Raw genomic sequence first — 144,179 nt, 5'->3', positions numbered from 1 at the left:
GTATTTACTGTGCCATCTAGCTGCCCCTATGTATTGCTTTTTAAAAAAAACTATATAAAAATTAACCTTTGTAAGGAAAGAATCTCATCAGATATGACTTTCTTCTTTCCTACTACAGGTACACCAGCTTTACTCTCACAGAAACTCTACAGAATGACTGACCACTGTTGCAGCCAGTTCATTTAACCCCCCCCCCAGTTAGAAGGATAGTAACATAAACCAAGGATAAGTTTAAATCAGAAAATAGCCTTAAAACTTCAATGAGAGGCAATGTACAGTTTTTTTTCTACAGAAAGTTAATGATGGTTCATGATGGTTTCAAGATGGCTTGTAATGTGAATGCCCAGTGATTATGATTTTCAAACAGCCTGATATTTGTACTACAGAAATGAAAATGTTCATAACATCTTGATCATGTGATTATATAGCTGATTAATTATGATTACAGGGTAACAGTTACCTTTAGTCCAGTATTCAGAATACAAATGAATGAGTGTAATGTGCCTATTGGCAATTAGTTTGTGCTCGAATGTTAAACCTTTGTGGTAGTTTGGCAACAATTTGATGACAGGTTGAAAAACTGCAAGACCATGTTGGACTTGATCAGAAGTGGTCAGAATTTGATGCAATAACTATACAAACACTAAAATAATTGTGAGCATGATTATGGTGGTTTTAACTTGCTAAAGAAACAAAGCAATAATGCTTCAAACATGCACATGCTTATTGTCACAAAGGAAAAATATGTTTGTAGCATAATTGGGTAATTATTAACTATTTAAGGAACCATTAAAAGATTTTTAGATGCCAGTTTTGTGGACTGTTTTCTTGAATCCACAAGGAATTTATAAACCACTGGACTAGATGATTTCTAAATTACCTTCCAAATCTAATAATCATCTATGATGTGAATATTATGGACATAATTTACATAGATTTTAGCAAAACCTTTGATGAATGTTATTCTTTTGGAGAAGATGAAGGAATAAAGACTAGGGGCAGAGGGCCCCAGACAGCTGTGCTGAGTCTTGTGCTGTTTGGTATTTTTATCAATGACTTTGATACCGTGCACCTATAGAATACTCATAAAATATGCAAATGACATAAATCTAGGAGAGATAGCTTCTGAACTGGGTCCAAAAAGATCTTGGCAGTCTAGAGCATTGGCCTGAATCTAATAAGATGAAATTCAATAGGGATAAATGTAAATTCTTGCACTTGGTCACAACAAATCAACTTTACAAATACAGGATATTGGGAAGACTTGGTTAGATAGCAGTTTGTCTGAAAAAATATCTGAGTATTTCAGCAGGCTGTGAGTTCACTATTAGTTAGCGGTATGATGTGGTAGACAAAAAAGTTGATGTCATCTTGGGCTGCATTAAGAGGTAAAACTTCCAGGTATGAGGAGGTGATAACTCCTCTGTTTTCAGCCCCCTCAGACTTCCTATGAGATTTTCCATTTAGCTCTGGCCACCACAGTTTGGATATTGTCCAGAGTGGAGCAACCAGGATGGTGAAGGGCCTTGATTCATGTCATATGTGAATTGGTGGAAGGAAACAAGGAAGGTTAGCTTGAAGAAGAGGAGATCCAAGGGAGAAATGATAATTATGTGTAAGTATTTAATGAGTTTTCATGTATAAGAGGGATTAGATTTGTTCTGTTTGACCTCCTAGAATAGAAGTAGGAGCAATAGATGGAAATCATAAAGAGACAAATTTAGGCTTGATGTCGGGAAACACTTCACTGTCTAACAATGAATTGAAGAAAAGTGCAATGAGGGGCAGGTAGGTGGCTCAGTGGTAGAGCACTGGCCTCGGAGTCAGGAGGACCTGAGTTCAAATCTGGTCTCAGACACTTGACACTTACTAGCTGTGGGACCCTGGGCAAGTCACTTAACCCCAATTGCCTCGCAAAAAAGAAAAGTGCAATGAGCTTCCTCGGGAAATAGTGGCCTCCCTGGCTTTGGAGGTGTTTAAGTAGATGCTGAACAACTACTTGTCAATTATGCTGTAGTAGAGATTACTTCTGGGTATGGATACCTAGATAACTGCTTAAGCAACGTCTAAATCTCAAATTCTATGATTTGATTCTATCTATAGAAGGCCAAACTGAGGTTTTTGACCTTGTATAAAACTAATCATAGAACCACTATTGATTTTTCTAGTGGAATAAATTTGCTTTTTTACCTATAGAAGTGGCAAAACTTAAATGCTTTATTTCTCTCTTCCCAGGCAAAAATAACTGGAAGAGAAGAGAACATTGAGTTTAACACAAAGGTTCAACTCAAAAATTTTCTTATAAACCTCAGAGTAGTGTGCTTTCAAGAGGGCCAGAGTATTGTGGAAACATATGACATTCCAAACCCTTGTGGTATATCTCTGCGTCTTCTGCATAGAGATTATAGTTGAACCTATGGGAGCTGATGATATTACTTAGAGAGAAAGTGTTAAAAGAGAATAGGGCAAGGACATAGCCCTATAGTACACCTATGCATAAGGAATGGACATGGATGATGTCAGAGGAGATTAAGAAGGAATGGCCAAACAGGTGGGAGGAAAATTAGGAGATCTCTGTCTGTCTGTCTGTCTGTCTGTCTCTCTTTCTCACACACACACACACTCTCGCACATGCACATGTGAGACCATTTGCCCTCCCAATCCTATTTTCCTTATTATCATAAAAAACTTTATCTCTAACTTTCTCCTTTTTTCTTCAGTGTCTGATAATGAGATTACCCTTCTCCTCAACAAAGTCAACCTCTCTCTATACTTGCCTTCTATCTCTTTCTTGTTGTCTTCTCCAACAAATTTCACTCTCAATCGTCCTTTCTCTCCTTCCCAACCTTCATTCATTCCCTATTTACTTACTTCCTGCCAAGAGACCTGCCCAAGTTTTCCCCATCCTTAAAAAAAGAAACCCTTTATTAGATCCTACTGTCCTATCAAGCTATCATCCCGCATCTTTCTCTTCTTTCTCAGTCGAACTCCTAGAAAACGCTATTTATCCCTCACCTCTAATTTTTCTCTTCCCATTTGCTTCTTAATTTTTTTGCAATCTGGCTTCTGACCTCATTACTCAATTAAATGTCTAAAGCTCCTTGTTTATTGATTGATTGATGAGAGGTCTGGCCTTCTTAATATCTTTTCAGCAGTGTACACAGCAGAGGGCGCTGTTGCACCAATTGAAGTGAACAAAGGGTTGACTTCTTGCCAAGGGAAGTTTCTTGATTTCTATACCAGTTTTCTCAAGATTCTTTCCTGGAGTGCTAGATGGTGGAAAATTGCTTGTATAGTGGTGCCAGCAGCAATAATCAAAACTTATCTGCTACCATTTATTGTCTACCTTTTTTCCAGTTTGATAAACTTTTATTAAACTATTATTAAAGTGTCTATTGTGTGCAAGATATTGTGCGAGGCTCTGGGAATAAATAGTGAAATTGAAAAACATTCCCTGTCCTCAAGAAGTTTACATTCTAATGGGTTATGTCAGACATACAAGTAAATACGAATTATATACAAATTATTGCAAAGAAATTTTTAGAGAAAGAGTGATATTAACAATTGTTTCTTCATTTAAACTGCTCTAGAAACCTTAATGCCTGTTCGGTAATGTCCTCTTCGCTACTTAATGGCAGAAGTGGCGGTGAATTCTCCTCTCCTCAGATGTTGTGATGTTACAAAGAAATCCACCCCTTAATTTTGCAATTTTTTTTATCTCTGTCCCCAGGGTAATTTTGTTTCTCCTGTTTGTCTGACCATTCTATTTGGTAACTAAGACTTTGAATTATAGGGTAAGGAGAATGCCTGGATGATATATGACTGTAATTCAACTAAATTTAATTAAAAAAAACTATTAGTAATTACCTACTATGGTCTTTATTTCTCTCCACTTTGCACGCCTGATTCTCTGGACTTTCTCTACAATGCCCCAGAAATTTCTTCATCCTGGAAGCTCCCTCAATGCCCGGACTTTACGAACTGCAAGTACCCCTATTGTTTCATCCTCTGATTGTCTGGTTCCTCTCAGAAGCTCCAGTTTAAGAAGAAGGCCCAGGCTAGCTATGTCTTCATTCCTCTCCAGGCAGCACTCTTGACTCTGCTGGACTTTATCATATTTCTATTCCTTAACACAGTGCCTGGAACATAGTAAGCACTTAATAAATGCTTGTTGACTATGTGCAAGACTTGGCTGTCTTGCCTAAGAAATAATACCTAGTGGTCAACCTTCTGTTTAGGTTTCGTTGTTTTTAAAAAGCATTTGATTTTGTAGAGCAAAATTCATCCTTTAAAGCAAAGGTTCTTAATATGGGGGCCATCGATCCAAATTACAGAAGGTCTATGAACTTGGAAGGGAAAAAATTGTTTTTATTTTCACTAGCCTTTAACTGAAACTTAACATTTCCTTCAATTGTGAATTTTAAAAAATATATATTACTCTGTGAAGGAGTCTATGGGCTTCACCAGACTATGAAAGGGACCCATGACACACACAAAGGTTAGTAGCTACTGATTTATAGGCTTTCTTCCAACATAACGTGTTTAATCCATATGTAGGTAAAGTGTTAGACTTGGAGTCAATAGACCTAGGTTCAAATCCCACCTCTGACTTTAACTATGTGATTGTGGCTAAGTAACAACCTCTCTGAATTTCAGTTTCTGTATCTATAAAATGGCAATAATATCTATGCTATCTTACAAGTTTGTCATGAGACTTAAATGACATAATGTAGCTAAAGTGCTTTGTTAACTTTGAGGTGTTTTGAAAATGTTGGCTGTGCTTACCAATCTCTCCTTAGATTCAAATAAAATAGGTTTGAAGCAGGTTATTTAGCAAAATCCAACAAAACTATACATCTTCTTTAAACACAAGTCAGTCAATCAACAAACATTTATTAAGGGTTTATTATATGCCAAGCATTGTGCTAAGCACTGGGGATACAAAGAAAGGCAAAAGACAATCTCTGCTCATAGTCTGATGGGGAGAGATAACATGTACACAACTGTGTACAAACAATCTACAGGAAAAATGGAAATAATCAAAAGAGGGAAGGCACTAGAATTAGGAGGGGATCAGGAAAGGCTTCCAGTTGAAGATTTAAAGTGACTTTGCCCAAGTGTCTAAGTGTCTAAATTAACTCCCTATGAGTTATCTAATATGTCATAGGTTGGCGATTGAGAATTATTTCAACAGGCTGATTACATACAAAATAATGTGGCAATAAGACTTAAGGTAAGAAAGAATCTTTAGTACTTTAAGAAGAACCTAGTTTCTAACAGGTATCTCTTTTAAAAATATATGTGTATATTTATTAAATATTTCCCAATTACATTAATTTTTTTTAAAATTTTGAGTTCCAAATTCTTTCCCTTCCCTCCTCTCCCATCTGTTGAAAATGCAAACAGTATGATATAGTTATACATGTGAAGTCCTGCAAAACATTTTTTCATATTAGCCATGCTGCAAAAGAAAATACACAAAACAAATAAGAAAAATAAAAAAAGTGAAAAATCTGTTTCAATCTGCATTCAGAGTTCAACAGTTCTCTCTCTGGAGGTAAATAGCATTTTTCATCATGGTTCCTTTGGATTATTGTCTTGATCAGGGTAGCTGAGGCTTTCAGTCAATCATTGTTACAATATTGCTGTTACTGTATATGACACTCTGGTTCTGCTCACTTCACTTTGCATTAGTTCATATAAGACTTCCCAGGTTTTTCTAAAATCATCTTGCTCATAATTTCTTGTAGCACAACAGTATTCCATTACAATCATGTACCACAGCTTGTTCAGTCATATCCTAGTTGATGGGCATCCCCTCTGCTACCACAAAAAGAGCTGCTTTAAATATTTTTGTACAAATAGGTCCTTCCCCCTCTTTTTTATTTCCTTGGGATATAGACCAAGTAGAGATATTGCTGGGTCAAAGGATATGCATACAGTTTTATAGCCCTTTGGGCATAGTTCCAAATGTTCTCCAGGATAGCTGGACCAGCTCACAACTCCACCAAGTGTATATTAGTGTCCCTATTTTCCCACAACCCCTCCAGCATTTGTTATTTTCCTTTTCTATCATGTTAGCTAAACTGATAGGTGGGAGGCATATCCCAGAGCTGTTTTAATTTGTATTTCTCTAATCAATAGTGATTTAGAACGTTTTTTCAGGTGACTATTGATAGCTTTGATTTCTTCTTCTGAAAACTGCCTCTTTGTATCCTTTGACCATTTATCAATTGGGGAATGGCTCTTATTTTTTATAAATTTGGCTCACTTCCCTACATATTTGAGAAATGAGGCCTTTATCAGAGAAATTTGTGGTAAATTTCCCCCTAGTTTCCTGTTTTCCTTCTAATTTTGGCTGCATTGGTTTTGTTTGTACAAAAGCTTTTTAATTTCATGCAATCAAAATTATCCATTTTACTTCCTGTGATTCTTTCAATCTCTTGTTTGGTCATAAAATCTTCTCTTATCCATAGATCTGATAAACAGTTTTTTCCATGCTCCCCTAATTTATTTATGATATTGCCCTTTACATCTAAATCATTTCTCTATTTTGATCTTATTTTGGAATACAGTGTGAGATATTGGTCTTTGCCTAGTTTCTGTCAAACTGCTTTCCAGTTTTCCCAGCAATTTTTGTCAAAAGGTGGGTTCTTGCCCCAAAGGCTTGGATCTTTGAGTTTATCAAACACAAGATTACTATGGTCATTTACTACTGTGTTTGTGTGTTCTACTCCACTGATCCACCACCCTATTGCATGATTATTGCTTTGTAATATTGTTTGAATACTGTTAGTAATAGATATTATTAAATAATTTCCACTAACCTCCTACTTAGATGGCTCTTGGTGACTAATGGAGGACTAGGAGTGCTCCCAAGGCTTAACAGGTCCTACCAAGCTAAAATGGCTTCAAGGAGGGGCACAGCAATACACAGTCATTTGAGGACTAACCTGGCTAAATTTGGTGAGGTTGGCCACTGGGTGATGGATTTTTTTTTTATCTTAGCAATTCATGAATCAGTTGACTAAGACATGGAGAGGACATAATCTGTATTGGAGGAAGGAATACTTACATTAATGAAATCATGGATATTTTGAATTAATGAAACATTCCTTAACAAAAAAATCCTTTAATGTTCTAACTGTACAGAGTAGTTGAGTGGCATCAAACTCAAATAGAAACTAGGGTCCACTAATCCATAGATAAGGATCCCCATGGGCTACATATTGACTTAGTTTTAAGATGTTATATTATCTATTTTTATTGTATTTTTACTTATTTTGTGAAATATTTTCAATTACATTTTAATTTGGTTCAGCTGCACTGAAGGGTGTTGCTGGTTATGGATCAGGTATTTAACACCTCTGAAGTAGCAAATAAAGCTTGATGCAGAATCAGGAAAACCTGAGTTCAAATCCTGCCTGAGGCAACTATGTGGCCCTGGGCAAGTCACATAATCTTCTCAGACTCAGTTTCCTCTTCTGTAAAAATTAATAGCCTTTACCTACCAAGGTTGTTATGGAGATCAAATGGGATAATACTTGTAAAGTGCTTTGTAAACCTTAAATCAACATTTAAGGGTTGACTCTTTTTATTCTATCGATAGAAATGTTTTGGTGTTCAACAATATGTATCAGCACCCTGTCCAGGGGTGATGGATAAGCTAAGACCTGTGGACCAAGCCAACATTTTGTAAGGACCAGTGCAGAGCCACTTGTAGCTGAGTTGGTCTATGTCATGACCAGGTCTATTTCCAAAGATGATTAGGTAAAAAGGAAAAAAACACCCTATATGCTCTAAAATATTTATAGCTATTCTCTTTGTAGTGGCAAAGAACTGGAAATTATGGGGATGTCCCATAACTGGCTGAACAAGTTGTGGTATATGATTGTGATGAAATACTACTGTGCTATATGAAATGATAAGCTCAATGATCTTAGAAAAACATGGATAGACTTGCACAAAATAATAAAAAGCAAAATGAACAGAACCAAGAGAATGTTGTATATAATAACAAAATGTTGTTTTAAGAACTTTGACCGCATAAGTAATTTTGACTATCAGAAATACCTAAATTAACTACAAAGATCATATGAAGGAAGACACTGTCTGCATTAGAGAAAGAACTGATAAATAGAGGTATATATAGAATGATTTTAAACACACACACACACACACACACACACCACACACACGCATACCTGCAAGATTTTGAGTTCCAAATTTTTCTCCCTTCCTCTCTTCCCTCCTGCCTCCCCAGGACAGCAAGCAATCTGATATAGGTTATACATGTACAATCATGTTAAACATATTTCCACATTAGTCACGTTGTGAAAGAAAAATCACAACAAGAGGGGGAAACCATGAGAAAGAAAAAAAAAACAACAAAAAAGTAAAATAGTGTGCTTCAATCTTCATTGACTCCATAGTTCTGTCTTTGGATGTAGATAGCATTTTCCATCAAGAGTCTTTTGGAATTGTCTTGGATCATCATATTTCTGAGAAGAGTTAAGTTGATCATAGTTGATCATCATACAATGTTGCTGTTACTGTGTATAGTATTCTCGTTCTGCTCATGTCACTCAGCATTAGTTCATGTGTCTTTCCAGATTTTTCTGAAATCTGCCTGCTCATCGTTTCTTATAGAACAATAGTATTCCATTACATTCATATGCTACAATTTGTTCAGCGATTCCCCAATTGATGGGCATGTCCACAATTCCCAATTCTTTGCCACCACAAAAAGAGTTGCTTTAAATATTTTTGTAAGTGTGGGTCCTTTTCCTTTTTTATGATCTCTTTGGGATCCAGACCTGGTAGTGGTATTGTTGGATCAAAGGGTATGCATGGTTTTATAGCCCTTTGGGCATAGTTCCAAATTGCTCTCCAGAATAGTTGGATCAGTTCACAACTCCACCAATAGTGCATTAGTGTTCCAATTTTCCCCTATATTCTCCAACATTTAATATTTTCCTTTTCTGTCATCTTACTCAATCTGATAGGTGTGAGGTGGTACCTCAGAGTTATTTTAATTTGCATTTCTCTAATCAATAGACACGCACATATTTGTGTCTAATGGTTGCCATCTCTGGAGAGAAGTGGGGAGGGGGGGAGAAAAAAAGGAAAAAAGATATTTACGAGATAACCTTATCATACATTTAAAAGGAATAGCAAGTTGTACATAATAGATTTGCAGTTTCATGTGCAATCATTTTTAAAAATTATACTATGTTATGAAAATGCTCATTTTATTTCATAAATTAAAAATGAAAAAAAAAGAATGGATTGAATTGCCAGTGGTTCTAGAATAGCTTCTAATGTAAGACTTGAAGTAATTTAGGAATTTAGGAAGCTACTTTAAATTCTAGTCAGGCTTTGGAGGGCATAGGTATTCTGCAGGGATCCCTTGATGTGGATACATTAATGTGTTTCTGGCAGGACTCTGACTCCTGGAAAGACGGCTACCCTTTTCCTGGGAATCCTGGGTGCTGTATATAGACCTGATGTTTTCTTGTTGGCTGAAGGTCAGTATTCTGGTATTAGGTTACTTTGTAATGATAAGGCTTTTCTGAAATAGCGAAGGTCTATTATCTTTGACACAGTATCTGTCTGAGACTCTGCCCCATCGTCCCATTAAAGCTTTGAGAGTGCCAGACATAGCAGTTCAACTGACACTAAAGACCTTGTTCCCTTTCCTCTCATCTCACTAGAGGCCCATCATGAGCTGCCAGGGGAGCCTGCTAGGGTAGTGTGGTAGCAGGCTTGGCCCATTCACATCACTATGCTGTCCACCTGGTACTGTAAGTAACTACAGCCCCTGCTATCACATTGCTGCCTGTCTCACAGGGGGCAAGAAGAGGAGATAAATGGCATTCTGAAGGTAGGGAGTTTGAATTAACTTTTGAGACATAGGCTTTATGATAGATCAGGAATGGGGGACTTTGTGATGGCAAATTTGGGAGAAGTCCCTTACAATTGGAAAGTTTCCTGATGGAAGAGGGCTGCTCCTTATTGGAACATTGTAGATGGGTATTGGAAGATTGAGGATGGGTGGTGTTTGGGTATCCCTAACAAAGCATGATGCAGTGACAAAAGTGTGAGGAGAAACAGCAGGTCATTTGTTTTTTGTAGCCTTGGCCAGAGCAAAAAATCTTACCATTCAGGTGAGTGATTGACTAGACAATAATAAGGGATATTTACATGGTGCTTTAAAGTTTGCAAAGCAATTTGCATCTTATTTGAGCTTCATTAATACCTTGTGAGGGGGCAGCTAGATGGCACAGGATAGAGAACTGGCCCTGGAGTCAGGAGGACCTGAGTTCAAATCTGGCCTCAGACACTGACACTGTGTGACCCTAGGCAAGTCACTTAACCCCAATTGTCTCACCCAAAAAAAAACTTTGTGAGGAAGATACTGCAGCCATTTCATCATTTTACAGATGAGGAAACTGAAGCTTAGAGAGCTTAAATGATTCACATGATGGGCTCACAATTCATATCAGAGGAAATATCTGAATCCCAATCTTCCAGTTACCAATAATGCTCTCTATCTACTATACCACCCTTCCTTGCAGACACACTTACATTTGAGGGTATAGGAAAAGAGGAGCTGATATTTCAGATGATTCTGAAACTGTCACAATCAGGGACAAGTAGAGGTTTGTGGTTTCCCTCGGCTGTGAGAGTACCAGGGTCATCAAGGTCTTTGTTTCTGCTTCTGTCATTATGACACTGGGATCGACAGTGCTAACAGAACCCTCCCTTCTAGGGGCTTCCCACTAAGGCCTCAGGAAATGAGGTGGCTGGAAAACCAGGTGGGAATATAAAAGGGAGTAGATCACTAAGAAGAAGGATCAGAGTAAGGAGGGAAAAATTGAGAGGACTTGTGAGAGAATGCATAATGGATCTAGGGTCTTCAAGTAACTATTTCCTGGAACCAGATCAGGAAGTACCCCTTCAAGATAAAGGCACAGTTGAGAGGGTAGTTACGGTGGATGGTCACCCTATGTGGCCCTGTTTGCCACAGTTTCCTCATCTGCAAAATGATCAGGGGAAGGAAAAGGCAAGCCACTCCAGTATCTTTGTCAAAAAAACATCCCAAGTAGAATCACAAAGAGTCAGATGCAACTGAAATGACTGAATAACAACAGCAATAACACTAGCATTTATGTAGCATTTTAAGGTTTTCAAAGCACTTCACAGTGATCTCATTTCATCCTCACAACAACTGTAAGAGGTAGGTACTATTATTATTATTCTCATTTTGCAGAGGAAGAAACTGAGGCAGGCAGAGTTTAAATGATTTGACCAGGGTTACACAGGTAGGAAATATCTGTGGTTGAACTTGAATTCAGGGCTTCATGATTCCAGGTGCTTCAGGGGGCTGCCTTAGCTATAATGGACGGATGATTCTGAGAGTAATCGACATGTCTGTAACTGAAGTGGTCAATTAGACTCTTAGATCCCCAGTACTGAATTAGAGCTCGAGTTACTAAAAGTATCCTGATTGTAACTTCTTTGGCCTTTCTTGCAAAACTTTAGTTCCAGGAAGCATTAGAAAAAGCCAAGGAGATGGGTGATTGGAAAGGAGTGGGAGATAGATGAGGTTAACAAAAAGGAAGAAGTTTGGGGGAATTGTACCATGCTAGAGGAGCCTTGTGACCTGTTACCTGGGCAATGTTGACAATGAGACCCTAGCTATTTATGCCTTGTAGGCGAAAATCTCATGCATACACTTACTGGAGTAAAAGAGGTTGAAATACAAATCAAATAAACGTACATGAAAAGTGCTCCATAGGAGGAGTCATAGTGATGGACACTTTTATAAGAGAATAGCATTAGGTACAATTTACCTAACTTACAATTAGGAACATCTTGATCATTAAAATCAGTCTGATTTCCCAAAATACTCCAAACAGCTTGGACCAGGGATGAGGAACCTATAGCCTTGAGGCCACACGTGGCCCACTAGGTTCTCAAGTGTGGCCCTTTGACAAATCCTTTATTTTTTTTAGGGGATTTGTTCTGACAAATTTGGATTCAGTCAAAGAGCCACACTTGAGGACCTAGAGGGCCACATGTGGCCTCGAGGCTGCAGGGTCTCCATCCCTCGCTTGGACACTGACTCACTGAAAAATTATGTCATGAAAGGAAAAGCCCAAGGGTGAATGAATGCTTTTGCCAGTTCCCCATGGGAGGGAATGCGGAGAGGACAAAATTTTTTTTTGGCCTGATGTTGAGGTTGCTGCTTCCTGGTCTAAGGAGGATCATATGAACCAGATGAAATGTCAAAGCTAGGTGTGTTGATACTATTTTGTTTATTTCTAACATTCTGATTAATTTTTATATGCTATGCTTTATAAGAGAGCTATGGATCCATATAGCTAGGGCAGTAATAAAAGTCAAGAGCTCATAAGGGGCTAACATCCTTAGATTTGATTAGATAATGCACAAATATAAACCCTAGAAGACCAATGACATAAGACAATACCATCCAGAAAGGGGAGAGAGTCAGCCAGCCCTTTGAGAGCCAGAGAGAGTTTGCTAGTTATCCCTACATCACCTTCTAGAGTTAGGTGGTGTGCATGGCAGGTGAGATGAACATTTGATAGCATCTGGTCCTGATTACTGAAGAGGGCCAGGCACTGATCATAGTGCTACCCACCTGCTACAGAAACATCATGAAAATTCCCAAAACTTCTTTTTATTTGTGGTCACCTCTTAAGAGAAAGACGGCAGGCATTACTGTTGAGAACCAGGACTTGCTAGAAATCTCTTGTCAGGAGTGAGTATACCAGCTACTTCTATGATCATAATTATGATGCCCCCCTATTGATATCCTATTGAGGACAGAGAGGTCTTATGGGAATACATTCAAATAAATATCAAAAGGGGAGTATATTTTATCTTTATGGTGCCTAGTAGGGGACATTCTCTTGTTCTGCAAAGGGAGGCAAACTGTATTCACAAATTTTTGTTGTTGTTCAGTTGTTTCAGTCATGTCTCACTCTTTGTGACTCCATTTGGGGTTTTCTTGGCAAAGATACTGGAGTAGTTTGCTGTTTCCTTCTCTAGCTCATTTTGCAAATGAAGAAACTGAGGCAAACAGGATTAAGGGACTTGCCCAGGTCACACAGCTAGTAAGTGTCTGATCAGATCATTCTGACTCTAGGCCCTACATTCTATCCACTGTATCACCTAGCTGTTTCACAAATTACTAAAATCTGAATCATATCATCACCTACAATAGCCACTTCCTGTACTATTGATTTCAAGCTGAAGTTGTGGTAAACCTCTAGCCTCCTTAGGATTAGGAGTGAGGTTGAATAGAAAACATCCTAGACCTGAGGTTGGCTAAAATGGCTATGTCTTCTAGAATTTGATTTTTAAAAGTGTTTGGTGGCTCTTCTTGATTAAGATGCTAGGGCCTGCTTAGATACCATTTTAATTTTTCCTAGTGTGACTAAGTGCTCATCCCAAGAAGCGCTCAATTGACTACTGCACTAAGTCTACAGATGATTTTTCACCAGTGAGATAATCTTTCTAGAATGTGGGCAGGGGCCAGTATGATGTAAATGGACCCAATGGTATATAGAAGCTACATGGTCTAGGTTTCACCAGCACTGTAGTATTTCTTAAACACAATAAACTTTAAAAAAAAATTTATCTTTTCCCCAATTACTTGTAAAAACAATTTTTAGCATTTTTAAAAAAAGTTTTGAGTTCCAAATTCTATCCTTTACTCCCTCCTTTCCTCCCTCCATGAGACAGTAAGCAAAATCATCTTCAAATTAGCCATTCTGTGGAAGAAAACTAAACAAAAAAGAGAGTAAAAAATAATATGCTTTGGTCTGTATTCAAATGCCATCAGTTCTTTCTCTGGAGGTAGATAACATTTTTCATCATGAGTCCTTTGGGATTGTCTTAGATCATTACTGAGAATAGCTAAGTTATTAATAGTTGTTTATTGTACAATATTACTGTTACCGTTCTCCTGGTTCTGCTTACTTTACTCTGTATCAGTTCATGTAAGTCTTTCTAGGAACATAAGAAATTTTACCCACAATTCATATTGGATTCCCAAAGGCTGATTGAACTGCTCACACATTTCCTGAGAAAAGGCTGGGGTGTCCAGCGGTTGAGGGCCTTCCAAACATTGAAAAGAGCTTTCATTTTAGCATCTCTGATGTAACGTATAAAACTAGATTGCCTTTTCTTTTTTTGAGACAGATGCCTCCTTGACTCAAAACTTCCCAAAAGTTTTAGAGGCTGATTCACCTTTCAACTCTATGCAACTCTCACCAATTGACTTCAGTGGAAAGACATTAATTACTCTCTAGTAATTTGGGAGTTGCTTCATAGCAAGGCTATACTGGAGATCTGGCAGCATCTCCTGGAGGCAGCAAGGTATCTTGTCAAAGTCTTGATTCATAAGAACTTGGTTGACTTGAAAGAGCTATCTCTTATCGAGTTGTCATGCAACAAGTGGACATTGTTATTTTTGCTCTTTTCCCCCTCTGGGTAACCCACGTTCTTTGGATGAAATATATTCTCACTGAGGCTAAGCCATATTTACTATAAAATCTGATGCCTGTGGCAGATAAGACACAGGTAGAGCTCTAGGTATATTCAACAGAGATTAGCAAGTAGGAAAGTTCTTGGCCGTAGTTCTTTTTTGGATAGTTTGTAGGGAGACCAAACTTTAGAAGGAAGTGTTGCAGGAGCATCTCGATGTAATTTTAGCCAAACATGTGGCGAAATGAGGACCAAGATTTAATCTAGCTGTGCTACTGATTCAACATTTTGTTTTTTTAAATTAGTGACCTGGGCAGCTTCCTACCTCTCGCCAGAAAGGTGTTAGGGTACAGGTATAGAAAGAGTCATGCATTTATAGACATAGCCAATCTGTTGATTTGTTTACTTGATTATATTTATTGGCAACAAGATAAGGATTCTATTTGCTCTGTGTGTGTGTGTGTGTGTGTGTGTGTGTGTGTGTAACAGAATTAATGGACAATGAGAGTGATGCAAAAAAAGAAAGCATCAATGAAAGATTAAAAAATACAAAGAAGAAAGCATAAGTAAATTCAGAAGGGGTATAGATGATAAGGCAATTTTGTTTCTGTTGTGTTAAATGTAATATATACTTTAATAACTATAATAAGTTAATAATTTCATATGTAACCTTTTTTGTTGAAATGATTATGTGGATTGATGCTTGTTAAATTCATAATGAAAAATAAAATAATAATGACTTGAATGCAGGTATAGATGATATGATTATTAAATTTGCAGGTAACCTAAAGTTAGGAGGGATATCTGATACACTGGATGATGGAATTGAGATCCAAAAGGATTTTAACTGACTAGAATGATGGGTTAACTTTAATGAGATGAAATTGAATATGGATAGTATTCATATGAATATGGATGTCATAAAGTAGCCTGTGATGAGCCATACTCATGTTGATGCTTGGGGTAATTATCTATTTTAATGAGTAACTCACAAGCCCGCATGCATACTTTTACCAGATCAAACCAGATGACCATGAATTGAAAATAAGGACATATAAAGAAGTGGAAGAGCTGGATGAAAACAGGGAATTGAATCATACGTTAAAACGCTCTTGAACTCATCAACCAACAACTGCTTCCTCCTCATGGGTTCCAGAAAGGGTCTTCTTCTAAGTCCTCCCTTAACTGCTGCATATCCCCAATTCCATGTGGAGGTCAGATCAGTTGGAAGCTGCTAAAGAGCTCATCAAAGCTCCAGAGAATGCTGACATTCTCTGAAAGGAAATTGAATGATGTCTGAAATCCTGTGTAGGTTTTGAACAGGAGGGCTGCTTCTTTGCATGGAAATGAGGGAGGTTCCATCTTTTTCTACCTGACCCCTTCACTTCTCCAATTCCAAATCTCTTCTTTCATAAGACTTTCTGTCTGGCCCCTTATGATACTTAAAGAAAAGTTTGGCAACCAGAGAGAGAGAAATGATAGTTCTATAGAAAGACTGCTAGGTGGCACAGTGGATAACTGGGCCTGGAGTCAGGCCCAGTTCAAATCCGGTCTCAGACACTTACTAGCTTTGTGACCCTGAAGAAGTCATGTAATCTCTATGTACCTGAGTTTCTTCAACTGTTATATAGGGATGATAATAATAACATATACTTTGCAGGACTGTTGTGAGGACCAAATGAGATAATATTTGTAAAAAGGCTTAGCACAGTAACAACACATAGTAGGTGCTCTGTAGATACTTATTTCCTTCCCCTTCTGCCCTACTCTGTCTTGGACAGACTACATCTAGGATATTTTGTCTAGGTTTGGGTGCCATATTGTAAGATGAACATTACCAAATTGTGCCAGGATAGTGAGGAAATTTGAAACTATGCCACATAAGGATTACTTTAGGCAACTGGCTGTCTTTAGCCTAGAAAAAAGATGATTATTGTCTTCAGCAACATGGTTGCTGTCTTCAAATATGTGAAGGGCTGTCATATGGCAGAGGCATTAGCCTTATTTTATCAGGCTCCACATGGCAGAAGTCAAATCCATGAATGAAATTTATAGAGAAGATATTGTCTCATTATAAAGAGAGCTTCCTAATAATTAAAGCTATCCCCAAATGGAATGAGGTGCCTTGGAGAGAGTAAGTGCTCTGTTTTTGGAACTTTTCAGTCAGACAATGGAAGACTACTAGTCAGGCATGTTGCAGAGGACCTGCTGCATACAATTACTTAGAATCACAGAATCTTAGAGTTGGAAGAGACCACATACATCATCTATTTCATCTCAAACCCATTCATATATAACATGAATGTAGATAGTTATTAGACCGCATGATGATGATGATGATGAACATAAATGCATATATATTATAAAATACTTTCCTCATAACAATGCTTTAAGGTAAGTAGAACAAGTATCAATACTCCCACTTTGCAGGTGAGGAGACTGACATTCTGAGAGGTGAATCCACTTTCCTCTGATCACAAAGATAGTAAGTGTTGAAACCAAGACTAGATGACCTCTTTCTAGTAATTGATATGTGAATTATTGGACTGTCTGTTGAACCCAGCTTATGAAGTTCCTTCCAGTTCTGATTTCTATTTTTGTAGGGGTTTACTGGAATATACCTAGGAATAAATTGGTCAATATTTAACAACTGACTCTCCAAGGGAAAAAAGTACAAATGACACACTTTTAAATTTAATCTGCATTGTTAAAATGTTCTCTATCACTTTCTCAAGTCTAGATAATCAACAAAACAATAAACCAATCCATATTTGTAGCATTTGCCAGTTTTTGAGGTATAAATGCTCACAATTAAAATTTGGCAATTGGCTTTCACAAGCCAGTTTGAGCTGGCTCCAGCACAACCCTGAATATTCCATATGGAACATGCATGGACAATACCCATAATTCTATTGCTAACTTCTGGGAAGATGAGGCTCAACATTAAAGGACCTGGTGCTTTGGGATGACACAGCAAACCCTTAGGTGGTCCCCTGATGCCCTCTGCTTTTTTCCTACCACCTCCAGATGGCTGCCTCTTTCTGTCTGCCCAGTGAGACAAGAACTCTTTAACCCTCTCCCTAGAGGGATGAGGGAGGGTTAGTACCATCCCCTAACTTAGCAGAAATGGCAAGCTGCCCACATGTGGCAGTTGATGTATGTTCTGGACTAGGTTAGCTTGATCCTAGATCTCAAAGCCCTAGATACTTCTACATTTTATTTATTTCTTGAGTATAGGTGACCAAACCACAATCCTAAGATGAATGATTACAGCCTTGGAGACAACCTTGTGAGTCCAAGATGCCAGAAGCACTTGGGTCCTCATAATTTTGCTGGCTATTCTTCAGGGAAAGTGCCTAACAACAACTACAGCATTTCTTAGAGAATATGACCGCTGGTAGGAGGATGGGCTCAACTCCTGGACTGGCTTGCCAGAAAAATTGGACTTGGGTGGAATTATTTGAAGAGTATAGAGCCGAGGTGAAGGTGAAATACCAATTCAGTAGTCTTACAAACCACTTAATTTCAATGATTTAAGTACCAACTCTCCAAAGAGTACAACAGTATTTATAAAGTTATAACACATGCTGCTTGTTTAAGTTTTTTGACCAAGGTTTTTTGCCAAATGAATTGGGTCTTTTGTGTTTTTTAGCATTTATTTTTACATGGAAGAAACTGAGGATCCCAGCCATGAAACAAAGCTAAGTTTTAAGGGAGAATCACTTAGGCCTGGGTTCCACAGAGGCAAAGAGTCTGAAGAAAAGAGCCTGAGCCCCTTCTACGGAGCCAGGGTTCCCTCAGACTGAAATCATGCATCCAGAACTGAGAAGGGCTTCTTAATGGGGGGTGGGAAGTGGGGTAGGGAGAGGGCTAGTGCCTCCCATTCTCCTGGACCCAGAAATGGTTCTTATTGTTACACTATGCAAATGGAGATATTTGTCTAGATGATCTCTAATGTTCCTTTTAGCTTTTATTTAAGCAATCTCAAAAAGTAGGAGCTGATTTTCAAAACTCGTCTGGCAATCCAGGCTGAAAACAGCTCAAGTGATATCTGATACGTTTGGAAAATGCCAATATTCTAATATATATAGAGTATCACTTAATGACATAAACTAACAACACGCAAAAAAAGTGTTTGTGTAAATGGCATTCGATTTGGAGTCAGAAGACCAGGGTTTGAATTTCCCTCTTGCTTTTTACTACCCGTTGTCTAAATTACTGCAAGTAGTTTAACCTTGGTGGGACTCCATTTTCTTACCTGTAAAATGAGGGGGTTAGAGTTCTTGATTTTTGAGGTCTCTTTTAGCTGTAACCTTTCTTTGATTCTAAGATCCTGACAGAGAGCACCATTCCTACTATCAATCGATGCTACAGCATATTCCTGGTAGTGTAGTCATTTTGCCAGTAGAGGGTGACATGATGCCATGGCTTAGGAACAGTAAAGACATTCCCTCCATTGCAGGGCAGTGACAGCCACACTGATCTGGTACAACCCAGACAAGCTGAAGCTATATCTTGAATCCTGTTGTTTCCAGAGTACCTCAAACATAAAATGGGCTGAAATGTAAAGTTTGAGTGACTTGAGATTTGCAAACATATTAAAAATGGAAAAACTCTTCCTAGCAATATTAGCTATAGTCCATATTCTCCAGCATTATCAGTTCAATTGACCTCCATATTGAACCACCTATCAACTTTTCACAGAATATGGAGGCTGGCTATATATAGCGATTGATCTAGTAACCAAAGCTCCATGACACATGCCATTTAAGGTAGATAACTAAGGTTTCTAGAAGGGCAGTACTTGCATCCTTAAAGCTGACCCCATTAACAGCCATCAACAAACACTTACTAAGTATTTACTCAGCACTAAATAAATAGTAAGTAAAGTAGCAGATGTGGTTTTGTAACTATTAATTTATCGGTTTCTAAAAAAGAGAACGTTTTGTTGTGAAGTAGTCTTTATCAAGGAGAATAAAAATTCGTGGCCACATATTGGGCTCTCTTACTTAGAGGATGCCAGTCAAGGACTTGAGACTTTCGTGTAGATCAACAAGAGTCACTTTAGTAGAGGGAGGTTGGCAGGGATCATAACAAAGAGGACACTGTATCTATCTATCTATCTATCTATCTATCTATCTATCTATCTATCTATCTATCTATCATCTATCTATCATCTATCTATCTATATCTCTATCTATTAATGGCAGAGTAGGACCAGTTAAGTTATGTCCGCAATCCTCCTTCTCATCCTCTATCCAATATGCAATTATTTTGTTTAAGTAACCCCAGACCATTCCAGGTCAGTCCAGACTCCCCTTGCCTGGTTCCCAGGGAAGTTTGAATGCTCTTTCTAGCTAAAGCCTGCTTTTACTATGTTCCCTGCCCCACCAAGATTGAACTCTTCTTCTTAGGCAGCATCAATATTCTCTCTCTTCTACTATAGGTCTTGGATAAGCTATCAATGGAGAGCCTACGGCTGTCTGTAACTCCAGTTTCAACTGGTGCTGTTTCCACAAAACTCCAACCCTTTCCATTTTTTCCTTTTCTTACTCTTACCTGGAAAACTTGATTTTTGATGCATTATTAGGTGGGACCCAGAAATATCTTGTTGTCTAAAGGAGACAGAGCTGAACCTCTCATTTGTGAGCACACAGCCCTTGACAATTAAGCTCTCCTCATTTAATGAGTACAGGTAAACAAGAAGCAGCTAGGTGATGGAGTGGATAGAGTACTGGGCCTGGAGTCAGGAAGATTCGAGTTCCCATCCCACTTAACTATGTGACCCTGGATGTGTCATTTAAAACCTCTCTAACCCTCAGCTTCCTCATCTGTAAAATGGAGACATTAACACCTACTGCGCAGTGTTGTTGTGAGGATCAGTTGAGATAATACATGTCAAGTACTTCGAAAACCTTAAAGTGCTATATAAATATTATTATTATCTCAATATTATCACATAAAAGATCAGGCATTGAGGCACGCATAGCAATGAGGTGGGGGTGACTACTGCAAAGCTTAATGAAATGTGGATCATTCATCTGAAACAATAATGGTTTATAAACTTCAGGCTGCTGTTTTCACTTTAAACTTATGCCCAAAGGACAAAGACAAAAAAACAATAAAATAAAATGAACCATCAGAAAGTCAATACTGCCCAGAATTGAAATGGAAACTCTCTCTGCTTCCAGTTTCTTGGTTCAGAAAAGCAAAAGCCTGTATCTGTTTCCAGCTCTCTAAACTAAACTGCTTTTTAAAAAGTTTTCAAAATGGAATTTGTAGTTCATACATGAGAATGTTAATGAGGTAATGAAAATCGGGTAATGGGACAAGGCTATTGGGCTAGGATCGTTAGAGTTGTAGAGCTCCTCCCTGGGCATTAATTTCTCCCTGGGCAATACTCAGTTTCAGTCTCATGTTGTCTGAGTAAGTAATGAGTTGATACTCACACTGTGATGCTCTGGAAAGAATGCTGGAATTTGTAGACAGAGGATTTGGGTTTGAATCCCAGGTCTGCCACACACTATGTGACTTTGGAAAAGTCACTTGGACCTGTTTTTTTTTTAATCTGTAAAATGGAGGGGTATACCATGTAACCTTTAAACTCTCTTCCAAGTCTAAAATTATGTTATGATATGCCCATTGAAGGTATTAAGTTTAAAGAAAAAAAACCTCTAGAAGTAGGAAAAGCTGTACCGATTTGGTCATGGGTGTGTCTCCCTTTGTGCAAAGGTTATGTTTCTAAAAAGACCCATATAAATGGGGTTTGGTTGCACAGAAAAACCAATGAATTCTCTCTGGAGAGAGAATTAACTCTCTGGAGTTAATTGGTTACTGCTGGTGCTGCTATTTACTATTGTTTTTCAGCGTTTATGGAGCACTGTCACTGGGTTGGGCTTGATGTTGGCTGGCATGGGCCTTGGCTGCCCAGTGTTTCCAAGTCTGCATCCAACAAACACACGGTTATTCTTGGGACACAGATATTCCATCGTCGCCGCACCCCCTCACATTCTAGATCTAAGAAGCAACTGAGCACTTTCCAAATGTGAAATTGTTAAATTACACAGCCTTCCTTAGGAGCGCTGTTCTGTTTCTGGTTTTAGAAGATGGTAAACTAATTCCCCAGGAGGTGTCCACACTCTCATTGTGCCAGCACAGCCAGTCGAAAAGTGAAAAATGGAATCAACAAGTTGTTTTGTCTACACGATGAGTCTGATGAATCTTTTATTTTTTTTCCCTTCAAGTTGGCTGAATTTGTTATTGTGCTGACTGAGATGACCAGATGTTTTGGCGGCTTATATAGATTTGACCCAAGAGACTAAGTAATTGGCCTGAGATACAGCATCAGAATAGAATTGGCCGTAGAATTGAGGATCCTGTGCTTTGTGCTGCTTTAACAGGCCATCTAAAAGGGTAAGCCCTCTGGGTTGCTGAGATACCATGAACTTTGTACTGGCCTTTCACTTAGTCTTTGTAGATCTTAGCATCTGTGTAATTTTATGAATATATTGAAGGGAAATCTGCATTCTTTGAGATCTGTAAAAGGCATTCCTTAAGTTACATGTAGATACTCTAAATGAAGTGGGAAAAGGCAATAATTATGTGAAGAGCAGAAGCAATTTATTGGGAACCATAGGCTATACTAGATTTGTAATCATGAAGCCTGGGATTCAAATCCCAGCTCTGCTGTTTAGGATCTTAAACTTAGAGCTGGGAGGGATCTTATTAGAGGTCTTCTAGTTTAGCCCCTCATTTTACAGGTGTGGTCAAAGAGGCCTAGGGAGATTAAGTGATTTCCCCAAGGTCATACAAGTAGTAACTGGCAGAGGTGGGATTCAAACCCACACTCTTTGATTCCAAATTTAGTGCATTCCACTGCACCGGACTCTGAGAAGTCCCCTAATGTCTCAGGGTTCAATTTTGTCATCTGTAAAATGAGGATCTCTAAAGTACAATCCAGCTCTAGAGTCTGAGAATAACGTAAGCCAAATGACCCTTTTAACTTAATTATTTATCTATTTTAAGTGAGAGTGTTTAAGGCCTGAATTATTGAGAGAATTCCTTTGATTATCTGGGGCTTTGAGTGTATAGAAATAGCGATAATCTGTGTTCCTGCCACAATAACATGTATACCAATGTTTATTTTCTCTGACGATGATTTAAAGGAGACATACAATTCTCAGAAAGGTTAAGATTATGTAGGGAAATGTCATATTTCAGCTGATGGTTTATTCCTTTAAAAGTGAAAATAGCCTATTCCTCTTTCTTTAAATAAACTCTTATTTTCATTAACTACTTTTGCTTTAATCACATTCATTTGTAAATATATCCTTCCTTATCCTCTATCTGGTAAGCCATTGCTTGTGTAACCTGTCTTTTGAGGTAAAGCAGTACCAGGATACACAATAGATGTTTCTTTTAAAACTCTGTAGAGTGTATGTGTGTGTGTGTGTGTGTGTGTGTGTGTGTGTGTGTGTTCGAGCATATGCACATGAGCTTCTAAAATTTGTCAATAGAGAATTCTGGGAAGAAGACAAGAGAGAAAGATGTGCAGAATTTGAGAAGGATGAATACGTGCTCCAACTTGAGTAAGAAAAGCATGAGAAATGACTGTTTCCTCCCCAGCACTTTCATCCAGAAGGACTGAGACCTGATGACCACAGTGACATAGCTGCCAGTGTCGATTCTGTATCAGTAGACTATATCCAATTGGGTGAGACAACCTCTCTAAGAAGCTATTCCTTCTCTGCCCAGTCCTCCCACCCAAGGGCTCAGTTAGGGGAAGGTACTGATTAACTGCCCTTCTCCAGTATCCCAACCAGGAAGCCCTCTTCTTGTTCTCTGAAGTCAGATGAATCTCTGACTGTTGTACTTCCACTGTGAAGATCAGCTCCAGTGCCACCCCTCCATGTCCTCCCATGAGTTTTCTGTTAGCTCTCCCGATTTTTTTTTGTTATACCTCATCCTCTTTGATGTATACAACTATTTTTTTTTTAGTTTACTATTCTTGGCTGTGTGATCATACAGAGAGTGCTAGAGGTCTGAAATGAACATTATAGCTTCACTCAATGCACAGTTTGGACCACAGTATCTGGGGCTAAAGAGGCCAGGAAAAAGATGAATTGTTCCAATCCAGCCCCAGCATCTACCACATTTTAAACTGGCCCATGATGATCAGTGGGAGAGGTAAATAAGGATCAGAGGTAACATACATTCACCCCTAGATGAAATATGAGCCTAATACTATAAGCAAGAATAGAAAGAGAAAGGCAAGAGAGGGATTGCAATGCTATGGCTTCCCCTGAGTTCCTCTACCCTTGGCACTTGACCTTTTCAATTCGCTTACATGTAGAGCATGTAACTTCATTGCAGTTATTACAAAGATTAAAATATAAAGATAAAAAAGCAGTTCAACAAAACTAGCCAACATACCAACCATATCTGACGGCATTTGCAGCATTCCACTCTTGTGGTCCCCCACCTCTGCGAGGAAGACAGGTGGTTACATTTTCTTAACTCTTCTCTGGGGCCTTGCTTGGTCATTACAATCACACAGTATTCAGATTTTATTTGTTGTTATTTTAATTTACATTGTATTTTCATTGTATATACTGGTTTTCTAGTTCTACTTACATCATTCTGCATCAATTCGTATGTCTTCCCACACTTATCTGAGTTCTTTACGCTCTTTGTTTCCTCTAGTGCAGTAATATTCAATTGCTTTCAGGTGATACAACTTTTTCTATTTCTCTACTTTGTTTCCAGTTTTTTGTTACTATGAAAAGTGCTGCTCTGAGTATTTCAATGTATGTGAAACTCATTCTGCTTTTTACATCCTTGCCTAACACTAGGTTATCTGAGTCAATGGACATTTTAGTAATTTTTTTAAACCTGTGTTTACCTCATTTTCCATGTAGGGTTGTTGAGAGATCAAATGAGATAATATTTGTAAAGCACTTCATACAATGCTTGGCACGTAATCAGTGATATATATGTATGTATATATATATGTGTGTGTGTGTGTGTGTGTGTGTATGTATATGTATATATATATATACACATATATATATATGTTAATCATTGCTGCTGTTGTCATTATTATTATAATTATTATCAGGACTAATTGACAAGGACCCAGTTCTTAGAGCGTGCAGAGATATTTTCTGCCAGTTTCTAATCCAGGCACCTGAAAACTTTGGGAAGCCAGTTTCTAGCTATGAGTGATTCAGGCGTCCAGTATTATGTGATGACAAAAAGTCTTCTAATTGACTATGGAGCCATAAGACCTAATAATTAAAGAATTGCTGACCTAAAATTTAGTGTGCTTACAAAAGGTATGAGCTACCCATTTCTTGGTCTCTTTGCATCTGGAGACAGGACTGCTTTGAGATGGTTCTGAGGGTTGGGGAGGGGAGGGACATCAATCCTGTTTTCCACCAGTCCAGTGGTGTTTGTAACAAAATAGCTGCCTCTGTTTCTTTGTGGTTATTATTTCCTGATATTGTCTAACATCGGCCTTGTGAGTTTAGGAGATTCAGGGGTTCCATCAGTAAAACCATGTGTAGCACAGCCAACTGGAAGCAATAGCAGATGCCACAAACATTGGGAGATGACTAAGCAGCAAGCAACCTTGAGATCAATGTTTCCAGGCAGTGAAGGTCTGGAGAGATTGCAGGGTGGTAGCTGAGCAGTCTTTACTAGTAGCATATAGTACTAGTAGGAGGAGACAGCATAGAAGCTTGGTGACAGTGGGAGTCTTCCCCTATCTTGGCACCATATTAGAAGGGAAGGAGAGAGTACCAGTGGTAGTGGAGTAGCTGGAGAAGTGGCCTGGCCCAGCAGCATAAAAACAGACTGGTCCAGCAGCGATTGACCAACATGGCAGAGAGCTACATCTAAGGGTACTTCATGAGGATCCCAGGAAAGAGAAAAATACTTCCAGAATCATGGGTGAAGAGGTATCTCTTCACTACACATGCTGTCTATGTGCTTTATTACCATTATATTTCAAATTTAAGCCCACTGTTCCTAGGCACCTTGTATGTATGAGAAGAAAGTGTGCTCCATATTTGGGGATATGTTTTGTAACAACTTTTTTTAGTACCTTCTCAGTAAATCTCTTTTCTAAAAGATGATGAATTCAATTGGTTAATTGATAATGGAGAGCATAGTGGTGAGGATTCAAGAGTTTTAATATTCTGAATAACACCCCCCTAAAACCCTGAGAAGAGTAGTAGTCAGATGCCATCTTGAGATGGCATCTTGGTCTAAGTGGGAGTTGAGAGGAGCCCCATAGCAGTTGCTACATTAGTGCAATTCCAAATCGCTTTTCAGAAGGGCTGGACAGATTCATACCACTACTAAAAGTATAATATAGGGTTGGAAAACTATTGCCAAAACAGGTTGTATGAAAACGGGTGGAAGGCCATGTTTAACTTGTAGGCTTTAGATGCTCGATAAGCCTATCTCCATATCCATCTTTTGTTATCTTTGCCAATTTGAGAGGCAAAAACTCAGGGTCATTTTGATTTGTGTTTTTCTTGTTCTTAGTAATTTGGAGCAATTATTCCTATGTTGTAAACAGTTTGCCATTCTACATTTAGAACTATTTATCATATATTTTCACCACTTATCCACTGAAGAATAATTTTTGCTCTTATCTATTTATGTTAATTCTTTTTATGCCTTGGATATCAGACTCTTTTCAGAGATATTTGAGGCAAAGATTTTTCCTAATCAATAGTTTTCCTTACTATACTAGCTATATTAATTTTCTCTATATATTTGTATATCTATTTGTATAACATCAAAATTGCATATTTCATCTTTCGTGATCTCTATTCCTTGTTTGGGTAAGGATTCTTACCCTACTCGTAATCATGAAGTTACCTAATCTTATTTTGTTTTTTTCCTTTCTTTTTTTTTTTTTAATGGCCTGACCTTTTCTATCCAGGTTGGATACGTATCTTAGCTTCACTGTGGTATATGGTGTAAAGAGTTAGTCTAAACCTAACTTCTGCAATACTGCTTTTCAGTTTTCCCTGCACTTTTTGTTAGATACAGAAGTTCATCCCAAAGGAATTTATATTCTAGGATTCATTGAATACTGGGATATCAAGTTTGATTGTTTCTAATTTTTTTCCTGATCCATTTTATTGATTTACTTTTCTATTTGTTTTTAGCCAATACTATATAGCTTTGATGATTATGAATTATAATAGGAGGAAGGGAGGGGAATAAGCAATTATGTAGTACTGACTATGTGCCAGGAACCATACTAAGTGCTTTTACTATTTCATTTGATACTCACAAGAACCCTGTGAGATAGGTGCTATTATTATCCCCATTTTACAGTAGAAGAAGCTGAGGCAGTCAGAGGTTATATGATTTACTCAGGGTCCCAAAGATAGTATCTGAGGCCAGAGTTGAACTTAGAACTTCCTGACTCCAGGCCCAGCATTCTGTCTACTGTACCATCAATTGCCAGATTATAAATCGAAGTCTAGAAGTGCTATTGCCTATGTCTAATTTTACTTTTTTAAAAATGGATTTTATTGAAATCTTTTGTTTTTATATCACCTAGATTTGCTCCTGTATCCTTCCTTCTCAAAGAATTATGCCTCATAGAAAATTTAAAGGAAAAGAGAAAAAAATCAGCAAAGCCAATCAACGTTATCACAAAATTTTGATTCTTTTTGCAATATTACACAACCCTCTGACCCCAGTCCCTACCAAGGAGTGAGGAGAGGTGCCTCCCATATATTTTAGGGTCAGACTTGTTTTTATAATGTTACAACATTCAGTGTTGATTGTTTTGTGGTTGTTCTTTCCATTTATATTGTTGTAGTCATTTGCATGTTGTTTTCCTGGCTTTGCTTGCTTAACTTTGCTTCAGTTCATATAAGTCTTTCCCTGTTTCTCTGTATCCATCATGTTTTCTTAAGTACAGTTATATTCCATTACAGCCACATACCACAATTTGTTTAGCCATTCTTCAGTCAAGCCTATTCTTTTTCAATAAACATTTTTGAAGCACCTTCTATGTGCAAATCAAAATGTCAAGCAGTGAGAATGATGCGTGGTTGATCACTTTCATGTGAAGGGAATATTACATTTGTCTATATCTAAGATTGAAACATGAAAACTCATGAAAATTAATGTTGCCCTGTGAAGGCTCAGGCAGGATGCCTGATAGCCAGGCTTCTTTTTTTCTGTCTCTTGAGATGTAATATCCATTCTTTAGAGTTCATTTTATAGGCAAGGTCTTATAATTTATCTCCTTTTTTCCTTCCTCTTTTGCCCTTTCTCTCTTTATTCTTCAATCATCATTGAAAAAAATCTTCCAACTATGTATTAACCATTTCCCCTTGTCTAGGGCAGCTAGGTGGCACATTGGATAGAGTGCCAGACCTGGAGTAAGGAAGACTCGTCTTCCTGAAATCAAATCTGGCCTCAAACACATACTAGCTGTGTAATCCTGGGCAAGTCACTTAATTCTGCTTGCTTTTTTCCTCATCTGTAAAATGAGCTGGAGAAAGAAATGGCAAACAATTCTAATATCTTTGCCAAGAAAACTCCAAATGGGGTCACAAAGAGTCAGACATGACTGAAAACAACTGAGCAACAGCAAATAACAAGGGTCATATCCTCGTTTTTGCAGAATGCCTATCTGGTTAAGGTTGAACCCATTACTTTCAAAGGTCTATAGATTTAGTCAATCACTCATCGGTCAGTCAACAAGCATTTATTAAGCACTTAACTATGGACCAGGCAGTGTGCTAAACACTGTATATAAAAAAAGTAAAAACCAGTAGGTGATATGTGTATGTGTATATATGTATGCATATATGTATGTATAGAGAGCCATAGAGAGAGATAAAGACAGAGACAGAGATGGAAGATAATCTGAGATAGGAAGGTACCAGAAGCTGGAGGCATGGGAAGGGCTTCCTACAGATGGTAAGATTTGAGCTGAGTCTAGAAAGAACCGATGGACACCAAGAGGCAAAGGTGAGAGGACACAACATTCCAAAATGAGGGACAGCTGATACATTGACATGGAGTTAGAAAGACAGCAAATAGGCCAGGCTAGCTAGATTATTAGAACAGGAAGGGAGCTTTCATGGCACCTAGTGTATCTGATAATTCTTCTACTCTGTAAGCATAGAAATAACAGAACCAAGAAATTTCTTTAATCATAAAAAAACCTTGCATATATTTTTTTTTCATGTGCTCAAAAGGCAGTTTGACTTCACAAGTTTTTCCATTTGCCGGCTAAGATAGAATGTCATTGACAGTACCATGATGCTAATGATCTCTTATCCTTAAGAAGCTGCCTTGTGGGGCAGCTAGGTGGTACGGTGGATAGAGCACTGGCCCTGGAGTCAGGAGGACCTGAATTCAAATCCAGCCTCAGACACATGATACTCACTAACTGTGTGACCCTGGGCAAGTCACTTAACCCAATTGCCTCACAAAAAGAAAAAAAAAGCTGCCTTACAGCATGACTAACCTCTACTGCTGTTAGAGAGGACTCTGGAAAAAGGTACCCTGAACCAAGCTTCAAATCACCTCTGATTTGAAAACATTGGTGGAATTATTTTCTTTTTTAAAAAGCAAAGGAGTTTTCGGGCAACACATAATTTAGAAAGCGCAGATGATCCTAGGTCAGTATTTTCATCATCGTATGTTGTTCACATTGGAAAAATTATAAACAAAGCATATCCTTCTAAGCTTATTTAGGTATGATGATAGACAAGTACGGTTGTGCTGAGTCTGTAGCATTAGGTGCCAGATGTTAATCGGCAATTAGGGATGACCTGCAGACACTGTCATTTCATAGAATCATAAAATCATAGCATTTTAAAAGTAGGAGGGACCTGAGAGATTATTTCATTCAAATCCATTTTATATATGAGTGATTTGAAAGTCAAGGGATTTACCTAGTTAATTAACAGGTTAAAAGGTAACGCTTTTGAGAGATTTATAGTTAATTAACTAATTGTCTTTCTTGAATGTTTTGGGCATAATTTTAAACTCAGGTCTTCCTCACTCCAGACCCAGTGCTCTATCCACTGCACCACCAGCTGACAAATTATAACATAATTTGAGGTCTAGAAGTGTTTTTGCCTATGTCTAATTTTCCTTTAAAAATATATTTTTTTTGAGGAACATTGGGGCACTATACCTCCTTAGTTTTGGGTTGATTGGAGGTTTTGAATGATGAAAGGAATGAATTCTATATAGGATCACACTTTCATAGCAAGAAGGGACAGCAGAGGCTATCTAGTTAAACCACCTTATTTTGTAGGTTAAGAAAACTGAAACTCAGATCGGTGAGATAATTTACCCAAGGTCACACATGCAACTAAATTTGAACACAGCTTCTTTGACTCCAAATCTGACACTCTTTTGACCAACAAACTCTGCTCCTAGGAAGCCACATGATTTCTTAGGATATTTTTTAAAGAGTTACTGTCTTATTTTATAAAGGGTCTTGCTAATCAAGAGCTAAATATATTGAAATCTTAAAGCAAAGGACCCCTACTGAAATTTCACACAGGTACTTCATCTTGGCATGGAGGAAACACTGGATTTTTACAAACAAAATCAAAAAACCCAAAAACTGTTCCAGCAGAACTCAGCTCTTCCAGATGCTAGAGAACAGGAGAGGTTTCAAGCACCAGACATTGCTCACTTTACGATTGTTGTCTGAGGCTCTGCACTGCAAGATTGGCAATCCATTGATTTTTTTTTTGTCCAGTAGAACTTATGAAGGCATGGAGGAAGTTGACATCTGTGTCAGTAGTAGGGGTACTCATACTGAAGAAATTACACATCTTCCAAATTGTTGAAGAAACAGCAAAGGACTTTAAATGCATCCACAATCCTGAAGGGACAGTGTTCCCTCTTCTGTTTGGCAACAGAATGAAACTGGCTCACCCACCATACCCACCCCATACTCTCACAGCAGCCTGGCCAAGTAGTGAGTTGCCATGTTTAATGACCCCTGTTTTGCAGGTAGGAAAACTTAAGTGCAGAGTAATCATGGGACTTGAGCAAGATGCATGCTGTAAGAGAATGCCACAGCATCTAGGTTTAATAAAATAATATAAAATAATTAAAGTTAAATAAATAAATAAGTTTGTTAAATAAAAAATTTTTTAAAAAGTTTGCTTCTATAGCAGACACAGAAATTCTAGCTACTTGAAAATGGGATGACTGACTGAATTTTCACTATTTATTTTGACAGGTGTTGTGAAGACATAATCTTTTTCTCCCATCTTTTCAATTTAATGCTTTATCCCCTTAGAAGATGCTTTGAGAAAGAATAGAATAAATAGGGCCCTCAATTAGAGCTGAAATCATCTAGTCTAATGTCCCCATTTTAGGGATGAGACAAAATCCTACAGAGGTGGAGTGACTTACCTAAAATCAAAGTCAAAGCCAGGGCTGAAGCCTTGGTGCTTTGCTTCCAAATTAGGCATTCTTTGTACTTCAACTCTAGACATATTCAGTGCCTCTCAGTTAGGTAAATTATATTTCTGCCTTCTCCAAAACCCCCAAAGTCAAAAAGAGCTGTGAAAATAGCAGTATTTTTTCTTTACATGTGTGTATAAATAAATTTTTCATCATTAAAAATAGACCAACCTCCTTACCACTTTGGTCAACTCTTGGTCACATGTTCTTGTTACAGAAAAGCTCAGACAGTAGAGAAGTTTGGCATGCTTTTTCCTCTCCCAGGACTAATTCTTTAGTAGCCTCTCTACTTTAGCCTGTCTTGGAAGCAAAAGTTAATGACTTGAATGAAAGCTAGTAAAAAATATTTTTCTAGAACTTGAGATGCACTTCAATTTTCTCTCCTGGGGAAGGAAGTGGTTGGATTATTCGTTTATTTGACATTTGTACTGCCGCCATCCTCTGTAAACACACTTCTGAAAGGCTTAGAGTTTACAGATGAACACCCAATTTGATGATTCAATAAAAATCTACGCATAAAATAAAAAAGTCTTTGGGAAGGTTGGATTGGCTGAATTATTTCTACTATTGTTACTTTAATTCTATTTATTTGATTTAACATTTACTCTAATTATGTAGGATTCCGTAGTTGGCCTCAGAAGAAGGGGCTGGCAAGGTGGTGCACTTGCAATCTTTAGTTTCCACTCTTCAAAATTTCTGGTCCTAGCATTTTGTAAATGTGTCCTTGTCCTTGTACTTGCACTTCCACCTGGCTGGGTTCTGCACCACCACCACCCACGGCAAAAGCAGGTGTCAAGTTGGGAATCTGATCCCCTGATCTCCCTTTGGTGAGAGCTTTGGAGAGACCAGACAGAACTTTCTCACTATGTGGGTTTGTGGGGATGTGTTCTGAAGGCACCACCAGGGCACAGTCATTGGAGGCTGGGAAGTGTCTCTGTGGTTCCAACAGCTGTAAAAGGTTTGAGTCCTCTTGGCAGATGTTTGCTGTCCCTGCCACTTCATTAATGTTAGAAACAAAACCCCTGATTGTACTCAACCAAAGTTCTCCCTGCATGATTGACAGCTAGAGTGTGCTTCATGAGACAGAAACCTTATTACTGCTCAAAAAGAAAAAGGGGGAAGGGATGTTGAAAAAGAAGAAGGGGGATACAAGGAGGAGAAAAGTAAGAATAATCTGTTCGTGCTGAGAAGACAAAAAGAGCTGGAGAAAAGAGACACCAAAGCAAATCAACTTTGAAAACAACAAAATTGAAAACAACTCTGTTCTACTCGGGAAAAGATGGTGACTTGAGCCCCACCTTATGAACTATTTCCCTAGCCCTTGATCAGAAGCCCAGGAACAAAATCAGAAGGCCTCAAAGCCCAGCCTCCTTCCCTTTTCTAATGGAAAACAAAGTTACCAGATTTGTGATAAACCAAAGTAGGGGTGGGGCAAAAACTGGTAAATATTGTTTCCTTGGAAAAAAGGAGTAGGAGAGAAGTGAGAACAAAGAATAAATGGGGGACAGTTTGAGTAAGGTTGGAGAGCACCTTCCTCCTTGCCATGGGTATACTACTTTCTTTCCAACTCTTTCCTACCCCACCCCCATACAAACACACAGGCAGCAATCTCTAGGGAGAATAAAATTTCAGCTACTGCTCTGAAGAAGACAAAAGTGGAAGGGACTCAGACACATAACACTATCTGTGTGACCCTGGGCAAGTCACTTAACCCCATTGCCCAGCACCCCCCCAAAAAAAAGGAGAAAGAAGAGAAAGAAAAAGAAAGGAGACAGAAGAAAGAGGAAAGATAATGTAGAGGAAGGAGGAGGAAGAGAGAAAAGAAGGAACGGGGAGGTTAACGAAGAAGGAGGGAGTCAAGAAATGAAAGAGGTGGGCAGAGGAAGAACATGGTAGAAAGAGGAAGGAGGAGGAAGAAGGGGAAAAGAGAGGAGAGGAAGAAGTGGAAGATGAAGGGAAGAGAAGAAAAAGGAAATGAAGAAGATAAGGGAAAAGGCAAGAAAAGCAGGAGAAACAACAGAAGGAAATAGGAAAATAAAGGAGGCAGGAGATGGAGGGGAGAGAAGCAGTAGCAGGGAAAATGGAATAAGAAGAGGATGAAGAATGGAAGAGAAGATGGGAAGAAATGAATGAGGATGGAGGAAAAAAGAAAATGGATGAGAGAAAAAAAATTTAAAGGAAGAGAAGCAGTAAAGAGGAAGGATCAGGAGAAAAGAGGAGGGAAGAGAAGGGAAAAAGTAGAGAAAGGAAGGAAGGAGGGGGAAAGAAAGAAGAGACCAGAGTAAAGGAAAAATTGAATGGAAGAGAAAGAGATTAGGACCCAGGGAGGAAATGAATGGGATAATGCTGGACTTCTGAGTGGATACTCTTAGCTGGACAAAAAGTTGAAATTTTGATTTGTCCTGCCTGAGGCAATGTGTTTGGAGACCTAAATGTAAGAGGAAACCTAGTTCAGGTACTGGGTTGGACTCGGATTCTCTGTTATGTCCCCAGCCTGCAGCAGTCCCGGGGATAATCAAGGAAAAGGCACAGCTGGGAAACTTCCGGGCTGCTTTTTTTCTGAAGGCAAATAGAAGCCCCTTAACTGTGTATTGTGTGGGACACAGACACAGTGAGATGAGCGAAACTTTAACTTTTTTGCCGAATCCGGTCGTTTACCTATAGCTTTAATCAAGCACCCGCGCACTATCTAGGCCTGTCCTTTCCAGTCGAATCGCTCCTGCCAGCTTCGGGCAAGCCCCTCGGTTATTCACTATTCCCTCTGTTGAGAAACTATCGGGAAGAGTACGTCCAAGGTTCCAAGTTGCAGGTGCCCTTGACTTAGGAATTGGGTTGGCTTAAAATGACAGGAAGGGTCCGGGGCCCCAGTCCAAAAAGCCTCACAACCTTCCTAGGGGGAGGCAGTAGTACACGAAGAGTTTGATTATTTAAGAGAACAGGTTAACCCTCGGGGCTCTCCAGCTTTGTTGTTAGTACTTTGCGTTCGGCAGCATTTATTGGAACAGAAGATGGGAAATAATTATTGCAAACAAAGAACAAGAACAAAATGAAACATACCACCCATCAAAACCCCACAGAAACATCACAATTTATATTTTAACGCACCACTCAGGTTTCTTCTTCTTGGCTATTGCCTTCTCGGTCTTAATTTTTTTTTTTTAAATTGCCAATTGCCTCTTTTTCTATCCATGCAATGTTGGTTTATTCATTAAGTAGCCTATATTATTGCAGTCTGCTAGTTTATTCGTCAATCTGTTTTAGCGCTTGTCTATTAGTGTATTAGTAAGCCTGCATTAGTATTTGTCTATTAATTTAGTCGTCAACTTGATATTAATCAATCTATACGGCCGTTTCTGCTCTGATCGGTAACGCGTTGTGGTTTCACGACGATCAAGAAGCAAAAGTAATTGTAAACTTGTCTCCACTCGGGGTGGATGAATCAGATACGAAAACTCTAATTTCTGTTTCCGACCCTGCCTATGAGCTCTTGAGGGGGATCGTGGTGAGAAAGAAGGGAGAGAGAAGAGGTGCTCCTTCTCGGCTTTGCACAAACGAATCCTGGAAGACAATTTAACTAATCTGTGGCCCCCAGGCAAGAGCCGCTAGAGATTTGAGATGTGTGTGTGTGTGTGTGTGTGTGTGTGTGTGTTTAATAAAATCATCACATACACGAAACAACCCTAAACAGATAAAACAAAGCGGTTTGAATTGTTAATAATTTTTTAAAAGATAAAAGAAAAAATAAACAATTTTTCTTAGCTCTGGAAATCTTTATTTGCCACCGAACAAAAACAAATCTAATTTAACGTGGGGACAAAGAAGGCAATGGAAGAGTATGTTCTGTGCAGCCGAAGCCCGGAAAAAAACCCCCAGAAGCCAGATTGGGAGAGCTCATCTCCCGTCAATTTCCAAGACAGAGAACTGTAAAATATGCTGTAATTTCGATGTGTTTTTACTTTTAAAAAGCACACACACCAAACAGATTTCTCGTGTTTTCTGTTTTCTACTACTTACTTCAAAGGGTAGAGGAAGGACATTTTTGGGTAGGGGGGAAGTAGGTGAGGAAAGTGAAAAGTTTGAAAATTTTTGTAAAATGTTCCTGCCCTAGAAAAACGCAAAAGTCCCTACATTTTCCACGGATATTGCGCGGGGACAGCGCGGGGTGGAGACGGGATGAGAGGGAGAGGAAAAGTTGAGCAATTCTTTGGAAAACTCCTCCAGTCGCAGCAAGAGCCGGCTGACTTCAAACTACTCACCTCGAGAGCTCTAAATAGTGACATTGTAAATTTACAAACTTTGCAGCCTCTAAGCTTAGCTCTTGGTTACTGGCTTTCCCTCCCCCCCCACTCCCCTCCCCCTCAAAAAAGTTCCCGGAATCTCAGAAGAATTCATTCTAGTGACAGTAAAAGGAAAGACAACCTTGGCCGCTCGCCTTTGGGGCTGGTTGTCTGGACACATGAGAAACGGTCTTCTGTAGAAAAAGGCGAAATGGTCAGAGGAGCAGTAAGGGAGTTGGGGCGAAGGCTAGCTTCCTGGAGTTTTCCTTAAAGGTATTACACTTAAAGGCTCCTGGGGGGAAGCGCGCGGACATAAATACACACACACACACACACACACACACACACACACACACACACACACACACACACACACACACCTGGAGTTTCTCCCAGGAGCGGGAGGAGGAGAAAAAAAATGCCAGCTGTATGAGTATCTTAAAATAGAGACAGGAGGAGAGGAAGAGAGATTGAGAAAGGCAGAGAGAAGGGAGGAGAGAAAGGGAGGGCGGAGAGACACAGTGTCTGAGAGACACAGAGAGTCCCAGAGATAGGTGGGGGGGTAATTAGCTCGCGTTTGTCGGCCGGCCCTCCCCACGCTGCTGCTCTGAGCAGCAACACAATGCAGCCGGGCTAGGCAGTGCAGGAAGCACGACGTGATTGACAGCTGCGCTGTCCCAAAAAGGCTCCCCAGAAGATGCTTATCGGCCGGTGTGTATAGGAGAGAAGGATAGCGCGCGGTCGCTGCACTGTTCCCCGCAGTGCGCGCGGAGCCCGAGCGCAGCGGTGCACTGTCTGTCCCCTTTGGGCCTCCTTGAGGAGGTGGGAATCTGGCCCCACAGCCCCCGCCCCTCGCCCCCGGAAGACGCTCTCGCCGCACTCGCTGTCCGGCTTGGCGCTTTGGGGAGCGGTGCTGCGGCCGGGTGGCCGCTCGCTCGACCCGGGCTCACCATGCATTGCCACGCCGAGCTGAGGCTGAGCTCGCCCGGCCAGCTCAAAGCAGCCAGGCGGCGCTACAAGACTTTCATGATCGACGAGATCCTCTCCAAGGAGACCTGCGATTACTTTGAGAAACTTTCCCTCTATTCTGTGTGCCCTTCACTCATCGTCCGACCCAAACCCCTGCATTCCTGTACTGGTAAGACCTCCTAGGACCTTTCCTATTGTCAGTTATATGCTCTTCCTCGAAGTGTTGAACAGAAAGGAGTCCGAGGAGAGTCTCTCCTCTTCCTCTGCAAGGGGTCAAACTCTCCTGTCTTGGTGAATTTGAAGGTAGGATTTGAACGGAGCAGGAAATGAGCCCATTAATCTAGCTGGTTGGAAATAATTACAATGCGGATCCCTTTAGAGACGCGGGATAATAAGCAGAAGGGAATTGTGACTTCCTCGTTACCCTCTGTGGAGGTTCCAACTGAAGGTCTAAGGGCTTCTCAAAGTATATTCAGCTCCTGACATCAAATCTTGGTCTCTGTGCCTCAAGACACTGATTACAATTTGAGCTTGTTACTTTTCACTTTAATGTAATTTGCCTAGCCCCTTGCTTTTGCCCTTAGGAACCTGTCAAATTAATCCTTGTGCTTGCGTGATCGACCAAATCCAGAGTCCGCCAAACTAGTTTCAGAATGACTTTGCTGTGGGGAAGTTAGCTGACTGATTGTGGAAATTCTCTGCGTATGTGGATTCGTATTTGTTTTGCCTAGGGCATGTTTTTTTTAAATTCATATGTGATTTCCTTTCTCCCCGAGAATAGAGTAAAATGAAAGACGTGCTGTAAACATATACACACGCATATATGTATCTATGTTGAAGAGGCAAATTTATGTAGTTTTATTTCAAAGATGTCTAAATAAACAAGAACATCAATTGAATTTCTAATAAATAGTGTCGTCTTGGCACAAAATGCCTCGGTATGATTGCAACCCATGCTATCAGTAAATAACAGCAAGAGATGTTGTTCGCCCTTCATTCTCGAAGAGGACCACAATAATGCCAGAACCCTTCCAATCCAAAGAAGTCATTTGGATGTTCCTTTGTCGGTAAAAATGTGATACATTGGGAATTACATAATTTACACAGGCAAAGTGAAGAGTGGAACAATTATTCAGCGCATTTGACTAGACAGCTTTGCTTTTTCAGGGAAAATGCCCCCTGCTTAGGGCTTTATATTTCTGTCAAATCATTTGCTAACTCAGTGGGGTGATCGATGAAATATCAGCCCTGCCGTAAAACAATTTATTACATGAATTCAGATATAACACGACTGCTACAGAATCCTGTTAGCATACAACTAATCCGTAAAATGAGTGTTGGGCCTATCCTTCATCACTGGAATCATTAGCTTGTAGTGTATAAAAATAAGACAACAAACAGCATTATATATAACTCCAGTTATCCTCCAAAATGTATCAATTGTATATCTACCCCTATAGATGAGCTACATTTATTAGGCATGGGAGATATACTCAAATGTCTTAATTTCTTCCTAAATTGGAAAAAATGCAAAGTTCTGTATTAAGAAAGTAGATAAATAACGATCTAGGGCAAAACTTGAGAAGAGGAACCTACTTAAGCTCTTTGAGCAGGTGAGTTTTATGTCGGAAACAGTTTTGAATACAATTAGGTATTTGTTATACCAATGCAAATGCATCTGGAAGAAAATAGAAGGGGCAAGTTTTAATAACAACCTCAGTGTGTACCAGGACAAACATGTTGCATTGGAATATGTAGAGGGAGACCTTCCTTGGAGAGTCAAGACACCTTTCTGTGATCTCCCAGGCTCAACTGGACCAAGAAACATTTTCAAGGATTTTTCCTATGTTTTGACTTGTTAGACAATTGTTTTTGGCTTACCAAGGCCATGGAATTGGATTGTTTCAGATAGCTCATCAGCGCACAAACTAGCAAGATAATAGAGTAGAATAGAATAGCTCACACGCACTACTCATCCCTTCTTCTCCTTCCCCCCTCCTCCAACAAATGACAGCGATAAATAACCTCAGAAAACTTTGATCATCAGTTTTTAGGGCTAGGAAATTCCATCTCTTATTGAAACTTGTCTGAGCTATCCCATAGGGAAAATAAAATGACTCTGGTGTCATTTTGTGAGTGTTTGCAATGCGTTTTAAGTGTATCCAACTCTCAGTCCTGTGTTTTCAGTAGTTTAATAACTTTACTTAGAGAGGCAGATTACAATTGTCCACAGTCACTGTCTTACTCCATCATTTCAGTCCTTTGGGACATGAAGTTGTTCTTGGTTAAGGGTTGTGACTTCTCTTAAAAGAGATTTGTCTGATGGAAACTGGGGTCTGCCAAGGGAATTACATTTATAACAACTGACTACAGTGGTCCACACTTTCAGATCCTAAGCCCTCAGTGGGTTTACAATTACAGTTAAAGCCTTCCTGCATTAGATCATGGGAATCCAACTAATGACTGCTCAATAGTTTTGCAAATACCACATTTTCAAAGCATTTTTGTTGCCATTAGCAGTTAGGATGTGCATCACAAATCTTAGAAGGGATGAGCCTAATCCCCCTTTGATTGAAAGAGCCGCAATAAGGCACTGACAGCCACACTGAAAATATGATTTTGTTTTGCTAGAGTATTTTGCAGATAAAGATATTTCACACTCTTTGTGGAACCAATGCACCAAGGAGCTCAGATAGACAACTTAGTTGCTTGTTCGAATAAAAATTGCCAAACTATAGGAGCCCATCATTTATAGGTTTTTAGTTGAAATAATGAAAAATAAGATGAACATATTTCTTTCTGCTGGCAGTTTTAAAAGTCCATAGCAGTAGGTATGGTAAGTGTATCAGTTGGAATGGAACTAAAAGAACTATAGCAATTAGGAAGCTCCCCTTAGTTAATCAAGCTAATCCAGTTGTTTAGACTCTGTAAGCCCCAACATCAAACTCTGGTGCCCATCTGTTCAGTCAGAAGAGTTGGTATTCAAGTAAACTGAGAAATGGAAATTTTAATCAGCCAGTTAATCACTGGGCAATAATTTCTTGGGTTCTCCAAAACTGTCCTTAAAAAGTTCCTTTTAGTTGCAGATGTGATCTCCTACACCTTGCACAAAGATTTTGAAATCCAGAAACTGTAATTCTTTTAGGTTTTCAAGAAAACTGTTTCTCAAACCTGAACTTGAGTTTAAAATAGGAAAACCTTGCTTTGATGAAGTTAAACTCAAGAAAACCAGATCATGGACATTTTCTGATGGGATTTTTTTCGTCTCTCAGCCTGGGTTGCGGGTAGGAGGACAGATGAAGGAGAAACTTTTTTTGTCCATGAATATTGTTTTGTCTTATTCATTATTCTGGAGGTTGGTAGAGTCGGTTATATATTTGGATTGTGATAGAACATTTAATTTGGTGTTATCTCAGTGATTTCAACTTTGAATGCTGCATTCATTGACTTCTCCTGAAGGCTACAAGATTGACAAGTGACTGAAACCACAAAGCAAATTGGAATTTATGATGTCAAATAATGCTTAAATGTAGGGAATATGTTGACTTTTTTGGTGGTTGTTAACAGTTTTTTGATGGAGGAGTCAGAGGAAATTGCACTGTATCAGACTGTCTTCCTTATAATCCTGTCTTCCCTCTTAGCCTTTGCTCACCAAGTTCCATAGGCCTGGAACGGGCTGTCTTCCTGTCCTCCTCTCCAGTTAAGGCATTTTCCCTCCTCCATGAAACATTTTCTCTCCTTTCAAGACCTCTGAAATATCCTCTCTCCCCAAACTGATCTTATTTTCTTCAAATTTCATATAAATAAGTACAATAGAAGCTTAGACTTTTCTACCATTTTAATACATTTCACATGTATTCCATATGTTTTCTTATTTGATCATGAGATATCATCAGATCACTGTGCCCAGGCTTTTCTCTTGTTATCACATTTGATTTTATATCACAGTTACTCATATACTGGTCCCAACCCTCCTGTCAGACCTCCACCATTTAATTGTAAGCTTCTTATCTATCTTTACACATAGTGGGTGATTAATAAATTCTTTTAATTGAATGGAATCCAATTTAATTGTATTCTATTCTATTGTAATCTGTTGAATATTATAATCTATTGAAACATCTCTCCAGTTGGAATAATCAATAATAACAACTTCATTTATGTAGTACTTTAACTACATTATCTCAGGTTATAGCTTCATAATAACCCAATGAGGAAGTCTCTGTCAGTATTCTTTACCTCCATTTTACAGATGAGAAACTGACCCCTAGAAATGTTGATGGCACAATGGATAGAATGCTGGACCTGAGAAGACTTATCTTGCTGAATTAAAATCTCTCCTCAGATACTTAATAGCTGTGTGACCCTGAGCAAGTCACTTAACCCTGTGTGCCTCAGTTCCTCATCTGTAAAAATGAGCTGGAGGAGGAAATGGCAAACCACTCCAGTGTCTTTGCCAAGAAAACACCAAATAAGGTCATGAAGAACTGGATACCACTGAACAACAACCATAGAGATGTTAATTTTAATTGACTTGTCTAAGGACACACATCAAAGCTAGTCCTTCTTCATGGTGTCTAATTCTCTGATGTTGAATCACACTTATCCCTTATTCCTAGTTCAGGAAATTAGGGAGCAAATGCAGGGATTCTTTACTGTTTGCTTCACAGGAACAACTCATTTGAGATGCTTGGCTTTAGTGTGTTCCCAGGCCTAGAGAAACTTTATATGACAACTGGTAAACATGTTTACAGTACGAATTACATGCACAGTGACATCATATGTTGATCTCCTCCCATATGATAGACAGGAATTCTCTACTTTTATGTGTCCAACTTACTATCAGAATTTTCCTTCTGCACTGCTCTCTGATTGTTGTTTTTTTGCCCCTCTTCCTTTTCCTTACTGTGCCTCTACAGTCTCTGGTACCCTGGGTGTCTTTTCCCTCAACCGCAGTCACTAATTCTCACTTATGACCAGTGCTCATCCAGAAGGAGGTCTTTTTAACAGGTGTGGTATACCATGAGGGTCACAGGAAGGAAAGGTGAATCTTCATGGCTCAACCACCTTCTCGATCAATGCTGCTGACCCCTAAAGCTCTGGTTAAGATCTTGGCTGGAGCACTGCTGGCACCTCTGCCCTCATTCCCCATCCTGACCCCTGACACACCCCTCTTCCCCATCCTCTTAATGGTAGATAATTTACTTCCCTGTGTGCCCAAAGATCTATCACTTGGGAAGGGGTGACAATATAGCCTTTTCACACCATCTCCTTTTGTTGTTTGCAATGAAAACCCTTAGAGAACCTCAAAAGGGCTGCATGCTTGCTTCAGAGATTGCATTCAGAAAAGTCAGAGAAATTGTGAGACTACATTTCTGTTCTGTAATAGTTCCGGAAATAAGAGCTTCCTCACTGCAAGTTCTAGGTCTGAACAGTGGAAAGGAAAAAGAACCCTAACCTTGACTGGATTCTTCAAAATGAGAGGGGGTGAGGGAGCTGGCCTGGACTGAAAAGTGTCTCAGCTGCTCTAGTCCCTTGAACTGCTACCACAGAAGCCCCTTGAACTCCCACCACAGAAGCCACAATTAATGACTTGGAGCTGGATAAATTCTGTTCCCACTGCTCAGCCTCTGGGTGTTGGGAGAGGTGGAAAATTGCAGTGGAGGTGGCAATGGTGGGTGGGGGAATGCACTCCCAGAAAATCCCTGATTGGAATTTTGAATAATTTCTCCCTAGAAACATTGGTACCTGTGGTGCTTAGGACTACTTACCTACCTTAGTGTTGCAGTCATATATACTTGAGGCACTTCGTGGGTTATAGAGGCTTTTGTGGGCTGACCTGGGGAACCTAACACTATTTGTAACACTTGATACAGGAAAATTCCTTCCCTGTTTCAAACAACTTACTTATAAATGAACCTTGGATTCTCAACCCCACTTGTAAGCTTGAGTATTCAGACGTGATCTCAGTCCTGCATAAGACTATGTTTTAAATATTCCACCTAAAATGACAAAGTTGATTACTTACTCCCCCCGTGACTTTCAACAGCTAGGTCAGTCACTAAAAAGCTAGAGTGCCAAATATGAATTTTGGAAGAGAAGGGAGGTTAAAGATCATTGCAACCAACTGTCTCAGAAAATTCCACTTGTTAAGGCATCAAGGTAAATTTTTTGGGGGGTCGGGATGGGTTCATCCCTGTGATTTATCCATGTGGAGAATCCTGTTGGGGAAACACCCCACACTGATGCTGATCCACAACTAATTTGTAACTTCAGGTTTTAGAAAGTTGCCCGAGGCACTGAGAAGGGATGGTCACACAGCTTCTGTATAGCAGAGGCAGGTCTGGAATCCACCTCTTTCTGCAAATCTGGCTTTCTTGCCACTGAGTCCATCATGTAGCTTCTCTCAAAATTGTTTCAAAGATAAGTGAAATGGTTTATGTACAGTGCTTCACAAACCTTAAAGCATAATACAAATATGAGCTATTGCCAGTGGTGGTGGTTATAACAAATAATAATATCTCACTTTCAGTCCACACCGATGGGGGACCCCATTCCCATCATATTTTTTCTCTAAGGTCAGGGAGCCAGAAAGGTAGACCCAGCTTAATTATACTGAGGGCTCGGAGGGTAATGGTGGGTAGGTGATGGCATAATAAACCAAGCCAGTTGCATCCAGGGTATAGCCAGCCAACCAATTTAGTGGGGGATTTGGGGAAGGATTATTTCATGCCATGGCATTGAGAACATTTTATCCTCCAAGCATGAAGAAAGAGTACATTCCTTAGTTTGATATTCTTTGTGTATTTATGTCTATGCCCCACCTGGAATGCAAAATGAAATGAGGTGCAGGAGTGGGTATCTTCTGTGGGAGTGAAGGGACCTGCTATGCTACCCTCTCAATATGTTAGCTCCAGGTTTTACTCAAACCACGGCTCCTTCTGGATAGCCAGGCACCAAACCCCATCCCATTGCCTGGGCACTTGAGAAATGGGCACTGGAATGTTAATGGAGAAATGTAAAATGGGGGGCTTGGAAAATGATCATTATCAACCAGCATTTGCATTTTGGCCAGGGGCAAATAGGCTTTTCTCATAATTACTCATAACTGCTGCTCTAGTTGCCATTCCAAGAGTAAAGAAACCAAGGGGTGGAGAGGATATGTGTTGGGTCCAGGTCTTCCAAGGCTAGGGAACAGGTCAAAAAAGAGCTAGGACTATTGGGGTAGAGCCCTTCTGGGGCCCGCAGCAGAGGAAGCCTTTCTGTTGCCTAATTTGTAGAATCTCTTGGTTAAGTGACTCTAAGGGATTTCTTAGTCCCATAGTCTCTTTTGGTTCAGTTCAACTGAGTTTTATTGATTGCCTGTCTTTCCTTAGCTCTGATTCTCACCCCCCCCCCCAAGGTTAAGCATGAAATATTTCAGTTCATAAGCTTGAAACTACTTTCTCAATATCTGTGATCCCCAAAATCATTCAATTCAATGTGTAGTTATTCTAGTGTGTGTCCTATTGGCCAGGTAGTCATTTGGATCATTCATATTTTCCTGCTTTATCCTAAATCCCTTTTATGTGTCTTCAGCTTACAGGTAGATTAGCTAGGGAAGCAGTAAGAATTGCTACAAGTCCAAATCCTACTGGAATCACTGTAAACCCTTCTAGGGTGGTCTCTTGGATCTACAAAAAGAGCTAGGATAAGGAAGACACTCTGACAATTTAATACCTAGTATGTACTATGTGGCATTTGCTCTCTAAACCCCACCTATGGGGTATGTCACCCATGAAGTAATCATGTTAACCTCATTAGTGTGAAATTGTGTGTAATGCCTCATATGGGGTGAGTTTCCCTGTAAATACATCAGTGTCCTTGACATTTGTACCTCTTCCTTGGTGATTGAATTTCAGGCACAAAGCTAAGAGTATTTGTTAGGTCTGACAAATCATCTCTTCTTTTGCCCCCTCCAGCCCCGTGAGGACATAGACTCAACAAAGAGTCTTGGGTTAATTGAAGGAATTAATGAAAGTAGTATCTGTCCAGAGCTAAATTAATTTGAAAGACTTCAGTAAAAAAAAAAAAGGACAAATTTTCTTTTAAACTCAGAAAGCCTCTGAAATTCAGCCCTAAGAGCTGCTGCCTCCGCAGAGTAGCTCTGCAGCAGCTGGAGTCTTAGCTTTGGAATGCTTTCCTATGCAGACAGAAGAGGCATCGACCCAGGAAAGGAAATCTCCTTTTGTTTTGCATAGAAGGGTTGCAGGCTCTTTAAGAGTGGGCTCTGTCCAGTGCTTAACATTTCTCACTCTTCTGGAATAGTATAAAAGTTAAGTTAGAAACTTCCAAGAGCAAAAGGCCTATTGCTCCCCTTGAAATTGAGAGTGGAAGTGGAAGAACACAACAGAAAAGCCCAGAGGCCCCTGCTGTCAAGTTGCTCAAGTTTTAACAAGCACAAGGGACAGTTTATAATTTCTGTTGTCCCCATTTGGTTGAACAGCCATAACAAATGCTCCCCATAGGGGTGCTGCCCTTCCTGCTGTGCATCATTCACTGAGGAGTGGGTGGAACTCTGGGGTTTTGGATGAGAAGAGCAGAGCTTGCAGACGATGTCTGAAAGGAATTAGACGGGTCCCAGGTCTTCAAACACCACTGTATGTTATGCTGAGTTTTGGTGTTGAGTGGGCTGTTGCTGCTGCTGCATTTTGGAATGAATTCATTTCAGAGTGGTCCCAGAGACACAATTTCCCAGATTTCCTAAACTACCTGGGCATCAGATCCAGAGAAGGCAGCTTTGTTCAACAGAGGACTATTTGACAAAGAAGGAAAGCACACAGAATCCGCCTAAAGCATGTTGGTGGAGTGACCAATTCCTCCTGGAAGCAAAGTCATGTGGATCAAGAGAGGATCACTGGGAGCAGCCATTTGAAGACTTAAAAAAAGCATTGCCATTTTTCAACCTTGCTTGGGGTCTGTCTGACTCAATTCCAGTTTCCTGTGAGATTGTAATGGGTCCTTTCTTCTCAGTATGGAATGCCAGGAAAGAAATCAGAATTTATATGGCAGGGGAACTTGGTTACAATTTCTGGTAGCATTCAGCAGGTAATTCAATGAATTAAAGTTAACCCTCTGATTCCAAATGCACTAGCTATTTTTTTAAGTACCAACCACAGCAAACCACAGGGTTTTATTTTCACAACTGCTTAATAACATTTTTTGGAGGGGTGTTTGTGATGAAAGTCTTGTAAAATCTAAATGCTCTAAATAAAAACACAATGAATTTTTTCATTATAGAGTCTAATTAATCATCATTAAGGCCTTTTTATATAATCATTTAATTTCATGAAAATGGAAACTTGGCACACATTTAAGAAAGAAAGCAACACACCTAGATAGATATCAGGAACTGGACTAATTACCTTTGGGCTGGGATTGAATCTTAAATGTGATTGTTGTTGTAAAAGAGGCAGAGATGATAGAAAGCACAACTCTGTAATCACTTTGAAAAGTCTCTAGCTTCTTTTGTGCTGATTGAAATTGAATATGGGTTGGGGAGCGGTAATTCTGAGCATTAGATGATGTACAAGTGCATTTGAAATGGGTCCTTGCCAATCACCAATTGCATCTGGCGGCATTACTGTTTGATGGGCGCAAAGGGACAGCTATATATGCTTCCTGACTTCAGTGGCAGGGTTCATAAAGATGAACACAGCCTTCTTATAAGGAAAGGTCAAGATGTGGCTTGAACCAAAGCTAATCCAAGACTCTGAACACCAATTTTAGAATAGTTGGAGCCTAGGCACAGAGGACTTGACAATGAACACTTCCCCAGACTGTGGCTGGTGAGGCAGGGAGCTGCAATGCTTTGTCATGTCCTGTTGCCCTGTAAGCACTATTTCTTGATTCTACTCTGGGTTTATTTCATACATTCATGAACCAGTAGCTCATGCCCTTCTCATTTTAGGTGGGGTGTGGGGTAAACTGTTCTCCTTGGCAATGTATGGAGGGTTTGGGAAAAGATGTCTCAGTGAGCTAGTTAAGGAAAAAAAAAGGATTCTCCCATTGGATCTTTAAATTGGCTGCTGCCTGGACTTTTGGTCATTATGGCATATTAAAAAGTACCCCTGCTGCTTGGTTTAGCTCTGCCCTGACTGTCTCTTCCCTCTTTATTTTCGTCATTCACAGATCACTTATGACCAGTGGGAAAACATTGGAGCAATCTCATGCCTCTGTAATGCCATGAGGTCACAGGAGAGTTTCCATCTCAGGAAATACCTATTGGAAGCCTGACTGCTAATGTCAATTCACTGTCTCTACCTCACCCCCTACTATCACTGTGACCTTTTTACTTTATAACTGCTGTCTGTTATGCCTAGGACAGAGGAAATAAGCAAAAAAAAAAAGGTGTGCTATTTATAGTTTAATTTAGAAACCTAATTTAGGTAGCATCTTTTGGAGTTGGCCTTAAAAAGCTTCCCCTAACAAGGCAGAAAATTCTAATTTTGTGCTTCTCCCTCATCTTGAGGAAATAGCTCAGACTAGTGGTTCTCAAGGTGTTGTCTGGGTTGTCTGGAGGTCCCTGACACTCTTTTAGGAGGTCCATGAGGTCAAAATTGTTTTTATAATAATACTAAAACTTCAAGTTTCTTATCTGGTAAATGGTGTCAGATAGAAACCATGAAAACGAAAGTTCTCTAGGGAGCCCTCAATAGTTTTTAAGAGGGAAAGGGTCCTGAATTCAGAAAGGTTGAGAATCACTGGCCCAAAGATGGAGTCTACTTCCTGTAGCACAGACTCTGACAGGGAAGCGTTGACATGTGAGACATGTTACCAGTGTCCCATATCCCAAACTCATCAGGCAGGTAAATTAAGTCATGTTCTGCAATAATAATAATAATAATAACAATAATAATAATAATAATGAAACTCAGTCTGTTCTTAAAACAAACTTATGATTTTAATCAGAGCTAAGACTTAAGCTCAGAGCCTCAATTTAAAGTACCTCATTAGAGTACTGAGGTAAATCTGTATACTGAGAGACTCCAGGTGTCACTGAATATCTTCATATTATGTACTAGTTAATGGTTTTCTTAAGCACTTCTTGGTCCTGTGAGAAAAATCTGTCAACATTCACTCTCTTATTCGCTTATAATCTGGGGAATATATACACTCAAAGGTAAATTACATACAAATACACTTTCTCATTGACCTTAGTAAAATCCTGCCTCCTTCACTCTCCCAATTTGGTGAAAGATCTTTGCTCATCTTGGTTGATTTCTGATCTCCTAATTGATGTGTTGGTTTCTGATCTCCTAATTCATGAGCTTTAGCGTATGTGTTAATGCCATCTTTGAATTGAAAACTTGGAATAAGATTATTTCCAGCTTATTATCTTTACCTCCAAATATGCAGTAATGCTATTACTTGAGGACTTCGTCTCTTTCTGATAATGTAAAAATTCTAAATGAATTGCTTGTCAATGAGGGCAAGAAAATGCACTTTTTGATTGCCTCATGTTTTAACAAGTATTTGACAAATATAGCCATATCCTAGCCTTGTCTTTGGCCCAACATGCATGTTGGAATTGACACTTTAAAGTAAAAAAAAATTGTTGTTGTGAGATGATTGTGGTTAAGAGTTGAAGGAGCTAAAAATATAATTAGTGATAACATTGACACATAAAACTACAGCATTCTGTTTTTCTCTGTTATCTAATGCTGTTTTGATAATTAGCTTAAATCAAATATAAGTGAAATTTTAAATGTTAAGATGAATATCAGGAATTAGCAATAAAAAAGGCACATTGGTTCTTTGTGTCAGTGGCAAAACCATTCCTTGGTGGAGTCTTGATCTGTGGGATTTACATTCTGGTTGCACCAATATAAATTGGAATCCATCCGTACTGTCTTGTCCTGAGTGATTCTTGTCCCTGCCCTTTCATAAACCTTCATGGAGGATCTACCCAATGTGGTTTGGATCTTTTAATCTTTTAGTATTTTGTGATAAAAGTGCCAACCTTGGCTGTACATGTTATTCCTTGCTCTTTCGACTACTTACTGTTAATTTCATACCTATTGGAGAACTGAGTATAGCTAGTAATGGATGGTTCCATTACTCTCCAGTGGTTTTACTTGATGATGTGTCCTTAATAAGCAATATTTTTATTTTTTTTCCAGGGGGAAAAATTCACAAATTCACAGATGCTACACTGGAGGGGGACCTTAGAGATCAAATTAGTAATATCAGTTTAAATAGTTTTGGCCAAAGTTAAATATAAAAAGTACTTTCCAATAGAAGGTTTTTCACAAAATAAAATGAATTAAATGTTGCTGCAGCTAGGACAGTTGATATGTTCACAATATAATCTTCTTTTGAGAAAGATCATGCAATCATCCTGATTTCTGATTTATTTTTTCTCTTTAAATTTGTATAAAAAGAATAAATATATTTATTATATATGTGCTTGTAACCTCCTCTACTAGAATGTGAACTTAATGTAACTAAAGATTGTCTCATTTTTTAAATTTGTGTCCCTAGCACCTGGTATAGTGCCTAGCACTATGATTAGCACTAGAAGCAGTAGTAGATAGAACCTTAGGCTTGAAGTCAGCAGGATTTGGTTTTGTTCCCGTCTCAGATACTTTACAGTGCTGTAACTATGAGCAAATCACTTTCTCAGAGCTTCAGTTCCCTTATTTGTTAAATGTGTATAAAAATTGTACAACCCAACCTCACAGGATTGTTGTGAGGAAAACATTTTGCAAACCTTAAAAAAGCTATACAAATGTAAATTATTTTTATTTGCTAGTATTATCAAAGCTAGAAGTGACCATAAAGATTATCTTGTCCAACACCCTCATTTTACAGGTGTGGAAAGAAACTGAGACTCAGATAGGTTAAATGACTTGACCAAGGTTACACAGGTAAGAAATAGCAGAGATCCACTAATCTGTGCCTTTTCATTGGCTGTCCCTCAAGCCTGGAGCAACTTGTCTCACCTCTGTGTCCTGGCTTTCCTGCTTTCCTCAAGAGTCAGCTAAAATCTTCCCTTCTACAACAGACTTTTTTGTCTTCCCTCTGAGATTATAATTTACACTGTATATCTCACACACACACACACACACACACACACACACACACACACACACACGCAGAGTTGTTTGAATGTCTCCACCCTTAGAAAAGCTTGTTAAGGTCAAGGACCCAGATTTTTTTTTTTTTGCCTTTCTTTGTATCTCTAGTGCTTAGCACAGTATGTGGTACACCAGGAGTACTTAATAAATGCTTGTTGATGATGATGACCAACAGAGAGCCACAGGTGATTGGAATTAATTTCTGGCTTTACAGAACTGAAGTCACATCTACCATGACCAAAAGGATGAGTGCATCTGTTTAGTGTAGCAATGGGTACTTGTGAATGTCAGGCTATTTGCAGAACAGGGCTTTGGACATTGTTTGTGGGGCGTCAAGATATATGCCAACTTTCAGCTCAGCCTAATTCTGTTGCACTTATAGATAAAATCCCTTTGTCCTTTTATAGTCATTGTATTACATCTCATTTCATACAATTTATAAAGCCATAATTGGGAGCGTTGAAGGAAAAGAAGGTTCTGAAAACAGGTAATGCTGACTTTTTCAAGGTGAGGGATGGTGTTGTTGGGTTGTTTCAGTCATGCCCAACTCTTTGTGACCCCATTTGGGGTTTTCTTGGAAAAGGTACTGGAGTGATTGGCATTGCCAGTGAGTAAGCATCTAAGGCTAGATTTGAACTCAGAAAGATGAGTCTTCCTAACTACAGGCCCAGAACTCTATCCGTGGCGCCACTTAGCTGCCCTGAGGATGTTGGTGGGATTTTGATCTTTTTGGGTGGTTTGATTAAAATTTCTCTCTGACATTTTCCTCTTCAGTGGGAGGGATGGAGATATATTCCACAAAGGCTTAGAATCTATTAAATCTTTGAATTCTATTCTTTTAATAAACAACCTCACAAAATGAGTAATGAAGTCATACATTACATACCTGAGGGAAGGGGAGAGAAAGAGAGGCAGGTAATGCAGAAGATGGATTATTTTGCCCCAGGGTAGATTCTTAGTCTTCAGCTGCACTGAGATTCTTCAAACCTTCCATTTTTTCTTAATCAGCAACTTTCAAACCTAGGTTTGTTTTTGTTTTAAAAAGAAAGGAGCAAAATCGACCTTATGCTTTCCTGATAGGTGAGTGTTTGTCCTATATCCAAGAATGTCACTAAAATGCCATTAAATTTCTATCATTATTCTTTACTTTTTTGTTTTGCTAAACTTTTCTTGTTATCAAACTCTTTCCAGTAGCCAAAAAATGATCATATTTAACTGGTGAATTAATTTTGTGGCTCCTAAATATCATGCTTATTCAGTGTAGACTTTGGCTCTTCTTGCCTGTTTTGGAAGGCCCTTTTGGAAGTCACTTTGTACTCCTTGCTTAGGGAATTGGAGCTTGTGATAAGGAAGGAATGTCCTCTTGGAACCTAAAGTCTTTGTTTTAGCTGCACAGAGACTCTCTGAAACAGGGCATGTCTTCATTTTGGGGAACTGAGTGGAGAGGGCTGGCCATTGAGGTTGTAAGATCTTTGGGGGGAAAAGTGTTATCTATTGTATAAAAAATAAGGTCTAGTGAATATCCTGGGTGTGTAAAGGGTTCATTTTAAAACCTGTTTACCTACATGGCAAACTCATTTTGTAGGTTTTGTAAGTTTTACGGATAGGAGGGACTTAGGAGATCAGTCCAGCCTTCTTACTTATTTTAAATAATTTTTGCTTTTACATCATCATTTCATACTTTACCGTATCCCCAAATTGAACCCTTCTTTATTATAAAAAAATTTTTAAGCAAAAAAACCCCCAAACAAATAAAGTGACTGTGTCTAAGAGTGTATACAACATTCTTCCCTGGTAGTCCCCCTTTCCCTGTGCTAAGGAGAGGGAGGTAAGTTTCATTATCTGTTCTCTGGGACCATTGCTGGTTTTCTGTTTGCTCAGTTTGGCATTCTTTTCGATTCCTTTTTATAAATAAGGAAACTGATTTGAGGAGATGTAAAATGCACCACATCTGAACTGAACTCACTCTTCTTGTTCCCTTCCCCCTGCCCTTGGTTTCAGCTTTGGAATGATTCCAGAAGCTTCTTTGGAATCAAGATTTTCCTCTCTGTGTGTCAAAAGAGGGAGAAAATAGGTTATATAGGCAACAGGATGAGTGGTGCTCCAAAGGTCTTTGGATGTATTTGTCTAAAGAAATGAGTCAGCCCAAATGTTTGATGTCTAAATACCAGCTATATTCCAATTCCATTGTACTGGAAGCTGAGGCTTGGACTATGTCTCTACAACACTTTATATTTCTTCTTAATAGAAATGTACCATCCAAAGTGGGGGAGGTGTTGATTATGCTGCATTTTGCCCTGGTCATACCACACCTGGAGTAGTCTGCTCAGTTTTGGACAGAACATTTGAAGGACATCTACAAGTTGAAGATTATCCAGAGTGAGGTGACTGGAATGGTTAAAAAACAAACAAATAAACCCCAAACCAAACAACAAAAACAAAACATTCTGTATGAGACTTAATTGAAGGAATTGAGGACATTTGATCCAAAGGGAATATTTGGGTTGAATATGGTTTCTGTCTTTAAATGTTTGGAAGGTTGTCTCTTGGAAAAATAATCAGACTACTTTTGACTGGGTCTAAGGGGTCAAAATAGAACCAATAGATGGAAATTACAAGGAGGCAGAGTTTAGCTCAATGTAAGAAAGAACTTCCTAACAATTAGAGCTCTTTAAAAATAGTGAGCCTGTTGCCACTGGAAATGCACAAGTAGAATCTAGTTGACAGCTTTTCAGGTATGTTGTAAAAGAGAGTGATGTTTTATGTGGACATTGGACTAGAGGACCTCTAAGATTCCTTCTAGATTTGGAATGCAAGCATATGATGAAAAGAATTCTGGATTTGGATTGAGGAAGGTTGTGTTCAAAACCTACCTCAGGCACTTACTGGCTGTGTCACCCATGATAAATCACATAACTTTTCAGATCCTCAGTTTCCCCATCCATAAAAAATGGGGATAATCACACTGCCCGTTACCTACCTACTGACCATACTGGGTTATTTTGAAGAAAGTACTTTGCAAACCTTAAAGTTCTATGTAGTTGTGAATTATTGTTGTTACCATTATCATTATTGATCTGTTCAGTGAAAGAAATCAGTCAGGCTGGTTGCTTAGCACAATCTAAATTTCAGAACACTCATTTTGTAGTCCTAAGAGCTCACATGGATAGGAGCTTTTCGATTGACAAAGTTTTATTCATAGTCCTTTGAGGCAGATGTTGCAGATTTTCTAATTCTGTTTTTACAGATGAAGAAACTGATGTCTAGAGTGGTTTAAGTGACTTGTTAAACTTTCCAAGTGTAATCAGTGGGTGGAACTAAGACTGGACTCGTATTTTCTGGCTATAGGTCAGTGATTTTTCCTACTACACTATGTTGTACTCGAACCTAACCCCAACCCTAGAGCATTACCAATTCAGTCAATGACAATATGAATGACAATACATTATAAACTCTTAAGTGAATAACACAAAAGAATCAACATTATTCCATTACAAAATGTCATTTTCCTGTTATGTTTGCAAATTTTGTTTTGGCCTGACTACTATCCTCTTATTCTTACCACCTCTATCCCATAATGTTTCCTAATACATTGTCAAGTGTTTCAATATCAATTTTTTAGCTGCAGTGGAGTTCCGGGATAGGAAACTTGATTAAGGTTGTCTGTCGTAGAGTAGAGGGATATGGGCTAGGCATCCAGGATGAGAATTTGTCTCTTTTTAGATCACAGAGAGGAAAGAATAAAATTCAGTCAATGTTTCTTTTTCTCAATCAAGCAATGTGGGAACAGCAACAGGAGAAAAGGTTGAAGTGTACTATGAGGGTTCATCCTTTTTTAAGCTCTTGTTCTGTGGAGGAAGGAGTTAGGAAAGAAGCCCCTATTTTACAAGCTTTTAAATTGCCAGGCTGGGGACACCTGTAATAAGCAGGTGGCAGATCTGAGTGATGATTCTATTTAAAGGGATAATGATGAATGATGAGATGTGAGGAAATGACTATTTGAACCCAGGCACTTTGTGGGCTTACAGTTGTACCCAACTGAACATTGCTATCTGAAGGAGTTAGTTAAATATACTATTTGTAAATTCTCCCCATAAGGTGAAGATTCTCTCTCTTTTCAGGTGTTCAAGAAATAGCTTAGATGCCCAGCAGAAGAGGGTAGCTGAAGAAATGTGGGTCTCACCTGTTGTCATTATTTACAAACATGTTGTAAGACCTCATCATTGTTCCTATGGTGATCCCTTTTTTTCTTTTAAAAATTTTTAATAATGCAGGTTTTTTTTATAGTCACTTTCCAATGACTTCCCCCTCCTTCCCATGAGAACCTTGTAACACATAAGTTTAAGCAAAACAAACCAGTACATTGACAATATCTGAAAATGTGTGCCTTATTCTATTCCTATAGTCCACTACTTCTCTAATAGGGGGTAGGAATCATGTCTCACCATCAGTCCTCTGAACTCACAAATTGGCATATTCTGAGCCTTTCCATGTTTTCCTTTAAATTATTTTGGTCATGTAACATGTAAATCAATGTCTTGTTTACTTATCTCTGCATCATTTTATATGTTTCCTTTAAATTATTTTGGTCATGTAACAAGTAAATCAATGTCTTGTTTACTTAGCTCTGCATCATTTTATATGTTTTCCTCAAAGATTCTCTGAATCCTTCAAATTAGTCATTTTTTATCTCCCAGTCATATTCCAATTACATTTATATACCAATTTCTTAAGCTATGCTGTGATTGGTGGAGATGTGCTTTTGCTCCACAACAAAAATGTTCTGCTAGACTGTAGTATTACTCTGAAGTATTATTGTCTAGATTAAACCTTTGCAGGGAGAGATTGGAAGAGAATGGAAATAGTCAAGGAAGGAAGAGTGGAAGTTCAAAAGTTGTTAGCAAAGAGTAGTCTTTACCAAAGGTGGAATTGAACAATTGACCCTCTCATCTGTGACCCTGGGAGCCAGAAAATCTGAATTAGAGAAGTTGTTGGGCAAGAAAAATGGATAGAAATATGAGTCGCCTTTGAGCTTACTGAGGAATTCAACCTCCAACCTAGGGTACTTAAGAGATAGATAAATGAAGGCTGATATGTATATATATGAAAAGAAGGGAAAGGGTAATTTGGCAAATTATGTGAGGACTGGGAAAAAAGGACAACATATAGTGTAGCAAGAGGCAGAGAACTTTGGGTGTCAGCACTTTTATTTCATACTAGAAGAACAGAAAAACATGAGAATGGGATATTTCTTTTTGGAAATCTGTGCTGTGAGTACGTGCTTGTTATCACAGGCATTCCTGGTAAGTGACAGCCACCAATGATCTCTGGTTAGGCAATGGCTTTGCTTAGAATGCATGCAGCCTAATTACCTTATGTATTATTGATGCATTAAGGAATTTCATCAGTCAGCTTCACAAAAGATAGTATTATTATAGTATGATAACATAATAATCATCATAATAATAATAATGTAGTATTTGCATTTTGTATGCTACTCAGATAACCTTTGTTTGGTGCATATTGTATGGACTGGATCTGTGGAAGCAGTATGGGATGGTGGAGAAAAGTACAGGGCAATAGAAGGTATTGTCTTCCTTTCCCAGTGGGCCCTCCATTGGCTCATTCTATAACCATGAATAAGTCATTTTTACCTTTTTCAGGGTCTATACAAGGGGATTTACAGCATTGATTTGCCTCTCTGGGTTCTGGGAAAGGTTGGCTGATTAATGAATGTTAATTTAATGGTTTAAAGATGTAAAAGCATGAGATAAATGCAAAGTATGAATGGGAGGGCAGCTATGTGGCCCAAAGTGGATACTTGCCTATTACCATGTTTTTGTAGGCAGCTGGTTTGATGGAAGCAGGGCTACTCAATTACGAAATTCAGCATGACTCTGAACCACAAAAGATGTCATTCTAGGACACATAGGCTTGCTCCATTACAATTCAGGGTTTGGTTGTCATCTTGTGACACACCTGAAACTCCTAATTGTGGGAGTCAATGAGGGATTTTTCAGGGACTTTGGAAGCAAGACCAGGCTCGTGTTTCTGATCTATCACTCAGTCAAAGCCCTTTCTAGAAGCAATATGAATCCTTTGGAGTCAGTAAGTTATGAAAATATGAAGAACCCATTTCTTTAAAGTAGGATGCCCTTTTTGAGGGGGGTGTCTTTTTTGATCTTGTGACCCTCCTTCCTCTTTCCCCAGAGGACGGGTGGGGTTGACAGCTGATCTAGAGGGAGAAAACTCTAAATGAATGCCATTTTTCAATTTGGAGTTTGGATGATGGCTCTAGATGCTCCTCATTTTAACTGGTTTGCCCACCCTTAGAAATAAGAGAGTTGTGCAATCATCTCAGCCCAGCCCAAGCAGACTTGTAAGAGGATGTTCTGCCAGTGGGACATGTGTCTGTGTGTGACTTTTGAAACCTGCAGCCTTCATGGTTTCTCCAAGCCTTGTTATCTGGTTTTTCAGGAAAGATTGATCAGGATTCTCTCATGTACCCAAATCTCTCTTCAGTAGGAAGCTGGGTACTCAGGAAGACAGTGCATGCTTCTGAGGCTAAGAGATCATTTGTAAGTAGCTACCAATGGAGCCCATTAAGCTAGAGGACCTCTAAGGTTCTTTACAGCTTTAAATCTATGATCTTATGGACCTTGGATTCTTAATCTGGGGTTCATGAGCTTTTTAAAAACACTAGAAGGAATGGGATTTAAGAAATACCTTGAAGGACCAAGTTGTATCAATTGACAAAGTACATTTTTTAAACTGTAAGACAAAGATAATAGAGCTAGTAGAATGAAAGTTTTTATTTCAAAGTGTAATTGTAATATTTTTGCATCAATTGACATACTTGGTCTTATTGGTGCTAAATATTTTGATAACTATATTTGAATATAATTGGTTTTCTTTGTAAAATCCTATGTATTTTATTTTATGCATTTAAAAGCATGAGTCTGAGAAGGATTCTATGACAAAAAAGATTAAGAATCTGTGTTTTAGACCCTGAGGATACAAAGAGAGCTATGATACAGATTCTTCCTCTAGAAGTCTACAATCTTCTTGGTGGAGGATGGGAGAGGAAGAGAAGCTTAAAGCAGTTTGAGGGACAACATGTAAAACCACTTTTCCGGAAGAAAGGAGAATAACTTTTGGTTGCATACAAAACAAATGCATTTGAAGTTATCACTTCATATGTTTTGGGGGCTCATCCCAAGGAACTGATTAAACCTTCCTCTCTCCTCCCTCCCTCCATGACAGAATATAAAAGAAGGACAGAACAGAATACTGACTGTTCTCCACTCAGCAGATAGCATCATAAATGCCTTGTCCCAGTATTGTGATAGACTGGCAGGTTTCTTTCACTTATCTACCAACCCAGCCAGTATGAATACAAATAGAAACTGAGGCAGGTAGAGATACAGGTGTATAAAAGTGGCAGTTTCATTAATTTCTTTTAAAACATTTTATTGGTTTTTTTTTAGCTTTTATATCACCTTCATTTCCAAATGTCTTTCTCACCTCCCCAGAACACAATCTGTATTAGGCAGTGGGGTGGGGGGCGTAGGAAGGGAAGGGGAAAGGGAGAGAGAGAGAGAGAGAGAAAGAAGAGATCAGCCAAGCTAGACAAGTCTGATTGTATACGCAGAGGTCCACACCCATAAACTCTCCCACTTCTAAGAAGATAGGGAAGGACATTTTCTCCTTTTTTCATGAGGTGTAAGCTTGAATACTGTAATTACACAGTGTTTGGGTTCATTTTGTTGTTGTTGTTCTTTCCATTTACTTGGTTCTAGCTATCTTGCATCTTGTTTTCCTGGTTCTGTTTACTTAATTTTGAATCAGTTCATATGTCATCTTATATTTCTTATGTTCTTCATTTTCATTGTGTCATGTGGCAGATTAATATCCCATTACTTTCATATAGACATCATGATGTATAGGGGATAAAGAGCTTGAATGAATTCACCCTTACTCTTCCCTTGTTTCCCTGTCCCATTCACACACTTCTAGAATATTTCCCTCCTTCCCCAGCCAAAAGAATATGAAAGAGGGATAGATGAGCAACCTTTTTTCCCTTCTCAGGGCATTCATGTTCCCACTTTGGAGTGTAGAGTCAGAAAGAATTTACCTTTTCCCAGTACAGTGCTGGGCTCATAGTAGAGAGCTAGTAAACACTTGTTGATCGATAAGAATGCTTTCCTTGCTTACCAGTACTGATTTGATATACCTTCTGTCATTAGACGCAAGTTGTCACTGTCCAACAAACCAGAGAGGTAGATTATCAAAGGAGAGAGAATGAGGTTGGAGTAAGTTTTTCTAAAACACTCTGTTCCTCTAAGCAGACTTAGAAATTATTCCACAAATTCAGCCCCAGAGGAAAGTCTTCATGCCAAAAACACAAAGTGAGTCGATGGCAGGGACCCAGATTCCCTGTCATCTAGCTCAGCACTTTGTCCATTAGACCTCAAAGTCTTTAGTTCAGAGGAAGGATTTGATTTTAAATCAAATTGATTTCAATGACTATTTAAATCACTGTTCAAGAAGACTTTTAAAATCTGTTTTCCCCCTTTAAAAAGCCATTCTTGTTCATGTTAAACATTAATACATACTCTTCACCACTTGAAGGTAGATGGTAGATTTTATTTTTAAGCAGCTTCAACCTGTTAATATTTATTTTGATATTTTTTCCTGATTAGCTTTGTGGCTGTATCAGGAAACTGAACGATAGCTATGTTCTATTTTATGTATTCTATATTCTATTTTATATATTCTATATTCTATTTTCTATAAAACTGTATTCTATTTTATAAAACTAATAGAGTCAGCTGTTCTTATTACTTGAAACTGGGTGGTAAAAATTCATTTTCGCAGTTAAGATGTATAATCATTTTGCCAAAATTTGCAAATATATTTTAACGTTTAATTATTCTACTTCGAATGTGAACTGTGGTTTTCTTTAAAATAGAAATTAGACTGTTATCCAGATGAACATGAGAAACTTTAAAACTTAACATTAGAGTATGTAGCAATCTCAGTTTTCACATTTGTTTATTCATAGAATGGAAAAATACAAGATTTCCTGCTATTTCATTTAGAATGAAAGTTTAAAAAATTTTAAATAAGTAATCTAAAGAGAGCTCTTGGGAATTCCATTACATTCTCCTTTCTCTGTGATTTGTTCAGGCCTATTTATTAAACAATCTCTATGAAGGAGTACTAGACTACATTTAAAAAAATTACCATCCAAGGTGATATCTCTGAACCTTAATGTATCTTGTTTAAACTATTTTTTTTTTTACAAAAAGTGTTTAACCAAAAGCACCTTCAATTTTTAAAAAGGTGACTTAAAATTTTTTAAAAAAGTTTTCAACCATGTGTAGCAGGCATCTAACTACCCAGTGGGGGGAAGGCCTGTTAAAAATGTCATTCCCCTGAAGTTATCTGGGAAACATCCAAACTTTGCTGAGCCCAAACCCTTGGCAGTGTGCTCTCTTTGGGAGCCTTTATTTAGTTCACACAGACCGGTTTCTGGCATTGACAATATTTGCATTGTATTACAACCCAGCTACTGCCAGTGGTGTTAGAAGACAAGTTCAAAACTTGAAAGATCCTGCTGTAGAGTCAACAAAGATGGCCCAGACTTCTCCCCCAGTGGCTTGTCCACTTCTTGTCCTCATCTTGTCCTGGGGGGCTTTCCCATCTTAAGAAAACATTAGGGAATCTTAATGAGACCCTTTGAATTTGGTTATGTCTGTGGGCAGCAGATTGCTTGCATTTAAGGAGAGGAAGGTTATTGGCTCTAAGAATCTCCCCCTGGCCTCTCCCATCACTTCCCTGCAATGTCATCTTAGTCCACTGCCATCCCATCCCCCCATCCTGAAATAACAATGATTCAGTATGGAAAAAAGGGTGTGTGTGTGAAATTTATCAATCTACTCTTCCAGGTCCTTAGGAGTTTTACTTACCTTTTATGCATTTCCAAAGAGTATGTTTAGAATTTCTTCTAAAGGAGGCTGTTCATAAGCTTCCAAAGAACAGATATTTATTTCCAGGCAGAAATGTACACACTCCAATTAAGACCTAATGCTTTGGGGAGGTTGCAGTTGTTTAATTTGGTTGATGAATAGAATGCCTATACATGAACACAGTACATTGAGATGTCTTAAAAGGATGTAAAGCAACTTCCTAGACTTTTAAGAAAAGTCAATACCAGCAACTGGTTTTGTCTTTTTCATGTTGGTAGAGATGTCCACTTTGTTATTTCTGTGTAGCTGTTTAAAAAAGGGAAGAATGGGGTGTACTGCTTTGAAAATTAGATAATGAACCTTAGGCTACTTTATAGGAATGGCTGGTATTAGAGATTCCTTTCCCTTCCATGGACTTCAAAAATCTAGATATTTGATGCTTGTAAAGCTATATTTAAGGAAAAGCAGCCAGGAGGGAAATTTCCGTAAAGTGACTCCTGTTTTTCCATTGACTACTAATAGTAGTGATAGCTGACGTTTATACAGTGCCTACTATGTGCCAGGCACTGTGCCAATAAGCACTTGACAAAGATTATCTCATTTAATCCTCTCAACAACCCTGGGAGGTAGATGATATTATTATTCCCATTTTACAAATGAGGAAAACTGAGGCAGACAGAGATGAAGTAACTTGCTCAGAGTCACAGGGCCAGTGAGTATCTGAGGTGAGATTTGAACTCAGGTCTTCCTGACTCCAGACCCAGTTCTCTGTCCACTGTGATAGTTAATTTATGTTTTCATAGGAAATAAAATAATCTCTTAATCAATCCAGTAGAAAACTTCTAGTAATTGTATTGATCTTATGTGTTCTGATTTATATATGTTGTCTCACTGATTAGAATGTAAGCTCCTTGAAGGCAGGGTCTGGTTTTTTATTTTTCTTTGTATACCCAATACTACAGTGGCTTAAAAAAACACACACCAAAACATGCTTTTTGATTGATTCATGGCCAGTCTCACAGTGAGCTGAACATTGCTGTGCCTCTTTGGAGTTGTCTTCTTTTCACTTAACCCCAACTAACTTTTCCTATCCATCCTGTTGTAGCATTTTTGTGGGATCACCTTCAGCTGTTGCCCTATTTCTGAATGACCTTCTAAGGACATAGGGACATTTCCCATTGTGTATCTATAACGTGTGGCTGGACTGAAATACCTCATTCTCAGAGATAATGTTTTTCAAAATGGACTGGGTCTGCGATTTCTTCCATGTAGGGAACTCTCATCAAGGAAATTCCCTTTACCTATTAAGACTGCCATCTCTTCTACAATTTATAGTTTTAGCTGCTTGGGGCACTGCAAGGATATGTGACTTGCCCATGATCACACTGTTAGTACTTTTTGGAAGTGATACCTGAAACCAGGTCTTCCTGTTGAGACCAGATTTTTATCATGCAATCCTGAGCTGTCTCTGTAACTAGTAAGTTACATTGTTTAACGTACATTTACCCTCAATAGTTTCAAGTCCCAGGGGTTTTTATAAAGTAAATTAGTCTATTACTTCATTAGTTTTGTAAGTTCATATTGAATAAGGAGGAATGTTGATAATTTTTTAGTAAGTCCACATCTCTGACATCTAACAACATGATCAGATAGGGATAAGGAATTTCAATAGAGAATATTTTTTAATCCAAGGAGGATACTAATAGCTAAGGGGACTTGGGGCTTGGAAATGGCCTTGCAGACTTCATTTGTGTCTCTTAAACCCCAGGGCTTTTCATTCGTTTTATCCCCAGAAGAAAGACCAGTGTAATTAGCACTACTGCAGGCCATGAGTCTTTACAACCCTTGTGTTGACTCAGTTTATAGAGAAGAGAGAGGAAGAATTACCTTAGGTGAAGTCTGATGAAGCCCTGTATAAACCTACATAAACTTAGTGCTACATCAAACCAGAGCTTCCCCAACCTGTCCATACTTCTCTCTCACTGAGATGAGGGGTGTATTGAATAAGTAAACTAACTGCTTATCACGTACATTCTACTGAAGCTCTGCTTGTAACACTCAAATGTTCAATTTGGCCAATGAGAGTATTCCATTGAGGCATTTCCCCTCCCCCCATCCCTTGATAGGTCAGGGCCTGTGGCTGGGATACAAGTCAGCTAAATGACTGGCCTTGCCCTAATAGGGATTTCTTTATGAGCAAATTGAACCCTGTTAGCAAATGGGTAAACCTTGGAAAGGACCAATTGGTTGTTACCATGGCCTCCAGAAAAACTGTAAAAACTCAGCTTTGTGGTGGCCTAGTGAAGTTGTTCAGTCATCAACAAGCCTGCGAGATGGAGACTGACCTGAAGATGAGGGCATCTCCAGAGCCAGGTGAGCTGGAGATAGGAAGGCGAGAAACTGGAGCCACCATCAGCCTGGATGCATGATCCAGCACCCACCTTCCCTGCTATGTGAGCAGTATCCTTCCAGGAGAGCCGTGTGGGACAAGGTGGTCCCACATCCTCCTTCCTAAATGTGATTTATTCTCTTGCCATTATCCTCCATTTCGAGACTGATCTAACTTTTCCGGTTCAACTCTGCCTTGGGTTAACAGTCTGTAAAATGGGAGCATTGTTGTTCTTGTTACTTCTGTGCTTGATAAGACTTGTGTGATAAAGCATAATGACTGTAAAATTTTCAGGATTCTAGAGGTAACAGGTGTTATGAGAAAGTGAATGGAGCCTGCTCTTCAGTGCCTGTCCTGTCATCACTGTGACATCTTGAACACAGTGAGCTCACACAGTGATCATGGACAGCACACATCATTCCTCATGGGAGAAATGAAATAAATCAATGCACCCAGTGCATCAATAACTGATCTGGAAGAGCAATTCTTTTTTTTTTAGGTTATATATGTACAATCATGTTAAAGATATTCCCACGTTAGTCATGTCATAAAAGAAGATTCAGAGCAAAAAAGAAAAACCACAAGAAAGAAAAAACAAAAAACAACAAAAAAAGTGAAAATAGCATGCTTTGATCTGTATTCAGATTCCACAGTTCTTTCCCTGGTGTGGGTAGCATTTGGAAGAGCAATTCTTACAGCTCTTGGTTCTTCCCCTGGTGGAGGGGAGGTTGTTGCTTAATGTAGTTGTGATTCTTTGAACTTTAAAAGCAGATACAGTTACAGCTTTAGCTGTCAGAGGTCAACTAGGTTTTAAATTTTTAGTGACTAGTGAATATCTTTATAGACCAGATTACCTTATAAATGAAAAATTAAATTGCAATTAAAACATATGTTGAAAAGTAGGCTTCATTTTTATTATAAAAATTACTAGACTGCTTGGGGGAACAGGCTATTCATTTAATAAAATAAGTATTTATTAATACCTATTATCGCTGTTCCTGTGTGCAAGGCCCTGGGGTTACAAAAATCACTGGCATAGAAATCAGAAGATCTGAGTTCAAATTCTACTGCTAATGTTTATTATTTAGGTAACAGTGGGCAAATCACCTGACTCCCCCGGGGAGTCTGAGCCTTCCATAGGCTTCCCCACACTGCCAAAGGGATGTATCTGTGACACCAAAAATGGTTAAAGACCCCTGACCTAGAGGGCTTCTGAGTTCCCTTCCAGCTCTTCATCTGTGAGCTTTGATAGTCACCTACTTTGGTATAGCATTTGAATAATGACAGAACACTTTCCTCAAAATAGATCTGTGCGGTAAGTATTAGAAGAATCCCCATTTTACAGATGAGGAAAGATACTCTGAGAGGTTGTGGCTCAGCCAAAGTCATATAACTAGTGAGTTTTGGAGCTAGGATCTGAAAACAGATCTATCCTGATTCCAAGTCCAGTGTGCCTTTCACAGGCTGCTTGAGGAAAGGATATAGTCCCTGCCATCATAGAACTTATAGTCTAGTAAGGAAATGAGACAGATATGTATAGTTTTCTCAGTGAACTCAAGGTATTAATCAGAATGTCCTTTTGTTTCAACTTTTGTTGAAAAGGTCTATAATAATGACAATAATAGCTACCATTTTTATGACACTTTACATTTATATTTCATTCTCTCTTGATCCTATGTAGCTAGGGGGCTCAGGGGACAGAGCTGTGAACATGCAGTCAGGAAGACCTGAGTTCAAATGTGGCCTCTGACATTTACTGGCTGTGTAACCCTGGGAAAGTCACTTAACCTCTGTTTGCTCAAGTTTCCTCACCTGTAAAATGTGGATAGTAATAACACCTACCTCCCAGGGCTGTTGTGAGAATCAGATGAGATAATATTTGCAAAGCGCTTAGCACATGATAGGTGCTTATAAATGCTTTTTTTTCTTCCTGTGAAGAAAGGTAGTAAGAGTTGAATCTATTCTTTGCCATAGTAAGTACAAATACATGAATTACCTATTTTTTTGGTGAGTTGAGGACCTTTTAGTGCTGGTGTATACTGATTATTAAAGGAAACATTATACATTCCTGTAAAGGTAGGTGTAGCAAGAGTCAGATTGGATGGCCAAAACTGATGCAAAACTTACTTTTGGACATTGTTCTGAATAAATCTATATATCCTCTTGATTTCTTGGGTCTTAGAAGTAAAGCATAAAACATTCCACTCCAGTGAGGTTCCCCATATGTTTGAGATCTGGTTAAGAGGTTTATAAGTGCAATTATTTTATTAATATGACTTTAAAAGATCAGGGTATGATCTACCCTCTTGTCTTGTCCAGAACACAAAGGAGAAGGGAGCTCCTTGCAACTCCTGCCTGAGTGACTTGGGTAGGCTGTTCATGTTTCTTTCAGCTCATTTCCTCTGTGTGAACAGGGCTCATGCTCCCTTGTAAAGTGTTCTGAGTTTATTGAATGTCTCAATTATTATGAGATATAGGTCTGAAATGTGACCCAGAAATAGATATTCGTTACTTCTATGATTACACAGATAAGGGAAGAGTGCCGGATTTGGCAGTCGGATGATCTGGGTTCAAATACTGACTCAACTTCTTGATACCTATGCATATCCTTGGGCAAGTAACCTCCCTAGATTTTAGTGTCTTCCTTTATAAAATGGGGGATGAAGATGTGGATGGATTAGTTGACCTCTGAAGTTACTTGCACCTCTAAATCTATGATCTTTTGTGGTTCATGGCAAAGCATTTTAATCTCCATTGAAGCATCGGTGAGATTAGATGCCTTTGCATCCCCAGTGTATTTAGCATGGTGCCGGTCATGTAGACTGAAAGCCTGTGGTATTTGCATTGATAATTCTTTGCCCATACATGGCATTGCTATGTGCTAGCCATGCACAGGTATCTATATTGTTTGCAGGGTCTATTCCAGCTTTGGAAATTCAATATGGGGAGAAGAAACAAAACATTTGTATTTTGTTTAAAGCCTGGTTCCCATCAGCAAACCTCAAGCTTGATTTTGATTTTAGATTGGGAAAACCTAAAGGGAACATGGATGCTCAGGGCCCCTGACCCAGCTGACTGCTGGGTTATTTGTCCCAGAGTGTCTGAGAAGACAAATTTTCCCACATTGTCTAGCAGCAAAGTGCTTCAGAAAATGGCACACTCTTCACTTCACTGTAGGTTGAGTTACAGAGCAGGTGTTGACCTGTGTTGATGGAATGAGTTTCTTCACTATCCCAATGAAATCACAAATCTGATTCAAAGTAGTTTCTTGTAGTTACTTATATGTGTACATGTGTCTCCCTATAGAATGTTCACTTTCTTGAGTTTAGGGACCATTTAATTTGTGTTTTAGCACAGTGCCTGGTCCATAGTAAATACCTAATAAATGCTTGTTGAATTGAAATGTCAAGTGAGTGAGGATAACATGAAGCTCAGAACAATCTCATAGAATTCCCAAGTCTCCTATGTTTGCCAATGGACAAGATGGCATCTGGTGGAAGTAGTGTGCATCTAATTCAGTGATGGCTGCTGTGAACACTCTACATTAATGGTATCTTTGGAATAAGATGATACAACAACTCAAGTCCAGGTTCTACATAGACCCCTATTATTATTATTTTTACAGAGCTCAGGATGGGAGCAAGAGACACCAAGTTCTTAGGTTGTACTGGTAGTTTTTCCCTGATGTTGTTATAGCAGCTATAGATCTGTAAGCAGAGAAGTTAGCTGTTGTTATGCCCTAGTTAAAAATCATGCCTTTCCATGCCTTATTTTATCCTGGCAAGATAAAGGATAGGGAGAAAAGGGAAGAGGAGGTGGAGATGGGAGAGCACAAGCACTTGGTCTGTACTCAAATGTGATGCTTTTTTTAGATTGCTGTTGAAATAGTATCTCTTAGGCAGAGATCTCTCTATCGGCTCTCTACTGAAAGATTTCTGATTGCTGATTACTCCCCCTCAATAGTGGTTTGGCCAGCACTGCCCTGCTTACTCCATGTATTTGTTTGATTGATTGGCAGACTTATTTTTCCATTCTGTGAAGGAATGGGTCCCTTCATTGTCTTCTCTAAGGTAGGTATCATTAATACTGGTATTCTGCCATTTTAAGTCTTGTTATTAACACATTGGTGCACTTATTTATGTATTTGCTCAGTGTTGGGAGCCTCCACTTTTCCTTTTGGTCCCCCTCTTCCTCCACATCTCCTTGCCATAGTGTTTGGTCAGTGGGGTTTTCCATGAGTGGTCACTAGGTGTAGGTAAAGGGGCAGCGGGGAGGACATCCTTTTTAATACATGTGCTTTCTTCTCTCTTTTTCCTTCCTTCCTTCCTTCCTTCCTTCCTTCCTTCCTTCCTTCCTTCCTTCCTTCCTTCCTTCCTTCCTTCCTTCCTTCCTTCATTTCTCTCTCCCTCCTGTCTCTTTCTCTCTCTTTCTTTTCCTTCCTTCCTTCCTGTCCACAGTGCATGGCATGGATGCCTCACTATGAACCTAAATAGGTTACTTGGATATGAATCCAAGCCTAGCCAATGACTTGTGCTCCTACCTCAGAATATCCTTGGTTGCACCCACCTTAGTGGTTCCTTGAGATTTTGTTCTAATGGTAACTGCACAGAAGACTGGGAAGTCAAAGAGATTAAGAGAGATATAATAAGAATGTTAATGACCAGAGAGACAGAATTAGTTTTATACCTTCGAGCTCAGTGAGCTCCACCAGAAGAACGGTCCGGGGAATGGGAGAGAATAGCATAGACTCAACGATCCCAAAGTCTTGCTTAAGTGGATCGTGTTCTTCCTGGAAATCATCTGGCAGCTTTCACTGACATTTAAATTAACCTGAAAATATTTCACAGCAGAAGAGGGGAAGGAGGGACATGAGAGACACAGCTTCACCTATGCCCAACATGAGGTCTCTTTTGCTTCCTTCCCTGACTACTCTTGCCAGGTCCACAAGTAAGCCAGGGTTGCTTTGGGGATAGGGCATCAGGCATACAATGCACCATTCAGAGGTCACAACAGCACTCTTGTCTCCTGTGCCAAGCCAAATGATGCTAGGAGTAAATGTCATTCCACAGTCCTGCTTCAGGTATTCAGCACCATTTGGAGAGGGACAGGATATGACATTGGGTAGAGAGAGGGAGGTAAAAGATACTCCTGTATCTTTTCCTTCTGCCCTCAGTGAAGGTAAAGAAAAAGTGCTTAGCATCCAACTCCTTTCCAAATCCACCTTTCAACTGTCAGGTGACCTTTGGGATTTCATTAGTTTCAGTTTCTTGGCCCATAAAATGAGGACAATACCACATCATCCATGTTATTAGTAATGGGTAAGAAACCTGGTAGGAAATACTTTCTTACCCAGTAGTCAAGCTACTGTTTCATGCTTCCCTCCTCGGAAAAACACAAAGCCTTTCCATTTGGTGGGAGCAATGAAAGGAGGCCTCTAACAGGTGCCATTGTAAGCTCTCTGGGTCCTGTCGAGATTCAGAGGCCATCAGTCCTGTTTTGATCTTGACTCAGATGGAAAGCTTTAGTAGAGAGCTCTCAAGGGCTGAGAAGGGGAGTCTTTGATCTCTGCTCTGCCCTAATAGGCAGAACACTCTTCTCTGTTTCCTCTAAGGACAAAAATAAACAGAGCGGCTGGGTTTGGGAACAGCTGCATAAACAATACAATTTGGAGGGATGCAAACAATGCATGGCTTATATATGCATCCGAACGTGCATACTTCTTCATCCAGACTTTTACATCCTTTGTGATTATCATTTGATCCAAGGAAGATCTTCCAGCTGAGGAGATGAAACTTTGTCTCTAAAACTCCAAGGAGTTTGAAGCCTAGGGACATTAAGCTTAGAAAGTTCTGCCTCTTTGACCCCATATTTAAAATGCCTAAAGTTTGTTTGGTTTGTGTTCTACCGTTGCACTGAAACAGTTCCCTTAAAAGTGGCTAGTGACCTCCTCCTAATGACTACATCCCCTGGTTCTCCTGGACCTTTCTCTGTAGCTTTCGACACTGTCATCCACACTTACTAGATGCTTCAGAGATGCCAGACTCTCATGGTTTCTATCCCTACTTCTTTAAACATTCCTTCTCTAACTCTTTGACTGCCTCCTCACGTCTTGATTCCTTGATGAGGATGTTCCACAAGGGCATGTCCTTTGCTTGCTTCTCTTTCTCTAGTCTCTTCCTCAGCAATTTCATTCCTTTCTATGGCTTCAGGTATAACCTCCATGCATATGACTTGCAAATTTCTGCTCTGACTTCTCTTCTGAACTCCAGACCTACATCTCCACTTCAGCCTTGATATCCCTGCAGCACCTCAAACTCAACGTCCCGAAACCAACTTCTCTTCTTGACAATTATTTGTGTTAGTAGCACCAACATCTGCTTTGTTTTTCCTGTTTTAAAAACTGGTATCTTTGACCTTTTTCTCTCCCTTCACTCTCATATCCATTCAGTTACCAAGTCATGTGTATTCCATCTCTGCAACATTGTTTGTGTCTGTCTCCTTCTCTCTATACTCACCTGGATTACTACAGTAGGTCTTGATAGGTCTTCACACCATTACTACCTCTTCACCTCCAACTCATTCTTAATATTGACAGCTGAGTCAAAAAGACCTGAGTTGAAATTCAACCTCAGACATTTGCTGGCTGCATGACCTTGGAAGAATCACTTCACCTCTGTCTGCCTCTGTTTTCTCATCTGTGAAATGGGGATGATAACAGAACCTACCTCCTTCAGTTGTGGGCCACTAGGAGACGCAGTGGATAGAGTACTGGGCTTGGAATCGGGAAAACTCATCTTCGTGAATTTGAATCTGGCCTCAGACACTTAATAGCTGTGTGATCTGAGGCAAGTCACTTAACCCTGTTTACCTCAGTTTCCTCATCCGTAAAGTGAACTGGAGAAGGAAATGGCAAGCCACTCTAGTATTTTTGCCAAGATAACCCCAAAATGGGGTCATGGAGAATTGGACACAACTGAAATGGTTGAATAACAACCCAGGGTTGTTGTCAGGATCTAATGAGATACTATCTGTAAGGCATATAGTAGGTGCTAATAAATGCTTAATAAAAAAGTTGACAGTAGATTGATCCTTATGTTTATACTACTCACTTGCTCAGAAATCTTCAGTGACTTCCTGTTGCCCTCTGAAAAAGTAAAAACTTCTTTGCTTGACATTCCAGGCCAGATACAATCTAGCAATTTTCCTGCCTTATCTCATAAGATCTAACATGTTCTTTATTTCATCTCTAGATTAGAATATCTCTTGTTTACCTAGTTACTGCCCCCAGGTGTCCTATATTCTCCACCTTTGTTTATGCTCTTCCTTCAGCCTGAGATGCCTTCCTTCACCTTCTTCAGCTGCTGAATTCTTACCATCCTTTAAAAACTCATTGCAAGTATCACCTCATCAAAGTGTTCTGTTAATTAGTAGCAACCTTCCCCTTCCAACCTTCCCTAGCCTGTTATTTCCTTACTGTCCAACTATATTTTCATTTTCCGGTCTACTTTTTTTTTGGTTTTATTTTCACTTAACAAGCATTAATTTTCTTTCCTTAGCACCCTTCAAATTTGAAAAAAAAACCAAAGTAAAAAAAAGCCTTATAACAAATATGAATAATCAAACAAAACAAAATCCCACTTTGCCTATGCCTAAAAATGTGTATCTCATTCAACATCTCGAATCCACCACTTTTCTTTTAAGAGATGGATTACATAGTTCATTATGGCTGTTCATTACATTGACCAGAGATCTTAATGATTTCAAAGTTGTTTGTCTTTATACTATTGTTATTGTATAAATTGTTTTCCTGATACTGTTTACTTTACTTTGTATCAATTCATATAAGGTTCCCCAGGTTTCTCTGAACCCATTCTTTCTCTGATTATTTTTATGGCACAGTAGTGTTTTATTACTTTTATATATGGAAGGAGGAGGGGAACAAGCATTTATTGAGAACCAGTCATGTGCCAGGCACTGTGTGAAGCATTTATGCTTTACAAATATAATTCCATATGATTTAGTATACTATATGATATATATATATACATATATATGATATATAATCCCATATGATATAGTATACTATAATTTGTTTAGCCATTTCCCCATTGATTGGCTTCTCATTGGTTTCCAATTCTTTGCCACTACAAAAAAATTACTATAAATATTTTTGTACATATGGATTCTTTTCCTCTTTTATTTCTTTGGAGTATAGGCTTAGGAATGGTATCATTGGATGTCAAAGGATATCATTGCTGGGTCAAAGGATGTATCATTTAGTGACTTTTTGGGCATGGTTCCAAATTGCTTTCCAAAATGACTGGACCAGTTTATAGCTCTAATTAGTGTACCTGTTTTCCTGAAGCCCCTCCAACAGTTGTCGTTTTCCATTTTTTGTCATCTTTGCTTATCTTATGGATATAAGTGGCTATCATTACCGATTACTGATTTTTGGTTCTTTCAAGTTCCTCATATGACATTTTTACCAAACCTTTACTATGTTTATTCTCATTTGGACCCTCTCAAAATGTGATGATCAAAACTGGACACATCCCCTCTAGACGAGGTATTACTAGTACAGAATACATTAAAGTGATTATCTCCCTGGAGCTAATTCAGACTAAGATTACATTGACCTTTAATTGGCTATGTCATATTGTTGACTAATATTGAACTTGTGGCCAACCAAAACCATAAGGTCTTTTCCCCATGAATTACGATTGGCCACGTGCCTGTAGTTGTTTTTTTTTAACCTAATTATCTAACCTTTCATTGTTTTTTTTTAATCTAAATGCAAAACTTTACATTTATCTCAGTTGGATGTAAACTTACTAGTTTGGTCCCAGATTCTCCACCTATGGAGATCTTTTTGATTGCTTTATCTGTTATAAGATATTAGCTCTCCTTTCTTTATCTGCCCTTTCCATGACATTTGATAAACATGCTTTCCATATCTTTGTTAAATTTTTTTAATAAGACAGGCTGCATGATGTAATGGAGAGAGCAGTGGTTTTGGAAGTGCATTTTAAGTGCCAAATGAATAGTTGGGATAATCAAATGATTTCTCACTTCAGAGGAGAGAAAACACAAAAGTGTATGTTGGAAGGGACTTGGAATAATTCATGGAAGGGTGGAACTTGAGCTGGATTTTGAAGAATGGCCAAGAGTTAAGTAGAGAATGTCAGAGAACAGTATAATGTAGAAAAAACCCCTCACTTTTTCTAGTACTTTTCAGACAATGCTGGGAAAAAAGTTATCATTCATTTTATAGATGTGGGGATAGGCTCAGAGAGGTTAGGTAACTTGCCCAGAGTCACATAACTAATCATCATAGGCGGGATTCAGACTCAAGTGACCCAGCTCTAAATTTAGCACTCTTTCCGTGGTACCGTCTTGCACAGTAGGGTAGATTGAAACTGCATAGAGGTACATCGATAAGCTTGCTCCAGTGGGTGGCTCATGTTGAGGCTTAGTGAGGAACAGTAGGTTGGGGCCAGATGGTGGCTTTAAATGCTAGGGTAAGGAGTTTGGATTTTGTCCCGCCTTTTGATGAGACCTGGAATATTTTTGAACTTGGGAGCAGTATGATGAAAGTGGTGCTGTAGTTAAATTAATCTGGAGAAAATATGAAGAATAGAATGGAGTGAGGGGGAAACTGGAGGCCAGCAAAGCAAGTTGGGGGTGTGTTGCAATAATTCAGACATTAAATATCCAGGCAGTGGGAATGGAGAGGTTACTGGAAAATGGACAGAAAGGGACAAAGGTGCAGACCCAGATATTGGTCTTTGTGGCTCTGTTTTGATCTTAATATCTTCATTCTCATCATCTGTTCAATATCATCTGATAATCATACAGCACCTTAACTTTCAGAAAGAGTTTCCTCATAACCGCTCTGTGGAGAAGACAGGATAGGTATTATCCTTCCAGAGGGCAGAATTAGAAGCAAGGAGTAGAAGTTGTGAAGTTGTAAATTTCAGCATGGGAAAAAAACCTAACCATTGAACCTTTTTATTATCCAAAAAGATGATCAAAGAAACACAAATAACTTCGTGCCAATCTTCTCAGCCATATGCAGTTTTAATAAGAATAATATACACATGAAGCAAGGGGTTTCTTGATGAGGGTGCTAGAAGGGAACAGGCAGGCTTTGGCAAGTGACCCTAGAGAGGAGAGCACATCTTTATCCTCACATAGCTGACTGAAGGCTAGAGAGAATACAAGATCCTACTCTGTTATTATCTATTGGTTAAAACAGCTTTTGATTCAGTAGAGCAAATTATTCAGTAGAGACAATTTAAAGGTGCTTTTCCCACAAGGTGTTTCTCATGTGTATTTCAAAATTAACAACAGAGGAAGCCTTGCTGGGACTTCTGATTATTAATATCCAGCAAAGCATAAAATAGGAAAATGCATGCTCATCAAAGTTGTTCAACATTGTCACGGATGAGATCCAAGGCAGGGTCAAAAGGAAGAATGGTGTATATATTGGGATAATCAGAGAGTTCTGGATTTGAATTTTAAACTTTCTGAACATCAGTTTCCTCATCTATAAACTAGGGATAATAATAGTATCTATCTGGTGAGGTTATTATGAGACTTAAATGAGATAACATATGGAAAGCATTTTGCAAACTTCCAAAGTGCTCTATAAATGTCAGCTCTCCCCTTCCTCCTCCTCCTCCTCCCCCTTATCCTCTTTCTCCTCCTCTTCTTTTTAAACTTTCTGTCACTGTATTGGTATATACACACATATAAAATACATATATACTATACACATATGTAGGTATACATACAAACTAGTATATTGATGGTGGAGCTGTGATTTAGTGCAAACAATGTGGAATCTGCAAATAGGGTGACTGAAGTGTCCAAACTCTTTGACCTATCAATTCTACTTCTAGGCTTATGCCCCAAGGAGATCATTTGATAAGAAGAAAATCCCCATCTATACTAAAATATTTAGAGTAATGCTTTTTGTGACAGTAAGCAATTGGAAGCAAAGTAGATGGCAATTGCTTGGGAAATGGTTAAACAAATTGTGGTACATGAATGTAATACAATATTACCATGCTGTAATTAACAATGTATATGATGAATAAGAAAAGCGTGGATCTGATTATAGGATCTGATGCAGAGTGAAGTCAGCAGAGCTGAGAAAATAATATACACAAAGACTATGACAGTGTAGATGAAAAGAACAAACCCAAAACAATCAGAAGTCAGTGCTATAAATTACAAAGAACAAATATGGCTCCAAGGAAGATATAAGGGGAGACACCTCCATCTCACCCCTTTGCAAAAATGGAAGGTCCATGGATATGGTACATTGTATGTATTTTCAGAATTTTTGATGTATTGATGCATTTTCTATTCTATTTTTCCTTTAAAATATTATTTTTTTTGGTGGGATGTTGTTCTGGGAAGGATACTGGGAGAAATTTTGGTGATCTAAAAAAACCCCCAAAATGTCAATAAAAATTTATTTTTAAAAAGTATGATTAAAAAAGAAGATGGACTTCTCATGTGTAGTATAGCAACATAACCGGTGAAAGATCTTTTTACACTTCTCTGGCATTTTCACATTGTCAAGAGAATATGAAGATGGTCCCCAGCAGGTTGGGCGGATCTGCTTCAGTGAATTTATGAGAGGGCATGGATGAATTCAGACCTTGCCTCATTGGGAGAATACCCACATTGGTGGGATAACAAGTTTTGGAGCCCAAGGATAACCTTCCTGACAATTAGAGCTATCCAGAAGTAGAATGAATGACCCTGGGAGGTCATAAGATCCAGGAACAGATCTGGAGCTGAAGAAGCCCTCAAAGGTCATTCAGTCCTGGCCTCTTGTATTGCAGTGGAGGAAAGAGATTTAGGGAAGAGGAAAACCTAAGTAAGGTAGGTGACCTGCTTGAGATCAGGGACAGTAAGTAGCAGTTCTGAGATGCAAACTCAGGTTCAAGATCAACATTCTTTTCTGCTATAACATGGATTCCTAAAGAATCCTTCCCAGGAGGTCTCTTCTTTTTTCTTTTCTTTTCTTTTTACTTTACTTTTCTTTTCTTTTCTTGCAACCAGAGTTAAGTGACTTGCTCAGGGTCACACAACTAGTAAGTGTCTGAGGCCTGATTTGAACTCAGGTCCTCCTGACTCCAGGCCTGGCTCACTACCCACTGAGCCACCTAGCTGCCTGACTTATTGTATGGATGCTACATAATAAACCCTGTGGTCTGTTCTAGAGCCTTTGCATCCTCTCTGTAGACCCAGCAACAAAAGTGGCATTTTTATCTTATTCTCTGCTCATCTTCACCTGTAACTTTTCATTGAGATTTCTTTGCCCTTTACCGGGATTCATCTGATGCCTCTTCACGTAAGTCTGTTGCTTGCAGAAGACCCTCTGTCTCCCTACTCCAAACATTTTCACTGGCTGTCTCTATGCCTGGAAATCTCCACCTCCTCACCTCTAACTCTGGCTTCCCTGGGTTCCTTCAGGTCTTGGCTAAAATCCCATCTTCTGCAAGAATCCTTTCCTGCTCTTTCTTAATCGCTGAGCCTTCTCTACTTGTGATTTTTCCAGCATATGTCTTTTTTTATGTGTGTTTTTGGCATGGTTTTCCCCCCATTAGTATGTGACTATCTTAAGGGCAAGGGAGTGTTTTTGTTTTTTGCTTTTCTTTGTATCTGTAGCACCTAGCAGAGTGCCTGGCACATAGTAGGTGCTTCATAAATGCTTATCGACAGACATAAGTCTTTGATCCAGTGACACTGGTCTTGCTGTTTCATGAACAAATCACTCCACTTTTGGGTCTCAGTATTTTCTCTGGCTCTCCCACATGGCTGTACTGCTCTCCATCCTCATTTCTACCCTCTTGCTTCCCTAGTTTCTTTGAAGTGTAACTACATTCTCACCTTCTACAGTAAGCCTTTCCCAATCACTCTTCATTTTAGTGCCTTTCCACTGTTAATAATCTCCTATTTATCCTATATGTAGCTTGTTTGTTCTTGGTTGTGTGCTGTCTCCCCCATTAAATTGTGCACTCCTTGGGGACAGGGACTTTCTTTTTAAAAAATTCTCAGTTCTTAGCAAATATCTGGCACATAGTAGGTATTTCATAAGTATTTGTTAACTTGACTTACAAAATGTCTGCAGGCATCAAGATTCTTCTCCCTAAAATTGTCTACAGGTTCCTCTTAGCAACCATGGCTAATCTGCTGAGATCATTAGTGATAACTTTTATATGAAATGCATTTTCCTTCCCATCTAACAGCCCTCCCCCCCTCAGAGATGGACCAGATGCTTGCAAACCAGTTCCCAGATTACAGAGCATTGGATCCTATAATCTTTTGGCTCCTTCAGATGGCTAAATTGTATCCAAGGAGTGAACTTATCCTATCCTTCATCACATGGGATATGCTTGGGAAGTACATTTATCAAGAGTTAGCTGAAAAAATCCACCACCCCCTCTTCTTCCTACCCTTCTGTTAAAAAAAAAAAGCCACCCTGCAATTTAAAATAAGTTTGCTAAAGCCAAAGATGTCCCTGGATGTTTCTTAAGTGGGTTGGTGGCTTGGGTCCCAGTAATTTCTCTCCATCTTCCAAATGATGTGGCTCCTTGGAATTTTCTCATGTTAGTTTCTGAGGGACTGGCATGGCCTGGGATTGTAGCTCCCCACAGTCTCAGACAGACTTCTCCCTGACCCCCCACAAAGGTTGGCATGGCTTCAGAGAAGTAATTTTTAAAAATCCCTTTTAATTCTTGACCCTGGCATAAAAGCTTTGGCTAGATAGGTCACTTAGGATTTGGGCACTTGAAATAAGCAGTTAGTGTATTTGGTTGGCAGATAATAACCTTTTACATTCCCATAGCCACTTTGGTTATGGCCTGGCACTAGGGTGGCAAAAGGGCATTTTCCTTGTTTAAATCTTTGCACTCTGTTGGTTTTATGCTCACTAGCTTTAGTTTATAGACTGTTTGGAAACCATGTGCTTGGATTCTATAACATTTTACCAATTTTAGCAGGCTGGATGAGATTTAATGATCATAAAAAAAAGATTTGGAAAGGATTGCATAGGGAAAACAAAAAGTGGCCAGTGGATAAGTAGAAGACCACTGGACAAGGAGTCAAAACACATGGGCTATATCATCTGAGCTTTTCAGCTCAGTAGGCTTAGGCAACTCAGCTTTTTTTTTAAAGCCTCAGTTTCCTCATTTATATTGCCTATCTTAAAGGGATCTTATGAGGATCAAATGAAAGAATTTTTATTAAAACATTTTATCAACTGCAAATATCTACGTAAATTAAAGTATTATTTTGTTTTCCTTTTGAGAGGTAAGACAAAAACAGTGGGAGAATTACAATTTGAGTGCAGAGATATTTGGCAAGTTGAGATACCATCTTACCAAAACTCTCAGAAACTTCTCAATGGAACTAGATAATTGATGTTAGCTAATTAGTGAATATTTTTAATTATCACTGGTTATAATGCATAGTGGCTTCTGAAATAGGACAATCAGAATAATAAAGTATTGGTCCACCAACATTCTTTGGAATTATTTGGTGGAAGCCTTTTTTTTTGCCTCTGAACCCCGGCTAGAGACCACTAAAGCCCTATTTTGCTTATGACCATAGAAAAGTAACACAACTTGCCTTTCTGGCCTCAACAGCATCTGCTTATTCTGTGGATGCTAAAAACCACTAACAGCCTGCTTCTACCCTTGTGGATATATGATTTCCACAAAGATTTTGGCTCAGTGAAATTTGGCCACTGTCTGGACCTATTTTGGGATGCTTTCACAGTGTACAAGAAGGATTCCTATTTGGTATCTTTTCTTTTTACTTAATAAAGACATTACAACATCCCTGGCTTCTCCTGAGCTCCCCTTGACTTTTGTGCAGCACAAAATGAACACAGAATAAGGGAACAGCACATTATCCTAGCTTGTGCACAAGCTGTGTCCTCTGGGACAGATGGGTCTAATTTGCCAGCAGCTCTCATGATGTCTTCTGGGATTTGCACTGACAAAAGGAAAGGCAGATTTAACCAAGTAGGGCTGGACTCTGCAGGTGCTACTATAGGCATAAATGGGGACTTAGGTGGACACCCAAGGACTGGAAAAGACCAAAACTCCAGATGGAAGGACATGAGGGCAGAACAGCAGCCGCATGATTCCTGGTTCTTTCCTTCTCAGATTCCAAAAAACCACTTTTGTCAGGAGACTCTTCCAAGAGCAGAATCCACATCAAACAATGCAATTACTGGTCTTAGGAATGAATGACTCCTGGAGATGATGGGAAGATATTCCCAGACTATGAAGGTAGAATGAGATGGAAATGAACACCACTGAGAGTGTGGGGCTCTACTCTGTTGTGCTAAAAGTAGGAGGGGAACTATTCCAGGATGGCTTGTCCAACTCTGGTGCTAGCCCAGAGTCTCCCCAGCCCGAAGTTTTGCCTGTCAGATGCCCACAAAGTGGGATACATTGACCATTACTCTGAAGCCTTTTCGTAACATTTCCTTTTCCCCATAAAGTTGCAGAAATTTTCTTCTAAAATCCATTCTTCTTGAGTTTTGAGTTTACCTTTAGACAATGATTTCCTGAGTTTTTGTTGCCTTTCTTGCTGTCCTCTTGGTAAAGATAGAAATTCACTGCAGCATGTAACACTTTCCTTTTGGTGGCTGCAGGATTGATATATCTATGAGATATATTTAAAAATTCAGCAGAGAAAAGATTTCCTCTTTATCCTTCTCATCCACTCTTGCACTTATTTGGGGAGATAGTGTGAAAGAGAAAAATCTAGTTTAAGAAAAACATAGCATGGAATGAATTCTCTAGGGATGATGGGTGTAAATGTTGTTAATCTCATAATAATACTGTCTAGCCTTCTCATGTAGGATGGGGAAAATGGATAACTTGGGTGCAAAAAGTCCCTGAGACAAGAACATTTAGTTACAGGCTAGAGTTTGCCATTGTGGTTTGCCTCAGTCCTTTGGACCTTGTTATAAAGTTAGTATTTCTCTGCTGAGTGCTCTATAGGTAGAATACATGTTGTTGTCACGTTAGTCATATCTCAGCAGGTAGGAAGAATCTGTTTGCCCTACTCTATATGAACTAATAGCTGGAGCACAATCTTCCTGTCTGACAAAGATTCATCATTCAGCCCCCCAAAAGTGGTCATTCTGGTGTTTTGTTTTGTTTTGTTTTGACATGGAATCATAGATCTACAGCTGGAAGCAATATCAGAAGCTACCTAGTTATCCCTGTCATTTAATAGATGGGGAGAATGAAGCCTAAGTGACTCTCCCAAGGGTATACAGACAACATCAGAGGAGGAATTTGAATCTAGATCTCATGTCAAGTAGTCTTTCCATTGTACCACACTGCCACCCTAGTTAGTTACACTTTGCTGCTTCTGACTTATGGGATTTGAGATAGGGAGCTTTTAAGGAAGTAATGCTAGGAATGACCATGCCCTTGCTTGAGATAAAGATGATTCAGGGTCAACATACTGGCTCCTAGAAAAGCTAGGACTAAGGCAGATGGGGTTGAGCTTTGTCCTAGGGCACTACATTTAGAGGGCACTGGTAGCTCTTATAACTCTTTAGAAAGCATAGAAACAACAAAGCTTTTCCCTAGTTAGCAAGAATAATTAGTCAAAATTGAAGCTACCATTATACTTCTTTGTCCTTCCTCCAGCCCTGATGAACTCTTCACTATCTTGTTCCCTCCCTGCCCTTTTTCACGGAATTTATCTTTACATTTGAGGGCTATTCCCTATCACTTTTGGTCCTTGCCTTTTCTAGAAAAGTTGGTAGTTTCCAGCTGAGGCCTCTAATACAACCTGGATATAATGCAGGAAATGACAAGTTTTTGTCCAGACTCATACACTTTCTAAAAGAATGATTTATTGGAAGTGAAGATTTCAGAAAGTGCCTTTTCAAGGCCTTAGGATAGTGGGCAGAGTTTGCAAGATTTGGGGATAAGATAGCCTCTTATCATTCCAAATTGGCTAATCCTCTTCAAGACTGTAGGTTAAATAAAGTAACATTTTGCTAGGGAATAAACCCAGGGTCAAGATTGTGGGAATCGGTGTTTTAATGTAGAAACTGGGTCTCTTTACTCTTGATTTCGACTTGTGTTTCCAAACATTTGTTTCTGCATTAAGGTTTTTTCCCCCCATGCAAAAAGCCTCTTGATTGGCTATTAGTGAGTCAGATTAATAATTATGGCAATGATAATAGTAATAGTAATAGCTAGCATTCATATAGTGCTTTAAAGGTTTACAAAGCACTATATATATGTTATCTCATTTGATCCTCATAAAAACCGTGTGAGGTAGGTGCTATTACTTCCCTCATTTTATGAATGAGGCTGAGAGAATAAAAATGACTTGCTTGGGGTCACACAGCTAAGTAAATGTCTGAGGCTGGATCTGATCTCATCTTCCAGCAGTCTGTTCGCTGACTTTGAATATTCTGTAGTTTCTTACTGGGGCAAACAATATGAAAGAGGAAAAGAAGCATTTGAAGACAAATAATATAGTAGTACACTTTGGAAACTCTTGCCTAGGGAATTGGCATCATGTAATGAAAAGAACTACATCTAGAATTCTAGAATTCAGAACTGGGTTCTAGTCTGGTCTTTCTTTAGCTCTGCCAATGAGTAACTGAGTGCCCTGAGGCATGTCATTGACTCTGCGTCTCAGTTTCCTGATCTAAGACCTGTAGTAACAAAGCTGGGATTTGAATCCAGGTTCATACCCCAATAGAGAAGTAGTCAAAGGATATGAAAAAAGGGTTCCCAAAAGAATTGTAAACTGTTAATAACTACATGAAAGAATGTTGCAATCATGAATAATAGAAATGTAAATCAAAGCATCCTTAAGATTTCACCTCATGCTCAGCTAATCGGCAAAGATGACAAAAGATGGGAATAATCAATATTGGGGGATTGTGGAAAGGTCAAGCATATTAACATACTATTAGTAGAGCTGTGATTTGGTCCAACCATTGTGGTAAACAGTGTAGAAACTTGTAAAGAAAGTGACTAAAATGTTCATACTCTTGATCCAGAGATTTCACTGTGAGGATATACTCTAAGGAGTTCATTGACAAAAAGAAAGGCTCCAAATACACCAAAATATTTATAGCAGCACTTTTTGTTTTAGCAAAGAATTGGAAATAAAGTAAATGCCCATTGATTGGAGAATGGCTGGCTAAATGGATTGTGGTCAGTGAATATAGTAGAATATTACTGTGCTGTAACAAATAAATAATGGGTAAGATAAATGCAGAGAAGGATGGAAACATATAGGAACTAATACAAAATGAAATGAGAAGAGCCAGAAAAATATATACACAATGACCACAATAATGTAAATGGAAAGAATAACTACCACAAAACTTAATATTGTGAAATTTTAAAGATTTAAAGAACAAATTTGGCTCCAAAGAAGAGATATGAGAAGATACCTCACCTAACTCTTTTGCAGAGGTTAGAATTCATAGAGCATTGCATATAACCATCAGATCTTTTTCATGTGTTATATTCTGCTGAATTTTATTCCTTTTCTCTTAAAAATATTCTTTATTATAAGGGATGTTTCTTTGGGAGGGGAGAGAAGATATGACAGCAAAAGAAAAAACAATTAAAATTTTATTTTTCAGAAGTTTTCATTAATAAGGAGCTCTGCTGACTGCCACTTTCTTGAAATATTCTGCTTTCTTTGTCATCAACTAACTAACCTCTGGTTCTCCTTCTACCTCTTCAGTTATTTCCCCTCTGTTTCCTTCACTGATTCTCCTTCTTTCATCTTCTGCAAATCTAATTGTGCCCCAATTCCTCGTACTTAATCCTTCATTTTCTTGCTACATTCTTTCTCTCCCTTAGAGAGACTGTTCTTAGGACTTCAACTAACACGTCTAAGCCAGTAACTCCCAAATCTTCATATTGAGACCTGAACTCTTTCTCAAATCCTAGTCTAGTTTCCTAATGGATTACTGGGTAGCATCACTTGGATGTGGTCTTGTTTCCTCAAACTCCATATATCATCCAAAACCTGACTCATAGTCTTTCCCTCACTTCCTCCTGAACTGTACTATTTCTGTGATCCTACTATATTTCTAGTCATTCAGGTTTAAAAGGTTGGTGTCATCTTTGGCTTCTCTCTCCTCCTCCTCCTCCTCCTCCTCCTCCTCCTCCTCCTCCTCCTCCTCCTCTCCTCTTCCTCCTCCTCCTCCCCTTCCTCCTCCTCTCCTCCTCCTCTCTCCTCCTCCTCCCCTCTCCTCCTCCTCCTCCCCTTCCTCCTCCTCTTCCTCCTCCTCCTCCTCCTCCTGCAATCACTCATGGCATCTTAGCTATTCTTCTATTCAATTATCTCCTATTTGTACTTGCTCCACCTCCTTTCCCAGTGTCACTGCTCTAATTATTCAATCCAAGATTATTTCGGTAGTTTCCTACCCCTTTCAATTCATTTTATACACTTCTGTCAAAGTAATCTTTTCTACAAATTGCTCCCACAATCAAAAACCTTAAAAGAGTCCCCCATTGTTTACAGATGTGATGTCAGCCCAGTGTAATGGAAAGAAAATCTATGTCACCTCGCAAATCACTTCATTTTAAGTTTTCTTATCTTTAAAATGAAGTACAAGAAAACACTCAAGGGTCCCTTCCAGTTCTATGAATGTCATTAAACATCACACTTCTTAAATTGACATTCACTTGGCTCTTACTTATACTTATTTGCATCACTACCACCACCTCCTCCTCCTTCTCCTTACTCTCCTCCATTTAAGTCTGGGAGACTCTTGCATGTGCAGTTTTGCTTCAAGAACAGCTTTTTTGTTGAGTTCTTTTCCACTTCAAGGCTTGTGTTCTGAGGTTGACATATATATATGTAATATGTGAACTTGATATTTTGGGATACTATATTTACCATGCTACATATGCTGGTTAAACAAAATTATTTGCACATTTTCTTTTATTTACAAAAACATAATATCCAAAATTTTATGGCACAGCTAGGAAAACTTGTGGCACATTAACGTGCTATAGTGTTCCCTTTAAGATGCATTAAGTCAAATTATTCATTTCCTTCCCTCCTAAACTGTAAAATCATGCCATCTGAACTCCCCCCATGTGGTTTTGTTATTGTCTTTCTCCTTCAGTGAGGCACCATCAAATTCCGTCCTTTCCTCCATGTTTGATGCATCCCCTCCTCTGGGAAGCTTTCCCCTCATTTCATCAGCCCATAGTGATCTTCTTCATCTTGTCGCCTTAAGCTTCTATAGCATATACCATATGAAGCACTTATTTGATATTCGTATGATACCCTGTTATGTGAATATGTAGTATCTAGGTGAAAAATCTATGTTGTAAACCTCTTGAGATCATGTCTCCTATGTATTCAGTATATGTTGACAGTGGGAATGAGCTAAAGGATTTCTCCTATCCAAAATTTGAGAAGACTGCATACCTGAATGCCTTAATTAAAATATTGCCTATGGATTTCAGACCTTTCTTCTTAAATTTGGCAAGTATGAAATCTGGAGTAGATTTGGTGAGAGCAGAGAGCCATACTGCTTAATTCAATTAGCCATGTGCTAGAGCCACCCTGTGGGAAGTATATATGGTAAAATGTCAATGCTTTGAAGGTGGATCCCTTACTTATGGGACAGGGGATTCCTTTTGTTGATGATGAGTTGATGATTGTAGTATGTTATATGGATAAGAGAAAAACTTAGAAGTGAGGTGTGTACAAAAGTGCATGTGCGTGTGCATGGGTGCGTATGTGTGTGTGTGTATGTGTGTGATGATGTTGGTTGGCATGTCATAAATTTAGAGCTGGAATGGCCCTTAGTGGTCAGTTTAATCCAACTCCCTCATTTTATAGATGAGAAAACTGCTGTCCACAGTAAGCTGAAAAAAGACCCGGAATTAAAATCCGGATTTCCAACTCTAAACCCAACATTCATTCCAAATATACATAAGTTAACAAACTCTTAGACAGGCTAGTGATGTGCCAACTGTCTGCCACTAAAGTTTTTTATCAGGGCTTCATTATGGAATGGAGGTGACTCTGGGATCTCAAAGGCTGTGCAGGTGAATATAAGCTTTGGCAGGAGTGAGCTAGCTATAAAGACTTGGAATATAGGCAGGACCACTCCTTGGGTGTGTGGGGACCTAAGCAAATGTTTTTGTGGGGCCTCAGTATATAAAAATGTGCATTAATACACACACACACACACACCTGTGTGTAGAGGCAATTTTATTAAAAATATGTTATTAAATTCACAAGCTCATGTGAGGTGTACTGACTTATTGATGGAGTCTTAGAATAATTAGCTTACAGCATCCAACTCTTCATAAAAAGCATCGTGATTTAATGCATAAGCAGTATTGTGAGGCAGCTAGATGGCTCAGTGGATAAAGTGCTGGGGCTGTTGTCAGGAAGACATAAGTTCAAAAGTTACCTCAGACATTTACTAGCTGTGTGATCCTAGGCAAGTCACTTAACCTCTGTTTGCCTTAATCTACTGGGAAAGGAAATGGCAAGCCACTCCAGTATCTTTGCCAAGAGAACTGCATGGACAATACTAGCATGCTGTGGTTCACAGGGTCACAAAGAGCCGGACATGATTGAATGACAACAATAGCTCTTGAGCTATTCCAGGAAAATGCTTTACACTGTGATAGCTTACCTCGCTCCTACATTGCAATCCTGCAATCCCTCAACACACCACAAATATTCATACCTTCATTTTCAGAAAGTATTTTCAGTGTTATTCAATAGCTGATATCCAGAAGTTATAATACAGCAAACAGCCCACTGTCACTCCTCAATAATATGCATTCCAAGAAGAACAGAAAATATTACCCTTTTTGTAGGGGATGTGTCAAAGAATAAAACACAGGGAATAGAAACCTTCATCTATTTTGGCATGTTTTGAATGAAACAAAGGCCCTTAGTAGAAGACCTAGTAATCATATTAGTTTTCATGAAATAGATAATTTTAAAGAAAATTATTGTTGTACCTTAAAGTTTAAATTATTATTTTAAAAATATTTGTTGCATCGGCTGCATAAATAAACCAGATAAAGGAATGGTGAAACTGTCTTTGCATTTCCTAGGGCCCTATTTCTGAAACCTCAGATATAATGATTATCTTTCTGACATTTAAATAATAATTATTTTGGATTAAATATATATAATACAACAAAATTACAATTTAAGAAAATGAAACCAAGTAGAACTTATGTTTTAATTGATATAAATTTAAAATAATATTTTCATGTTAAAAATTGCATTATGCCTTGGTTTTTTCCACTATTATTTACAATAGTTTAAACTCATACATAAATACAAAAGTACAAAATTAAGATTCTGGCCTATCCACAAATTATGTATCCTCTAATGTAATATTTTGTAACAGAAGACATTGTGTCTCTACATAGAGTTTCTATGCGGGAATTCCTTCCTGGCACTTTTCAGGAAATGTATGTTTTTCCAAATCCCCCAAAAGGCAGTTGCAAAATCAAGGGAAAGGCTAATTCTCCTTTGAGAATTAAAGGTTAGCAATCAACATAGAGATGTTACTGGTTTGAAGGAACCCACTGACATCAAGTCACAAGCAAGAACAGGAAATGTTGACACACAGTCGAAGGTTAAGGTTGACATTTCCAGGAACCAGGACAGGAATATGCATGACAGAAGTGGCCGCAATTTAATCAGTCAGTCTTGTTTGTAACTGTTGCCATGTTTTAAGAGGGTGTCCACAGCCATGTCTGAGGCTGACAGTGAGACTTTTTGCAAATCAAATAAATATCAATAAGTTTACATGTGTAGTATACTTTATATAAGTCCTATGGGGACATTCTAAGAAGGAACAAATTTTGGAAGCAAAGTAAGTGCTTAAATTGGCAGTTTTAACTAGTGATACTGTGTATAACTGTTAACCTTGCTAGGAGATAAGAATATTATGGTAGTTGAGTACTACCTAATAATGTTTACTAATTTTTTTTCAGTGTTTGAATGCAGTTCTTTGTGAATACAACTAAACTATATATTTTTTGTTTATTAAATGATTTTATTAGATATTTGTAATAATGTAGGATAGAAAGAATATTGAAAGCATTTTAAGAAAGATAAAGGAAATCAAACAGTTCATTGCCAAAATTTTTAAAAATCATTGTCATACTATATTGGCTTGTAATAATAATAAACCATGCGTTGATTATCTTTTGTTTTTTATAGACAATCTCTGAAACTTTTAGCATAACTATCACAGAAAAGTGATTTACTGTTTATTACTATGGTCACTCATTATCATTTAAAAACAAAATCTTACAAAAAATACAGAATAAATTATGATTCTGGCAATTCCTAGTGATTTCTCATTCCCACATTTTCAAGAGTAATATCTCTTGGGTACTTGGAAACAGATGGCAACCACCCATCTACCCCTTCTTTAGACAGGAGAGTTTTAAAATTTAAGCTTATTACAGTTACAGTCATAAAATTAATGATTGAGATATATTTTATGAACAAATTTAAAGAGATGGTGGCTTCTTTTGTGAATGTTTAAGAATTTAGGTAAATCATCATTTTTAAGCAGCCAATGAGGGATGTGTTAGAAATTGTTAAAAGCAAATATAGGACATCAAAGCAGTTAACTTCTCAGAACATTGAAAGTATGCTACTAATATCAATATTTAGTTTAATATTCCAAAACTTCAATGTAATATATTTCATCCCATCTCTTTTCTCTGTGACTTTGCATAAGCTCCTTCCCATACCTGGAATTTTCTCCCTCTTTACCACCACCTGTTGACCTAGCCAGCTAGGTGATGAAATGGATAGAGCATCGGGCCCAAAGTCAGGAAGATCTGAGTTTAAATCCAGCCTTGGGTATTTACTAGCTGCGTGACCTTGGGCAAGTCACTTAAACTCTGTTTCCTTAACTGTAAAATGAGGATAATAATAACACCTACCTGTGAGGATCAAGTAAGATAATATTTGTAAAAGCACTTACTTAGCAAGGTGCCTGGGCGGATAGGTGATGCAGTGGCTAGAGTGCTGGGTCTGCAGTCAGGAAAACTCATCTTCCTGAGTTCAAACCTGGCCTCAGACACTTATTAGCTGTGTGACCCTAGGCAAGTCACTTAACCCTGTTTGCCTCAGTTTCCTTATCTGTAAAATGAGCTGGAGAAGGAAATGGCCAACCACTCTAGTATCTTTGCCAAGAAAACCCCAAATGGGGTCATGAAGAGTAGGACATGAATAAAAAAGGACTGAACAAATAACTAGTTAATATTGAAGTCAATCACTCCAGTATCTTTGCCAAGAAAACCCCAAATGGGGTCACCAAGAATTGGACATGACTCAACAACAAAAATAACCACAGTGCCTGGCATGTAGTAGGTGTTGTAGAAATGCTCATTTTCTTCTCCTTTTACCTTTTAACCCTAAGTGCCCTTCAAGTTTCAGCTTCAGTGCCACCTTCTTCAAAAGAACTTTCCTGATTCCCCCAGTTATTATCCTTTCTCCAACTCAATGCATATTTATGTTGTATATAGCCTCTACTTACCCATCTGTGAGCACATTGCTTCCTCCTAATAAAATCTGTGCTCTTTGAGAGGAATTGTCTCGCTTTTGTATTAGTATCTCCAGCACATAGCACACAATACCTGACGCATATCAGGCTCTTAATACATGGTAATTGGTTAGGTACAAACACTCTAATGATAAAAATACAATCCCTGCCCTCATGGAGCTTACCAGTTATAACATGTACACAAATAACTACAATGCAGGGTAGGCTATAAGGAGTGCAAAGTCAAGGTAAAAAGAGCTCAAGAAAAATTTATCTGAGAGAGAACTTACCACTAGGAGAATCAAGTAACAAGATGGCCTGGGAGCCAGGAAGATGGGAATTTCAAGTCCTACATCTGACAAATACAGGTTGTGTGACCCTGGACAAATCAGTACTACTTGGTGGTCTAGGTAGCTCTCAAACTCTATATTTCCTAAGAAGAAGCCAGCCTGAGGGAGAATTTCCTCACTTTGGAGCTAGCTCCCTATACCACTAAACTCAAGGGTTCAGTTCTTATTCTAAAAGTGATTACTCTGGTGAATATAAAAATGTTCACTGACTTGTATATCTTTAAATTAAGTAGCTAAAGCAATTCACAAGCTTGGCTAGCTACATAAATAAAAAAGCTGAATAACAAATTAAGAAGACAAATATTATTCATACATTTATTTGCCAAGATGTACACAAGATTTTTAAAAAATAAGGAAGCATATTTAATCACACTGTTCTCACCAAAAAAATTAATATTTTCTGAGTACAAAAAGGGTTTTATGCCATTAATGAAGTATTTTTAAATTGCTTAGCTCACCTTTATCTTTTTTATATCTATTTTTGTGTATGTTTCATAACATGTTAGTGGAGAAGAACATATTTACAACTTGTAAATTTTTTTTTACTTATAAGGGTTCACTGTCAAAATGTTTTAGAGAAGATTTGCCTAGGGCACTGAGAGTTTAAGTGACTTGCTTATGGTCACACGGCTAGTATATAGTGGGGTAGCTTGCTATAAACCAAGCTGTTTCTCAATAGCTCCTTACATGGAGCTAAAATAGGATTCCTTGCAGATTATATCAAATACTTCCCACATGTCCTTCTCCCAAACAACAGAAAATGAAAAAAATGTGCTTCCAAATCGAAATTTTCTATTTCTGAAGTTTCAAAGTTAGTGATTGAGATCTAGGTCTAGATTGAGATCTAGTCTATTTGGCACAGTGAAGAGGGCACTGGACTTGGAGTTAGGGAGACCTAAATTCTAATCCTGATTCGGACACTTACTGGCTATGTGACCCTGGGTAAGTCACTTGGTTCTTTTCTCCTTAATTCCTTTACAGGCAAGTTTCCTCATCTGTAAAATGGGGATAATAATAATACCTACTTCCTCAGCCAGGGGATACTCTCAGGGGTCTAAGTCTGGACCCCAGGGTTCAGGGGCAGTGAGGAGGTCTCCTCTCCCCACTCCGATCACTTTTTACCCTTTTTGTGCCCCCCTTGAGGCAGGACCCTATTTCCACTAGTCTAAGGGAGTATAGGCCCAGTGAAAGGTATGTCTGTCATTTAAAGATCAACTTAGCTAAGAGCTGAAAGACCCCATCTGGCTACTAAGTGAGACATTTTTTTCGTCCATAGCGATTCGCCAAGACCATCCACAAAATGTAGAGGGGTTATATTCTGCATCAGTGAAGATAGCATCTGCCTGCTGTAGGTTGGTGGACTTTTAGGGAGACTGGTAAAGTCAAGTCCCTAAATCTATTTGCAAAGTTGGCTTAATTCATCTTGCACTAGGTATCTTGGCTTAACTTGTGTGTTTAAATATTTTAGTTATTGTGTGGGTTGACTATGATGGGACAGAGCTAGTCTCCTTGTTTGAGTAAGTGTTATGACACTTTGAGTAAGTGATATAGGCAGTTAGGTAGTATATGGATCTGGAGTCAGGAAGAGCTGAATTCAAATCTGGCCTCAGTGAATCAATAGAGCAACATTTATTAAACGCAGAGTATGTGCCAGGCACTGTGCTAAGCACTGAGGACATAAAAAGAGGCAAAAGACAGTTCCTGCCCTCAAGAAACATACAATTTAATTAGCTGTGTAATCCTGAGCAAGTCATTTAACCTGTCCCAGCCTTAGTTTCCCCATCTGTGAAATGGAAATAATAAATGAACATACATCACAGGAATGTTGTGAGGATCAAATGAAATAATATTTGTAATAGAGCTTTGCAAACCTTAGAGCACTATATAAATGCTGGCCACTATTCTTGTATGAGAGGATAGCAATGTGCTGCCTCACTGCCTTCGTTGGGTGAATGTCCTGAGCTCCTTTTTCAGACTTAGATTCTTCCAAACCCCAACAGAGGTGCTTTGCCACACCCCTTTGCCCTTCATTTGTAAGGCCTGCATATGCATTTAAACTTTTTTATTTGACGGGATAGCGATTCCAGGGCCTACATCATGGCAGTTTCAGGATTTCCAATTCCATGTGGATACTGGGTGAAATTCATTCCGTATGTTTCTGATTCATTTACACTTAACTCATCAAAATGTTCTTTTCACTTTATGAGCCAGTCTATAGCCAAGACATCTTGTCAGCCTTTGAGTTAGCCTCTTAAAACAGTTTCTATCTTACTTAGACACATGAAGCCAAAGTTCATAAAGATTGAGTTTACTCCATCCACTGGTTACAACAAGGTCAAGTGGCCAAGTATGAGCTGTTCCCTCTGTCCTTCTTCATTGCCCCTAATCCCTTTCTCTTTCTCACACAATTACTTGTGCCTCCATGAGAAACCTCATCTGTCTTATTTCCTATTTCTAGAACTCACTTCTAATAGATGACACCCAGTTAGTTTTAACCAATGTATCCATTTCCCCCACACAGTTTATGCACATAGGCTCTGACTCTGGATTGTGTTCAACAAATTCTTTTGTTCCTCCCCAAAACTTATGTTAGTTGGGGCCCTTTTAGTGCATTCTCAAGATATGGTTTTGGATTTTTTTTTATGGTGCTCTGTATATATCAAATGATTATTTGTAGAATCATGATAATCCTTCATAAAGGAGATAGGGGAAAGGCTGTGACATCATTGATGCTCTCTTGCTGTGGACAACCATCATCTTTTCCTGCTTTGGAGAAGACTCTGTTGACATGGAAACTGGCAGACCCTGGGGCAGTTGAAATTTTGCTTCACATGAGAAAGTGGAGCTGATTGGGAGAGAGATACACACAGAATTCATTAGTCAGTGGGCCTCTTTGTGGGAAAATGTTCCCAGGTAATTTTGTTCTAAGCGTCCGGCACCAGGCAACCACGCTGGAGTTATGATTTGTAAACTTGTGAGCCTGTATCTATAGGAACAGTTGTGTGTGTGTGTGTGTGTGTGAACACGCTTGCTTGCACATGTGCATGGATCAGCAGAGCTATTTCTAATCATCCATGCCTCTCTGTGCATTTCAGTGCAGATTTTTTCCATATGTATCTTTCTATCTGTCTGCACCTGGGTCTTTGTGTGTGTTTGTGTCTTACGTGTGTTGTTTGGATGCCTTTTGCAAGATATATAGGCCAAGAATTCTTAAAACATAGGTCCATCAAAGTAGCAACTTACAGATACTTATCCATTCAAACCTTTGGCACTTGCTGTTGCAACCGGAAATGGAAATACATTTGAGGGGTGGTTTGTTGGAGGAGGGGTGGGAGAGAGGCTCTCAGGAAGCTTGTCAGAGCACATCTACCCTTTGGGAGCCCTGTTTCCCAATAAAGTGTGCTGGGACACTCATTGCTGGAGGGAAAAAGCCCCATGCCTTTCCCCTTTAGGAACAAAGGACTTGCTATATAGCTGAGCAAGTGACTAAAAAGTTCAATCTCTGACCTTGGTGTGTATGCCAACACTCTTGTTCAGGCATTTGACATCTACTGTTTCAAAACACAGTAGAGCCGGACTGCTGGTGACCAGATGGTGGAGGGAGGAAAAAACCTTCTGAAGCCCTCTAAATTCCCCTCTGAACAACTAGAAAACTGCCTCAGAATTGATCTAGGAGCAGGAAAGCAGTTCACCAGCTTGGTACGAAAAGTCTGTCTCAGTGGGGTGGGAGGGCAGCAAGACCCAAGAAGAGCAGCAGCAGCAGCCAGTCTCATAACAGGGGGCCTTCGGCAAGGCTCCAAGCTGGGGCAATTCACCAGTGAGGCCCTGTCCTCCTGCAAACCAGCAGATCCCTAGGCAAGTGAGCAGTCTGTGAAGCAGAGCAAGGCCCCACTCCAGTGACCCCTTCCTCGGCACAAGCCATCAGCAACGCCTTGACCGGTAGTGAAGCCTCTACCCCTGTGGGAGATCAGCAGCAAAATTACTCCTCCAGGGTCAGCCACCAGAAAGACTCTGTTACCATAGCAACCCAGCAGTAAGGCCCCCACCCCTGGAGTAGGTCAGTAGCTAAACTACATACCCAGGGAAGGAAGACCAGTAGGGAGGCCTCATCCCCCAGTACAGCCAGAAGGGAAGTCTACCCTGCAGAGAAAGTAGCAGCTAAGCCCTGAAGGCCAGTGAAAGCCAGAAGTAAGACCCAGAGCCCCAGCACATAAAGCTTGGGACAGTATAGGACCAGAGCCCAACTTTCATATAAAAACACCAAGTCACACACTCACAAAATGGTGTCAAAATAGCTACATGTGAAGCCTCAAAGAAAAATGTAATTTTATCTCAGGCCCAAAAACAATTTCTGGAAGAGCTTAAAAAGGATTTTTTTTGCCTTTTTTTTTTTAGGCAATTGGGGTTAAGTGACTTGCTCAGGGTCACACAGCTAGTAAGTAAAAAGGATTTTAAAAAGCAAATTAGAGAAGTAGAAGAAAAATTGGGAAAAGAAATGAGAGTAATGCAAGACAATCATGAAAAAAGGTCAATAGCCTGGAAAAAGATACACAAAAATTTTCCAGGGAAAATAACTCCCTAAAAATATAATTGGCCAAATGGAGTAGGAAGAACAAAATCTCACTGAAGAAAGTAAATCCTTAAAAATCAGAATTGAACAAGTGGAAACTAATGACTCTGAGACATCAAGATATAATAAAACAAAATCAAAAAAGTAAAAAAAAAGACAATGTGAAATTTCTCATTGGAAAACCAACTGATCTAGAAAATAGATGTAGGAGAAGTAACATAAGAATTATTAGACTACCTGAAATCCATGATAAAAAAAAAAGGCTTGGACAACCTCTTTCAAAAAATTATCAAAGAAAACTGCCCTGATGTATTAGAATCAGAGGGCAAAATAGAAATTGAAAGAATCCACCAATCACTGCCTGAAAGAGATTCCCAAATGAAAACTCCCAGGAACATCGTAGCCAAATTCCAGAGCTCACAGATCAAAGAGAAAGTATTCCAAGCAGCCAAACAACAACAACAACAACAACAACAACAATTCAAATATTGCGGAGCTACAGTCAGGATTACACAGGATTTGGCAGCTCATTTGACAGCTCCCACATTAAAGAACTGGAGAGCTTGGAATATGATATACCAGAAGGCAAAGGAATTTGGATTACAACTAAGAATCACCTACCCAGCAAAATTGAATATAATCTCTCAGGGGGAAAAATTGATATTTAATGAAATAGAGGACTTTTAAGCATTTCTGGTTAAAAGACCAAAGATGAATAAAAAATCTGGCCTACAAATACAAGACTCAAGGGAAACATAAAAAGGTAAAAAAGAAACAAGAAAGAGGAAACATAAGAAATTCTATTAGGTTAAATTGTTTATATTTCTATATGGCAAAATAATATTTGTAACTCTTAACAAGTTGATTACTTTAAGAGCAATTAGAAGGAGTATATGTAGATAGAAGGTGTGGATATAAGGTGACTTTGAAAGGATGATACCCCCAAAAACAAAATAGAGGGGTGAGGAAGAAAATTGCACTGGAAGAAAGGGGGGAAGGTTGAAATGGGTAAGTTATCCCACATAAAAGAAATATGAGAAGCTATTATAATGGAAGGGAAGATGGGGGAGGTGGTGGGCAAAGCTTAAGCCTTACTCTCACCAAAATTGGCTCAAAGAGAAAATAACAACACGTTCATTTGAATGTAGAAATCAATCTTACCCTATAAGGAAGTAAAAAGGGAAGGGGATAGAAGGAGGAGAGGGGACTGATAAAAAAGAGGGTATATTGGGGAAGGCAGTGATCAGAAGTAAAACACTTGTGAGGAGATAAACAAGCAAAAAATAGCATGGAGAAAAATACACAGTTATAACTATAAATGTGAATGGGATGAACTCACCAATAAAATGCAAGCAGATAGCAGAACGGATTAAAACACAGGATCCTACAATGTATTGTTTGCCAGAAACACATTTGAAACAGAGACATATACATAGGGTAAAGGTAAGGGGCTGGAGCAAAATCTATTGTGCTTTAGCTGAAGCAAAGAAAGCAGGGGGTAGCAATCATGATCTCAGACAATGCAAGAGTAAAAATAGCTCTAATTAAAAGAGATAAAGTAGGAAACTATATCTTGCTGAAAGGTACTATAGACAATAAAGTTATGTCAATACTAAATATATATGCACTAAATGGTATAGCATCTAAATTGTTGAAGAACAAGTTGAATGAGTTACAGGAGGAAATAGATAATAAAACTATATTAATCAAGGACCTCAACTTTTCCATCTCAGAACTAGTTAAATCTAACCAAAAAATAAACAAGAAAGAAGTTAAGGAGGTTAATAAAATTCTGGAAAAGTTAGACATGATAACTCTCTGGAGAAAATTGAATGGGAATAGAAAGGAATATACCTTTTTCTCAGCAGTACATGGCACCTCCACAAAAACTGACTATGTATTAGGACATAAAAATTCGTAACCAAATGCAGAAAAGCAGAAATAGTAAATTCATCCTTTTCAGATTGTAATGCAATGAAAATTACATTCAATAATGGACAATGGAAAGAGATATTAAAAATTAATTGGAAAATAAATAATCTAATCCTAAAAAGCAAGTGAGTCAAAGAACAAATCATAGAAACAATTGATAATATCATTAAAGAAAATGACAACAATGAGACAACATAACAAAATTTATAAGATGCAGCCAATGCTTAGGGAAAATTTATACCTCTAATTGCTTACATCAACAAAACAGAGAAAAAGCAGATCAATGACTTGGGCATGCAACTAAAAAAAACTAGAAAAAAAGCAAATTAAAAATCCCCAATTAAACAACAAATTGGAAATCTTGAAAATCAAAGGAGATTAATAACATTGAAAGTTAGAAAACCATTGAATTGATGAATAAAACTAGAATCTGGTTTCATGGAGAAAAAACCCCAACAAAATAGATAAACCATTAGTTAATTTGATTTAAAAAAGGAAAGAAGAAAACTACATTGCTAGTATCAAGGAGTGAACTCACCACCAATTACGATGAAATTAAGACAATTTTTGTTAGGAGAGATTTTGCCCAACTGTATGTCAATAAATTTGACAATCTTAGTGAAATGGATGAATATTTACAAAAATATAAATTGCCCAGATAAGCAGAAGTTAAGATAAAATCCTTAAATAACCACATTTCAGAAAAAAAATTGAATGAGCCATCAATGAACTTACTGAGAAAAAATCCCCAGGACCAGATGCATTCACAAGTGAATTCTACCAAGCCTTTAAAGAATAATTTATCCCAATACCATATAGACTGTTTGGAAAAATAGGCAAAGGAGTCATGCTAAATTCCTTTTTAGGACACAGATATGGTGCTGATACCCAAGCTAGGAAGAGCCAAAACAGAGAAAGATTGTAGACCAATTTCCCTAATGCATATTGATGCAAAAATTTTAAGTAAAATGCTAGCAAAATGATTAAAGCAATATATCACAAAGATTACACACTATGACCAGGTGGAATTTATACTAAAAATGCAGAGCTGGTTCAATATCAGGAAAACTATTAGCAAAATTGACCATATCAATAACAAAACCAACAGAAATTATATGATTATCTCAATAGATATAGAAAAGGCTTTTGACAAAATACAGCACCTATTTCTATTAAAAACATTGGAGAGCATAGGAATAAATGGAACTTACCTTAAAATGATAAGTAATGTTTATCTAAAATCATCATCAGGCATTATCTATAATGGGGATAAGCTAGAAGCCTTCCCAGTATTATCAGGGGTGAAGCAAGGATGCTCATTGTCACCTCTCTTATTAATATTTTACTAGAAATGTTAGCTATAGCAATAAGAGAAGAAAAAGAAATGAAAAGAATTAGAATAGGCAATGAGGAAACAAAACTGTGTCTCTGTAGATGGTATACTTAGATGTTATACTTAGAAAATCAAGAGAATCACACTAAAAAATTACTTGAAATTATTAACAACTTTAGGAAAGTTGCAGGATACAAAATAAACCCACATAAATCATCAGCATTTCAATGTATTACCAACAAAGTCCAGCAGCAAGAGATAGAAAGAGAAATTCCATTGGAAATAACTGTAGACAATATAAAATACTTGGAAGTCTACCTGCCAGGACAAACCCAGGAACTATATGAACACAAGTATAAAACACTTTTCACACAAATAAAGTCATATCTAAACAACTGGAAAAATATTAATTGCTCATGAGAGGCTAAGCCAGTATAATAAAAATGGCAACTCTACCTAAATTAATCTATTCAGTGCCATACCAATCAAACTATCAAAATTATTTTATAGAGCTAGAAAAAAATAACAAAATTCATCTGTAAGAAAAAAAAAGCTCAAGAATATCAAGGGAATCAATGGAAATTGGTCTAACCATACCAAATCTCATGTATTGTTATCAAAACAATCTGTTATTGGCCAAGACATAGAGTGGTGGATTGGTGGATTAGATTAGGTACAAATTACATTATAGTAAATGACTATAGTAATCTACTATATGACAAACCCAAAGATCCAAGCTTTGGAACAAAAACTTTTTATTTGACAAAAACTGCTGGGAAAACTGGAAAACAGTATGGCAGAAACTAGGTATAGACCAACATCTCATACCATATACCAAAATAAGGTCAAAATGGGTAGATGATTTACACATAAAGGTTGATACCATAAGCAAATTAGGAGAGCAAAGAATAGTTTACCTGTCAGATTTACGGATAAGGGAAGAATTTAGGACCGAAGAAGATATAGAGAACATTATAAAATGTAAAATAGATAATTTTGATTATGTAAATTAAGACATTTTGCACAAAGCTAATGCAACTGAAATTATAAGGAAAGCAGAAAATTGAGGCAAAAATTTGCCACAAGTATCTCTGATAAAAGCCTCACTTCTGAGATACATAGAGAATTGAGTCAGATTTATAAAAATACAAGTCATTCCCCAATTGACAAATGGTCAAAGGATGTGAACAGGCAGTTTTCAGACAAAGAAATCAAAGCTATCTATAATCATATGAAAAAATGCTCTAAATCAGTATTGATCAGAGAAATGCAAATTAAAACAACTTTAATGTGCTGCTTCATGGCTATTATGACAAAAAAAGGAAAATTATGGATGTTGGAGGGAATGTGGGAAAATTGGGACACTAGTGCACTGTTGGTGGAGTTGTGAACTGATCCAACCATTCTGGAACACAATTTGGAACTATGCCCAAAGGGCTATCAAATTGTACATACCCTTTGATTTAGCAATACCATTTCTAGATATGTATCCCAAAGACATCAAAAAAAAAAAAAGGGAAAGGGGCCTATTTGTATAGAAATATTTATAGCAGCTCTTTTTGTGGTGGCTAAGATTCGGAAATCAAAGGAATGTCCATCAATTAGGGAATGGCTAAACAAACTGTGGTTTATGATTGTAATGGAATATTATTGTGCTGTAAGAAATGGCAAGCAGGATGATTTCAGAAAAACCTGGAAGGACTTACATGAGCTGATAGTGAAGTGAACAGAACCAGGAGAATGTTGTACACAGTAACAGCAATATTGTATGATAAAGAACTGTGAATGATTTAGCTATTCTCAGCAATACAATGATCCAAGACAATCCCAAAGGATTAATGATGAAACATACTCTCTGCCTTCCAGATGCTCATTACCCATCCCTTTAATAATATTCTAGAATTTTGTCAAGAATTAAAGTAAAAATGTCTGGCTTATATAGTTTGCTAGTATAGTTTTTCCATTCTCCTCCTTTTTTTAAAGCCAAGACAAAATTTTCTCTTCTCTAATCTTGTTGTACACAGTAAATTAAGTAAATACAGACTGAAGCATGCTATTTTTCACTTTCTTTTTTTTCTTTTATTCGAGTCTTCTTGTACAAAATGACTAATATGGAAATGTTTTACATAATTTCACATGCATAACCTATATCTGATTGCTTACCATCTGCGGGGATGGGAGGGAAGGGATGGACCTCAATTTGGACCTCAGAACTTTAAATTAAAATGCTAAAAAACATTTTTTAAATTGTTAAGCCTAAAAATATTCTGATTGGCCTATGAAATTTGTATCTGATGACTTGTTAAGATGGAAAGAACAATCCAACCAAATTCATCAAGCTTTTTTAAAAATACCTATTTTGTATAAGGCACTATTAGGTTCTGGGCCTACAAAGAAAGAATGGAAAACAGCCCTTGTGTTCAAGGAGCTTAAATTCTACTGTACTTCTACTGTACATAGTACTTATGACTGTAGGCGAGACATATAACCACTCAGAGGCATAGACTTCTTATCTCTAAAATGGGGATGCTAACATCCAATGAAATGGCCATTCTATCTTAGAATTTGTGATAGAGAAGAGGAAAGCTAGCTATAGTCTGACATGTACTCTAGATTTTGGGAAATCAGATTTCATTGAGTTTAGAGAAAGAATATGCAGCATCATATGGAATAAAATGTTGTAGGGCTAGCAGCACAAGAGAACAGAGAAGCTTTCAAGAATGAAATTCTGAAGATATAAAAAGTAATATTTCTGATAAAGAGGAAAAGATGGGTTTGTTGGAAGAAATTGATGTAGATATACTTTTCTATCAACTTAGATTTTAAAGACATGTACAGAAGATAGAACCAAAGACAAGTGACAAGAGATCAATACTGAAGTGTGAACACAGGTCGAAGTAGATAAGTTCTGGATAAAGGATAATGGAGAGAAGTTGGAGCTAATTATCCATTATTTTACTTCATTTCTTTTGCCAAGGACAATGATCTTTTAATTGTAAAGAACAGAACAAGAATGTCTAATTAGGAGTTAATATTAATTATTCACTAATTAACTTGAATAAGAAGTTAAATAGCTGCCCTTGATTAGTTCAATATATCAGGCCCAGATAAACTATGTATTCCATAATTGTGGAAAAATTGAAGGGTGAGATTGCTGAGTCATTGTTAGTGACCTTGGAAAGATAGTAGATAATGGAAGAGGTATAACAAGATTAGAGAAGAGAAAATTTTGTCTTGGCTTAAAAAAAAAGAGGAGAATGGAAAAGCTATATTAGCAAACTATATAAGCCAGTCATTTTTGATTTAATTCTTGACAAAATTCTAGGATATTATTAAAGGGATGGTTAATGAGCATCTGGAAAAGGAGGTAGTGATTACAGAGCCAGGATGGCTTTATTAAGAACAGGTCATGTCAGACTAGCCTCATTTCCTTTTATGAAGGAAGTTACTAGATGGTAAACTAGAGGAGTGCTGTAGATATAGTTTATTTTACCCAGATATGGAGGCAGCTAGGTGGCACAGTGGATAGAGTGCCAGATCTGGAGTCAGGAAAGACTCATCTTTGTGGGTTCAAATTTGACCTCAAATACTAGCTGTGTTACCCTGGGCAAGTCACTTAACCCTGTTTGCCTCAGTTTCCACATCTGTAAAATGAAATGGAGAAGGAAATGGCAAGTCACTCCAGTATCTTTGCCAAGAAAACCCTAAATAAGGTCACAGAGATTCTACTTCAATTCAGTGCCTGAGGGATGTATGCTTGACCCTCTAATTTTTAATATTTTGTCTAGTGACTTAAAGACTTGTGTAACATTCTTACTCAATTTTCAGATGGCACAAAAGTAGGAGAAGTAACTAAAATATTGGATAACAGAATCAGGATCCCAAAGAATCTCACCAGGCTAGAACATTTGAACAAATCTAATAATGAGATGAAACTGGATAGGACAAATTCAATGTCAGGAGTGTAGGGAGGCATTTTTGAACACTTAGAGCCTTAGGAAGATAGTAGGTTTCCTTGTCCCCGGAACAAAGTCTGGATAACCACTTGCTGGGGATGTTGTAGAAAAAAATTTCTGTTCATGTAGGTGTCAGACTCGAATGGTTGCTGAGATGCCTTCTAATTCTGAGGTTCTGCGATTCTGTGAAAACAATTATTAGAAAATCCATTTGTTCTAATTTATTAATTTCCACATTTCTTGTTTTGGCAACTAAAAACAGGTTCATTTAAACCGAAATGCCAAAGTTTATGATCATGATTACTGTTTTTCAGTAAGAAACAGTGTTAAAATTTCACATGTACGTGAGAATGGTACAATGTTACAGGTTCCAAGTCAGTCAGCATCTTCACAATGACAATCCTTGGGCCCAGAATCTTATTTAAACTAATGAATATCCTTCATATTATAAGCAGGACCCTAATGAAGGAGCTTGCTAATATTTATTTTTGGGGGGGTGGGGCGAGGCAGTCAGGGTTAAGTGACTTGCCCGGAGTCACACAGCTAGTAAGTGTCAGTGTCTGAGGCCGAATTTGAACTCAGGTCCTCCTGAGTCCAGGGTTGGTGCTCTATCCACTCTGCCACCTAACTGCCCCATTAATAGTTTTTTAATGTTCCTAGGTCTTGGGCCAAGTTTGTATGTTAGTCTCAGAACATGTATTTCTGTACAGTTCTAACCCAAGGCCCAAGAGAAATACACTTAAGTAGAGCAAAAAATAAAATAGGACAAGGAACTGCAGAGCTCAAAGTACATTTCTTTTTCCTTCCTATTCCCAATTGCCAAATCAGCCTCTGAGAATAGTCTTCTCATTTTCATTATTTCCAAAATCCATGGATTTTTGTTCATCTAAACTTATTTTGTCTAGTTCTATAAAATAATACTTTGGTATGGCACTAAATCTGTTGAAAATGTTAGGTAATATTAGTTTTATCATGTTAACAAGGCCTGACCATCAGCAATTACTCTCTCTCTCTCTCTCTCTCTCTCTCTCTCTCTCTCTCTCTCTCTCTCTCTCTCTTTCTCTCTCTCTAGTTATCTAAGTCTTTATTTAAAGAGTGCTTTGTGGTTGTGTTCATATAATTTCCGTGTGTCTTGGTATGTGAACCACCAAGATTTTACACATTCAATGGTCATTTTGAATGGCATTTCTATTTCTTTTCTCAGCAGGAACATACAGGTGAGTGATTTTTGTAGATTTATTTTATTTCCTACTACATTACTGAAGTTATTGTTTCAGTTGGTTTTCTTTTATTTGAGTCTTTGGAATTCTCTTAAGTAAGCCTTCTGTCATCTGCAGAAAAGGATCATTTTCTTTGTTTACCTGTTTATTCCTTCAGTTTCTTTATCTTATCTTACTGAAGATTTCTAAAACTACATCAAATGATGGTGGTGAAAATGGACATTTTTTTGACCCCAGATCTTATTGGAAAAGCCTCTAGTGTCTCTCCATTGCAGATAAAAGGAAAGATCAATGTAGTCTTAGGCTGTTTAATGTTTTTAATGTAAATGTATGTTGTATTTTGTTAAAAGCTTTTTCTGCATCTAGTTTTTCTAATTTTGAGCCAACTTTACTTTCCTGGTATAAATTCAAACTGCTCATAGTCTACCCATTTCCTAGTTATCAGGAAAATTGTCTCTTCTTGTCCTCATGATCCTCTTGGTGACCCTGCCTCTACCTTTCCATTTTCTCTCCTAGGCTCCCCTTCTCTTCGGGCATACCCTCTTCTTTCCGTGATCACCCGACAGCCTCCTGTTATCTCCCATCTGGTCCCTGCCACCCCTCGCATTGCCCAGGCTTTGTCATGTCGCCCAGCTGCAGAGGCCGCCTCTGATGCACCAGCCAGCGAGGCCCCAGCCAGCAGTGAATCTGAGACTGAACAGCCAACTCCCAGGTTGAAAAAACCTCGTCGTAGCCGCACCATCTTCACAGAGCTGCAGCTCATGGGATTAGAGAAAAAGTTTCAGAAGCAGAAATATCTATCCACACCAGACAGGTAAGCTTATGGGAGAGGGAGGAGGCAGCTCTACAGATTTAAGGAAGGAGGAATGAATGGAGGAAGTTTCCCAGAACTCTTTATTAGTTATTATTTAATTAATAATAATATTAGTTGTAAATCAATTAATAATATTCTATTTGGAAGAGAAAATTCCTTTCTAGAAAAAACCTTATAGTTTCTGACACCCTCAGTGAGCTAGCTACTGGGCTAGCTAAATGCCCTTTGCTAAATGATGGGAATTGGAGGAGATGATCTCTAAGATTCCTTCCAGCTCTAAAGTTCTGTGAATCTCTGAGCCAGTGGTAGGATTATATTCCATAGCTCACTGCTTGGTGACATGATACCAATTAAGGTGATCACAGAGAACCAAGAAGACTGTTACTAAGGTCTATACTTGTCACATCCTTGGCACAGTCCCCTCAGCTGTTCCCCAGTGTGTGTGGCTGCTTCAGGAGAACAACCACTCATCCAGGCTGCCGTTAGACTATGGCTTTGATAGTATCTTCCTCTCTGCCCCTATTTTGGGGGTCATTCAGGGAACAGAGTGAACAGGAAGGCTAGGAATACTAAGAATATGGCAGTTGTCTTAGTGAGATGGGCAAGGCCACTAGTGGAGTCTGAGCATGTCCTGGGATTGGCGGCCACGGTCTTTTGTGCCAAGCTGTGGGAGACAATCTTGGCTTGGATAAACCACAACCACTTTCTTTTTTTTTTTTCATCTTTGAAGATGTTTATTTTATTTTCTTATTAATTAATTTTTAGTTTTCAACATTCATTTCCATAAGATTTTGAGTTCTAAATTTTCTCTCCCTCCCTCCAATCCTCCCTCCCCAAGACGGCATGCAATCTGATATAGGCTCTACATTCATATTAAACATTTTTTCACATTAGTCATGTTGTAAAGAAGGATTACAATCAATAGGAGGAACCACGAGAAAGAAAAAACAAAAACAGAAAAAAAAAGAGGAAACAAATAATATACTTCGATCTGCATTCAGGCTCCATAGTTCTTTCTCCGGATGTGGATAGCATTTTCCATCATGAGACTTTTGGAGCTGTCTTAGATCGTTGCCTTGCTGAGAAGAGCTAAGAATCATTGCACAGCATGGCTGTTGCTGTGTATAATGTTCCTCTGGTTCTCACTTCACTCAGCATCAGTCCATACAAGCCTTTCCAGGTTTTTCTGGAGTCTGCTGCTCGTCATTTTTTTTTAATGATAAATTTATTTATTTTTAGTTTTCAACATTCCCTTCCATAAGTTTTTAAGTTCCAAATTTTCACCCCATCTCCCCCCTCCTCCCATCCCACCCCAAGATGTCATGCATTCTGAATATCCCTTCCCCTACTCTGTCCTCTCTTCTATCTCTCTCCCCTTCTCTTATCTCCTTCCCCTTCTATTTTCCTGTAGGGCAGGATAGACTTCTGTACCCCATTTCCTATATTTATTTCCCAGTAGCATGTGAAAACATTTTTTTTAAACATATGTTTTTAAAACTTTAGGTTTCAAATTTTCTCTCTTCCTCCCTCCCCACCCACCCTCATTGAAAAGGCAAGCAACTCAATATAAGTTGTACATGTGCAGTTATGCAAAACACGTCCATAGTAGACATGTACAACCACTTTCTGTACTTAAGTGTCCTGACTATTAAATAAAGTTTCATCACCTGGAGAACAAGAGGAAGATATAAAGAGGGTTTCTGAGATGTCAGTCTTTTGGGGGACTCTCAAAGTCCTTGTTTTGTTTTCTTTCCATACTAGGTTTTCATGTCAGTTTCATCACTGAATTAACAGGGTCTAGAGCAGGGGTTCTTAACCTGGGAGTCTGTGAACTTGTTTTATTTACTATTTTGCTAATTATTTCAATAGTATTGATTTACATGGTAATCTTGCATAATTTATTTTATACACTTAACATTATTTTGGGGGACTTTACCCAACTTACAATGGGGTGAAGAATCCCTGGTCTAGAGGTATCATAGGAGTTTTAGGATTGGGAGCAATCTTCTCATCACAGAGCTGAACCCCTTCATTTCATAGGAGAGAAAACTGAGGCCAGGAGAAGTTAAGTAATTGGCCATAGTCCTGAAGGTGGTGAGAAGCAGGACTAGGATTTGACCCAAGATTTTCTGAGTCTAAATCCATTGCACTTTTCGTTCTATTCTATCACAGAGAAAGGCAGTAAAACTCAAGTGTGTCTATTAAGCTCTCCGGTAGCTGCTTGAGTTAAAGGTTTAGCTGGAGAGGAGACTGAAATCATTGACTAAAAGGGAATTGGAGGTTAACTGTAGGTATTCATTATCTGTCCCTGTGACCCCAATCCTTGACATGGCATTAAGAGCCAACTACTTTGCAGGTAAGTGAAATGGGAAATATTATTTAATTGTATGATGTGTCTAAAGGACTTTAAGATGAATAGGTAAAACCAACTACTAATTTCAGGCCAATTAAAAAAAAATCAGAGAAACTTTTCCGTAGCTCCTAAAAACCCTTCCTGGGGCCTCAGATGCCTGCCCAGGCATCTCTCAGGTGCTCCAGAGACCTGCACAGGATTGGCTCTTTTGCCTGGGGAGGTGGACACCATCTGGCAGGCACCTGAAGTTGCTGCCTTAATCTGCGATTCTGAATGTTCCTCACCTCTGTACGTGACTGAGGCTATGAGCAATCACTCCTCCCTGAGCTCTCTCCCTCTTCCTCTCTGTTTGTTTCCCTGGTTTCCTAGGCAATCTCATTTAGGTAAATGTGCAGGGAAGAGAGAAGTTGTAACGGTGGCAGGTAGAGAGAAAGAGAGGAGATTACAGAGAAGCATGTTTCTTTAGACAGGAATGAATCAAAGATGCATATTTCCCAAGTGAGCTAATGCAGTTTGGTAACCAGTAGGAGACCTGTGAACTGAAGATTCCATTGACTAATGTACCTGGTGACCTCAAATGGACTGAGTCACAGAGAGAACTGAAGGAGACTGTGGAAGGGACCTGATTTCAGGTAGACCAGAGAGACTAGAAGTCCGGAGGAATTGTCTATTAGGTCCCAGAATCTTTGGTGAATTGATGTTAAGGACAAAATTCTCCTGTGTAGGAAGAAAGGGCTGTTATTTTGCGTTAGGAGTTTGTTAGGCTTCAATCTTTTGATCACTTTCAGTAAAACTTTCTGCCTTTTAGCAACCGTGCCATAGGAATTGGTGAATTTAAGAAAGATTGGCTCTGAATTCAAAATACTCAGTTCTACATTTTACTTTTAGATAATTCAGTTATGGCCAGGACTCAGAAGAGCAGGGCTGGTCAGCCAAAGGGCTAGAACTGATAAAAGAGATAAGTTTGGTTTCTGTAGTTAAGAGGCTACAGAGAGACACAGGATCATGGAATCATTGAATTATGGAGTGTCAGAGTTTGAGCTATAAGGACCCTCCCCCCCTTAGAGACTTAGTGGTCCAGCTGTGACAAAGCTGAGTGTCAGAGGTTGTGAAGTGACTTGCAAAGGTTCCAGAAGTATTAAATGGCAGAGGAAGAAACCAAGAACAAGATGAACAGACAGTGTTAGAGGAGGATGCAAGACTAAAGGTCTGAAAGAGAACTGTAAGGCAGCAAGAGAATTATAGACTTGTGGAGTCAGAAGGGAACTTGGTGGCTGACTACTCTAGGCAGCTAACTAACCACACATGAAAAGAAACTCCATTATAACGCGCCTGACAAATGGTCATGCGGCCTCTACTTGAAGACCGCCCAAGGTAATGGGACTCCATGATCCTACTTTATTTTATGTATTTAGAAACCTCATTGTGAGGAGACCATAGGCATCACCAGACTGCCAAAGGGGTCCATGACATAAACAAGGTTAAGAACCTTTGATCTGGGGGTTCTCATCCATAGGAAGTTTCGCAGGAATAGCTAGTGTTGGCTTGTGTGGGAGAGAAGGGCTGGATTAAACCCTGGAGGATCGCATTACTGCGCCTTCCTTTTCCCATTGTGTCATTACACCTCTGTGTCCTTTGCCTTCTAGGTTGGATCTTGCCCAGTCTCTGGGACTCACTCAACTCCAAGTGAAGACTTGGTATCAAAATCGCAGGATGAAATGGAAGAAAATGGTAAAAAAAAATGTTTTCATAATGTCATTTCAAGGTTTTTTAGTGGTTGGAAATACTAGCAAGCTTTGTGATGTTGGGGAGATAATTTTGTTTCTAGTTGTTTCATCAGCTATGAAATGAAGGTGGGGTGTACAGGATGATCTTTAAGATCCATTCTAGCTCTGAAATTGGAATTCTCTGAAATTTAGTTGGCTAGAGACTTCTAGACTCTGGAGATTGGTAAGATCATAGGATTTATAGCTGGATGGGACCTTAGAGATCATTCAGTCTAATCTCTTCTTTGCTCATATGAAGAAACTGAGACTCTCTAGTCTTTAAAGTAAGTGACTTTCCTGAGGTCACCTAGAGAGATGGGATTCAAATCCAGTTTTTCTAATTTCAGTTCTAGTGCTCATTTCCATTACGTTGTCTCTGTTGCCAATGTTATTTAATATAAGGGTGGCCTTGGGCAAAGACAAAGGTAGAGCCCCACTTCTTTCTCTTGTCAACGTCATCTCCATATGACATCCCTATCATGCTATAACCAAGAAGAATAGCCTAGAGAGAATTTTTGTCTGGGGTGCCTGGGATGGTGGATCCTTACAGAGTCTCTCCAATCACATTGTCTTCAAAGGCAGCTTTCTCTATGGGTGGGGAGTAGGTGTAGGAACAGGGTTTAAATGGAATTAAAACCACCCCAAAAATCCTGGTCTCTATATTTCCTCCCCAGAAAGGGTAGTGTTTGTTTCCCTTTAGGTCACTGTACAAATAGCTGGATGCTCTTTGGGGCACTGGAACCTGAGAAGGATTTTAAAAGGTGGATTCTCAATGTGAAGATTCTGACATGGATACAAATGCAAACACATGTCCTTTTAATAAATCAATCAACAAGTATTTATTGAGCTCTTATTCTGTTCTATAATCCCTATGACAAATGACTATTATAATAACTCACATTTACATAATACTTTAAGAGGCAGCATCACATAGTAAATAGTGTGAAAGATCCAGGAAGACCTGAGAATCAGGAAGAGCTGGGTGCAAGTGCTCTCTTTGACACATATTGGCCCCGTCACCCTGGGCAAGTCACTTAATCCTTCCATGATCCCAGGCATCTCTCTAAATCATGGAGCAGTTGCTGTTTTGCATCATACAAGAGGTTTTCTTACTTGCAGTTCCCTAAGTGAAATCAGGTCAAAATATATCTTTAGCCATATAACTTTAGACAGTTTCTGTCTCGGAACTTTCAGTCTAATTGGAGAAACAAAACACAGTAAGTGATTAGTGAACAAAACAGGACAATGTATAATTGTATATGTATATGCATAAATGTATAATTAAATGTTAAATTGTACTGCAGAGAAGGGGGAGACCAAAGTGGGCTGGGGTAGTCAGGGAATACTTCCTGGAGGAGTTATGTGACCTGGGTTTTGAAGAATGGGTAGGATCTGGACAAGTGAAGGGGAAAGGGGTGGGAATGTGAACATGCCGTGCGTGTTCCCAAGGGTGAGACTGTATAGGGCACAGGGACAGGGAGGAGACCAGAGTGACTAATGGTAACTTCTTTAAGATCAACAGAGTGTGGGAGGTCCAGTAGGGCTGTCTTCAGGGGCCCCTGACTTTTGTGTCAGGGTAGCAGAACGAGGTTGTCCTTGGAATGAGGAACCTCTGCAACTCTTGCCTGTTCTTGCAAGCAGGTCTGGATCTCTATCAGGGACGGTATAGGGGCAGCTGGGGCAGGCAATGATTGGCACTTGACCCCTTACCTATATCCTCCCTATATCCAGTTCTTTCATTTTATAAATAATAATAATGAGTTCCCAAAAAGCCAAATGTTTTGCCAGGGTCATACATTAATGACAGAAGTAGTACCAGAACTCAGATCTCTTACTTTACTCCCAGCTGAGTATTCTGCCATTGCCCCATGCTCATTTCATCCCATAGGTCTGCCTGCCTGAGTCACATCATTGATTTTTCCCTCTCTTCGTGCTTACAACTTCTCAGTATCTTCTGCAGATCTTGAAGCCAAATATTATCCAGGCTTGAAGTTAACCTTAGGCGGTACAATGGATAGGGTGCTGGGCTTGGAGTCAGGAAAACTTGAGTTCAAATTCTACCTCAGACACTTACTAGCTGTGTGACCCTGGGCAAATCACTTAAGCTCTATTTGCCTCTGTTTCCTCATCTGTAAAATGGGGATAATAATAGCACCTATCTCCCTGCATGTTGTGAGGATCAAAGGAGATAGTAATTGTAAAGTGCTTAGCATAGTGCCTGGCAGATATTAAGATGTCTATAAATGTTTGCTAATATTATTATTATTATAGCACTTTGCAAACCTTAAAATGCTACAGAAATGCTCATTAGTATTACTAGGGAAGAATGAGAGTATATGTGAGGAAGGCTTATCATTTTGGTTCTTCACAGAAGCACAATGCCCAGGAGCAGCTAGATGGTGAAGTGGATAGAGCTCTGGCCTTGGAGTCAGGAAAACCTGAGTTCAAATCCAGACACTTGACACTTACTAGCTGTGTGACCCTGGGCAAGTCACTTAACCCCCTGCCCCCAATGCCTCACCAAAAAGAAAAAAGAGAGAGAGAGAGAGAAGCACAGTGCCTAGAACATAGTAGGTACTTAATAAATGCTTGTTTACCTCCTTCTTTCCAAGAATCTGAGGCTACTACCCTTCTTTCTAAGACCCCTACTTAGACTATCCTTTTAATGTCTTCTTCCTCTTCACTGGAATGCTTGAAATTCCCTGAAATGGACATTTCAAGAGCTGAGATTAACATGCTGAGGCATACTCACTCCTAGGGAATTTTGGACCACTTGGAGTACAAATTCTTGAAAACTTCAGCTCATCTACTTTAATCTCATTAGTGCAAAGAAAAAAATGATAATTGGGTAATAAAGATATCTCAGAGGCTAGTGCCCTAATTGGAACTGGAAAAAGATTAGTACTTGGTTCTCAGTTACTCATACCACTGCCAATGGCTGAGTTGCCAGTTTGCCAAAACTGAGATAGCATCTCTAACTAGTTTTTACTGGTCATCATTGGTAAACCATAGCGGTTGAGCAAATTTCAACCTTGTATGTTAGATGCTAGACATGTTCTATTTCTCTTGGATTTTGCTCCAGAAATATCCACAGAATGTTGCAATAGATTGCAAGTGCGTCATTGTTTAGAAGATCCAGATGGGACTGTCAGCCCCTCACAATCCACTGAATAGGATGGCAAGACCATTTAGAGAATCAGTATAACAATTCCTGACAACTGACCTTCCAGGATCCAAAAATTCTGGATCTAGAACATGGAATTAGAATCTGAGTACCAGGAAGAGGTTTAAGTCAGAGAATCTAAAATGGAAAGTACTTTTGTGTCCTCAACAAGGGTGACCCTTGGAAGGAAAATTTTCTGAGCTTTTGGAGGCCCACAGAGACAAGCCAAAGCTAACTTCTTCAGATTTCCAGGGACCTTGCTTTCTCTTTGACGAAGAACTCTACAATCATAATGGAGGACTTCCACCAACCCACCAGCCCCATTCATTTGCATTTCTAACCATGCTTTTACTCTAGACTAGATTTACCTTCAGCAAAAAATATCTCTATTGCCAATATGTGGTAGTGCTGAGGGAGGAGACTCCAGAGAATTTGAATTTATTCTTTGGCTTTGGAGAATCGCTCGACAATTACATCCAGCAATGCAGAACATTTTGGGGCACTACTGAAAGGGCCCCCTGTCAGCCTAGAGGTCAAAGGGTCGGGGGGAGGAGCAGGAACAGATAAGATAAATGCTTCTAAACACAAACAAAAGCAATACTACAAATCACATACCTGAAAATGGAGAGGACAGTAATTTGAGAGATTATCTAGTCCAGTCCCTGGTCTCTTTGGAAGATTTCATACCAATCACTTTGATAAGGTCACAAAAAGCCAAGTTCTTTGTTTGCAAAGAGAGTAATTTGACTTCGGTCTGGCATTAGAACAGGAATGTCTAATGGAAGAAGTAGAAGTGCTTGCCAGGTGTTTTTCCTGAGAGCCTGGGAGAGGTGTGTGACCCAGCCCACATTCAATGTAGAGGCCACTCCTGACCCTGGGGGGTTAAATCGGCACAAGTAAAGATTGTTGGCCATCCGAGTGTGTGTGTGTGTGTGGGGGGGGGGGAGTTGACTAAACATCAACAAAGGTTCATTTGAATATGCAGTACTGGGTGTGGGGTGGTGGGGGTGAGATAATTGCCATTTCAGGTGTGCTGAGAGGCAGGGGGCCAGAGGTCGAGTGCCTGAAGCAGCTGAAGAGGATGGTTATCTCCTAATTATTACCACTCACAAATGTTTGATTCCATTTAGAAAATGGTTTGATTGTTCTTGTGTTCTCTCCTACCCCCTCCCCACCCCCCTTCCCCCGTAGGAAAAAGGCCAGGTTAGGTTGTTCCAAGCTGTGTGGGTGGTGTTCACTAATTGCCTGGGCTGGACTTTCTTTTGCCAATTAGGTTTCTTCTTAGACCTGCCCTTTTATAACTTGATTGTTATACTGGGCAACTTAATTTTGTATAATGCCTTTCATAGTAAGTGGAGCTGCTTTCAACACAGACTCCACCTTGGCATCATATCCTTCCCAGTCGGGTGCTTTCGAAAGAAAGCCTGAAATCATGATCAGATATTGACTTTGGTGGAAATGCATCTACAGACTTCTCCCTAAAGGGAGATCCTGTCAGTACAAATGCCTTATTAAAGATTGTCTTTGCTTTGACGATGGGGTGGAAGCTTGAAAAGGGACTCATTCAGCTAAGAACCGTCAGCCTGACACATCAGGTCTGTTGGTTATTACAGTTCAGCAAGCTGAGGACTCAGCGCTCCTTCTGAGGCGTAGATTCAGAAAATCCTTTGGCAGGGGGTTTGGGGGAGGAGATAGGTGATTTCATCAATGGAGGGAACTTCCTCTCATCACCCACGAAGAGCTACAACTTGTCTTGATCTCAGTTACATGAGCCCCTAACAGCTCTGATGTTGCCATGAGTGCTGGAGATGTTTAGTTCAGCCTCTTTATTTGACAGGTAAAGAAATTGAGAGGGTGTAGGTATCGGATACGATGTCACAGAATCATGGCATTTCATAGTTGTAGAAAATCTCAAAGGCATTTAGTCATACCTGACTGTCAGTGTCTGTATGTTATCATGACAGTCTCCAAAATGTTCTGATCTAATAAGTTAGTCAGTGACCATTTTAAAGCCCAGCTATGGACCATCATCATCATCATCAATTTAGCATTTATATAACAACAACTACGTGCCAAGCACTTTACAATTATTATCACATTTGATCCTTACAACAATCTTGGGAGGTAGATGCTATTATTATCCCAGTTTTACGAATGAGGAAAGTGAGGCAGACAGAGGTTAAGTGGCTTGCCCAGGGTCACACAGCTAGTAAGTGACTAAAGCTAGATTTTAACTGGTACTTCCTGACTTCAGGCTCAGCCTTCTCTCCGTTGTACCATCTAGCTGCCACTCTCCTCCTTCCTCCTCTCCTCTCTCTTCTCCCTCCCCCCACCCCAAGTAACTAAAAAGTAAGGGGAAGGGCACTAATTATGAGGGAGAATATTAGGAAAAGCATAATATTTAAAGTGTACCTTGAGCTTAGTTTTGAAGGAAAATAGTTATTCTAGGAAGTAGTGGTGGTGGTGAGAAAATAAATTTCAGATGTGGGTGTACAAAGACAGAAATAGGAAATGGAGTGGTATGTATGAGTAACAATAAGAAGGCCAATCTAGATTGTAAATTATAGTTATGTATGATAAATCAGGGAATGCAGGTTGTTTGGGTTGTAAAGGGTATTTGATTCTAGAAGTAAAGACAATGGAGTTCATGGAATGGGGAGTCACGTAGGAAGACCTTTAACTTTAGGAAAACCACCTTAGCGGCAGTGTGGAGATTAGATTGGAGATTCAAGAGATAGAGTTACCAATTAGAAAGCCACCTTATCAGGCCAGGACAGAGATGATGAAGGCCTGAGTTGGTGGCTGTATGCGTAGAGAGGAGACACATGGGTATGGTGATAAAATAATGAGACTTGGGGCAGCTAGGTGGTACAGTGGATAGAGTACTGGTCCTGGAGTCAGGAGGATCTGAGTTCAAATCCAGCCTCAGACCACTTGACACTTACTAGCTGTGTGACCCCGGGCAAGTCACTTAACCCCAATTGCCTCACCAAAAAAATAAATAAATAACAAGACTTGCCAAGTACATGACTTGAGACAAATTAGGGTTGGGGGGGCACCAAGCATAACTCCACGACTGTGAAACCTGGGTGACTGGAAGGATGGGGGTACCTCTTGAAAGAAATAGGAAAATTCAGAAGTAGGGTAGATTTGGAGGAAAAGTAATTGATTCTATTTTTGACATGTTGAATTTTCAATTCCTATGGAATATATTATTGGAATCTCTGATAGGCTGATGAAACCTACATGAGTTTCTTTTAGCCAGTGTAAACTTTGAGTTTTCTGAAGAATTTCTGAAGTTTATATTTCCACAGGAAATTTAGTACTACTGAAAAGACATGGTTTAAATAGCTTAGGAAACCAAGTCCTCTTACATTTTTGGAGGAAAAAAAAAACCAATCTACACCATTGAGTGCTTTCTTCACATTAATTCCCAAGAAAGTTCATCAGCCCCAAACTGTTGAACAGATGTTCAAGGATGCTCTGGTTTACAGGTTTTGGCCAAAAGCAATCATTTTATGGATCCATAGACTATTAGATCTGGAAGATATCTCAGAGACCGTTTAGTCCAACTCCCTTATTTTGTTAACAGGGACATTGAAACTTGAGAGAGGAGAAATGACTTGGCCAAGGTGGTACCTCACCATCTAGGTAATCGGTATTTGAGCCCTGAGAACACATGGTAATACGTTCAGTGATTAGGATGTTAAAGACTAAGAGTGGAATGCATTTACTAGAGGATGCAGGTAGGACCTGAATATGGAAACAATGGAAATATAATCCTCTTAGTTGTCCATAAAATTATAAGCTCCTTGAGAGCAGGAATTATTTTTTATCTTTCTTTGTACCCCAGCCCCCAAACTCGTGCTTGGCTCATAGTAGGCTAATTGACTGACCCATTTCTGTTCTTGTATTTGCCTGAGTAATTAATATAGACTAGATCAAAGGGTTTCAGAGCAGGCACAGGGAGAATAGGTCCCTGTTTATACGTCAAAAGGCTTTGTATTATCCATCCTTTTATCTCTGTCTCTGCTTAGAGTCACAATCTCAAAGTTGGAACAGATCTCAGAGATTCCTGATCAAACCCATACCTGAACAAAAGACTCCCCTGTACAATATCTCCACCAAGTGATCACCCAATCTTTACTTGAAGGGAATACATGACTTCCTGAGGCATCCCTTTCTACTCTCTGAAAGCCCCTGTTGTTAGGTACTCCCCCCCGCCCCCCGTATGTTAAGCTTAAATTCAACAGCTAGGTAGCACAGGGGATAGAGCACCAGGTCTGGAGGCAGGAAGACTCATCTTGAGTTCAAATCTGACCTGAGACACTTACTAGCTGTGTGACCCTGGGCAAGTCACTTAACCCTGTTTGCCTCAGTTTTCTCATCTGTAAAATGAGCTTGAAGAAGGAAACGGCAAACCACTCCAGTGTCTCTGCCAAGAAAACCCCAAATGAGGTCACAAAGGATCAGACAGGACTGAAAAAGGACTAACCTGAACTGCCATCCTTCTAGATTATATTCATAATACCTCCTCTCAAAAACTCTGCTTTCCAGTCAAACTGAACTATTTTCTGATTCCTGTGCTTGACGTGCCATTGCTTTTGCAGAAGCTGTTTCCCATGCCAGGAATATTCTCCTTCCCTAGGAATCCCTAAGTTCTTTCTTGGCTCAGCTCAGGTGCTGCCTCATACTTTGGGCCTGTTCTCCTTCCCCCAGCTATTAGTGTTTTCCCTCAGCCTCTAAATTACTTGGTATTTATGTTATATGCACTTGTTTCTTAATTACTTGGTATTTATGTTGTATAAGTTTGTTTTTTATTTGTTCATTAATTCATTCATTCATTTAAAAAAATTTGTTTATCTGTATATGTGTTCGTTCCCCCTCTTTCAGTAGATTATAAGTTCTTCAAGGGCAGAGATTATTTCATTGCTGTCTTTGTATCCCTGGTGCTTAGCCACAACAATTCCTGGCCTATAGTAGGTTTTTAGGGGCATATATGTAGAGCCAGAAGGGAACTTGAAAGTAGATTGCATACTCCTTGATGGCAGGGACTGTCTTTTGACTCTTTTTGTATCCCCAGCACTTTGCACCATGCCTGAAGCTTAGTGGGACCTTAATAAATATTTATCTATTGTTAGTCTACTGTCTATAAGGTATGGGCCCCATAACTCCAAGTTTGGCACTTTTCCCCCTTTGCCATACTGATCAGTAAATGTTTGTTCAATTGAATTCCTAAGGTAGAGGTCTGACCATGTTACTCCACCACTGAAAAATCTTCCGTGTTTCCTTGTGGCTTTTAGAATAAAAATACGAAAGCCTTAACTTGACATTTCAGGTCTTCTGCTGTCTGGCACCAACCTACCAGCTCCAGCTTCATTTGATGTTAGTCTCCTTCCTTCCTTCCTTCCTTCCTTCCTTCCTTCCTTCCTTCCTTCCTTCCTTCCTTCCTTCCTTCCTTCCTTCCTTCCTTCCTTCCTTCTTTATCTTCCTTCCACATTCCAGCCCAAGCAAACTACACTTGGCATCCCATCTCTCTTTCTCTCTGCTCTGTACCTCTCCTCCATCTCTTAGGATCCTTATCTTTCTTTAAGGCTTAGCCCAGGTCCCACCTTCTATGGGAAGCCCTCCTCTCCCCTTCATCCACAGTTGTAAGAGTTTTCTCCCTCCTCAAATTACCTTTTTCCCCCCTTTTTCTTACTCATTTGTTTACTTGCTAAGTCTCCCTCACCCCCGCCAGGAGAATGTAAACCCTTTGAGGGCAAAGACTATTCCATTTTTATCTTTGGGCCCTTATTTAGTTAGCACTGTATTTTATACACAGTAATTGCTTAATACATGCTTGTTAAATTGAACTTTTAGCACCTTAGTGACTGGTCCATGTGAGAGCTCATTAACCCAATTGCAACATCTTAATGACTATACTGTTTATCATTAATAACCCTAAGTTGTGGGCAGTTGTTGGCTCATGATAATAATTAATTCAAACAATCCATTAGCAACACCCTAATAGTATGTCTTAGAAGGAGCAGAGATTGGGAGTGGGGCTAACGGAGAGCTGCCAAAGATAATGTTGTTGTCATAGGGTAAGATATTGTTCCTACAAGTTCCTAGTGAACACTCAGTTCAAATCAATTTAATTCAACAAGACTATTAATTGAGTACCTATTAGATTCAATAAACATTTATAAAGTACCTACTATGTGCAAGACACTCTGCTAAGGACTGGAGATAAAAAGACAAAAAGGAATCTCAGCCCTCAAGGAGTTAGTCTATATTACTCAGTGTGATAACTTCACTGGGGTATTTGGGGATATTGCCCCATTTTAAAATGACTACCAAGGGTGGGGAGCCTGCAGCCTCAAGGCCACATATGGCTCTCTAGATCCTCAAATGCAACCCTAGTAACTCAAAGGACTGCACTTGAGTACCTAGAGGGCCACATGTAGCCTTGAGGCTGAAGGTTCCTGACCCCTGGACTAGCCCTTAATATAAGCCTCTTTCCCTCCCTACTGCCTTATATTTTATGTATCTATAACTATTTCTGGAACTCTGATTGTGGGGGATGTATAAGAGATATAAGATATATTCATTCAAGGCATTACAATTTTGTTAGGGAAAAATACACAGGTGAATCAGGTAGGAAAGATAGTGTATGGGCAAATGCTAAAAAGTATGTGATGCAAACAGTAGGAGCCATCCGAGTACAGAGGAAGAAGAATTTGATTTGGGCTAGAGAAGTTGTGGGACACTGTACAGGAGCTTGATTCCAATTTCATCTTGAAGGATATAGGATTGAGGATCCTTTTCATCAAAACCATGATACTAAGTGCTGGGACAGAGAGAGATGGTTTCATGTGGCATTAAGGATCTTTCATGGTCTGCTCCCACCTACTTTTCAGCCTTTTTTCATATTATTCCCTTTCATGAACTCTACATCCCAGCCAATCTGGACTCCTAGTTGTCCTCCAAATGCAGTAGTCCATATCCTACCTTGATGTATTTGAAAAAGCTATTCCCCAAGTTTGGAATGGTTTCCCTCTTCATCTCTGCTTCTCACAATCCTTATCTTCCTACCAAGCTTAACTCAGGCATCATGATTTCTCCTTCTCCTCATATTCCCTTTGTTAGTGCTGTTATCTTTTGTTTTCTGTGATTCCTTGAATTTCCTCGCCCTATATTTGTGCATGAATTATAGGTAATCAGCAGAATGCAGCTAGCATCAGAGGCAGGATTCCGCTACACTATGTTACCTCTCGCTTTGCCTGCAGTGTTTAATACCTGTTTGAACTGAATCTGTTGGATGTCCTGTAAGGAGCTTTTCCCCTCATATCACTTCTCCTCTTCCTCCTCCTCAGGTTCTTAAAGGTGGGCAGGAAGCTCCTACGAAACCCAAAGGGCGTCCCAAGAAGAACTCCATCCCCACCTCAGAAGAGATCGAGGCTGAAGAGAAAATGAACAGTCAAGCTCAGAAGCAGGATGTGCTAGAGCCCACTCAGGAACATGAGACGCTGGAACCTCCAGAGGAACCCAAGGCATCTGATCTCCCCACAGAGGCCCTTCAGCCCCCCAGTAGCCAGTCCCAGGAGCTGCCACTTTCTTCTCCTGAAACTACATCATCAAGCTAAAACTGACCCTTTCTTTGGGAAGGGAGGGAGTGACTGACGGTAAGAGGAGAGGAGGCAGGGGGAAGTAGGGAGAAAAAGCTCACCAAAGAACTCACACCTGATGTGCCTGGGGAGGAGAGAAGGCAGGCAAATCCCTCCCTTCCTCCCAGAATGTTCTCACATCAGCATCAGCATGCATGCACTTGAATGAAGACTTGTTTGTTTTAGGCCTTGCTCCTGTTGAAAGGGTGTGCTAGCCACAGGGCTACCCAACTTGCTAAGGAAGAGAGCTCCCTAGAGATCTCTCTGACATTATGGTTGTCATGGAGATGCTTGTGGTACTCTGGCTGGGTACAAGAAACCTATCTATGGTGTAGGCTGCATCCTGGAACAAAGAGGGAGGACGTCGTAGGTTTTTTTCCATCAGCCCCAGGGCAACCACCCATCAAAACAGAGAGATATGGAGGAACTAGGGCAGCTGCCCAGTATCCTTGGTGACCTAGCACTTATTTCTTGTAGGTTTTAAAAGAAAACATTTAAAAATTTTTGAGGGGAGGGGAAAGGGCAGGGTGGGTCAGGGGTTAAGGGAGTTCTGAATTATTAGAGTTGTTTCTGAAGAAAGTTCCTGTTTGTTTGACGTGTGCCTTTGTACCAATTAAAGGGTGATAAGGTGACCCAAGAACATTTTTCCTATAGCCTTACTCCAGGGGATGCCATCCCCAACAGCTCCAATGCAGACGTGTTAAGATAACTTTTATTTTTTAATTAAAAAATAAATAATTGAATAGGACTGTGTGTTCATTGTCTTGGGGGAGGGGGAAGGGTTTGACAAGAAATTTCACACTTAGCCCTTCCCAAGAGTGAAAAGAAACCTGAGAGGCAATTTTTGAGGATAAATGCATGTCAGTAGATATAAGCTTGTTCATAACAGGGCCTGTGTTCAGTGATCTTTTTATCCCCTGCACCTAGTTCTATGGTTGTCTCATAGTAGGTTTTTAATACAGATAGATTTCACTGAATCAAATGTAGTGAGCCCTAGACAGTGTAGGAGTCAGGAGATGTGCACTCTGGTTTCAGGAGGCCTAAATATTCATTCCCAAGCTCTGTAGTGGGCCAAATCCATTGGCAGTAGTAGATTGCCAGCCCCAGGTCTAGTGGGAAGCAACACTATGATCCAGGGACACGCAGTTGTGAAAAGCCCTTTTAACCCCTGAAGCACAATTCTCCATCCTACTCAGCCCACTCTGGAAAAGCCTTTATCACTTATGGAGTATCAACTTATGTTTATATTCTGCATCCTTGAATCTGATGTGGGGTATTCAACATTTATCTACCTTGGAGGTAGCTGATAAGGATGACTTTCACATCAGGGGAAAGGACCGGCATGTTCCTGAAGCCTATATTCTTGTGTGTGCCTCCAATCTCTTAGCATCTGACATCCTCTTTCCAGTTCTTGGCTCCCAATCCTTGTAGTTAAGGCATCTTAAAATAATTTCAGTGGAACAGTTAAGTACTTGGAAATCTTCATTCACATTTGAAACATCCCTATCTCTGAGGCTCCCTGTCTTTCCAATGAATCCCCTGGCTTGCCTTGCCTCTATCTTGTCCCAGCCCTGCTTCACTTTGTCAAGTGGTAGAAAAGAAAGCATAGAATGGTAACTAAAGCTCATACAGTTGTTATTCTCTATGTGTGATCTTTATCTAATGATCAAGTCAACACACTTAATAATAATTACAGAAACATAACACCCCTGGAGGAGGTAAACCCCAGATCTCAAAACAACAAACATTTATTAATCAACTCCTATGTGCAAAGCCAGATGCTGGGTTACAGAGGTAAAAATTATCATTAAGATATTGAAAGAGCCAGAGGTAAGGCTCTATCTTATTGAGTAGCTTTTATAGAATAACATGGATGAGAATTTTGCAGATTGAAAAGAATTGGAATGGGCTTCGATTTGCATTAGTGGAAGGAGTAGCCATACTAGTGAAATTCAGCCCCATCAATTTATCAATCAACCAATCAAACATTTATTAAATGCCTACTATGTGTGCTAGAGATACAAAAAGAGGCAAAAGACAATCCCTGGATGGAGGAGACAACATGTAAATAAATATATACACAACAAGGTGGGTGCAGGATACATGGGAAATAATTAGTAGAGGTAAGCCATTAGAATTAAGAAAGTGAAAACTGGACAGAGAGCAATAGAGGCCTAGGCTACCTAGGAGGTCTGCCTAGGGGTGTGGAAATACAGATATGTTTCTCTAACCTTGGTCATAGATAGGTACATGAATACATGGCTACATAATACATAAATGATTTTATTAAGTATTTACCATACTTGATAAATTAAGGCATTGAGTTAAGTGCTGGTAATACAAATATAATCAAGCAAGATAGTTCCTGCTCTAAAGGAGCTTACATTCTCATTTCAGTCAGCTGTTCAGTCTTTTTTCAGTCCTATCTGACATTTTGTGATCCCATTTGGGGTTTCCTTGGCAAAGTTACTGGAGTGGTTTGCCGTTTCCCTCTCCAGCTCATTTTACAGATGAGGAAACTGAGACCAACAGGGTTAAGTGACTTGCCCAGGGTCACTGAACTAATCAAATATTTGAAGCTAGATTTGAACTAAGGAACAGGAATCTTCCTGACTACGGGCTTGGTGCTCTATGGTGCCACCTAGCTGCCCAACATATATTCTAATGGGGGAAGGCATTATCAAGGCAATCTATAGATGCTGAATGAGAGGTGGCAAAGAAGTAAGATAAAAGCTTGTTGTTTCCAGGCAAGAAAAGGCAGGCAAAAGTTCACCTATCAGAGCCTATGAAGCAAAAGAATCCATGCTAATACAGAGCTGAATCCAGACTAGGACCAGTGGGTATTAAAAGTTTGCATGGCACGTCTCCTCTTTTCTTACACTGTTTTACTGCAAGAGATAGCTCTCATAGACACAGGGCTGTATGGGACCTTAGACATCATCTAATCCTACTACTTCATGTTATAGATGAGGAAACTGTGGCTCAGATAAGAGACTTGTCCAAAGTCATCTAGCTAATAAATGACAGAACCAGGATTTGAATCCAACTTCTCTGACTCCAAATCTTTCTATGACCCCATCCTGCTTCCACTACTTCAAACTGTAGCTCCATGTCTCAAGCTCCATCCTGAGGAAAATAATATCATGAGAAGGAATAATTTGCTGTTTAGTCATTCAGTTGCATATGATTCCTCATGATCCCATTTGGTGTTTTCTTTAGAAAGATACTGTAGTGGTTTGCCATTACCTTCTCCAGTTCATTTTTACAGATGAGGAGACTGAGGCAAATGGGGCAAGTGACTTGCCCAGGGTCACACAGTTAATAAATGTCTGAGGCCAGATTTGAACTCAGATCCTCCTGACTCCAGGCCTGGTATTCTATCTATTGTATTGCTATATAGCACTCTGTGCCTTGCAAAATGCTTTGTTCACTTTGATTGGATTCTCTCTGGAGGATCCACAGAATGATATGGAGAACTTTGCATGTGGTAGGTAGTATGAACATTACTTCTGTCTTATAGATAAAGAAAACAGGCTTAGAGAAATTAGAATGATTTTGCCGAAGGTCACACAGTTATAATGTAGCAGAGAGAAGATTCAAACTTGGATTTCTTGACTCCAAGTCCAACAGCCTTTAAACAGATTGTACCATCCCATTGAGATTCACAGACACAATTTCTCTCCTCTCAGCTCAGTCCCCCATTCTCCATTCTTCTTTCTTGTACTCTCATCCATCTTTTTTTTTTCTTTAGGCAATCCAGGTTAAGTGACTTGCCCAGGACCATATAGCTAGCAATTTTAACTCAGGTCCTTCTGACTCCAGGGCTCAATCAACTGCAGCACCTAGCTGCCCCTCACCCATTTTCTTTAGAATTACTGACTACTAGAATATACAAAACTAAAGTACTTGTCTTTGTCTGCCTCCTAGGATGGGTCACTTCAGAGACTCATTAAATATTTTCCTTTGGACCAAGTAAAAGTCTACTTCAGTTTTTTCCAAAGAGGAATGGGAAACAGTAATGAGATATTCTGCTCAATAAATCACACCAAGAGGCCTGGCTATACGGATTTATATTGCTCAGCTTAATGGAAGCTGCTCTATCTGGGCAGAATCACAGAATTGCAGAGTTAGAAGAGGTCTCCTGGTCAGGAATTCTCTGCATAATATGCCCTTGTCTCGTGGCACATTCTTTTTGAGGGTCTCAAAGTACTTTTTAATTCAAACGTCTGACATTCTTTCCCTTGCTGCCTCCCTACAATGTAAAAAAGGCTGATTTATTCTTAGTTTTATAAAAGTCACATTTAGGGAGAGGGAAGCTAAATGCCTTAGAATGGCTCACTTAACATCAGGAGCAGTGCTAAGAACTAAACCCAGATGCCAATTCCCAATCTTGCGCACCCAGAGCCTGGCTGAGATCCTTGCTAAGCTTTCAGAAAGTTTGCTACCTGTTTGCCGCTCCCATGTCAGCTTCCACCCTCACCCTAGGATTTAGAAGAGGTCATCACTGTGCTGTGGGTGATGAGTCAGCAGGCAGGAGCAGTTCTGACAGGCTTCCTGGTCCCCTTAAATTCCTCTGCTGCCATCCTTGGATTATGATGTGCCAGGCTGTGTGTGGCTCCTGAGTCCCCACTCTGACACACTGGTAAGCAAGGAAATTCTAGGATATGCCATAAACTCTGAAAGTGTTCTAGCCTGGTTGGTTAACAATGAGATAAGTACTCTGGGTCATGCTGCCCTTGGCCTTGTTTACGGATGTTCTGTGTAAAGATTCATGGAGTTACAAGGAAAGGAGTAACTCAGAGACCCAGCTTGACTCCAACTGTAAATGAAAAGCCAAGCTGGGTGTGTCATTAGACCTCCAACTAGACTGAACTGATACTGGTTTAGCCTGAGAACCTAGAAACTACATTAGCATCTCACCTTCTCTTCCTCTCACAGGCAGTCCTTAAATTTGCTTGACGTCCTTGTGACCCTTCATCTGTAACCTCAGCCCAACCTTGACTCACAGACCTGGGCTGGGTTGGACTGAAACTGGACTGGCCTTCAAGACTGTGTGAGCTGTTAACCTCAAAAAGCTTAGTGATCTATCAGCTTATGTCTAAAGCTGTCTACATAGCAGAAAGTGAGATGGAGAGATAGTAACTGTCCAGTTAGTTTAGACATAGACAACTCAGGTCTGATACTACAGGACTGAAAGTGGTTTGGGGTGGGGAGAAGGATTTTCCTTCTAAATTCACAGAATCAGAACAAAAGGGAAAAACCATGAGAAAGAAAAAAAAGAGAGAGAGAGAAAACAGTATGCTTTGATCTGCATTTAGACTCTACAGTTCTTTCTCTGCTGTGGATAGCATTTTCTATCATGAGTCTTTTGGAATTGTCTTGTATCATTGCATTACTGAGAAGAGCTAAGTCAATCAAAGCTGACCATCACGCAATGTTGCTGTTACTATGTACAATGTTTTTCTGGTTCTGCTAACTTTGCTCAGCATCAGTTCATGTAAGTCTTTCCAGATTTTTCTGAAACCGCCTACTCATCATTTCTTATGGAACAATAATATTCCATTACATTCATATACTACAACTTGTTCAGCCGTTCCCCAACTGATGAACATCCCCTCAACTTCCAATTCTTTGGCACCACAAAAAAGAGCTGCTATAAATATTTTTGTACGTGTGGGTCCTTTTCCCTTTCATATGATCTCTTTGGGATCCATGTGCTGTCTTATCTCCTCCTTCAAACTATATATTTCCTGTAGGATCAAAGGTTCTTTGTCTAATCTGTCATTTTGCCTGAGAATCTAGCTACTTGCTAGTCTGTGCCCATTTCTGAGGTCCAGTAGATGAGTAAGGAGAAGAAGTGAATGGGGTGGTTGTGAAGCTTCATAAAACTTGAAACTCTTTAGCAATGTGAGTTTTTTGCAATTATTGTTATTTTACTAAGCAACTTTCTTGGGAGAAAGCAAGGAAAAAGCTTTGACTTTTCTATGCCTCAGTTGTCTAATCTATGCAGTGGGTATAATGACAGCTCATTAGCAAAGAGCCTTGAGATCTCCCAATTTAAGAACCACTGTAAGTAGCCTTTTTAGCCCATGACAATTAAAGACACACTCCCTGTCAGCAGGCCTCCGCATTGGCAGCGGTTCTGTAGTCCAGCAAGGGAAATCAAAACAATCTAAATTCTTGATCTGTCACAACATGCCCATTATCCATTAGAAACAATGAGCTACTGTTTTCCCTAGAACACTCCAGGAGAAAGGACCAAGGGTAGGGCACACCAGTGGGCCCTCTTGGTAGAAGATTACTTGGCCAGATACATTGCCCGAACTTTCAAGGGGAGTAGCAGAGGGGTATTAAAGAGGAGCAGTGAGAGGGCTTTCTTATAAAGGCAGGTGCTGCTTCGGATCCCATCTGAAAAAATTCTCTCTGTCCAAATATTTGCTACAACACCAAAGAGAATGGCTTCTGGAGTAGAATGATTTTGAGCTTCTTAGGATAAGTGTTGTTGGGACCTGAAAGGGACCTCAGAGATCATCCAGCCCAACCCCCTCATTTTACAGATTAGGAAACTGAGGTTCAGAAAAATGAAGTGATTTACCCAAGGTCACGTGGGCAGTAAAGAGCAGAGCCAAGAATCAAACCCATATTTTCTAGATGCCAAATCCAGCAGTTTTCACTGTACCATGTTGCCTTAGGCCAAAGGTTGGGTGAAGGGAGAAGGGTTAGTTTACTCAGCCTTAAACACAGTAATCTGAAGTAGCAGAGGGTCTGTGGGACAAAGAGAAAGGAGGAAGATGATAACTGAGACCTGGCCATTGCACTGAGGGCTCAGGAGCTCTCATGACAATGCCAGGAGGGAGAACAGTGACCAGTGACTAGGGGACAATTGTTCTAGTTTAAAAATAGGGAAACCAGGAGCCACAAGGCCTTGACCACACAGACACCTACAACCAGAATTGGGGGTGGGGGTGGGGAGAAGAACAATTCCCACATGTAGAAAAATTAACCCATATTTTAAAATTTTATGATTATAGTGAGTTCCCTATATTTTTGGATCATGTTCAGATATTCTCTGTCTGCTCCCCAAATCATGAGCCACACACCTGTTTCTACCTGGTGGGTCTCTTGGAGGCAACTTCCAGAAGAAAAGATACGAAACCAGCCAGGGGTAGAGAAAGGGTCCTCTCCTGTCCAGATATAATGGCAGAGTCAGAGTACTCTGGGTCCCGCTGTTCATGTTGAGTATGGAATCTCTGGCTACAGTGGATGCCTCAGCCGCCTTGCCTTTCCTGTGTTTGTAGTAGCAATAGCAGAATCAGACTTTTAACAAGGAAAATGTTGATATTAGATAAGGAAGGGAGGGGAACAACAGCCCTGCTTCCTGTTTGACTAGACAATGCCATTGTAGAGGTGATAGGTAAAATGGCTAATTAGTAGCCTTGCACTGTATTCCAATGAAGCTTAAGTATTAGCCTTCCATTGACTTTACTAGTAGTGATATATTACTAGATTATATACTAACCGTTTTATGATTCTTTATTGCTTGGGATTCCTTTTGTTTGTAGGAATAAACTAGCTGTTCAGTATCTGATTCTTGTTTGTATATTGAGTATCTTTTTTACTTTCCCCTTTTACTGGACAAAACACTAGATTTCTAGGCTATAACCACTTCTATAGGTAGTGTGAATAATGAATCCCATCAAGCACCAAATTATTTGAATTTGCAGTATTCAGAATTATGATGTATGTACAATATGGGGGGGGGGCAGCTAGGTGGTGCAATGGATAGAGTACTTGGCCTGGAGTCAGGAAGACTCATCTTCCTAAGTTCAAATATGGCCTCAGACACTTATTTGGCAGCTGTGTGACCCAGGACAAGTCACTTAACTTTGTTTGCCTCAGTTTCCTTATCTGTAAAATAAACTGGGGAAGGAAATGACAAACCACTTCAGTGTCTTTGCCAAGAAAACTCCAAATGAGCAGCAACCACAACAAAATCGTCATTGGTTTCATCCCAGTGGAAATACACAGTGTGCAACCACTTTGTGGGATTCATTATTAGAGCTAATTGGGTCTTTGCTTTAATTATCAACTCTATCAACAATCTTTGAGAGTGAAATACCAGGGAACCTAATTCTCCCAGTGAGAACTCAGGCAAACTCAGAACAATGCACATGGTGCATAAACAATGAATTTGATATACAATCTGGCACGGCTGAGTACAGAGCTCAGTATCTAACCCTTGGGAATCCTAGGAGGGATTGCCTTCTAGCCTGTCTGCTAGACTAGATTTTGCAGAGCTCAAATAAAGAAGTCTTTTTTTTTTTTTGGTGAGACAACTAGGGTAAAGTGACTTGCCCAGGGTCACACAGCTAGTAAGTGTTAAGTGTCTGAGGCTGGATTTGAACCCAGGTCCTCTTGAGTCCACAGCTGGTGTTCTCTCCATTGAACCACCTAGCTGCCCCTAAACAAGTCTTAAATATTGAGTTTCTAACAAGTGCCCAAAACTGTACTAGGTATTCTGTGTGAATTTTTTTTGGGGGTGGGGAGCAGAGGGAAGAGGCAGAAGAAATAAAATAATGGCTGTCCACAAGTAATGGTAGTCATGGTTGAAAATCTAGTTGGAGTTGAGATAGAAAGGAGGGAGTATGATTACTACTTACACTCAGTCTTAGTGAGATGGGGTCAGATTCATTTATTCATTCAATAAGTATTTATTAAATGCTCACTATATGCCAGGCACTGTTCTAGGCACTGGACAGTCCCTGCTGTCAAGGAATTTAATTTTTACTGAAGCCAGGAAACTAAACTCACCTGAGCTTTACTCTGTCTAGACCCCAAGGAAAGGGTTAAAATATGATCCCAGGTTCCTAGCGCACCTGGAATAGTGATTAACACTGGAACAAAAGGTGTTTGCTACATTCACCTGGATATACTAGCTAATCCCAGATTGTCACCCAAATCCTGGGTGGAGGGTGGTGTGGTACAGGTACTAATATGCTGGTAATACAGTTTGTAATCTGGGTGCGGATCTGGAAGGAAAGGTGAATCGTCAATTAGTCCATTTCTGCCTCATTGACTTCCAGAGGCAGACCCTATTCATCTCGTTGGATTTGTCATCAGATGGAATGACATTCCTCATTCTCCTGTGTGTTGTTTCTTTTCTTCTCTTTTTGTTCATTTGTTACTTCTTGGACCCTACTTCAAATTCTTGTTTTACTAAATGCTGTTGCTGGTGATCAGCAGAAAAGGCCACTTTTTTGTAGAGATAGTCATGCAGGGGAAAGGCTCCTTCAAGTCAGGAGACCTGTGTTTGAATCCCAAATATGTCATTTACTGTGTGACCTTGAATAAATGACTTACCCTCTTTGGCCATCAGTTGTCTTATCTGTAAAACAAGGGAGTTGGACTAGATACTCTCTAAGATTTTTTTTGGGGCGGAGATATAAGGGGGACCAGCTAGGTAGCTCTGTGGATAGAGTATGGGGCCTGGAGTCAGGAAGCCTCGCCTTCCCGAGTTTAAATCTGGGCTTGGACACTTATTAGCTGTGTGACCCTGGGCAAGTCACTTAACCCTGTTTGCCTCAGTTTCCTCATCTATACAATGAGCTGGAGGAGGAAATGGCAAACTCTTCCAGTACCTTTGTCAAGAAACCCCAAAATGAGGTCTGACATGATGAACAAGAAGATCTTTTTTAGCTTGAAACCTAAGATTCATGACCCTGTGTTCCCACTCTCCTCCTTTCTCTCTCTAAACATATCACAGCAGAAATGGCTCAGAGGGCTGAAGATAGAATGATCTTCAGGGGTGGAAGGTAGCTGGGGGGAGAGTGGTTATGGAAGGAAATTATGATTGTGTCTCTCACAATTTCCCTTCATACCTGTGAACCAGGGCCATCTCCCTGAACTTTTTCCTCCCTCATTTGCTCTTTGCTCTTTCTCTACTGTTTATTTATGTTTCAGATTTATTAGGAACACAGTTAAGAGCCCATTTAGAAAGTCGAACTGTCATCACTGGCTGCTTTATGAATAGGATCATTCACTGACAAAACCCTTTAAATGCTTTTTAAAAGCAGGGGAAAGAGGCGGGGTGACAGGGGGAGAGGAGAAGGAAATAGGGCCCCAGGTCAGCACCGAGGCCAAAAACAACCGAAACCCAAGCTATGGCCTCTCCTGTGGTGGAGGAATGCAACAAGGGCCCTTGGAGTTCCCTTTAATTTACTCCTGTTCGTCAAACTGCTTGTCATTTCTTCTGCAGGATTCTGGGGTCTAGAGTTCATTCCTTTGTCTTAGCTGCCTGAGAGCATAGCATTCAAGGACAGCCTAAGTTAGGCGGCTAGCCACCTGCTGCTCAAGGCTGCCAAGAACCTTCAGGCAAGTCAACCTGAGTACTTCCTCACTGCTTTGGGTTCTTGGATCAACTTCCTCGCTCTGACTCCTTCCCCCATCTCTCTCTTTCCCCCCACTTCTCTCCTCCTTCAGGTGTCCTTTCTTCCCAAGCACCTGGCTGCTGCTGATGCACTGGAATTACTTTGGTAAAGGTTCAGTCTACCGAACAATCTGTCTAGATAATCAATAAATATTTATTAAAGCACCTACTATGGGTCAGATACTGCACTAAACACTGGGGATACAAAAAGAGGCAAAAGACAGTCCCTGCCTTCAAGGAGCTTGCAATCTAATAGGGAAGACAACATGCAAATAACTATATACAAAGCAGTAATCTTGACAGTGTTTCCAAGCCAAGGTTGAATTTACTTTTTGAAGACTGAATTTAGGGACTGATGATAGACCAAATAATAGAAAACAAACTTCTCTGACATTCTATGGCATCCCCCACTACTTGTACCTCTTTCCCCTAGTCTTATGAAAGCCACTAGCACTCTGAAGAGTTCTTCCTTTCTTTCCCACTCCATCCTCACCCCAACTGCCTCTCAGGAAAGCATCAGATAACCTAGTTCACATTAAAGTGTAAATGATTGCTATAGCCCAATATATTATCTCTTCTGGGGGTATTTACTTTTTAGAAACCGCTTAGAAGTTAGATCAGTGATACAAGCCTTAAGTCTACTAGACTGATTAAGTAAGTTTTTTTTTTGTCTGTTTGTTTTTGGTTTTTTTGCTGGGCAATGGGGTTAAGTGACTTGCCCAGGCTCACACAGTAGTAATTGTCTGAGGCTGGATTTGAACTCCAGGGCCAGTGCTCTATACACTGTGCCACCTAGCTGCTCTGGACTAATTAAGTCTTAAAGATCATTTCAACCTTTAAAAAAAAATTAGCCCACCCTTTATGGTATAGGGTTTATATTGTTCCTACCACAGTATCTGTGGTAATTTCATGGATTTGGTTTGAATAGGGCAACGGTTCTAGGGCTATACACACATCACAGATTTGGTAAATTCTTAGTGATTGGCTGACTGGAGTCAGGGTTATTGGGGACTCTTCAAAAGAGAGAAAAGTAATGCAATGTAAGAGGAGAAAATGGAGGATATTATAGGTGAGTGAAATTGAAAGAGAATTAAAGTTAAGTGGGGAACAAAAGTCCTGATTAAGGAATGGAGATGGACAAAATGAGAGAGAGAAGTTGTTCAGAAGAAGGAAGGAGAGGCAGTGTGTATGGTTGGGGTGGCACTGGATAGAAATCAAGACATTTGAGTTTTAGTTCCCAAGTCACCACTAACTAGAAATGCGACTTGGGGCAATTCATGCGACCTCTTTGGGTTTTCATGTAAACCAAATGGTTGGATTCCAGTTGTTTCAGTTATATCTGACTCTTCATGACCCCATTTGGGGTTTTCTTGGCCATGATACTGGAATGGTTTGCCATTTCCTTCTCCAGCTCATTTTACAGATGAGGAAACAGGGAAACAGGGTGAAGTGACCTGCCCAACGTCGCATAGCCAGTAAACGTCTGAAGCCAGATTTGAACTCAGGAATATGAGTCTTTCGAACCCCTGACCTAGAGCTCTATCCGCTGTGCCACCTAGCTGCCCTGATGTGGGGGTGGAGGGGCAGGATTTGTAGTGGAGATTGGGGCATCAGGACAATAAAATGAATAGAGATGAACCTCTGGGTACAATTACCCAGGAATAATAGAAGCGACCCATTACAAATGATTTTGCAAGCTTACCAAGGGTTGTTTTATTATCTTCTTCTCCAGTGAAGAGCTTTCTCTTTAATTTATATAGGCATGGATCTAGCTTTAAACCAGAATATAAATAGAAATCAAATGATGTAGCAGAGCTAATAAAAAAAAATTAGAATCTGGGGCTTTATTTTTAAGTGATTCCAGATCACTATTCAAAGCCCATCTCTCTTGAACTAATCTTTCCAGATCAGTAAATGTGTTTGTATGATGGACATCTCCATGTGTAAACTGATGGGAGACTCAACCAGATCCTTATGATTCCTTTTGGCCTGGAGCATTTCTACAAACGTTGGAAATCCAATCTGACTGGTGTGAGCCCCTCACTCCTACCCGCTGTGGACTTTCAGAAAGGGCTTTTAAACCTACCATCTTCCCATTGCAGCTAGTTAAACCAGAGCCTTCTCTATTTACCTTTGTTTGTATCCCCAGAGCCAAGCACATAGTAGGCACATAATAACTGCTATAATGCTTTTACAACTAGCTAAATTAATTCTCAGCCCTTATAATCAAATTCTCCCATTAAGTCTACTTTTATTTTTGAAAGTGTGACTTTGCAAAGCTAGCACATATGGGGCCATTTTAATTCCTCCTAGATACTATTATTATAATTTCGATAAAACTCAGTCTGGTTTCTCTCAATCTGGTGCTACTCTAACTTTCTAGTCCTATTTTTTATTATGCTCCCTTTCTGAGCAGCCAAACTGGACTATTGCTTACACTCCCTTATATAGGTTGTTCACTTTCCTGACTTGCCTGGAAGGCCCTCTCCATCCTTTATGAATTCTTTATTCTATTTTATATTATTTTTAGATTGGAGGTGAATTCTTTTTAAAAATAATTTTGATTTTTTAATAAAAATATTTTCTCTCCTTTTGTATTTTCCCCCTACTAAAAAAAGAAAAACAAAACCCATGTAACAAATATGCATAGTCAAATAAAACAAATTTCCACCTTTGCCATGTCCAAAAATATGTGCCTCATTCTGTATCCTGAGTCCATCCTCTTCTCTGTCAGGAAGTGTCCTTTTTGTTGTTATTCAGTCATTTCAGTTGTGTCTGATTCTTTGTGACCCCTTTGGGTTTTTTTTTTTGGCAAAGATACTGAAGTGATTAACTCCAATATTAACTAGTTGTTTGTTCCTTACATTTTCAGTTATTTCAGACTCTTCAGGACCCCATTTGGGTTTTTTTTTTTTTGGCAAAGATGCTGGAATGGTTAGCCATTTCCTTCTCCAGCTCATTTTATAGATGAGAAAACAAAGGCCAACAGGGTTAAGTGACTTGCTGAGGGTCACATAGCTATTAAGAGTTGGAGAGATGGAAGGTACAGGAGGTTCTGTTTGCTGTGTTGCACACAGTGATCCTATACTGCAAAACTAGCAAGCTCTATTACAAGAAGGGCACCTACTCCACTGGAACTATTGACATTTAAGGCATCAACTGTGAATTCACTGACTTCATTGAAATGTGTCTCTTCTTAACTGAACTAGACTGGGTCCTACAAAAGTTGGTTGAGTTCCAGGATGCCTTTCACAACTTGAGTGTGATGGGCTAGGGCAGAAGTCCTCGGAGTTCTACCAAAAGAAGAAGCCATGGTGACCATTTTCCAGCAAGTGTATCCCACGGTTGGTCTAGATGGTCATCATGACTTCTTTTGGTAGAACTCCAAGGACATCTGCTCATGTGCATTTGGTAGCCAAATCAGCCAGAGAAGGTGGGAGAAAAACTATGTGAGAAGGCCATCATTGTAGTGGAGGAGTACCAGCCCAAGATGTCCATGTAGAAGAAAATAATGTGTTTGACACAGACCTTTGTATGTGTAACCCTATCTCTATAAGATGTCCTTCCAGATCACAGATGGCCTGATCATCTCTGTTACTGCCACCTTGAGATAGCTCATTAAGGACAATCTGGCCCCCTTAGGTTCAAAGGCCCAGGACAAGCAAGGGGATTGGATGGGAAATTAACTCCTTACTTTGGATATTATTATTGACTATCCAGCCCCCACCCTCTTCCCCTTCCATACAGAAAAAGCACTAAGGATAGTGAGTAAAAGTTGGAAATGTGAGTTTGGGGGTGATCTATCCTCAGATCCCCCAAAAGAAAGTTACTTGTTAATTTAATATATATTTAAAAGGAAAAATAAAGCTTATTTAAGAATTGTGGTTTCATGAATAAATTTCCTTTTCTATTCTATCTATTTCTATTCTATGCAATGTTCATTTTATTTGGTGTTTTTTTTTTTGGGTGGGCAATGGGGGTTAAGTGACTTGCCCAGGGTCACACAGCTAGTAAGTGTTACGTGTCTGAGGCCGGATTTGAACTCAGGTCCTCCTCAATCCAGAGCCGGTGCTCTATCCACTGTGCCACCTAGCTGCTCCCTTTATTTGGTGTTTGTTAAGTTCATCATTATCAACAATCCAGTCATCCATCAATCACCATATCAAAGGTCTTTGCTTCAGGGAGAAACCTGGGGTCATTGAAACAACTTTGAGTTTCCCCAAAGCACTCCAGCCTGCTGTGTCTTCCTGATTAATTCTGGGCCCAGCTCCATTGTCAATTTGCAGCATCCTTCCAAAGTATAAGTACTGATGGACAAGTTCTACATGTCATCCATCCAACTCTCTCTACATTTTCTCCCATGGCAGTCTTTTCATCTCCCACAGCTTCAACTATCATTTTTATGGTAATTACTCCTTAATCTCTATTTCTAGTCCTAACTTCTTATCTGAGTACTAACTGCCTGTTTGGTGTCTCCATGACTGACATTTGAACAGTGTTTTAAAGTTTGCAAAATTTGCTATTCCAGTTGAATCTCACAACAACCTTATGAGGCAGATATTATAGATTTTATTATTTCCATTATGTAGAGGAAGAAAATGAAGCTGAGAGATCAAATGAGTTAGCCATAGTCATACCACTAGTGTTGGAGCTGGTAATGGAACCCAGATCCTCCTTGATTTTAAGACCAGAACTCTAGCCACCACACAATACTGCCTAGATGTCTCACCAAATCCCAAACTCAAGATCTTAAGAAAAATCAACAAGAACATCTCTTCCCCTCTCTAAAAACAATAAAGCAACTGTCTCTTTTTAATAAGTTTTTTTTGGGGGGGGGTGAGGCAGTTGGGGTTAAGTGACTTGCCCAGGGTCACACAGCTAGGAAGTGTTATGTGTCTGAGGCTGGATTTGAACTCAGGTCCTCTTGATTCCAGGGCCACTGCTCTATCCACTGCACCACCTAGCTGCCCCAACTGTCTCTTGTCTCTGTAAATAATACAGTGCGTCTTGGAGAATTTTGCTCAAGAGGGCAACAAACATAGTGAAAAGAACCATGGTCTGGGAATTGGAATATGTAGGTTCTAATTTTGACACTACCATTGACTAGTCTTGTCACTTGCCATTTGGCAAGTCTAACACGTGGAGTTTCAGTTTCCTGATGCCACTTAGGTAGTGAGCAATAGAAGCATGATTCAAATTCAAGTTCTCTAACTCCAAAGCCAGTGCCCTTTCCACTGTACATTTCCCTGAAATATAAACATGTTATAAGCTAAGATTGAATATGTTAAGAGTAAAGGAGAAGTCATGGCAGTGATAGATTTAAGTAAATATACTATCTTTGGCTGGTCAATGGGGTAGCATGAGATGTGGACATTCACTGTGCTGTTAAAGTCTAATAGCTGCTATTTGTTTTCTAAAAATGAGGTTTAGAATTAAGGAAATATATCTTCTGTTCAATGCGTCTTTTATGGTTTGAGGACAGAGTACCCTTTGAAGTTGCCTTCCTCCTACAAGACATCCCATCTCCCAACCAGGGACCTTCCACTGGCTGCTCCCATTCCTGGAGTGCTTTCCCTCCTCATCTCTGCCTGTTGGCTTTCCTGGCTTCCTCCATGTCTCAGCTAAAATCCCCCCTTCTCCAAGAAGATTTTCCTAATCCCCTCAATTCTAGGGCTTTTCTTCTGAGATTACCTCCAGTTTACCCCATATATATCTTATATGTACAAAGTTGTTTACAAGTTGTCTCCACCATTAGACAGTTAGCTCCTTGAGGGCAGGGTTTTTGTTTGTTTTTTTGGCCTTTCTTTGCATTTAACACAATGCTTGGCATATAGTAAACATTTAATAAATATTTGTTGATGACTCCCTTCTACTGCATGTTTCTTATGTGTGCCTATTTATTTATGTCTCTATCATGTTCGCTGAGAAAATGGTTCCTGTTTTTGTCTTTCTTTATATCCCTAGTGCTTAGCATGGTGTCTGGCACATAGTAGGTTAATAAATGCTTGTTGATTGGTAGATTATAATCATCTTTGATCATTCCTCTCCCATGCTCCATTATATTTTATCAGTCATCATGTTTTGTCAATTCAACTACCTTGGAGATATCTTTTTCGTACTTTCCATCCTTTCCCCCATCCTTTCCATACATTGCCAAACTAATTTCTATCTTTCCCAGTGGTTTTTGTTGAGCAATGAGTTCTTACCCCAGTAGGGGCACAATGGATAGAGTACTGAACCAAAAGTCAAGTACAAATTCTAGTTATCAATTATTATTATTATTTGCTAGAATCTTTGGATTCATCAGACACTAGCAAGTTCTTTATTCTCCCCTTTTCTGTCACCATCATTGTGATTCTCTCAGCTGAGAACCTTGCCTCATATATCACTGAAAAAAAATGGTAGCAATTAACTGAGAGTTCCTTCTTTCATCTCATCACTCAGATGTATTCTTTTGTTTGATCTGATCTTCATCCATCAAATGCTGACCATGGGTGTCCCCCACAGCTTTGTCCTGGGTCCTATTCTTTACTTCTATACTATTTCATTTGGTGATCTCATCAGCTCCCATGGTTTCAATGATCATCTCTATGCAGATGATTCTCAAATCTATCTGTCCAGCCCTTTCAGTCCCATATCTATTGGACATCTTAAACTGGATGTCTCGTGAATATCTTCAACTCAACACATCTAAAATTGATCTCATTATCTCTTGTTAACTTCCCTGTTACTGTCAAGGGTATTGCCATTCTCCCAGTCCCCCAGGCTTGAAACCTTGGTGTTCTATTTGACTTTTCTCTCTTCTAACTACCTTCCCTAATATTCCCACCCTAATATTCATTTGCCAAGTCTTCACTTTTTTTTGGACATCTCTCATGTTCTGGACTTCAACAATATATTCCTGCAGTGAGCACCATACCCCCTCTTTTTAGTACACCTTTGCATGCCCCCCATTAGGATATAAGCTGCTTGAGAGCTAGGATTATCTTTTTGTTTGTCTTTGTATCCCTAGCCCTTAGAATGTATTGGAATGGCAGAAATCTAGTATGCAGCATGTGGGCAATGACAGATCATCAAATTAAGCTCAGACAAGGTGAATCAAGTGATAGATCCTTCCCACCTTCAAGATCTGCTGAATAGTGAGACACTGTTCACCACACTGCCTTTGGGGGGAAAATTAACCAAACATGTCCTTAGCACTACCTTTCCCAGCAATATCCACTAAGATCCTCCATAGCCAGTTGACCTTAGTAAAGTTGGCTTTGGTCTCCTGACACATCCTTGTTCAGGTTCCCCAGGGAGCACATCTCTTGGGCTGAGCCTAGTGTCATGTCTAACTCTAAAGTACTCTTCTTTTGATAGCTATTTGTTCATATTCGTTGACCACTTATCTATTGAAGAATGGTTTTTGTTCTTATATATTTCTTTTAGTTAACTGTGTATCTGGGATATTGGACCCTTTTAAAAGATATTTATACAAAGTTTTTGTTTTGTTTTGTTTTTTGCTTTTTGGTGAGGCAATCGGTTAAATGACTTGCCTAGGGTCACACAACTGGTAAGTGTCAAGTGTCTGAGGTCGGATTTGAACTCAGATTCTCCTGACTCCAAGGCCAGAGCTCTATCCACTGCACCAACTAGCTCCCCCTACAAAGATTTTTTTATCCCCAGTTAATTGCTTTGTTTTTTTTTTATCTTAGGTGCATTAATTTTGTTCATGCAAAAGCTTTTGAATTTCATATAATTGAAATGATCTATTTTATCTTAGATAATTATCCAAAGATAATTAGGTTGTTTGGTTAAGAATTTAACCCTTAGCCATAGTTGTTAAGTGTACCTCATTAAATTCCTTAATTTTTTTATGATGTGATCTTTGATATTCAGGTTGTGTATCCATTTTGAGTTTATTGTGGCATATTGTATAAGAAGATCTAGACAATTTCTATCAGATTGATTTGTAATGTTCTCAGCAATTCTTATCAAATAAAGAATTCTTTTCTAGGTAATTTGTGTTTTTGGGTAGATGTTACACTGGGTTATTGAATTTAATTATTGCTGATTCTTCCTTGTCTAGGCTGTTTGATCTACTTTTCTATTTTTTAAGTAGTACCAAATAATTTTGAAGTACTCCCTGCTTTTCAACTTCCACCTCAGGCTTCTTGAAGTTTTAATTGGTTGGAAGATATATTTCACTTTCTATTTCTGGATCTTTGCCTTAAAGGATGGTGCCATGGTATATAGCCTAGGCCTGCAGTGGCTTTGGCAAAACTTCTTTACTGTAAAAGACAGGACTTTTTCAAGAATATGTCAGGAATATTGCCAAGCATGTGACAGCTTTATGGATATGTTTTTACCTAATGATATACACAGATTTATTTTCTGAAGGAGGAAGAGAATCTCCCAAAGTGTGTTTTGTTCTGTGACTGAATCAGACACACAAAAGTTTTTTTTTCAAGTTGCAAGGTAGAGCAGAGTGTTTATACTTGCAAGTGTTTACATGAATTCTGCAGGGGTTTTTGTTGTTGTTGTTGTTGTTTGTTTGTCTGTCGTTTAGTGAGGAAATTGGGATTAAGTGACTTGCCCAGAGTTACACAGCTAGGAAGTATTATGTGTCTGAGGCTGGATTTGAACTCAGGTCCTCCTGACTCCAGGGCTGGTGCTCTATCCACTGGGCCACTTAGCTGCCCCTGCAGGGTTTTTTAAATAAAGGTACTCACTTCTATTACTTATCACTTATCATTCCATTACTTAGAGCTGATCAAACAGCTAGCCATCTTTTGGGCCTTAATCACACATGCCAATGCAAGGCAAGGTAGTTGAATTTTATTACCTCATTTTTTTTTTAGAGATTCTGTATATAAATACCAGCATAATAAAAGTAAAAAAAGAGAGATTATAGAAAATTTTTATAGCAAATGTAAAAAAATTCACACAAAATTTATGAGGAGCTGATAAAATAATTAGGGATGGCAGCTAGAGGGAAGAAGATTTGTTTAGCTAAGAAAGAATCATAGAATCTTTGAATTGAAAGGTACCTTGGAGTTCATCTAATTCAGTGGTTCCCATTTAGTGGTTCTTGAGGGGGGGTTGAAATAATGGTCTAGGCTGAGGGTTCATTCTAAACATTCTCTAATGATGCTTTCGGCAATAAATAACTGTTCAATTATGTTACAAATATATTTTTCCTCTGTGAAAGTAAGCAATGCATGTTTGAAGTATTATAGATTTGTTTCTGTAGCAATTCAAAATTATCATGACCATGCACACAGTGGTTTTGGTGTTCATGCAACAGTTACATCAAATTATGACCACTTTTGGGGGCAGCTAGGTGGTGCAGTGGATACAGTACCGGCCCTGAAGTCAGGAGGACATGAGTTCAAATCCGGACTCAGACCAAACACTTGACACTTACTCGCTGTGTGACCCTGGGCAAATCACTTAACCACAATTGCCTAAAACAAACAAAAAAAATTCTGACTTCTTTTGACTAAACACAACATGTTCTTGCAGTTTATCAACTTGTCTTCAAATTGTTTCCAAACCACTACGATGTTCAGTGTTTGAGGGCAAACTGATTCCCAACTATGGTCAACCATATGCACATACCCTCATTTGCATTCTGTAAACTGCACTAGCATAGCTTACTTGTTCTCCTCTCTTACCTTGTAATACTTTATCAGCTGCGCAATCATGGGATTAAAATGTTACAAACATTTGTATTCTCACAGCATGAATGTTTGGTGTTTGAAACCCATGACTGCTGGGCATATACATTATAAGCCATCTGGAAACCTTCATGAACCATCACAAATATTCAACGCAAGACTTATATTGTCACTCATTGTAGTAGTAAGATACTTTTCTAATTTATAATTATCTTCCACTTTTGTCACCATTTTTCTCTCTGGTTTTCTGATGATCTTCTCCCTGGTGATTTTCAAATGAGTGGGTTGGCAACACTTGTCAGTCATTCAGTAGAGTTTCTGTGAGATTATATCCAGTGTGCCAGTGATAGAAGAGAAAGAAGTCATTTCTAAAGAGTTTCTTTCCATTCAAAGGTTAGTTCAGTTATAAACATTGTTAAAACAAATTAAATATATGCAATTAAACTTAAAGTTCATTTATCATTTAATACAGCACTTGCCATTAGCCAGTAGAAAAGTAAATATTTTATATGATAAATAACTATTAATTTTTGTTGCTTGGTTAGGTAGCCATATTTTTCAGAGTCTATGTACACTGGTAATTATAGCGTTTAGCTGTAGGAGGGTGTCTTAATGCTTATCTATTTTTATAAAACAAAGTTGTGTGAAGAAATATCCATTTGGAACAATTGTACTGGTAGTGTTTACATTTTAATGAATATTGAGTCAATATGAAAGTGACTTTGTAAATTTGTAGAAATGTATTTTTTATTTTTAAAAAATTATAACTCCTGGCTCAGATTCTTTTAATCTAATCACTGCTCAGATTCCTTAAGAGTCTGCCCAATATGACGGATGTTCTAATAAACCTTGTCTTTGGCTGAAAGAAAACTTGGGTCAAATTCTTTCGAGCAGGATCCATGTTGTGATTTTTGGGTCCCAGCACCCCTAAACCCCTAGACTTCAATAGGATCACAAAGAGTTGGACAAGACTGAAAAATGGCCGAACAGCAACAAGTATGTGCCAGGCCTTGTGCTAAGCCCTAGGGGTACAAATAAGAAAAAGATAGAGAGTTCCTGCCCCAAGGAATAACACGAAAAGGAAGCCTGAGACAATCGGGGTTGGGTGACTTGCCAAAGGTCACACAGCTGGTGGGTGTTGGGTATCTGAGACCGGATTAGAGCTCGGGTCCTTCTGAATCCAAGGCCAGAGCTCTGTCCACTGTGCCACCTTGCTGCCCCTGTCAGCACAACATTCAGTTACAAAGTGCTTCCAGCCTGGGAAGACTTGTATGAAGTGATACAGAAGAAGGGAGCAGAACTAGAAGAAAAATTTGCACAATGACTATAATAATATAAAGGAAAAAGACTTTGCAAGACTTATGAACTCCAATGTAATGACCAAACATGACTTTAGAGGATTGTTGATGAAATATGCTTCCCACATCCTGACAGAGAGGTGATAGACCGGAGGGGTAGGATGAAACATACCTTTTTGGGCATGACCAATATGTAGATTTGTTTGGCTTAACTATGCTCATTGGTTACAAGGGAGGTTTCTACATTTTGAGGGGAGGTTGGGCAGGGATAGAATTAGTGGAGAGAGGGAGGGTAATGATAGTGATTAAAAAAAGAAAGAAAAGAGTATTAATGAAGCATCGATAAAAGTGCACAGAATGGAACAGTAGAAGATTCAGCATGAGACACAAACAAGCAGGACAACTTTGGAACTGGTGTGCTGAATACATGATATAGTTAAAACCCAAACTCTATGTAATGAATTCGTGGTTTCATGTATAATACTCCCTTTCTGTTCTTTTCTGTATATGGAAATGCTTATATTCACTGGCATTTGTTGAGATCAGAATAAGGAAAAACTAACCACTTATTAAATAAAAAAACCACCAAAAAAAAATTATAACTCCCAATGGATTGTTGGGAAAATGACTGGAAATGTATGAGAAAAGAATGGCCAGAGCATGCTAATGAAGAATCTCAAAGTATTCATTTAGAGTCACCACACTGTGATGAGGAACTTAAATATTAAGTAATATCACTCAATAGGTCTTAGTTCTGAAATAATGCACAAAGATATTTAAGATATCTATGTTATGACAGATGTGAAAAAAAAGAAATATGAAGACTGTATTACATTTGGTTTTTCATTTCTTGGAGATAATGAATACTCATGAATATTATATAATTTGTAGAGTTTAAATCTTTTTATTTTTTCTTTGTCAAAACACAAAAGCTATGTTAATAAACCTGTTGATTTTTTAAGTAGAAAGAACAAATTTGAAAACACACAATATTGATTCATTTATTTCTGTGAATAAATAAGAAAGTAGAAAAACAATTGAAGTTTCATATTTAGTAAGGTATCAAATTGAACAAAATTAGAAAGCTCATACTATCTCAGGAAAATTAAGTTTGCCATGTGCCAAAGTAATTATCAAGTATTATGTTTGAATTCTGTTATGAAGTTAAAAATGATCACATGACATGAATATAAGGTCAAAATGGGCACATGATTTAGATGGGAGGAGGGATATTATAAGCAAGTTAGGGGAGCATGGAAAAGAATTACTTGTCAAATCTATGGAGAAGGGAAGGTTGTATGACAAAAAAAGAGATAGAGAGGGTCATAGAAGGTAAAATGGATAATTTTGATTTATGAAGTTGAAAAGGTTTTACACAAATAAACCAATGCAGCCAAAATTAGAAGGAAAGTAGAAAACTGGGGAAATTTTTTTTTCATATCAAGTTTTTCTGATAAAGGCCTTATTTCTCAAATATATAAAAAATTGAGTCATTTAAAATACTCTAAATCACTATTGATTAGAGAAATGCCAATTAAAAGAACTCAGATATCACCTCACACCGCACAGCTCTTTTTGTGGTGGCAAAGAATTGGAAATTGAGGGATGCCCAATAGGGGGGTGGCTGAACAATTAGTGGTATATAATTGTGATGGAATACTATTCTGCTATAAGAAATGATGAAAGGGAAGGGTTAAGAAAAACCTGGGAAGACTTATATGAACAAATACAGAGAAATGAACAGAATTGGGACAACAATGTACACAGTAACAGCAATATTGTAACAATTATCAACTCTGAAAGACTTAGATACTCCGATCAACACAATGATCTGTTACAATTCCAAAGGATTCATGATGAAAAATGCTATCCAACTCCAGAGATCTGATGAACTTTGAGTGTATATTGAAGCATATTTTTCACTTTATTTTTCTTGCTTTTTTCTGGCAACATGGTTAATATGGAAATAAGTTTTGCATGCCTTCACATGTATAAAGGGTATCATATTACTTGCTTTCCAGATGTGTAGGGGAAGGGCAGGAGGGAGATTGAAAACCTGGAACTCAAAATTAAGAAATGAATGTTAAATACAAAAATAAAATTAAAAAGTTAGATACAATCCCTATTTATGACAATACAGAGTCTTATTGAATACATATGTTCAATGATGTCGAATTAGTTACTATAGAAAATTTTTTTAATGAAATGTATCCTTTTCAATTAAATGAAACAACTTATGTTTGTAACATGGCAATTATAATTGTATTTGGAAGATATTTACATGAAGTGGAAGAGAATATGATTTTTTGTCAAGTAACAGGATGTACAACTGGGGGAGATACTTGTAATCTAATTAATTCATACTTTGAAGGAAAACAAATCAGTTAGTCATCTTGTGGAATTTGCACAGATGGAGCAAAATTAATTATAGAATTTTGGGGGGCACTTTGCATATTAGAGAATTAGCACAAATATGATATGCACATACTGTAGCATACATAAGAAAGTTTTGGCATCAAAAATGACAACTCAAAAATTGTTAAAAGAATTAATTTTATAAAATCAAGACCTACTAACTCTTGATTATTTATTGTTTTATGCAGAGATATGGGCAGTGAACATTATAAATACATATGTATATTCAGTCACATAGTCAAATAGCATTTATTAAGCATGTACTAGGTGTTAGGCATTATGATGAGTTCTAAGGATACAAAAAAAGGACAAAAACATTTCCTTGCCTTCTGAGGAGCTCACATACTAAAGGAGTAAACAACATACTACATTTTAAATAAATACAGATGTAGGTGTTTTTCCTACACCAAAGTTGTTGCTCATCTATTTGAATTAGTATGTTAGTTGTTTCTCTAGGGTTCTCTAATTAAACCATCACATCAACTGCAAAAAATGATAGTTTTGCCTGTTTATTCCTTCAATTTATTTTTCTTGTCATTACTATAGCTAACATTTCTAGCACTATATGGAACAGTAATGATGATAATGAACATCGTCTTTAGCTCTGATTTTAGTGCAAAGACTTCTCTCTAGTTTATTCCCATTCCAGATAATGTTGGCTCTTGGTTCTAGATAGATACTATTTATCTTATTAAGGAAAGCTCCATTCATTCTTGCTTTCAAGCGTTTTTTAACAGGAATGACTTTTATCTATTCAAAAGCCTTTTCTTTATCTATTGGCATAATCATATGATTTGGGGGGTTTGGGGTGTTATTAATATGGTCAGTTATGTAGTTTTCCTAATATGGAGCTAGCTCTGCATTCTTAGTATAGATCAAATCAAATGATAGTGTATAATTTTTGTGATATGCTATTGTTGTCAACTTGCTAGTATTTTATTTTAAAATTTTGCATCAATATTCATTAAGGGTATTTGTCTATAGTTTTCTTTCCTTGTTTTGATTCTCCCTGTTTTAAGCATAAATACCATAAAAAATTATGTCATAGGAGGAATTTCATAGGGTTCCTTCTTTTTCTATTTTATCAAACAGTACAAATACTACTCAACTTTATTGTTCTTTAAATGTCTGATCAAATTTAAGTGTAAATTCATCTGATAGGGAGGTTTTTCCTTTGGGATTATATTTATGGCTTGTTCAATTTATTTTTTCTAAGGTAGAGTTATTTAAGTTCTCTATTTACTGTTCTGTTAATCTGAGTAATTCACATTTTTGTAAATATGCATATATTTCATTCAGGTTGTTGGGTTAATTGGCATTGTTGTTTTCTGTTCGATCTGATTCTTTGTGACCCTATTTGAGGTTTTCTTGGCAAAGATACTGAAGTAGTCCTTTTCCAGCCCATTTTACAGGTGAGGAAACTAAGGCAAACAAGGTTAAGTGACTTGCCCAGGTGACATAGCCAGTGTCTGTTTACTGGCACAGAGCTGAACAAAATAGCTCCTGATCCTTTCTTTTATTTCCTCTTCATTGATTGTGAATTTGCCTTTTTCATTTTTGATACCAGTAATTTGGTCTTCATTTTTTTTTCCTTTATGAGCTAATGACGTATCTAATTTATTGTGTTTTTTTTTCTTAAGCCAGTTCCTAGTTTCATTTATTAATTCATTTTCTTTTTTGGTTCCAATTTTGTTAATCTCTTCTTTGGTTTTTATGATTCTTATCGTAATGTTTAATTGCTTTTTTTAATTTTTAAAGTTTTTTTCCTGGTATTTTAAATCATATGCTTAGTTTGTTAACCTGTTGCTGATCATTCTCACTCTCTCTTTTATTGATGAAAGTGTTTAGAGATATACACTTTCCCCTAAGTACTGTTTTGGCTGCCTCCCCAAAATGGTGGCCTATTATCTCACTGCTATCATTATCTTTAATGAAATTATTGATTGTTTCTGTGAATAGTTCTTTGATCCACCCACTTGCTAGGATTAAGTTAGTTTCAGTTTAGATGAAAGTCAGGTTCCAGTGTTGCTGCTCCCCCCATCCATGCCACACTTCCTTTACTTTGTTGTATAGACTTATTATTTGTTTATATTGCATTACATATTGTGTTATATGGGTGTCTTCCTCTCTCTTCACCCCTGCCAGTATATTCCTCTTACCCTCCTTATCTATTTTTCTTTTAAGATCATCAAAATATAGCAGAATTACTCCTAGGTTCTCTGCCTAATTTAATTCCCTTTACGACCTCTGATAATGATAGAGTTCTGAGGGGATACATGTATCCTATTCCCATTTAAGAATATAAACACTTGAACTTTGTTTAGTCCCTTAGAACTGCTCATGTTTAGTTTGCATTGTTTCTCTTGCGTCTTGTATTGGTGCAGTGGACAGAGAGCCAGACCCAAGAAAACTTGAATTAAAATCTAGCTTCAGACACTTACTCTGTGAGCCTGGTCAAATCACTCAACCTTTTTTTTTTTTCCCTCAGTTTAATCATCTGTAAAATAGAGATAATATAACATATGCCTACCAGGAATTTTGTGAAGATTAAATGAGATAATAATTGTATCATCCTTAGCATAGCTCCTGGCATGTAGTAAGTGCTATGTAAATGTTAGCTATTAATATATTTTTCTCTTTGACCTGAGAACTCTGGATTTTTTTTCTTTTCTTTTCTTCCTTTCCTTTTTTTTTTTTATATGAGGCAATTGGAGTTAAGTGACTTGCCTAGGCTCACACAGCTAGTAAGTATCAAGTGTCTGGTCTGAGGTCAAATTTGAACTCAGGCTCCTGACTTCAGGGCTTGTGTTCTATCCACTGCACCACCTAGCTGCCCCCAAAACTCTGGATTTTGGCTATACTATTCCTAGGAGTTTTAACTTTGGAGTTTCTTTCAGGAGATGATTGGTAGATTATTTCAATTTCTTACTTTGCCTGCTTCTAAGAAATCTGAACAGCTTTCTTCCATGATTTCTTTAAATAGGATGCCTAACTTCTTTTGTTTTTGGTCATGCTTTTCAGATAGTCTAATGATTCTTGAATTATCTCTCCTTGATCTGCTTTCTAGGTGAGCTGTTTTGCCTATGAGACACCTCATATTTTTTTTCTGTTTGTTTAGTCTTTTGACTTTATTTTAACATTTCTTGCTGTCTTGCTGTCATTAGCTTCTATTTTCGTGAATCTAATCTTCATGGAGTTATTTTTATGGTTTGGTATTGTTCCAAGCTGCTAATTCTCTTTCCATATCTTTTGTCCATAGCTCTCATTTCTTTTCTAATTTTTCCCCACTATCATTCTCAGTTGGTTTAAAAATAATAATTTTTAGCTCCTTTTAAAACTCTTCCTTTATTTCTTCTAGGAATCTTGGTTGCATTTGTACCCAGTCTGCATTTTTCATTGAGGCTTTGCTTTTAGATGTTTTCAAATCAGTCTCTTCTTCTGGGTTTGTGTCTTGAGCTTCCCTTTCACCAAATATCTCTTTTTGGTGGGATTCTTTTTTGCTCACTCATTCTTCCAGCCTACTTTTTTGTGTGGACTTTATGTTTGTTCTGGACTTTGTGAACTTGTCAGAGGAATGTCTGGGATGAACTTCTGTCCCCTTGTGCCCTTCTCTTGCTTTCTTGGAGTATTAGATTTCACAGATAGCTCAGGATGGAGGCCCACATTCTTTCAGTGTTCCCAAAGTGATTCAGATGAAGTCTTACTGCCATCTTGGTCTGAGCTTTTCAAGTTCCTGACCCAGGTTTAGGTCTGAACAAGACATCTGTTGGCTTTTTCCCAGCCGTAAGTTTCAGTAGATTACTGCTAGCCTCAACCATCATTAGTCCGCTGGGAAGCACTATATGTTCAGAAGAGTTAAACTTCAGGCTCCCCTTTGGTCTGGTATTCCTATCCTGGTTATTCTACCATAGGCTTCATCCTGGGCTGGAGACTAGAACTCAGTTCCTGCTTTCTTCCTAAAACCAGAGGCACTGTTAGGGTTTGTTTCTGAGTTTGTTGTTTGCTCAGTACACAGTGAAGGCCACAGTGAAGATGACCTGTGATTTCTTTTTCTTTGGATTTCCCAATTAGAATTCAGTTGACTGTATTTTCTAGATCTTTGTGACAGAGGTTTAATGCGGGAAGCTGGACTATACTTCTTCCTGATATTCGGCTTTCTTCAATCTGCTTTACTGGTCCAAACAACAACCTCTGTGAGTAGAAAATAGGAGTTGCCCCACTGGAGACCCAACTGGAACTGGACAGTTGAGCAACACAGCTCTTTTCTTTCCCTTCCTTCCTTCCCTTGTCTCCCTTCCTTCCTTCCTTCCTTCCTTCCTTCCTTCCTTCCTTCCTTCCTTCCTTCCTTCCTTCCCTCTCTCCCCTCTCTCTCCATTCCCTCTGTCCACATAGGGTATCATACTTTTACCTGCAGGTGCTCTTCCCAAAGGAATGTAAATTTTGATTGCTGAAAGTTTCTTTTTTTTAAGGACCATACCTTAAACCCAAATCATTCTGGCTGTCATTTATTGGCCAATGGTAGGTCCCAGGCCAAGCTCCCCTTGGTCATTTTTTGGGCCCTGATTGACTCAGAGTGAATTTAAATAGCAATTGTTTCTGTTTTGGCCAGAAACCCTGAGGGTCTTTCCTTCTCTGATTGAGTTTTTTGTTTGTTTGTTTGTTTGTTTTGTTTTGTTTTGGGTTTTTTTTTTGGTCTAGGTAGAGAGGCCATTCTCTGCCTCATTTTTTACCTAGCCTTAATCACTGAATGGGCACCTCAGTCAAACTGAGACCTGTTAAAGACATTAACTTAAAAAGGCCAAGGTCTCCCATTGCATCAGGGCCCTCTCCAGTTGTCCTGATCAATATCTGGCCACTGGACGCAGATGGCTGTGGAGGAGAAGTCAGGCTGGTGACTTTGCATAGACCTCCCTCACTTAAATCCAATGCACTTGCATGTTATGGCATCACCTTCCTGATATCG

At 39.0% G+C, this 144,179-nt stretch overlaps 1 protein-coding gene across 1 annotated transcript; it reads left to right on the top strand.

The window, feature by feature from the left end:
• The first annotated feature begins 35,583 nt into the window (after nucleotides 1–35,583).
• On the top strand, nucleotides 35,584–116,158 carry BARX2 (BARX homeobox 2). Its single transcript, XM_020963834.2, has 4 exons — nucleotides 35,584–36,411; nucleotides 100,187–100,484; nucleotides 104,484–104,568; nucleotides 115,125–116,158. The coding sequence occupies exons 1-4, from the start codon at nucleotides 36,225–36,227 to the stop codon at nucleotides 115,392–115,394; spliced, it is 840 nt and encodes a 279-aa protein (XP_020819493.1). The 5' UTR covers nucleotides 35,584–36,224; the 3' UTR covers nucleotides 115,395–116,158.
• Nucleotides 116,159–144,179: the final 28,021 nt, after the last annotated feature.

This window comes from Phascolarctos cinereus, unplaced genomic scaffold, assembly GCF_003287225.1.
Source record: "Phascolarctos cinereus isolate Bilbo 61053 unplaced genomic scaffold, phaCin_HiC Scaffold_726;HRSCAF=1367, whole genome shotgun sequence".
In the NCBI taxonomy this organism is placed as follows: domain Eukaryota; kingdom Metazoa; phylum Chordata; class Mammalia; order Diprotodontia; family Phascolarctidae; genus Phascolarctos; species Phascolarctos cinereus.
This window is presented reverse-complemented; position numbering and strand designations above follow the sequence as displayed.

What these genes read in the sequence shown, in the direction of transcription:
- BARX2 (XM_020963834.2), top strand. Translation starts at nt 36,225, where the DNA reads ATGCATTGCCACGCCGAGCTGAGGCTGAGCTCGCCCGGCCAGCTCAAA. An exon ending in ACCCCTGCATTCCTGTACTG is followed by an intron (nt 36,412 to 100,186) that starts GTAAGACCTCCT and finishes TTTCTCTCCTAG; the next exon opens with GCTCCCCTTCTCTTCGGGCA. An exon ending in TATCTATCCACACCAGACAG is followed by an intron (nt 100,485 to 104,483) that starts GTAAGCTTATGG and finishes TTTGCCTTCTAG; the next exon opens with GTTGGATCTTGCCCAGTCTC.